A 144179-nucleotide genomic window follows, 5' to 3' on the forward strand; every position below is an offset into this window, starting at 1 on the left:
TATGCAAGTTGGCCGCCAGATCACATAATTCTCCCTCTGTTTTATGGGGTTGTCTAAGAACTGAGAATACGCCATGAACAATCCGTGAAATTGAAAGGAAACATTGAACACACCATTGTGAATTTACTACGCATATTGCGTCCAAAAGTGGTGCAAAATTGAACCATGAGAATTCATTCCAACAACCGAAGTGGAATAAAATAATCAGACAACATTATCTCCTTAATATAATGCTATTGATTGCTTTCACAACAAATCAGTATAACTTGTACTTTTCAATCTGTTTCATTTCAAAGTTCCGACTTCTTATTAGCGAACATTGTACAACTAGAGGCAGTTCGCGAGTATTCGGGAATGGCGTTTGTGACCCTATGTATTGTATATTCGACAGAAATAAAAATGAACGTTTCGATGCATCACACGTAAGCTCCTGAGCCCATCATGTTCCTGTTTGGCTCACTGTTGGAATGTGACTCGGGTAAAGGTTTGATAATATCACTTTGCACCCAAACGTACCCATTTCGTCAGTGTTGCCAACGAATTGTTAAAATAATGCGGTAGTTAGTGATCTCTTGCCTGTCAGATGACAGTTAACAGATTACTAATTTCCTTTTTAACAAGCAAGACTTTATTTTACATGAATTAGAGGTTACAATTACAAATTTAGATTATGTTCTCTCGCAGGAGACCATTCGTCCAGCTTGGGGCCTTATATGAATGACAGCAAGTTATGAAAATGAAAAATACAACTTACATTAAGTATGCTGGTATACCACCCATGTTATTTTAGATCTTGGTTGGTTGCTGAGAGATCCGTTGGTTGTTCCGAGATGATTCTTGGACCTCTCCCTTACCTTTTTATATTGTATTAGTTTCGTCAGCCAGACCCTGAGGTTCTCCGTAACAGCCTTGTTTGTTCACTTAATTACTTCTTACGCTACGTGACTGCCGGAGAACCTCATTAGTCCACAATAAGTGTGACTGTTTATTCCCAAATTCTTTTGTTATCTAACTTAAGTACACATACATTTTATCACTAGAAATTAATGTCAAAAAAATCTTTTTTTGATATATTCTTTTTAAAAACCGTTGAGCTAACTTCTTTCTTTTCTTTTTTTTTTTTTACTCATATGATAGTTTCATTGCAGTCCCCCACTTATGAGGAACTGTTCTTGAACATCACCGTAGTGTGTGTCACTTTTTTTTTTCACTCATAGTTCTGTCCACACTATGTTTATAAACACTGAGACTAACTAGGAGTCAATTGGCCTGCACACACTTATACATAAAAAAACAGTTCACATCTTCTAGTGTTCATGGATCCGGAACACATTGAGACGTAGAGTCCTTGTTGGGGACCTTTGCGCTTTGATGAGTCGCAGGGTAATTGGGTGTCATCCATGGCCGCTGCTCATGGCTTCTGTTCTTTAAATCTTTTTGGCAAGTCGAAGATACACACAAAATTAGGGTTGTAGGTGTGGCGGTGAGGGACAAGTAATGTTGCGACGTAGAGTCCACACTGTCACAATCTTGATGACTCAGGCATGGGAGAGTTCCCGTGGCTTCAAACAGACAGGGAGCGCAGGCAGCGTCGATAACTCTGGTTCCTCCAAGGTTGAACACGGGCATGGCTTGCTGCTGGTGGCTCCAGTTGGACTGACGAATCCAGGCAAGGGAGATTTCCTGGTGGCTCCAGTTGGGCTGACGAACCCAGGCAAGGAAGATTTCCTGGTGGCTCCAGGTGGGCTGATGAACACAGGCATGGTTTCATGGTGTACTTCTGGGGGCTCCAGGAGGGTTGACGCATCCAGACGAGGGTGATTACCTTGTGGCTCCAAGTGGACTGGAACTTCGGCGGTGCAGGTTCCTGGTTCCTTGCTGTGCCTTGCTTGTTGAAGGGTGGTAAAGGGATGTTGAGATATGGTTGAGGTGAAAAGGGATTGTTGTATTTTTCATATTATTCTTTATACCAGATTGTATCTATTTGAAATAATTATCATTTTTGAGGTTCAGTAGTGTTATAGTGAGTCAGTGCAAAAGAGAGAATATGTAGTTTGTCTCTTGATTTGTTTTAAATATTATTTTTTGTGTTTATTATTTATATATTTTTGAATAGGTAAAAGGGCAGTCTAAGACGGGTCCTCCTCTAAGGAAAATGGTAAAATGGAATACTCGAGATGCGCGTTGTTATTTTGTTGGAGATAAGCTTACGAGGTAATATTAAATTGAGACTTTTTTTTTAATTGCGACCGGGGGTATAGGAAGGATGTGCGATTGGAACGCGTGACTCTGTTTGTGGGTAGTGGGATACTGTGGAATTTTGGATTGTAGGTGGGAGGTGTCGTAAAGCTATGGGGGTATGTGTTTGTATACGAAGGTAGGTTCTGTACGCTAAGTACCGTTTGCAACAGAATATTCCTAGAAGGAGAAGCAATAACAGTGTTAGAGGTGTCACTGTCAGTAGTGTGGTATCAAAGAATGAAAGGGCTAAAGTTGGAGTAGGGAACAGAAGTAAGAAGGTAAATTGCAGTCTGAAAAAAAATAAGAGAAAAAAATTAATGTAATTGTGTCAAGGGAATGGCTTCTGGATTCGAACTGGAATTCCGAATGAACCGTTAATTCTTTTTGTTCTAGTATTTGAATGTGTTGTTTTAATTCATTTTCATGTGATTGAAAATGTGTTATCTCATATTCCGTTGCTACTCCTGTCGCCCAGTTGAGAAAGGATTCTAGGAAGGGTAGCAGTGCACGCTTATTTTTTGTATTCTTAGGCAAAAAAACCGAATGTTGCCTGCATGAGGTCGTGAGAAAAGTTATTTGCAGATTGGATTAGTGTTAGCAATGGCAAACAGTATCGGGACTCATTTGCTGGTGTACACTCTAACGTTATAGAGTTACTCTCCAGGATAGGAGTTTGGAAGGAATATATTAAAGGTACCATTGTACTATACATAATGGCCTGTGGAATTGCACGAAATTCCCCCCAATTGTAATTTCTACCCCTTCTGGTTTGAGGAATTGTGTTTGGGATGGGGATATAAGGCCAGAAATTACTATAAATCGTAGTGAGCATTTATTTACAAAATAAGGCATTATTAACTAAAGGAAGTGTGTTAAATTCTATTGGTACTCGCGCTTGTGAAAAGATCAGACATTGAAAGCTAACAGTATATTGAACCAAAATAAATCCTTTATTTCCTGTTTGGGTATTTTTGTGGAAAAATGCAAACTTTCTCCTCATTAAAGGAATGTGTCTGTGTGAGTAATTGAACACGTGTACCGTTGGTAATTGACCTGAGGGTGCTGATTTCAAAAGTGAAACTTTTCTCGCGCTGTGATTGGCTGTTTCAGAGCCAAAGGAATTTGTTTATGCTATTAACAGATTTGTACAATTAGTATGAGTGAGGGTAGGGAAGGGTTGATACAGTGTTCGATGGTGTGAATGAGTGATCAGTGTATGTTATGCGATGTGGTTATGTGCCTTTGATATGTGGGATAGTAAAAAAAAGGTGTTGAGTGATTCAATATGAAGTGTTGAAATGAAATTAATTTGTTTCTGTGCGGGGGTCGAAAATGAAGAACCCGTTTTGCTGGCCGCTTCAAAAGAAGGAAGAATGTGGAACGTACCGGGCTGGTGAAATAAGGGTGGGTAAGTACCGAAACTAATTTATGTGGTTTAATAATTTTTGATATTTACCAGTCGTTATATGGAGGTATAGGAATTGTTGTATATTGACGGTTTTATTATTTAAGTGAGAGACGAAGGCGGTAACTTAAATGAAGTGCCTATATTACTCAATTTCCATCTTGGTAGTTTATGTCATCACGGAATCGTATTTAGGAATTGTTTATATTTGGTAATAAATGTAGGATTGCTCGCTGTATCCGGAATGAATAACTTTAATCTATTTTTCGTTATATCTACTGTTTTACCGTCCATGTCAAGTTGATACGTGTTTGAGTCAAGCTTGTTTAATAATATATATGGCCCGTTGTAAAGTGACCGGAGGGGACCACATTCCTCTCTACGTGTTGCCAATCTTTTGACCAAGACTTGAGATCCAGGAAGAAACTCCGTGGGAGCCTGATTTGTCTCAATTTTTTCTTTCAAACGTTGAAAGGCTTGTTCCTTTCTATATTCCAATAGATCACGAAACTCATTCAGCATGGCTAATCTATCCGCAACATCCGTGGGTGGTTCAATGGTAGGAAGTATATTTTGCAAAGGAAAGCGTGGTTCACGTCCAAATAAGATGTAAAAAGGTGATACTCCATAGGCCGTCAGTGGGCTGTGATTTATTGTCGCTGTGGCCCTTTTTAAGAAGTTTGGCCACTGTCGCTGGTTATCTCTTGTTAAGAATTTGAGAACTGTTTGTAAGTTCGCTATGCGAGACTCGACTTGGCCAATTGTTTTATGGGCGCCTGGTAGTGCGTACTTAATTTTAATCCCCATAGACTCTAGAAAAGCTTTGGTTTTTGTACTGGTATGGGTAGATTGTTGATCGGTATAAATAATCTCCATGACCCCGAAAGGAATAATTAGTTCATGCGTAATGAATTCAATAAAAGCATCTGAGGTAGGCGTCTTTATTGGTTTGGTTACTGTGTATGATGAATGTAGGTCAGTAGCCACGTAGAAATGGGTAAATTCATCTCCTTCTGATAGCAATAATTTACCACAAATATCTATTTGCCACGTGGAGAAGAGATTAGTGGGGGGCAACCTTTGCACGTGATCAACAACTTTCTGGTAGTTGCGTTTGAAGTATCCACAATCCAAACAGGACTGTAATTTATTGTGAAGCCAGTTTTTTAAGTTAGGTATGTAATATTTGTTGCGAATGAGATAATATAGCTTCAGATATCCGGGATGAATCAACGCGTTGTTGTGAAATTCATCAAAAATAGTATCACGCAAAATTTTGGGTACACAAAGTAAAATGCGCGGCTGGGTCGGAGAATACATTTTGCGATACAATAGGTTTTTCTGAAAAAAGTATTGTTTATTCCAAGTCTCGTAATGTTTGTCCTGTCATCAGTAATGAGTGCGGTGATAATTTTTGAAAAATATGGGTCATTACGTTGCAGTTGAGCTATGTCTGTTTTTGTGTCTAAGGCTAACAGATGATAGGGATGCACGTCCGCGTCTAATAGCTGTAAATCTGTTTCATCGAAAGGTAATGGATTCCTACTTAACATATCACTGACCGGATTCTGGGCAGAGCGCACGTGGAGCAATGTAAAATCATACTGGTTAATCTGTTCCAACCACCGTAAAATTTTTGGCGTCAATTGTGTGGTGGATTTTAGTGCCAGTAACGATTTATTGTCTGTTACTAAAGTGAAGTGGTGGCCTAATAAATATTTCTTAAATTTTGTTAGTGCAAAGAATATGGCAAATAATTCCAAATTATGAATAGGGAGTGGTCTTTTGCGTTGTGGGTGTCTTGCCGATATATAACATACCGCGTGATAGTCTTTTTCTCCTATCTTTCTCTGAAACAAACAGGCACCAACGCCATCTATTGACGAATCGCACATTACCATGTGTTCTGTGTTTTCTACGCTGTAAAGCTGTAGTACAGGTGGGTTAACTAGAAGTTGTCTCATGCTTTCAAATGCCTTTTCCATTTCAGGGGTCCATTGTAGCTTTCGTGGGTTCCCCCGGAGGGCCTTGTATAGGGGCTCAAGTTTTTGCGAGATGAAAGGGATGTGGTTCCTGTAAAAATTTATACTAGCAAGCCATCCGCGTAATTTTTTGATTGTTGTGGGCTTGGGTAGTTTAGTGATAGCGTCTATTTTGGCCGGATCAGGTTTCAATGAACCGTGAGAAACAATGTGTCCAAGACATTTTACCGATGTTACTCCGAATTCTGATTTATCTATATTAAACAGCAATGAGTGTTTTTCTGCTAGCTCTAAGACTTTGTCAAAAATTTTTAGCAAATGTGAGTATGAAGAGGAATAAATGTAAAAGTCATCCACATACAAAGAGAAGTTTTTGGCGGGAATGTCACGGTAAATAGTACGTAAAATACGTTGTAAATTGATAGTAGAGTTTTTGTGGCCCTGTGGCTGTACACATAGTTCGTACTGTGAATGTGGTAAATCTAAGTCACGAACTGAAAAGGCAGTACTAGGGCGGTCTTCTTCTGCAAGGGGACACTGGAAAAACGACTGAGATAAATCAAGGTGTATTATCCACTTGGCTTCTGCCATCGAATCCAATACTTCCTGTATTGGTTGAATAGCATCAGCTATAGTTTGACATTTACCAGATAACGTGCGTAAATCAAGTACAACACGAAGGTCTCCTTTTGAGTTCGGTTTCACTATAGCTAAGATGTTATTCCTATACTGGGACGAGGAGGGCTGTACGATGCCTTGTTCTAAAAATTGCAAAATCTTTTCTTTCAGTTTAGGGCGCAGTCTATGTGGAATTGTGTATTGACGATTGACAAACGGTTGTCGATCAATTAAGTCTAACGAGACACTAAAAGTCTTAATTTTTGTGAAATCTGTCGGAAACCATTTAAATGTCGTTACTCTCTTTCTCAAAACATCCAACATTTGTTGTTATTGAGTAGGAGAAAGATCCGGATTGATATTGAATTTCGTGAAATCAATATAGTCTTTTATTTTGGCCATGCGTTCTATTCGGTTCACTTCTGCATGTTTCTCGGTTGGTTCATACAGCTGAGTTACTGAAAACATATTCGATTCCTGTATGTCCTCTGGAAGGACTGTACCCAACGCAATGGGCGTTCCCTGTGTGAAGGTCTGGTCATAATTGGATAAATTTACAATTGGGATTGCAAGGTTATCAGTTGATATTGCTGAGTGTACCGTGTAGCATCCCTTAAAATTTTCATGAATTGGCGAATGAATATAAAAATGCTTAATGTCTGAATGTAACGGTATATGCAGTTTGAGCATGCCTACTGCTTGCGCCGGGATTATTTGCGTTTTGGCAGTGTGGAAAACAAATGTTTGTTTTCGGGAGAACTTGCTTGTAACCTTTGTTAGTAGATGTACCTGTGCGTTACTGTCGGGAGGAGGGGTGGGGGGTTTCTTACCAAAATGTTCTAATGTTAAAGTTCTAGTGTTATAATCTAAGTGTGCTAAATGTTCTTTCAAGAATTGATTCCCCAGAATGATGGGAAAGGAACGTAAGGGCGTTATGCGAAAAAGTATTGAAAAATTGTAACCCTGTATATTTACCGTTAATGTCACCGCATGGGTGAGGGTAAGAGGTAACCCAGATATGCCGTTTAGTACTGTAGTTAGTGGGAAAGGCTTTACCTGAGGGGGTACTAAATGGCTGGGGATTAAATTTAATTCTGCGCCTGTATCTAATATTAGAGAGTGTGTTTTCCCTGAGATTTTTCCTTGTATGTACGTTAACTTACGCTGAAAAATTAGAGGTGCTTGTAATGTGCATTTTTTTTGTAAATGTTGTTTGGGGTTCATTTCTAACTCTAGCTGTTGCAATGTGTTTTGTGAAGTGGTATTAGTTCTATCATGTGATACAATATGAGTATCTAGATTGACAGGGGATGGAGGGTCTATGTCCCCCCTTACTTTTCCCCGTTTTTTGAACTAGTGTCCGTAGAAGGTAAGGAAGGCAGAGGAGTGGTTGCATAATGTTGACTAGGGACTTCAGATGGGGGGGAGTAATTGGGATAAAAATAGGGTGAGGGGTAGTACCCAGGGAAAGGAGGAGGGTAGAGTGGAGGGTACATCGATGCAAAATTGGTTGATGCGGAAAAACCCCTTGATTGGTTATTGGAATTTCTAAAGAAAGGCCGTTGTTTTTTCTTAAAGTGTTTTTGCTGTTTTGATTGGTTCGTGGGCTGCGATTTAGAATTTTGTGGGTTGCTCTGACATGCACAAATTTTGTCCTCAGACTTCTTAATTGCGTCATCTGACTTTTGATCACAGGCGCACTGCTTGTGCTTATTGGAACAACAATGATGATCTGTGGCCGTACTTTTAGACTGCTGGTTGTCGCTATTTCTGCTGGGGGATTGATGAAAGGACGCCCGTTTTGACCTGCGAAAATTGTCCGAACAACAGCTATAATTTGGATATGAGGAGCGGTTAAATGAACTAGCGTGTGCATCCTCCGTAAATGCCACAGTGTGCTGTACTGGCTGGGCATTCACGTGTGTATTTACTTGGAGTTGGAGGGCATCTAGGCGAGTAATCATATTTTGAAAGGAATCATTCGCCGCCTGGGAAATACTGTGGGAAGGCTGGGGTATATTGGAAACAGCAGGCAGGCTTGCCAACCGTCTTTGCGCTAATCGATCGGCTCGTTCCCTAGTAGATGCTAGGGTAATTAACTCTTCAAAGTTGTGAATTATTTTTTGTGAAAATTCAACTATATGATGTGGCAGCATTCCTGTAATAGCATCTAATAAAAATTCATTAAAGCTAGGCGGGTTTTCTAGATGGGTAGACAAATATTTTTTGGCGTATAAATAATGCAAGAGAGATTCCGAGGGTTCCTGAACCCTAGACCTATATGTTTCTGTGGCTGATATAGGTAAGTTGTTAGGACCAAATTGTTTTAAAAATTTGTCTTTAAGTTCTGTCCAGGACAAAGCGTCTAACCCGGCAGTGGTTTGGTACCAGTACAAGGGTACATCTGCTAGGCACAACGAAAAAATATTTTTCATCCTATCTTCAGACCAACCAGATATTTTCGCTGTGCGTTCGAAATTAGTTATAAACAAATCTGCCCTCTCTAAAGGTGTGCCCGCAAATATTGTAAGAGAGTTGGGGTTAACCGAAACGGATGCGGAGCCTAACGTGACAGAGGCTGAAGGTTGTGAAACTGTATGGGAAGGAGTATGAACTACAGGTTCTGAGGTTATAGAATGGGGTGTCGTGCTGTTAGCGTGCAGGTTAATGGAGGTAGCAGGAAGAGTCGTCAAAGACTGTGGGGCTACTACGTGATCGTTTATGTCCATAGTTTGCGCAAGACTACGTGTAATTGGCATTATAGGGAACTAGAATACACTCAAAAATATATTGGGGAACCAAAAACAAAAAAAAATAGCAAATGCACTGAAAAAACTATACCACTAGTGAAAAAACGTCCAAAAGGAAGATAAGAAAGAAAAAAATTAAGTCTGGTATAAAGAAAACTGCTGTCATTTAATATAGGGCCCCAGCTGTATTCTTTCGTCTGGGAGCCATGTTAAAATAATGCGGTAGTTAGTGATATCTTGCCTGTCAGATGACAGTTAACAGATTACTAATTTCCTTTTTAACAAGCAAGACTTTATTTTACATGAATTAGAGGTTACAATTACAAATTTAGATTATGTTCTCTCGCAGGAGACCATTCGTCCAGCTTGGAGCCTTATATGAATGACAGCAAGTTATGAAAATGAAAAATACAACTTACATTAAGTATGCTGGTATACCACCCATGTTATTTTAGATCTTGGTTGGTTGCTGAGAGATCCGTTGGTTGTTCCGAGATGATTCTTGGACCTCTCCCTTACCTTTTTATATTGTATTAGTTTCGTCAGCCAGACCCTGAGGTTCTCCGTAACAGCCTTGTTTGTTCACTTAATTACTTCTTACGCTACGTGACTGCCGGAGAACCTCATTAGTCCACAATAAGTGTGACTGTTTATTCCCAAATTCTTTTGTTATCTAACTTAAGTACACATACATTTTATCACTAGAAATTAATGTCAAAAAAATCTTTTTTCATATATTCTTTTTAAAAACCGTTGAGCTAACTTCTTTCTTTTCTTTTCTTTTTTTTTACTCATATGATAGTTTCATTGCAGAATTGTAAATACGACGTGGCAGATGGTTTCTGTACCACTCAATTTATATCCATGAAAATGTGGCATAAACACCATTCACTAGAGAAAATATACTTCGGACATATTTATCTCCCAAGGGCCCAATTTTGTCAGTGTTGCTAACCAAGTATAAAAATAAGAAATTGTAAAACACTTTCCGTACGATGAGACGTTTATACACCAAGCTTGGCAGAAACATCACACTAACTATAGCAAAAAGATGTTGCGTGTGTCCGTCTCCCAACCATTTTAGTTTGTCAGTGTTGCCAACAAGTGTAAACATCAAATGTTGAAAATGGCGTAAATGTCATTAAACGAATATATGATAAAAGTGATAAAAGCAGCATTGGACAATGGAAAACATAGTGTGAGTGTCCCCATCTCCCAAACACCTCAATGTGCTGGATATAATTAGACTGTGGCCAATACTAGATTTGTAGTATGTTAGAGAACTCACAAGCACCCATGTTGTCAGTTATGTCCGCCAATACGGTAGACTTCATGCGAAAATCTTGAATGTTCGCATTGGTTGGCAACACTGCCACACTGGGGTGCTTGCGAGACGGAGACATACACTTTGTTTTCCATTTCCCAATGCTGCTGCTATCACATTTGTCATATATTCTTTCAATGGCAGTCACGTCACTTTCAACATTGTGATGTTTACACTTGTTGGCAACACTGACAACATAGAATGGTTGGCAGACGGTCACACTCAACATCTTTTTGCTATAGTTCGTGTGATGTTTCTGCCAAGCTTGGTGTATAAACGTCTCATCATAGGAAAGTGTTTTACGATTTTTTATACTTAGTTGGCAACACTGATAAATTGGGATCCTTGGAAGAGAAATATGTCCGAAGTATATTTTCTCTAGTGATGAATGATGTTTATGCCACATTTTCATGGATATACATCGAGTGGCACAGAAACCATCTGCCACGTCGTATTTACAATTCGTTGGCAACGCTGACGAAATGGGTACGTTTGGGTACAAAGTGATATTATTAAACTCTTACCCGAGTCACGATCTAGCAGTGAGCCAAACAGGAACATGGGCTCAGAAGCTTACGTGTGATGCATCGTAATATTAATTTTTATTTCTGTCGAATATACCATACATAGGGTCACAAACAGCAATAAACTGGCCCCATATAGGGTCAGTTTGCGTTTTTGCCCGTGATTTGAAAACGGTTTCGTACTTCTCATGGCAAGAGCTTTTAGACGATATATAGGTTTCCCCCAGGAACTTTGTCCCGATATGGTATCATCCCTAGTGAGTAGAAACACGGTAAATTCTAGGTACCTAAGCGGGACAAAGGCAACAGGAGAGCCAATACATTTCAATGTAAGTTACTCTTATCTACTGGCTTGTGAAAAGGATTGTCAGACATTCTGCACTCAGTGTTGCTAGGTACAAATCGGAATTTCTCGTCAGGTGGGAAATTTTGTATTGATGTGAAATCTGAAATAGTATATTAGACAGGGGTGTAAACAAAGGGGGCCCAGCGGGGCCCGCCACCCCCAAATGACCAGCTTTTAAAACACCATAGTAAAATTATCTCGCTTCATTCATTTAAAAGTAACAAAGTTTATTGACAATTAATAATTTATGATAAAATAGTAAGGAGAAATATTGTTTTTTTCCATACCGATCGAAAAATGGTATAGTATCTCTTCCTTATACCGATCGAAAAATATACTTTTTTTGTGACAGCAGATTACACAATTTACTGCGATTTATATTTGACAGTTTGAAGACAAACGTTTTAACAAGGTGCTACAAACACAGCCATAAAACAAAGGTACTAAACTGATTTGTAAGTACAGTATAGTTTTATATGCTTTAACAAGTGTTTTAAAATACATAGAGGATGGAAATTTGGTGAGAAACAATGCTTTTATTCAATTTGGATTTCATTCGCTCTCTCTTTTATTTTTACTCAGTGTAATATTTTTTTTTTTTTTTTTTTAGTCACGAATAATAAATATTTTTGTCAGGAAACCGTAAAGAAACTAAGTGACATGTATGACAGAATTTACTGACATGGCTATTTTATATACCTTGCTGACATGGAGTTGAACTGTGCAAGATGGCGAACGTGAAATCAAACTATTATTTAACGTAGCGAATATATGTTGCCATATTTATTATTTAGTGTAGTTAATTATCTCAATATACAATATTAAGTGATCTGAAGTTCACCTACATACCCAGAAACTGAAGTGGAAGTGGGGAGGGTGTAAAAGTGAAGTTGTGAAACCCAAAACTGTGAGGATTCCTAATAGTGACTGCATAAGCCTAACAGGAATCCTGAATTTTGCAATCGGGTGAGATCTCAGCAATACTTTTACGTTCTTATGTGCATGTTGATTTGGTATTTATGGTGGCAATAGTTTAATTTCCTTTTAGTGTTTAGGGTTAAGAGTTTAAGTGACATTGATTGTGTATTTTATGTGTATAATCTGTAATTCTTGTAAGTAATTATTAAGATGGCGGATAACCAATTTAATGATACTATGAACTTAGAACCAACAAACTCCAAAGACAAAGAAATATCCGACAATTCATCAGAAATGGAAATTACTGATAATGCAAATAACCAAACCATTTCAAAGCTAAAAAAAGTAAGTTTAGACAAGAAAGAATATAATGAGATGGATCATTTAAAGTCTTATGGTGATTTTGTAAATACAAACACTTCATTAGAAAATCGTTACACGGAAGAACATGTAGCACCGTATTATGTTTTCATAAAATCGAATCAAGAGGATCTGGGAACGAAACATGTAATGGCAATTAGCCGTAAACTCTATTTAGCTTCAGTAGAAGGTATTACTACTTTCAAAAAAATCGGAAAAAATTTATTAAAAGTCTCTTTTAATTCTGCGAAAGCAGCAAATGCTTTTCTAACTCACCCAATATTAAAATCACAAAATTGGATGGCATATATACCAAATTTTGCAATTTATACAACGGGGGTAGTAAAAGAGGTTGATCCGGAAGTACCGGTAGAGGAACTGCTACAAGAAATAGTTTCTGATGTTCCAATAATCTCAATTAAACGCATATACAGGTCACATGAAGGTAAAAAAATCCCAACTTCTACAATAATAATAACTTTCAATTCGCAACAACTACCACTCCACATTAAAGTTTTCTTCTTAAGATTGCAAGTGGAAACGTATATACCGGCTATAAGACAATGTCATTTATGCCTACGATACGGTCACACTTCCCGTACTTGTAAAGCTAAAAATTCCATTTGCAAAACTTGTGCTCAATCTCATGCAGCATCACAATGCTCTAATGTAATAAAATGTTTTCACTGTGGTCTACCGCACGAAGCGGATAATGTTGAGTGTCCGGAAAGGGCTCGTCAAAAACAAATCATGTCAATAATGGCTACACAACATATTTCATTCAATGAAGCAAATATGCAAGTTGGTAAATTAAATTCAGATTCAAGGAAATGGAATGCAAGTAACATAACTATCAAAGCATCGGAAAATGTCATCATCCACTCTCAGAACAGAGCTTCAGCTCAAACAATACAAAATAAAGATACAAATGCTGTAAACATCCCAAACTACAGAAAAAAACCTAAACTGACTGAACAAGAAACTCCTCCCTGGAAAAGGAGGAAAAGTACGGAAGAAACTAGTGGTAAATTTACTGTTAATAATGGGAAATACTTTGAACGCAAGGGTTACGATTTTTCATCAGCTAGTACGAGCGGACAATTGGAATCAGTGGCAACTGCTTATAGAAATAGACATACAATGATGGATCAAAATCCTCAACAATTGTGTGAATTGAAATGTATTACTAACGATAATAACCCACGTTGCCAAGAAAAATTCCCTTTGTACGTAACTCAAAATCAATGCAATTCTACGTCCTTTGAGCAATGTTTGAATACAGCAGTGGTTCCAATTCAAAAATCAAGTAAATATAATTCTCAAAAATCTACGGAAAATTCGGAAAAGAAAACCGATATAGATTCGGTAAACTCAAAAACATTATTTGCAATTAAACAGTTACTAGGTAACATACTAATGTCCTTAAATTGTAATGTAACAACTGAACATATGGAACAATTATCGCAGCAATTTTATCTGCTATTCAATTCAATACTTTCAAACTAATTCACGTGCCGGTAAAAAAAAAAAGTTTTTTTTTTTAAATTTAATTATGGAGCATAAACAAAGTTTGAAAATTCTACAGTGGAACTGTCAGAGTATTTACAATAAAAAATATGCAATTCTACATTTAATAAAATATTTTTCTCCGGACATCTTACTTTTACAGGAAACTTGGGCAAAACCAAAATTTTCTTTGAAATTATATAATTACAATATCATTGAACACTTAAGGGATGATGGATATGGTGGTTTAGCTACATGTATCAAGAAAAATATTCCTTTTCGTACTTTCAATATAGCTTTAAGTAATACATATAGTGATATACAAATAACTGGTTTTGAGATAAATAATACTAAATTTGTTAATATTTATATACCGCCTGATATTACTCCGCAACCACAATTCTGGAAAGAACTGTTAATAAATAACAAGATTGATTATTTGATGGGAGATTGTAACACCCAATCCTCAGTATGGGGAGCATCCAAAGGGAATACTGCTGGTAAAATACTTAACCAAACCTTAACTGAATATCCTTATCTTTGTCTAAATGATGGTACTGCAACTCGTATTACTATGGAAGGTAATAGTGTTCCTGACATAACTATCTGTAGAATTCAATATTACATTTTAACACACTGGTCTGTCTACTTTGATCCATTAGGAAGTGACCATCGCCCTATTCTGACGATCACTCACCCCTTTCTAGAAAAAGCATCTTCTAATCAGAATTCAAATAACAATGATTTCACATCCAAAATAAATAAAATTAGTAAAGAAATTAATTGGAATAAGTATCAACATTTTATTTCAGAAAACTTAAATAAATCTAATAATTACAATTACTCGATATCTAAGTTAAACCAAATATTAACGCAAGCTGTAGCGAGATCAAAAAATGAAGAATTGATACAGAGTCACAAACTGAAAAATTCCTTTAAGTCTATACCACAAGCCAAACCTAGTTGGTGGAACCGTGAAGCACAACAAGCAATTAATAAAAGAAAAGCGGCTTTTTTGCAATTTATTAGTACAAAAACTCCTCAAGACTTTAGACTTTATCTCAATAGTAAGGCAGTAACAAAAATCATCTTAAATAATATTAAAAGAAAGCACTGGAAAGAATTTTGTGACAATTTATCATTTCAAACGCCTAGAATGAAAATTTGGAAATTTTTACATTCTCAACTCATTAAAAACTCTATAAAATCTGTAACAAGTACTTGGAATTCAACAAAAAACGATTGGATACATCAATTTCATGCTATGTTAACTCCTGATTTTGTTAATTCAAATAATTTAATAATAGCTAATTTACAAAATAAGCAAGAACTTAATAATGATGAGCTTTTTAAATTAGAAGAATTGGAAGTGGTGTTTAAAACTACCAAGAAGAACACCTCTCCAGGTATAGATGGATTTCAATACGTCCATTACATAAACCTACCGTTAGAAGCAAAAAGTATATTCCTAAATTCTTTAAATTCAGTTTGGAAAACAGGTAACATACCTGAAATATGGAAAAAATCGATCATCGTGCCAATTCTTAAACCTAATAAACCTAGTCATATTGCTACAAACTATAGACCAATAGCTCTACTCTCTTGCAGCCTTAAAATTTTTGAACAACTAATGTTAAATCGTTTACAATGGTACATAGAGTATAATCACTTGTTACCAGACAATATCACAGGATTTCGTAAAAGTAGCTCAACTTTTGACTCTATCGGCCCTCTGATTATTGATATATGGAGAGCTTTCCAACAAAAGAAATATCTTATTTTGATTAGCGTGGATTTTCAAAAAGCTTATGACTCTATAAATCTAAATTTATTAATTTCCAAATTATATAAACTACATATTCCGCAACAGTTCATATTACTTATTTACAATTTATTATATGATAGACATGTACATATTAAGTTGAACAATTCTTATTCAAAATCTAGACGTACCTCTACTGGTCTGTTACAAGGTAGTAAACTAAGTCCAACTCTTTTTAATCTCTTCATGTTAGATCTTATTAATGTGTTGAATAAAACTACAAATACCTTCTTGTATGCTGATGACCTGGTTACATACGAAATAGTGGAAAATCTAAAAATTGGAGTGGAAAAAATACAACACAATATGCAAAATATACACCAATGGAGTTTTAAAAATGGATTGGATATAAATTGGGAAAAATCATCTTTTACAATTTTCACAAAGAAACGTATAAAAATTTTACCACAAATAAGAATTAATGGCAAACAACTAAAATTTATCAAACACTGGAAATATTTAGGACTTAATCTTGATACTACCTTATCCTGGAAGTCGCATCTTCAATATTTAACCAAAGAAGCAACTAAATATCATAATATATTGAAAAGTTTGAGTGCCAAAAAATGGGGTATACAACCTCATGTGTTGAATATGATTAATCAACAAACATTAACAGCTAGAATTTTATATGGTTCCATGTTTTATAACACTAATTATACAATGTTTTACACAAAAATTCAACAAATTCATTATGATGTGATTAAGACAATATTATCTCAACCAGCTTTTTGTCCAAGGAATGCTATCTTAGAAGCTACAATGAATATACCGATAGAAATAAAAATATTCCAACAGACGGCAAATTTTTTACTTTCTCGGATGGCAAAAACTTCTTCAATTATAATTAAAAAACTAGGAAACATGGAAATTATAAATCAAAGTAAAAAACTTCCTTATCAAAAATCATTGCCATGGATCTATACTGTTTTTAAGAACATAAAAGAATTGCAAAATAGTATAGCAAAAGCTCCAAGTATACCAGCATACTTATTCAGCTACAATATAAACTTAATAAAAATTCCAGCTGTAATTCCACAATATATACAATATCATAAATTTGAAAATTTACATAATATATATAAAAATATTTGGCAATTTTATATAGATTCTCTTCCTAAAGAATATATACTTATATTTACTGATGCATCAAAACAAAAAAATAAACAAGTCGGCGCAGCCTTATTGATTCCGCAATTATGTATACAGAAACTATACAAACTACCTTGTAACATGTCTGTATTTGAAGGCGAAGCCTTCGCCATAAGACAAGCATTTTTACTTATCAAAAAACTCAATCTTAAACATGCATGTATATGTACGGATGCTTTGAGTGTTATTACTGCACTGAATAATACAAGATGGAATATTCAAACTTCTTGGAATATTTTATTAATTAAAAAATTATTTCAATCATTACAATCCAATGAATTCAATACTATCTTAATGTACACCAAAGCTCATGTAAACATAGAATTTAATGAATCAGTAGACCAATTAAGTAAAGCTGCAGCTAATTCAGGCATCAAAACTAACATACAAATTCCTTACTATAATTTCAAAAATATTATCAAAAACAAAATAGAAACATTAACTACCCAATGGAAAAAGAAAAATAGAGAAGGTCCTGGCAAGTACTACTGGAGATTAGCGGATAATTTGGAATTTAACAATTGGAAAGTATTAAGTATGTGGTCCAGATCGAAAATTGTGCTATTTTACCGAATAATATTCAACACAGCTTTAACTCCAAAAAAACTGTTCTGTATAAGGAAAAAAGATACAAATATTTGTTGGTGCGGAAAAGAAATTGGCAATCTAAATCATTTAATATTCTACTGTGAACTATTACAGAACAAAAGAAAAGAGTTTATAATACATGTATTGAATAGCTTCTACACGTTCCCAATCACAGTTGAAATGATAATCACCTCAAGAAATTGGATACTTATTAAAAGACTCTTACAGTTTATACAGGACAATAACTTAAATCTATAAATATAAATAAATAAATAAAATGAAATGACGTATAAGGTGTTACATAGATATATCTAAATCACTTCAAATACTTGGAAAGTCTGGGAAATAACTATTGCCACTATAATAAATTTGTAACAGCATGATCATGAGAAATTGAAGAACTAACTTGAACGTTTTAACAAAAAAAAAAAAAAAAAAAAAAAAAACCGTTTAAACTCCCAGTTTTTTCCTCTAGCATTCAAATGTGATACAATTCCATTAATTCAGTCTTATTTTGGACATTTATAGGGAACAGGCCATTTGAATCTATGTTTGGGCCAAACTACACGGCATTTTACAGATGCCGAATGGAATGGAATGGAACTAAGTGAAATTTCAAAGAAAATCAATCTTGTGTAGACAGTGGCGTATTTACGATTTTCTTTCGGGGGGGCTTTGCTAACTTTCGGGGAGGGCTTTGCCTGAAAATGTGAAAATTCTGCAAGATATTTCATATACTTTACTATAGTAAGTAAGATTTCGGAGGGGGGCTTAAGCCCGGAAGCCCCCCCCTAAATACGCCACTGTGTGTAGATATGTTTTGTATACAAGGTCTTAAATTTAAATATAAAGGTAACCAAGAAAAGTTTTGTTGCTTTTTCACCCACCACCTTCGAACATTGATATGTCACCTAACCTGGAAGATCAAAAATAGTCCCCATTAGCATCGACGACCTTCTGAAAACGTTCTGGAAGGACATGGAATCCATCGCGGTAGAACTTGGTGGGCCGTGAAACGAAGAAAGTATCAGGTGCATTTTGGACTTTTACTAGGGATTTGAACTGGCGTCCTCTAAGGTGATTGTTCAAAGAATGGAACAGGTGATAATCGGACGGTGCAATACCCGGGGAATATACTGGTTGCAATATTGTTTCCCATCCAAGGCGGAGAATGGTGTCCTGAGTCATCTTAGCCACGTGGGACTTGCGTTGTCCCGTAAACGAAGACCCATTTGCAATTCAGAAGCGATGGCTCCAGAGTTTTGAGTTTTTGTTGAGCACAGCTCAACTGCTGACACTACAGAGTTGCATTGATACTCTGACCAGCTGGTAGCAGTTCCCGATGCACGATGCACCCAACACAGAGAAGGGCCTTATTCTGGTACAGTGCTGGTTTCGGCTGTTTTGAAATCGGTTCATGGGATGCTAACTAATGATGACGGCGCCGTGGAGCTTCGTATAGGACACACTTTTTATCACATGTCAACGCCCTGTCCAGAAATGGCTCCGAAACAGTAAATAAACACAGGCGACTGGCGCGTTGCCTTCTGGCCCTGAGTCAAAATATGTGAGACCCATTGACCCAACTTGTAGTGCTTCACAAGTTGATGGATGTGCTGCCGAATGGTTTCTCCACACACTGAATTGTAGTCCCAGTTCCTCTTTGTACATGTGTTGGTCTTCTGGCACGTGGTGTTTTCGGGTGTTTCGTCATCGTCGCAATGTCCGAGGCGTCACGACACCCTCACCAAAGGCCTAGCATATCTTCTGTCCCGCTACAGCGGCGTTTGGCCTCCATTCGAACTCGTTCAGCATACATGCTCTTATGACGCTCTGTGGATGTCCCATGTTCCCTCTGTCTTTACGCAAGTTCACGGTGTGTCTGAATTGCCACAACCAGGTAGTATGTTGGATATACCCACACCAACAACTGACGTTCGCCTTATCTCCACTCGCATCCAACTCACGGTGTGAGGTCCAATTGAACACAGACTTCCACGAAAAGGGACAGAACTTTCTTGGTTACCTTTATAGTTATGCACAAAAGTATAGCGTTTGGTCCCGGGCAGTAGTTCTTGATTAAGCATAATAAAAACTATCTTGAATATAATTTATGGATAATAATAATAATAATAATAATAATAATAATAATAATAATAATAATAAGCTAAAATAGTGTTTTTAGTTTTCCAGAAGAAAACCAAAATTTTCCTTTCTTTCAGACCTCAAAAACACTAGCAGCAACATTTTTTTGGCTTTGTACATTGTAGCTGCCCCCCTCAAAAACGACGGGCCCCCCTACACAAACATGCTGGCTACACCCCTGATATTAGAGTGCGTTTACGTCTGACAGTTGTCATGATTATTTTCAATTTTGAGAAAACAATTTCTGTTCTATGTTTACTTGAAAGCTTGACTGGTGACTTCTAGGCAGTGTTGGGCAAATTTCAATTGAATTAACAATTAACAATTAATCTGTAAATTTAATTGTTAATTGCAATTAACAATTGAAATAAGTAATGGTTAATTGTTAATTGCAGTTGGCCATTAAAAAAGGAGAATCAATTGCAATTGATCAATTGATTGAAAGTAATTGCAGTGGAAAGTAATTGCAATTGAATTCTGTAATTCAATTGCCATTGAAATTAATTGGCAATTGATTCAATTGCAATTGATTTCCACAGCAATTACTTTCAATTGATTGATAAATTGCAATTGATTTTTACTGATTAATTTTCAACACTGTAGTTCAGAGAGGGCGTGGGGCAATGAAAACTTTAGCCACGACCAATTGACTCACCACCCGTCGTGACCCACGACCCACCGTGACCCACTCTGACCCACCACCCACCATAAACCACTCTTACCCACTGTGACCCACAGACCCACCAAAACCCATTGTCATCAACTCTGACCCATGATTCACGCCCTCTTCTCTACTGACTAAAGAGTTTAAACTTGTAATAAAACAAGCCTATAAAATTATCACTCATCGGAGTTTGAATTTTTACGATCAATAGCTCAAGCACCGCACTAATACAATAACGGCGGATCTGACCTTTCTAATGTAAATAAAATAGAGTTTGTTCGTGTGTCTATCTGTCTATCTTTGTGCGACCTGTGGACGAGACGAGTGGACCGAAACTTTTCAAAATTTGGTCACGGGTAGCTTGGTCTAGGCCCCAGACCAAGACGAAGAGTTGTTTTTTTTTTTTAATTCCTTACTAGGGGGTCTCCAGGGGACGTTTACCGGGACCGGCCTGGGGACCAGACAAGTCGACCGAGAGTTACCAAATTTTGGTCAAAGATACCTTGGTCCAGGTCCCACACCAAGGCAAAGCTTTTCGAAAAAATTCGAACCAGGGGGTCTCAGGGGAACATTTACCGGGACGTGAAAAAGTAGTAGAAAATGACCGATATCAGTGTCGATTTCATAGTTTTCGCGGTCGCTGAGATCAATGGTGAAACTCCGATCGCATTAACTTCCAAATTCACCGTATTCGGCTACGGGTCGTGGGTCAACGGGGGAAGGGGGGGAATGCCGAAACGTACAAGTAATCCAAAATGCCGATATTAGTGTCAAATCCATAGTTTTCGCGGTTGCTGATATCAATGGTGACACTACCATTAGCGATGACTTTCAAATTCATCCACCGTTGTATGCGGGCCTTGGGTCACCAGAGGGGGGAATTCCGAGACATGTAAAAAAATAATCGAAAATGATCGATATTAATGTCAAATTCATAGTTTTCGGGGTAGCTGAGCTCATTGGTGAAACTCAAGACCGCGTTTACTTTCACATTTAGCCCCCATCAGATAAGAAACGGGGCCATTATAACGGGGATCACGAGACATGTAAAAATAATCCACAATGACCGATGTCAAATCCGTAGTTTTCGCGGAGGCTGAGATCAATGGTGATACTTTCATTAGCGATGATTTTCAAATTTAGCCACCATTGTATGCGGGCCGGGAGTCACCGGGGGTGGGGAATTGCGAAACATGTAAAAATAATGGAAAGTTACCGATATTAGTGTCAAATCCATAGTTTTCGCTGTCGCTGAGATGAATGGTGATACTTCCACAGGCGTTGACTTCCAAATACAGCCCCCATCGGCTGCGGGCCAGAGGCATTGTTTTTTTTTTTTTTTTTTTTTTCAAAATTGGAACCAGAGGATTATAGGGACTTTTACCGGCATATGTAAAAAGTAGTAGAAAATGGCAGATCTTAGTGTCACATTCATAGTTTTCGCGGTATTAGTTGGGGGTTGGTGGGGGCCAGAGGAGATTTTTTCACAATACGAACCAAGGGGGTCTGAGGGGGCGTTTACCGGGACATATAAAAGTACTAGAATTTGTGTCGAATCCATATTTATCGGGGTTGCTCAGACCTATAGTGAAACCCCCGATAGTGTTTACGTTCAAATTCAGCCCCCATCGGCCTTCCCAATGAAAACACATATACGTTGTTGGATATATATTCACACAAAATATATCCAATGTTAGAAATGTTTCTTAATTGTTCTCCCGTTGTTCAGTTTGTTTACATTGATATTTTATCTGATCCGTTCGAAGAACGGGCATAACAGCTAGTACAAAATGGTAAAGTGTTTGTTATGGACCAAATTACAATTAATTCAATTATATAGATAATTATTATAATTATAACTAATAATAATTTCGTTGTTGAATTATAGAGCTCCTCCGTGGCTAAGCGGTTAGCCTACGCGCCTTTGGCGTGGAAGACCCGGGTTCGATTCCCGGCGGGAGCTCATGTGGTTCGGATTCCACGTTAATCAGTAGGTCCATGTCTCATATAGCCTCGCTGCTGACCGGGACATTAAACCCCAAAATCAACTCAAAATCAAATCAACTTGTTGAATTATACATACTTTTCAGTGGAAAAATGAATAAAATTTAAAAGTCCCAAATCAACGTAAAGGAAAAATGTATAAAATTTTCCATATAATTAAGCTTACAAACTTAAAATTTCCATGTAATTAAGCTAAATTTCCATTTTTGTGTCGTTTTGTGCGCCTATTTCCTCGTTCTCTGTGTCACCGGAAATGGGTCAATGTTATTCTACAAATATGGCGGAACAAGTTAATGCTGTTCCGTCAGGAACGATTTCGAGGTCGTTTCCTTCACATCGTCTTGTGCGTGTTTTCTACCGTTTTGTAAGCCTATTTCCACGTTTTGTGATTCAATGGTAGTGGGTCAAAATGGGCATTCAATGTGGGAAGAAAACTGATCCACTCTCCCACCAGTATCGAATTTCAAGGTCGCTTTTTTGCATTGTTTAGTGCATATTTATACCGTTTCTGCGCATACTTTCACGTTTTGTAGGCCAACGAAAGTGGGTCAAAGGCGACCTACAAATATGGCAGAGAAAGACATATTCATTCCACTTTCAAGGTCCATTTTGACCCTCTCCCACTGATGCACAAAGCGACACAAATCATGTATAAAAAATGTGAAGGAAACGACCTCATTTAATGGTGACGGAACAGCATTAAGTTATTCCGCTATACTTGTAGGCCATTTTGACCCATTTTTTGTTGTCGCACTAAAGTGGAAATAGAAGCACTAAAGTGGAAATAGGAGCACAAAACGGTACAAAGCAGGCACTGTACGATGCGAAAGAAACGACCCCCCAAATTCGATAGTGGCGGAACAATGGCTCTATTTTCTCACACATTGATAAACCATTTTGACGCATTTCTAGTGATGCTCAAAACGTGGAAGTAGGCGAACAGAACGGTACAAAATACACACTAAATGATGCGAAAGAACCAACCCCGAATAGTGGTGGCGGAATAGTGAGCCATTTAACTCCCACTTTAAAGGCCCGTTTAACTCACTTCCGGTGACGCACAAGACGAGGAAGTAGGCACAGAAAACTTTTTAAAAAATAATCACTAAACGATGCGAAAAAAACGACCTAGAAATTCGACAGTGTCGGAACAATGGGTCATTTTGGTCACACTTTGGAGGTCCATTTTCACACACTTCTGGTGACGCGCAAATCGTGAAAATAAGGGCACGAAACATTCACTAGTCGACGCGAAAGGAAGGACCACGAAATTCCTTAGGTATAGTGGCGGAGCAGTGGGTCATTTTCGTCCCACCTTCGAGGCCCATTTTGACCGTCTTCCAGTGACGCACAAAACGTCGAAATACGCGCACAAAAGGGTATGCAATGTGAAATTGACGACCTCGAAATTCGATAGTAGCGGAACTCTTGGTCATTTTCATCCCACTTTCGAGGCCCATTTTGGCCGTCTTCCAGTGACGCACAAAACGTCGAAATAGGCGCACAAAAGGGTACGCGATGTGAAATTAACGACCTCGAAATTCGATAGTGGCGGAACAGTGGGTCATTTTCGTCCTATCTTGGAAGCCCATTTTGACCCACAGCTCCTCCGTGGCTAAGCGGTTAGCGTACGCGCCTTTGGCGTGGGGGACCCGGGTTCGATTCTCGGTGGGAGCTCATGTGGTTCGGATTCCACGTTAATCAGTAGGTCCACGTCTCATATAGCCTCGCTGCTGAAAGGGACGCTAAACTAAAATCAACTCAACTCAACCCATTTTGACCCACTTCTGGTGACGCACGAAACGTGGAAATGGGGGCACGAAACAACACGAAAATTCAGTAGTCGATACGAAAGGAAGGACCTCGAAATTCGGTAGTGGCGGAGCAGTGGGTTATTTTCGTCCCACCTTCGAGGCCCATTTTGACCATCTTCCAGTGACGCACAAAACGTCGAAATAGACGTACAAAAGGGTACGTGATGTGAAATTAACGACCTCGAGATTTAATAGTGGCGGAACTCTTGATCGTTTTCGTCCCACCTTGGGGACTCATTTTAACCCACATCCCACGACGTACAAAACGGAAGTAGACGCACAAAACGGCACAAAACGATGTGAAGGAAACGATCTCGAAATTCATTGGTGGCGGAAGAGTAATAATGTGTTCCGCCATATTTGTAGGCCCATTTTGACCCACTTCCGGTGATGCACAAAATGTGGGAATAGGCGCATAAAGCGACACAAAACACGCACAAAAGATGCAAAACAAAGTACCTTGAAATTCGTTGGTGGCGGAACAAGTTAATGACGCCGTGAGCACCAATATAAGTATATACTGTAGTTCTTACCAGGGGGCGCGGTGGGTCAGTGGTAGAGCGTTCACCTCCGGTGCTTGAGGTCCCTGGTTCGATCCCATCTCGCGCAGTTTGTACTTTGTGGTGGACAAACACCGTGCTCGTGGATTTTCTCGGGGTTCTCCCGTTTCCTCCCACTTTCTTCATTTCATTCATTTCCTATCATCACCGTCTCCTTTAGCCTAACCGGCATAATCGTGGGACGTAAAACTAAAGATTTCATATCATTTTTTGTAATTCTTACCATCAAGGCTGAGAACTGCACGGTCCAATTTTTTAGCCAGAGTAGAAGCCCAACCGGAATAATGATGTCAACCGACTCGGATCGGTTCAACTGAGCGTACAGCTTGAACTGGCTTGGTTGGGATTACCCATCGACTGGGCTCAATTGAGCCAATGGCTTGAACCGGCTCCGTTGAAACGAGTCCATAGGCTGGGTTCGAGTCAGCTTAACTGAGCCGATGGCTCGAACCGGCTCGGTTGGGGTAAGCAATCAGCTCGGTTCGGCTCGGCTCGTGTGAGCCATCGGCTCGAGCTGGCTCGGTTGGATGAGCTGTTGGCTCGGCTCACTTCTCGGTTCGGCTCGATAAGTGAATAAGCTGTGAGCGAGCCGCTTGAGCTGTTGACAACCCTAAACCCGGGTCGAGAAGTTTTGAACATGTTTGGCTGGAGTCCCATAACTTTTAATAATTTTTGGCTCGAGCCCGAATACTTGCTCCTCCTGAACTCAAACCAAGAACTTCGTGACCGATGTCCTTGCCTCCTGAAGATTTCTTGACGACCGAGATCGACAGTCAACTAATTTTTAGTATTCCGATACAAACCGCCTATATTCCATGTTTATACAGGTACACGGTGTTATAATGATAATTAATTATAGTAGTAGTATCATTGATAATTATATTGTCTATGTAGGATACTTGAAGATAGTAGTACTTGGAACTACACAAAGAATTTAGCTCGAATTGGCTCGACTCGATTGGAAACTCGATCCGAATTCGAGTCGAGTTGGGGAAATTTTTCGAGCCGAGATCTCAAGTCGAGCTCAAAGATGTCTGCTTCGAGTCGAGTCGAGTTTTAAAGAAAACTCGCTCGAACTCGTTAGTGCCCATTCCTATTGCATGCATGACGGGCATATAGAGTTCTTTCGAGGGGGATAGAACCATAAACATAATATATTTTAAAAAATACTTAGTTTCCCGGCTTTCTTCCCATGGGGGGAAGGGATGGTAGGTATCCAGCATTTCTTATAAATACCTTATTTGAAATATGTAAAATAGTAACAAGTGGACAACACAATACACACACATCTTCTTATCTTCAGTTTTAATTGCTGATTTCAATTGCAATTAACAATTACAATTAACAATTACAAGTTTCAATTGTCAATTGCAATTAACAATTAAATGTTTCAATTGCACCCTTTGCAATTGACAATTAACAATTAAAAGTTTCAATTGCCTGGTGACCAATTAACAATTAACAATTGACGAAAATTTAATTGCAAATTTTATGATTGAATTCAATTGCAATTGAAATTAATTGTCAATTACAAATTGAAATCAATTGCAATTGATTTTCAGAGCAATTACTTTCAATTGATTGATCAATTGCAATTGATTTCAATTGATTTTGCCCAACACTGCTTCTAGGTTATTTTCCTTGTTCACATTGAAGTTCGTAGCGAAAGATGATATTAACCGTGTTTTCATTTCATACTCGAAGAGAAAGTGTAAATTCGTTATATGAGAAACAAAGGAACGTAAATCCATTTTCATAGGTTTGCAGGAGAGAGGGGGAAAAATCGTTGTTTTCAAACAAATGTTAGAACTTTAGGATGTAGGATTCAGGTTTCTGGGCTTTCAGCATCTAAGGCCATTTAGCCCATCACGTTTTGAGGGATGACGTCCCTCAGCGAGCACACTATCCGAGGAAAGGGAAGGAAGGAAGCAGCCTGGGACCTACAGGTGTAAGTTAGGTACCATCCCGGCATTTTCCTGGTGTGGGTGAGGGAAACCTCATTCAGGATGGCTGGCCTGAAAAAGCTTTTTCCACTTTTTCGACCGAGTGCCCCCACCGGGAATGAAACCTGGGACCGCTCGCACAAACAAATGTTTTAATAAGATAGTAAACACATTATTGCATAGCAGACAAGCCATGACAGAGTCAGGTTCAATAACATTCAAGTGACACCAAATGGGGTTTTAAGAATTATGTTCATAATCCAAACAAGCAAAAATCCTATTTTTGGAGTTACGTTCCTTTGGTTTTCATATAACGAATTAAAAATAATAGCAGGCCAAAGCCACTCATGCATTTGATTCATATCTGTAAATTAAAGACAGGGGTGATAATTATAATGTGAATGTGAAGCAACAATTCGTTTGTTTTACTTCCCGCGTTTGTTGTTCTCTTCTGAAAGATAGGACCAATATGGGTTTTTGGTGACTACGTCATTTGAAGCAAAATATGACAAAATATGAAAATTCAGAACTTCATGAATGCGATAGTACAGTTAATGGTTTGGGTAATCCTATTCTGATTTTCACGAAGCTTTGCACCCTTTGTAAACAATGCAGACTGCAGGGTAGAAATGTTGCCAACTAATTAGGGGAAGGCGTTGTACATGTGAACACTTTTAGTCTTCGAAATTTTGGTGCTAATAATCAGCAATTTTTCCCCAATTTTTGTCGCACATTTGAAGTGTCATCTCTTTGCTATCAGATAGGATGATTTTTAAACGTGTTACATAATTACAATAGCTTTTATAAGATAAAATAAGAACAAATCCGTTTTGATCACAGATACATTATGGTCGTGTACCATTGAACAGACCCTCTTGTACCTATGAACAGTGATAATTACAATGTTTCTGCGGCAATAATATGAAAAGAAGCCACAAATATTAACAGTTATAAATTGAAATAAAAGGTTTAGCTATAAAAAGCTCCCCAGAATTAAAATTTTATTAATTAAATTAAAAATTGAAGAGAAGTTTTAACAAAAACTTGTGAACAATAAAGTTGAGCATATACAACTCTTAACATTATGTTATATAATAAGCGAATATATAGAAACTACTTAAAATTATAATTAATAACTTTATATCCTAACCTAACCTATATAAAATGCATCAATTGTTTTAACTACTTACATTGTGTAGCTTTAAACAGTATTATTTATCGTTCAAAGGTACACGATGCATTAATGTTCATAGGTACAAGAGGGTCACCATTACGAAAAAAAAGTTCTCCACTAAATATTGAACAGAAGTTAAAACTAAAAATATTACTGTATTCACCAATGATTCTACCCCAAGTTGGACAAATAAATATCACAAGTTGCGAAAACCGAAGAGCACAAAACTCAAAATGTAACTACAAAAAAAATCTTCGTTTTGGGGGTGAAAAAATTAAAAGGAACATTACTCGACACAACACTCAGTAAACAACAGCCAAACGCGTTTGTAGTGCTTTTTTTTTTTTCATTTAATCTTTCAAGTAAATTTTAATCACTGCACTTAGATAGCTCTGAATTCTAGAAAAGCACAGGTGTTCAAAGGTACAACGCCTTCCCCAAAACAAAAAATGTTACATGTAATTTTGTGCTAAGAAATGAATAAACAAACTGAAGGGGGGAAACAATGAGATTAAAAATGAAATGGCATAAGCTTGTGCCGCGGTGGCTCAGTGGTAAGAGTGTTCACCTCAGGCGCATGGGGTCCCTGGTTCGATCCCAGCTCGCGCCAAGTGAACCTTGTGATGGACAAACACCGTGTGCGTGGGTTTCCTCAAGGTTCTCCCGTTTCCTCCCACTTTCTTCGTTCCACCATTTCATTCAGTTTTCATCATCACCGTCTCCTTTAGCCTAGCCGGCATAAGCGTGGGATGTAAAATTCAAAAGATTTCATTTTATTTCAAAATTGAGCTTCTTGTGCGTTTTCATTACAAGCGAGCGAGTGTTTCGAACAAGCAATTGTTGATTTTTCACGAACTTGAAAGAATTTATTATTCTATTTCCTTTGTTATATGTAATAAATTACCTATAAAATACATTTTGACTCCTCGTGACTTATCCTTTTATTTGATATCTAACAGAAAAGTTACGCCATAAACAAATATCAGTCATGAGAATATGAAGACTGTATCAACATCTTATTCATGAAATTCCAAGAAACTTTTTAGATTCTACATAGGAATAAAGACACATTATCTAACATGCGTATAGTACTTCCTCTTAATTTCACTGCAACCAGAATAATAATAATAATAATAATAATAATAATAATAATAATAATAATAATAATACAGTGAAACCTGTCAACTTGGCCACCTACTTATCTTGGCCTAGTTCGTCTTGAACCTGCATTTCCCCGTAAGACATTCGTTACTTACTACTCTATAAGTTGGCCACCTGTCTATCTTGGAAGTTGGCCACACTGAAGCAATGTTTACCCTATGATGATAATGATAAATTTACCTGCGTATCTTGGCCACGAAAAATACAGTTTTGTTATTTTTCTTAACTCTTTCGAATTCCCATATGAGAGGCAGATGTTCTGTATTTGTGACTGGACACAAAGGAGCATAGATTCGTACGATTTGTTCTTGGAGGTCAATGGCCAGAAAACTACCCTCATAAAAAGGTGGTGAAGGAAGATGTGAATAAGAAAAGGCACGTACAGGAATTCAGGAAATGGCTGTACGTATTTGTTTACCCTGTCTGTTTTGGTAAAACCATTAGCTATATTGGCTCCTTTAATCAGTGGGAAGCTTTAGTAATTCCGGAAAATTCTCAAGGTTAAAGCTCAATTGTCATTTATTGGCACCTGACTGCATGTCAAAAGGTAGCGGAGGGTTTGAGATATGAATTCCCTCAAGATTTTCTCAAAACATTTTGCTCCGAGGTAAACACTTCTAGCTCATTAACAAGAGGTAGTTAACTACAATATTAGAATGTGCGTATCTGCCAAAAAGAATAAAGCAAATATGTCTAGAATGAACCACCATTCAGTAACAACTGAAAAGAAATATAAATTGCATATGAATTTCTCAATTTATAACTTAGCTTTTCTTGTTTTCAATCTGAATAACTCAGTGTGCTATAGTAGTAGTGGTCCCCGTATGGCCGAATGACTCATCCTCACTCTCTTTTACGACCAGGGTGAAAGGTCAATGACCTGGCCCGGGGTCAATGACCTAGGGGTACCTAGGACCACCCCCTCTAAATTTTGGCAGGGGTACCTTGGCCCACCCCCTAAATTTTGGCAGGGGTACATAGGACCACCCCCCTTAAATTTTGGAAATTGCCAAATCTAAAAATTTGGTATGGTAGCCTAGGACCATAGTATGTACCTCTATCAGTATTGGGGGTCTATGTCGTTCCCTTTTATGGGTAAAAAATTGCCAAAAATTCAAATTTCGGGGGTTTTTGACCTAATTTATCCCCTTGGATGAGGTATTATTATCCTATATAGTTATATGGGCGTATACAGGGGTCCATTACCTTTCATAACATATGGGTATATTAATGCACCCCTTGAAAAATTTGGGAGGGGTACGTTGGCCCACCCCTTAAATTTTGGAAATTGCCCAATTTAAACATTGGGTATTATAGTACAGGACCCTAATATGTATCATGATAAATTTGGGTGGTCCACCTCATTCCCTTCTAGGGGTATAAAATTGCCAAAATATAAACGTAAGCAATACGTTGTACCACGTGTTTGGTCTTTTGGCCCAATTTGTCCTCTTGGATGAGGTCCTATTACCTTATATGGTTATATGGTCATGTATAGGGGTCCATTACCTATCATAAGACATGGGTATATTAATGCACCCCTTGAAAAATTTGGGAGGGGTACTTTGGCCCACCCCTTAAATTTTGGAAATTGACCAATTTCAACATTGGGTATTATAGTATAGGACCCTAATATGCATTATGATAAATTTGGGTGGTCCACCTCATTCCCTTCTAGGGGTACAAAATTGCCAAAATATAAACGTAAGCAATACGTTATATCACGTGTTTGGTTTTCGGCCTAATTTATGTGCTTGGATGAGGTCCTATTACCTTATATAGTTATATGATCATGTATAGGGGTTTATTACCTATCATAAGACATAGGTACATTTGTGCACCCCCGGGAGGGGTACAATGGTCCACCCCTTAAATTTTGGAAATTGACCAATTTAAACATTTGGTATTATAGTACAAGACCCTAATATGTATTATGATAAATTTGGGTGGTCCACCTCGTTCCCTTCTAGGGGTACAAAATTGCCAAAAATATAAACGTAAGCAATACGTTATATCACGTGTTTGGTTTTCGGCCTAATTTATGTGCTTGGATGAGGTCCTATTACCTTATATAGTTATATGATCATGTATAGGGGTTTATTACCTATCATAAGACATAGGTACATTTGTGCACCCCCGGGAGGGGTACAATGGTCCACCCCTTAAATTTTGGAAATTGACCAATTTAAACATTTGGTATTATAGTACAAGACCCTAATATGTATTATGATAAATTTGGGTGGTCCACCTCGTTCCCTTCTAGGGGTACAAAATTGCCAAAAATATAAACGTAAGCAATACGTTATACCACGTGTTTGGTTTTTGGTCGATTTTATTCCCTTTGATGAGGTGTTATTACCTTATATGTTTACATGAGCGTATACAGGAGTCTATTACCTTTCATAAGACATGGGTATATTGATGCACCCCTTTAAATTTTGGGAGGGGTACCTTGGCCCAACCCTTTAATTTTGGAAATTGCTTAATTTCAACATGTGGTGTCATAGTACTAGATACTAATATGTATCATGATAAATTTGGGTGGTCCACCTCGTTCCCTTTTAGGGGTACCAAATTGCCAAAATATAAACGTAAGCAATACGTTATACCACGTGTTTGATTTTTGACCTAATTTATCTCCTTGATGAGGGCCTATTACATCATATAGTTATATGGTCATATAGGGGTCCATTCCCTATCATAAGACATAGGTACATTGATGCACCCCGGGAGGGGTACAATGGCCCACCCCTTTAATTTGGAAATTGCTCAATTAAACATTTGGTATTACAGTATAAGACCCTAATATGGATCACTATAAATTTGGGTGGTCCACCTCGTTCCCTTTTAGGGGTACAAAATTGACAAAATATAAACGTTGTACCACGTGTTTGGTTTTTGACCTAATTTATTCCTTTGGATGAGGTCCTATTACCTTATATGGTTATATGGTCATGTATATGGGTCCTCGCTATCATAGTACATGACCTCAATATGTATCATGATAAATTTGGGTGGTCCATCTTGTTCCCTTTCATGGGTAAAAATTGCTAAAATATAAACATAAGCAATATGTTGTACCATGTGTTTGGTTTTTGGCCCAATTTCTTCCCTTTGATGAGGTTTTATTACCTTATATGGTTATATGGTCATGTATATAGGTTCATTTCCTATCATAAGATATGGGTACATTGATGCATCCTTTAAAAATTTGGGAGGGGTATCTTGGCTCATCCACTCGGTTTTAGAAATTGTTTAATATAAGCATTTGGTATCATAGTACAGGTCTCCAATATGTACCACTATAAATTTGGATGGTCCACATCGTTCCCTTTTCATAGGTAAAGAACTACCAAAAATCAAATTTCGGAGGTTATTGACCCCTATTTAGCATGTTATATGGTTTATTACCTTTATATGTTTATGTTCCCTTTTAAATTTGGGAATTATCAAATAACAAAATTCGGTAAACGTTTTCTAAGACCCCATTGTAGATGTTGATGTTCCTCTTATGGCCAAATATTCAAAATGTAAATGTTATTGACCGGCTTTATTATTACTTTTTTTCATAAGACACAGGTGTATTTGTGTACCAATCTTAAATTTTGGAAGGGGTACATTTCTTATTGTCGTATCAATAATTGGTAATTGTTCATTGGGTAAATCATTACGATCACGTGATCGGTTATTGACCTATGATGGGATTAGGAGTCCAGGACATTGGTACATTGAAACTTTGTAGGATAATTTGAGAATGCGTCATTGGTTTTGATTATTCCCGCCAAATATAAACGTAAGCAAGACGTTGTACCACGTGATTGTCCTTGATGAGGTAGTGTACAGGGATTCATTTCCTTTGTTGTGGTACTTCTTAAGTTTGAGTACACACACACTTCTAGAAAACAGTTGGTTCTACTCAGGTAAACAATTGACGGACATTATTGACCTTATTGAACATATAATGATATGATTAACTCTAAGACTTAGGTATATCAAGAGAAGTATTCTTTAAATTTGGGAATGGTGATAAACAGAATTTTAACATGAGGTGCGAAATTTGAAACAATACATTGAACTTTAGTCACAGCTCATAGTCTAAGATCATTGGTGGTGATTGATTTGAAATCTGATAGCTAACCTTATTGAATCTTATGACTCATAGACGAAAGGCAATACATGCTACAACAGTTTAAAATTTAATCATAAGGTGATGTAATCTGACACTAGCAAAGTTATTGTGTATGCAATTTGATTGGATGATCACTATCTTTCCTGCAATCTGATTGGTTGATCACTATCTTTCGTGCAATCTGATTGGTTGATGATTTTCAAATCTTTGCTGTATTCAGTTTTAAGTTTAACATTTAAAAATCTTGGTTTCGTTCAACATTTTGCACTCACTGATAAATATGATCAAAACCGTTTATTTGTTAATCGAATAGTTAAAAACCGGTTAAAGTTTGACGGTTAACCGTGAAACGTAAAATTTTTTGCTTGAAACTTTTTGTTTAAAAATTCTTGCTTTCAAATTTTTGTTTGATTTTTTTTTGTTTCAAAATTTGGTTTGACATTTTTCGTTTCCAAATTTTTTGTTTCAAAATTTTTTGTTTGAAAATTTTTGTTCGAAAATTTTGTTTAAAATTTTTTGTTTGAAATTTTTTGTTTCAAAAATTTGTTTGAAATTTTTTCGCTTCAAAATTTTGTTTGAATTTTTTTCGTTTGAAATTTTTTGTTTGAATTTTTTTCGTTTCAAAGATTTTTGTTCTAAATTTTTGTTTCAAAGTTTGGTTTGACATTTTTAAAAGTTTGTGCACCTATTAGTAAAGAACCGGAACTGTTTAGAACAAAAACCTTTGACAACATTATGGTGCAATAGTACACGTCAGAACCTGGGGTTGTACTTGAAATGAAAAAAAAATTCATTGAAATGGATCATTTTATTACACTCCACATACATCCATACCAGATAGTGGTTCTGGATATTGTCGATACAATGTATTTTGAACTTCTTGCACTAGTTTGTCTTTAGCATATAATTTTAATTCCAATTGAAGTCTTTTAAGGTCTATTGCGATATCAATTGGTGGAAACTCAATGTCCATTTGATCACAAATAAACTGTTTATCAATACAGGTATGCACCCACGAACGCTGTTGACAACCATCACAATATCTAGATACATGTTGTACAATATGCATAACACATTTTTCAAAATAGTACTTTTTCAGGAATATACTTGTTTTGTTACACATTTCCACTGCATGTTTCACACACTGAAATACGCTGATAAATTTGTTCCATTCAGTTTCCGTTAGATACACCATATTGCGAGGGACATGGAATGTACTCTTCTTACGTAACAGCACCATCTTCTCTTCGAGGACTGTACGCAGCACCACTTCATGATTTGAGCCTAATGATTTGACTATGGTCACATTTAGCTCATCATGAAAATAATCGTTCATTTGGTCGATTCGTGAACATAATATTTGCCATTCTTCACAGGTCAGTTGTACACCAAATTGTTCTGCTTTGCCCAATCGAATCACTGGGTCAAATGTTCTAGCACTGATACCAATCATCACATGTTTTGTTTGAAATATATTTATTGGATAATAGCTTGCGAAGATGAACTCTTTATCGTTAGAAGTACACATCTTTCCTCCTGAAAAGCACTTGCTCAAATGATTTCGTGGGATGACACTGTATTTGCTGGTTTATAGTTATTGCTGACGTCATTGGAAAGGAATGTGCTGACGTTTGAATTCATGATTTCATCACAGTTGCTGACGTCATGCCGACCAACCAAATTCATACAACTACGGCTGACGTCATTGGAAAGAAATGTGCTGATTCATGATTTCATCACAATTGCTGTGTACTAAATTCAAGTTGATGACTTCGACCCAAGAATCCTTTGTAACATAAAGATACAGATCCAGTATTTAAGAAACGCAGTAGTTCTTCTTGTTTTGATGCTTCCATGGGTAAATATCTTGCTGGTAAAATTATATTCTTATCATTTTCAAGCTTCACTACGATTCTTAATCCAAACTTTGTAGGGATCATTTGGCTAGCTAAGATTCTATAAGGTACATTCTGTTGTAAATCAGTAATCTTGGTAAATGATTTCATCACATCACGTGTGTTTAGAAACTGCAGACAAGTAGCCATGATGATGTTATCATGAATACTAACTCGAACGATACTTATATATGATGCAAAACTGATGACGTTGCATTATCATGTTCTGACATGTACTATTGCACCACATGTTGCCAGAGGTTTTTGCTCTAAACAGTTCCGGTTCTTTACTAATGAGTGCACAAACTTTTAAAAATGTCAAACCAAACTTTGAAACAAAAATTTAGAACAAAAAATCTTTGAAACAAAATTTTGAAACGAAAAAAATTCAAACGAAAAAAATTCAAACAAAATTTTGAAGCGAAAAAAATTTCAAACAAAATTTTGAAACAAAAAATTTCAAACAAAAAATTTGGAAACGAAAAATTTCAAACAAAAAATTTTAAACAAAATTTTCGAACAAAAATTTTCAAACAAAAAATTTTGAAACAAAAAATTTGGAAACGAAAAATGTCAAACCAAATTTTGAAACAAAAAAAATCAAACAAAAATTTGAAAGCAAGAATTTTTAAACAAAAAGTTTCAAGCAAAAAATTTTACGTTTCACGGTTAACCGTCAAACTTTAACCGGTTTTTAACTATTCGATTAACAAATAAACGGTTTTGATCATATTTATCAGTGAGTGCAAAATGATGAACGAAACCAAGATTTTTAAATGTTAAACTTAAAACTGAATACAGCAAAGATTTGAAAATCATCAACCAATCAGATTGCACGAAAGATAGTGATCAACCAATCAGATTGCAGGAAAGATAGTGATCATCCAATCAAATTGCATACACAATAACTTTGCTAGTGTCAGATTACATCACCTTATGATTAAATTTTAAACTGTTGTAGCATGTATTGCCTTTCGTCTATGAGTCATAAGATTCAATAAGGTTAGCTATCAGATTTCAAATCAATCACCACCAATGATCTTAGACTATGAGCTGTGACTAAAGTTCAATGTATTGTTTCAAATTTCGCACCTCATGTTAAAATTCTGTTTATCACCATTCCCAAATTTAAAGAATACTTCTCTTGATATACCTAAGTCTTAGAGTTAATCATATCATTATATGTTCAATAAGGTCAATAATGTCCGTCAATTGTTTACCTGAGTAGAACCAACTGTTTTCTAGAAGTGTGTGTGTACTCAAACTTAAGAAGTACCACAACAAAGGAAATGAATCCCTGTACACTACCTCATCAAGGACAATCACGTGGTACAACGTCTTGCTTACGTTTATATTTGGCGGGAATAATCAAAACCAATGACGCATTCTCAAATTATCCTACAAAGTTTCAATGTACCAATGTCCTGGACTCCTAATCCCATCATAGGTCAATAACCGATCACGTGATCGTAATGATTTACCCAATGAACAATTACCAATTATTGATACGACAATAAGAAATGTACCCCTTCCAAAATTTAAGATTGGTACACAAATACACCTGTGTCTTATGAAAAAAAGTAATAATAAAGCCGGTCAATAACATTTACATTTTGAATATTTGGCCATAAGAGGAACATCAACATCTACAATGGGGTCTTAGAAAACGTTTACCGAATTTTGTTATTTGATAATTCCCAAATTTAAAAGGGAACATAAACATATAAAGGTAATAAACCATATAACATGCTAAATAGGGGTCAATAACCTCCGAAATTTGATTTTTGGTAGTTCTTTACCTATGAAAAGGGAACGATGTGGACCATCCAAATTTATAGTGGTACATATTGGAGACCTGTACTATGATACCAAATGCTTATATTAAACAATTTCTAAAACCGAGTGGATGAGCCAAGATACCCCTCCCAAATTTTTAAAGGATGCATCAATGTACCCATATCTTATGATAGGAAATGAACCTATATACATGACCATATAACCATATAAGGTAATAAAACCTCATCAAAGGGAAGAAATTGGGCCAAAAACCAAACACATGGTACAACATATTGCTTATGTTTATATTTTAGCAATTTTTACCCATGAAAGGGAACAAGATGGACCACCCAAATTTATCATGATACATATTGAGGTCATGTACTATGATAGCGAGGACCCATATATGACCATATAACCATATAAGGTAATAGGACCTCATCCAAAGGAATAAATTAGGTCAAAAACCAAACACGTGGTACAACGTTTATATTTTGTCAATTTTGTACCCCTAAAAGGGAACGAGGTGGACCACCCAAATTTATAGTGATCCATATTAGGGTCTTATACTGTAATACCAAATGTTTAATTGAGCAATTTCCAAATTAAAGGGGTGGGCCATTGTACCCCTCCCGGGGTGCATCAATGTACCTATGTCTTATGATAGGGAATGGACCCCTATATGACCATATAACTATATGATGTAATAGGCCCTCATCAAGGAGATAAATTAGGTCAAAAATCAAACACGTGGTATAACGTATTGCTTACGTTTATATTTTGGCAATTTGGTACCCCTAAAAGGGAACGAGGTGGACCACCCAAATTTATCATGATACATATTAGTATCTAGTACTATGACACCACATGTTGAAATTAAGCAATTTCCAAAATTAAAGGGTTGGGCCAAGGTACCCCTCCCAAAATTTAAAGGGGTGCATCAATATACCCATGTCTTATGAAAGGTAATAGACTCCTGTATACGCTCATGTAAACATATAAGGTAATAACACCTCATCAAAGGGGATAAAATCGACCAAAAACCAAACACGTGGTATAACGTATTGCTTACGTTTATATTTTTGGCAATTTTGTACCCCTAGAAGGGAACGAGGTGGACCACCCAAATTTATCATAATACATATTAGGGTCTTGTACTATAATACCAAATGTTTAAATTGGTCAATTTCCAAAATTTAAGGGGTGGACCATTGTACCCCTCCCGGGGGTGCACAAATGTACCTATGTCTTATGATAGGTAATAAACCCCTATACATGATCATATAACTATATAAGGTAATAGGACCTCATCCAAGCACATAAATTAGGCCGAAAACCAAACACGTGATATAACGTATTGCTTACGTTTATATTTTTGGCAATTTTGTACCCCTAGAAGGGAACGAGGTGGACCACCCAAATTTATCATAATACATATTAGGGTCTTGTACTATAATACCAAATGTTTAAATTGGTCAATTTCCAAAATTTAAGGGGTGGACCATTGTACCCCTCCCGGGGGTGCACAAATGTACCTATGTCTTATGATAGGTAATAAACCCCTATACATGATCATATAACTATATAAGGTAATAGGACCTCATCCAAGCACATAAATTAGGCCGAAAACCAAACACGTGATATAACGTATTGCTTACGTTTATATTTTGGCAATTTTGTACCCCTAGAAGGGAATGAGGTGGACCACCCAAATTTATCATAATGCATATTAGGGTCCTATACTATAATACCCAATGTTGAAATTGGTCAATTTCCAAAATTTAAGGGGTGGGCCAAAGTACCCCTCCCAAATTTTTCAAGGGGTGCATTAATATACCCATGTCTTATGATAGGTAATGGACCCCTATACATGACCATATAACCATATAAGGTAATAGGACCTCATCCAAGAGGACAAATTGGGCCAAAAGACCAAACACGTGGTACAACGTATTGCTTACGTTTATATTTTGGCAATTTTATACCCCTAGAAGGGAATGAGGTGGACCACCCAAATTTATCATGATACATATTAGGGTCCTGTACTATAATACCCAATGTTTAAATTGGGCAATTTCCAAAATTTAAGGGGTGGGCCAACGTACCCCTCCCAAATTTTTCAAGGGGTGCATTAATATACCCATATGTTATGAAAGGTAATGGACCCCTGTATACGCCCATATAACTATATAGGATAATAATACCTCATCCAAGGGGATAAATTAGGTCAAAAACCCCCGAAATTTGAATTTTTGGCAATTTTTTACCCATAAAAGGGAACGACATAGACCCCCAATACTGATAGAGGTACATACTATGGTCCTAGGCTACCATACCAAATTTTTAGATTTGGCAATTTCCAAAATTTAAGGGGGGTGGTCCTATGTACCCCTGCCAAAATTTAGGGGGTGGGCCAAGGTACCCCTGCCAAAATTTAGAGGGGGTGGTCCTAGGTACCCCTAGGTCATTGACCCCGGGCCAGGTCATTGACCTTTCACCCTGGTCGTAAAAGAGAGTGAGGATGAGTCATTCGGCCATACGGGGACCACTACTACTGCTATAATATCAATTTCAATAAACTGCGTACATACACTTCTATTTCATGGTTGTTTGTGTTATTGTGTTTTCAATCCGAATAATCCAATGTACCAGACTAGTTTTCAGGAAGAGAAAGGTACGCATATATATTAAACATACTATCAAGAGCGCCGATCCTGGGGGGACCGAGGGGGCCTGGCCTCCCCTAAGCTCATGTGGCTCCTATTTTATTTATGAGTATACAATATTTGGTATAATTTGAGTGCAATTTGTCTTAAAATCTTCATACATATACCTTCTGCATCTGAATGCCCCCCCCCCTCTTCCAAATTTACAGAGAAATCGGCGCTCTTGCATACTATAGTAATATTTTCTAGTAAGATATTTTTATGATTACTCTATATACATTATTTATAAGTAGCTGTCGTGCCACTGCTTATTAAAATTTTACAATCAAGTAATACTAGAAATCCTATTCTAAAAATACACAAATCACACTTATTTTCTGTAAATTGGCCACTTTTCGATGGAACCGATGGTGGCCAACATAGACAGGTTTCACTATAATAATAATAATAATAATAATAATAATAATAAAAATTCAAAAGTTATGAACATTCCTTACGCAATATTACAAAATTCTTAAGTGTTGAAGATTCCTTTGTACATTTTGTCAATCCTGACACCGAATATTCCGTTTTTGCATCTCTTAAATGATCATTTAATCTGATTTAAAAAAGCGATATACGAATTATAACTGAAAAAAATAACTTCATATTACTTCGTAATGAATCATCAGTGAACAGTTTATCCTCTTTGACTTCTTTCTATCCCCTTTCTTCCTCTCTTTCTTTTTTTAATTGACTATTTCCTCATCTCTAATGAAAGGTCAAACAATGATCTGAAATACTATAAGAAACTTAATATCTTCAATAAGAACAGCGAGTACACTTGATTTCTCTTTTTCTTTTTCTTAGCCCATTTTCATGAAATGACACAACTGTTTGACAACGATTCTTTATGAAAACTGAAAAATAACTATAAGTTAGCTACACTGAAAATGAGACTAATAGTTGATTCTTCCATAAGCAAATAGTACACAACAAATGCAATATATTATGGTAATTAATGTATTGTTAAGGCATAGTAAGAACATTTAGGATTCGACTCAAAATGTGTATCCATATGGGATCGAAATCTTGAACCAAAATCAAAATTGTAAGAGAAAACTGTTACAACAAATTACAAAATACGCGAAGTGAGCGCTACAATTTAAAGATGTCGCCCAAGGAAGCCAGCAGGTTACCTGCTGCTCCGAGTTATTCTGTTAAACCTAAACAAGGCAAACCCGTTAGTGCAGAAGAAAAGCAAATAGTTTATCAAACGATATCAACGTTGTTCAATTCACTTGAAGAAAACTAAGATCTTAAGTAGCTAATTTTCATGTTCTAAGGGAATAGTATACACATTATTTATTTACTTACTTTGTAGTACTGAAGTTACTATTTGTATGTTCGCATGCTATACAATGTAAGAAAGTTAATCAAGAAATTGAGCTTAAGGAGTAAAGTACCATCTGTTTTCATGGATATAGGTAATGATTTAGGTGATAGATGAAAAAGAAATAATCTCCCATAATGATAAATATGCTTGCTGTTACATATCAGCGCCATCTCTTTGTCGTTCAGTTGATAATTTGACATAACTCATTCTAGTTTCATCTGTGATTACAATTTGGAGAAAGATAACAATGTTCAGTTGTTCTTAAAGGACGGGGAATTATATAGTATTGTGTATTTTGCCCCATATCATGGCAATAATTGTGTGAGAGTGAGACGAGTAATGCGCATCGCCGTGGCAGAAATATTGCGGCAAACAGACGAACAATTTCCTCTTCACCAATCAGTAAATAGTCGTGCGCGCAGTGATACATCGAGTTACGCAGTTTGTTTTTGAAGGCTGCAAAGGACTGTGAAAAACGCTTTAAGATCGTACAACTTGACAGTGCGTTTAGATGTAATATTGAGAGCACACCGAACAACAGACACATGCTTTCTAAAATAATTAACTGTGACAAATTTTGTGGAGCTTTTCAGCTGTTGCTTGCAATATATATACAGTGTATTTCAAAACAACATCGACAACGTTTGGAAGATGATTCCAAGATAAGAGGAAAAGGGTGCACAAATGCTTCCTTCCGGATTTACAGGCTGCCTAAAACATGAAAAAATGAGATTTAAAGATCCATAGCTCCAAAACTATGGGACCTACCGTAGTCGGGTCAAGACTTCACTTAGGAACTAATATGTGCGCTATCCAAAAATACATGTTTCAGAATCCTAAGGTACTCACCTAACAATTTTTATAAAAGCAGTATTTTTACAGACATATAATTTGAAGTACTCAGCAACTACCTCTATAAAAATTGTTGCAGAAGTACCACAGGATTCTGAAACATTATATTTGGATAGGGCACATACTAGTTCCTAAATAAAGTCTTGGTCCAACTACGATAAGTGCCATAGTTTTGGAGCTATGAACCTTTAAAGTTCATTTTTTCATGTTTTCGGCAACCTATAACTCCGAAAGGAAGCATTTGTGCACCCAGATTGGTCTATACTTTTCATATTGTCTTGGTGTCAGGAATCACCTCCCAAACGTTGTCGGTGTTGTTTTGAAACACCCTATATATATATGGTATAATGGAAAGAGACTGGATCTAAATTAATGAGTGTTGGGCAGCTATTTAACTGGGTCACGAGCCGCCACTGTATAAGTATACAACTCTAGTACAATCTAGTAGATAATATATTTTTTTTAAATGAAACTAGGGTGGCTAGTTGTAACAACGTAAATAAACAAAAGTAAATATTTAATTAGAAAATTTTAATTCTTCATCAACTAGAAATACATTAACAAGGTAGCTATTCAAATCATTAACAGAGTGATCATATTGATTTTCAATAGCTTCTACTACATCATCTGGCAATAACAAAGTTCCATTCCTAATACTTTCTAACATATGGGTTTTCTTTTCATTTAAAATTTTCGCCAAATTTGCCAACTGCTGCTTGTTTAATGAGCTTTTGCGCTCTTTTATCTCGGTGCTAATTAGTTTTCGCAACGCCACATCTACTTGATGGACTACATTTGTTAAATTCACAATCCTTGATTCAGCTTTATGTTCACTGGAATCATCTAGTGGTGATACAGGATTGGATAAGGCCGCATTGAAAAGCTCACCAAGTTTAGAAGAAATATCATCTTTTGATGTAATAGTTAAGGAGTATTGTTCCCATTTATATTGCACAGGATTCGGTGGTTCGAGTCTCTTATGCATTAAGTGTATCACACTTTCTGGAACACTGTTGGCTCGAGTTTGATTACGTTTAATCGCGTCACTGACCGAGCACTCCAGAAATAACTGACAAAAACCTACACTGTATTTTCTGGCTAGCTGATAGTACTCATATCTCATGCTCCGGTAATACATATTATCATCAATAATTATAATAACATTAGTATCCTTCCCATAAACGGACTCTCTTTTGACTAATATATCCTGCCACAAATTAACCAATTTTAATGCTGTTTCTGTACAAGGGAACTCCTTAAAATTGGGATCTTTTTCTAAAACACGACAAATTGCAAACTCTACTGAATAAACTATACTTTTGCGTGCATCCTTCCAGGTATCACTAGTTTCTGAGTTCTGAAGACTAAGTTCCTCTTGCAGTTCTAATGGAATGAAATCATCATAAATTACAGGCAAAATAAGTAACTCTCGTGATGATTCCGTTAACAGCGTTCTCAAAGAACTTTTCCCGCTGGCTGGTAAACCAATCAAAACTCCGAGACAAATTTTCCTCATTATGAACCCAACAAAATTAGCTGTATTTGTATTTTTTTTCTTTTACATATTACAAAAGAATGTCCAGAAATGATGTTGTTCTCATGTTTGTGCATTGGCAGATGCCTTATTTTCTTCCTTCACTACTAGTTGCTCAGCCGCCTTTCGTTGCGCTTCTTCTTGTAGATTCATCTCCTCAATCCTTTTGTTCACTATTTGAGGCTGGACCTCCATGTATACGGACATTATTTTGTGATTCACATTTACAAATTTACTAGAACACAACTCAACACATCTTGCCTGCAACAGAAAAAAAAAATTAGAATGAAAAAAAAAAGAATAGTATGGATACCCTAAATACACAACAATTCTTAGATAATATAGGATGTATTAAAAAGGACTTTACACTTTGAAAAATCATTGATTTATTCATTTATCTTACAGACATGGTTTATTTTATTTATTTAACAATCACCAGATACAGCCCAGAGGCCATTTTACATTGGATATCCAACAACAACAATAACAATGGAGAGGATTTGGGAAGGTATCGGCCAGGGCCTGTTTCAGTTGGTACCATCCCGGCATTTGCCTGGTAGGACTGAGGGGAAACCTTGGAAAACCTCAGTCAGAATGGTCGGCAGCGGGATTCGAACCCACGACCTCCCGAATACGAAGCCAACGCTCTACTACTTGAGCTACTTCGCTTTAGGTGTCATTTTGCAGCAAAATACATCAAGTTTTGACTCACGTAGTACACCAGTTCAGAAACAAGCCACCGGAAGCGCTACCGGCAGTTGGAGCAAAGATGGCTGCCTTTACTGGTCCCGAGCGTGCTAGCTGTGTGTTTTGGTTTGAAGAATCCAAATCTGGGAGAACCTCTTGATTTTTTTTTTTTTGGGGGGGGAGTCATCAAGAACACGCCCAGACAGCAATTTAAACTTGCTGCAAGTTGCCACAAACTTGCTGTCGCAAGGTCAATTAGCTTGCCGCAAGCTATACTATGCAAGCTTGTGGCAAGCTAGTCTTCACAAGTTAAACACAAGTCAAATTATCTCAAACGCAAGCCAATTATAAGCGTATTCTCATCAATGGCAAGCTTTAATAAGCTTATTGCAAGCGAAACACACGCCAAACAAGTTATATGGAAGCTTGCAGTAAGCGAATTTAGATAAAACAGTATGAAATCAGCATAATTTAACCGTGTGACTAAATCTATGCTACAATATATTGTCCCCTCAACTTCCCAATTATTGAAACAAATGCAAACCGTGAAAACACCCAAGTCTCCGATCCGCTTCTGCAAAACATCAAAATAAGCATAATTGTTACGTTTTAGCTGTGACAAGCAACGCGCCGTTGCTTCTTACAAATATCTAATATGTTGCTATATTAGCAGCGAGTACTTGAAATTTCTACCTTTTTATATAAAAACGCAGAAAAATGTTTATACTTTAAACACAGCGTTCAGATAAAGTTTATACTGTAAGTTAAACTTGAAGTTTATATTAAAATATCTCCAACAGTTCTGTATTCTTTTGCGAAATAAGTAGGCTCAAACCTGCTGCCATCTATGTTCACATTTATGCTTTATACATAAATACTACAATTCGTTATGCCTCATGGTTACCGAAATATGAGGAAATAAAGAGCGACATTATAGGTACGTGGGACTACAGTACTAGACGGCACAATTAAAAAAAAATAATTAAGTTTGTCCTTTATTCAAGCTGAATGCTATCAAGACGCCAACAACGCGAACACTACTTTGTTGCCGAAAGTTAAGAGGTCAGCGTCACGTGGTTTTTGAGAACAACTGAAAATCGAACGCGCGCTGGCTTTTTACTTCAATCTAAAGAAAAGCGTCTCGCAAGTGAAACGTGGGTTGCCCGCACTACAGCTTGCGCTAAGCAGAAATAAGCTTTTGTGTATAAGCCAAAGCGAAATAAAATCAAATAAAAGCGGCAGGCAAGCTTGCGGCAAGCAAATATGCTGTCTGGGCAGTATTTGTTCCACCCATACCACCTTCTCTACCAGAGCTCTGAGCTCGGATTTTCCTCGCAATTGAACAAGTTCACACCTGACATGCTGCAGCGGGTCTGGCAAAAAATCGACTTCAGATGGGACGTGTGCCACATGGAATGGACACATTGAACCTCTTAGGTATAAGGTAAAAACACTTGAAGTATTTTGCTACAAAACGACCAAAACCATGTCTGTTAGCTAAATAAATAAATCAATATGAGTTTTCAAAGTTGTAAAGATTGTTTTGATACACCCTGTATTATGTCTAGGCTACAAATACGACAGAATGGTATTAGTGTAAATGTACTAAGTCCAATCGTGAAAATACCATGGCGTAATTCTTGGCTTCTAAAGGATTCTTAGCAGACACTCCTTGGGTGCCAAAGACACAAACAAGTCAAGAAGATCACTAACCTTACCTAAAGCGTCCAAAATAATAATAATTTCAGAGACGGTTTTAATGTTAGCCTAACGCCATCATCAGTGCAAATAGTGCTAACCTACGCTGTTTGACAAACTACGTTGTGAAAAATTTTGTCGTTGGAGAACCCTAATGTCTATTTACACGAAACTAATTTTAATCCGATGGTTTGTGTATTTTTTCCTACTTTATTCTGTATTGGAAGCCAAACATATTATTCATATTACTCACTTGAGCATTTCCACTCACAAACGATACACACACCGAAATAATCACAATTGAATAAATCTGAAACTAATATTTGATAGTCAGTTCATATAAAATTTAACTACTCTTTTAGTACGAGTAACTATATACAGTCTCACAGGTTCATGGTGTTGAAAGGGGCCCTGTTTAATCCAACTATCAACCAACTATATACAACGTAAATTTAAAAATTGAGTACGAGGGGCATACTGAACGTCGTGAGCAACATGTTTTCACAACTATAATCTTTAGTTGTATGTGAAACCAAGCAGATCATCTCAATCTACAGACCTTCCTTTCTTTCTTTCCAGACGTTGACGCTGTTTGTTGCTAGCAAGTGACCACAGGCAGCACTTCCAAAATGGCGGGCAGCGATGTTTCGTTTCGACAGCGTGCTGTGATTGAATTCCTTGTTAAAGAGGACCAATCCGCTTCTGAAATTCACCGCAGACTGCAGCGTGCCAATGTGCCAATGGAGATGTGTACACGGGTGCCAGCAGTGTTAGGAGCTGGGTAAAACATTTTAAGGATAGAAACACGAGTATCGAAGATGAGCCTTGCAGCGGGTGCCCTCGGACTGCCTCCACGGAACACAACAAAGTAAGGGTTGATGAGCTGATTAGGGGAGATAGGCGTATCACTGTGAATGAAGTCTCTGCAAAACTTGGTGAGAGACATAATGCGGTGAAAGAAATGATTTACACCTTAGGTTATCTGAAGGTTTCTGCTCGTTGGGTCCCACGTTTATTAACCGAGGACCACAAACGTCAGAGAGTAACCACTGCCCAAACACTTCTTCAGAGATTTCGATATGAAGGTGATGACTTTTTGGCGGGTATTGTGACTGGAGATGAAAGATAGTTTCATCATTATGAACCTGAAACAAAACGACAGAGTATGAAATAGCACCACTTGAATTCGCCACCGAAGAAGAAAGCGAAGACAGTGCATTCGATAGGCAAGTTATAGGGAGCGTCTTCTGAGATAAACAGGTTGCATTCTGGTTGACTTTCTTGAGACTCGACAAACCATAAATTCTGCCCGTTACATCCAAACATTTTTGAAATGAAATCTTTGCGTTTTATCTCACGGTTATGCCGGTTAGGCTAAAGGAGATGGTGATGATGAGAAATGAATGAAATGGTGGAATGAAGAAAATGGGAGGAAACGGAAGAACCCCGAGAAAATCCACGAGCACGGTGTTTGTCCACCACAAAGTCCACACGGCGCGAGCTGGGATCGAACCAGGGACCCCAAGCAGCGGAGGTGAACGTTCTACTACTGAGCCACCACGCCCCACAGACACTTTTGAAACTCCGTCGTGCCTTGCGTGATAAACGTCCTGGAAAGAAGATAATCCTTCAACAAGATAATGCGCATTCGTATACTGCACAAGACGATGATGTATATGGAGCAGATCAGCAGATTTCTGAGGGGAACACATCCTCCCTACAGCCCCGACATGGCATCCTCCGACTACCATCTTTTCAGATTTGTAAAAGAACAAATGCGAGGCCATCGCTACGAGACACTAGAGGATATTCAGCAAGCAATGAGTCAGTATCTACGGACAGCTGGAACGGAATTCTATCGCAGGGGTATTTTCAAACTTGTAGAATGATGGAGAAAATGTGTGCGAAAAAACGGAGACTATGTGGAAAAGTGAAAGAAACTGTCTGTAGATTGGGATAATATATTTGGTTTCACTTACAAATAAAGATTATGGTTGTGAAAAAAATGTTGCTCACGACTTTCGGTATGCCCTCGTATTTTCACTTCTCACTACTTGTTTTACTATAAACGTTACTCCCTTAGAATGATCTATTCAAGTTTGTTCATCTGACGGAAATCGCAAGTTGAAATGGACACCAGAAAGAAATCTCGCCTTCAACAAAATGAGGCACCTTCTCACTTCACCACCAGTACTTGCTTTCTATTCCACAAAGAACACAGAACACAATTTAATAACTGATTCGTCTTCCCTAGAAATCGGAGCGGTCTGTTATATCTCTTCTAGACATCCTAAAACCGTCAATCTACTCCCAATTTTTCATCAAAAATTATATGCAATCTTCTTTCCGCTTAAAAAGTTTTTTTTTTAAAAAAAAAAACGAAAAACTTTTTAGGTAAACCTTTCTCTTTGATCACTAACAACATTTCTCTCCTAGCCATAAGGAAAACTGTTGTCCCCAATGCTAAACTTTTACGTTAAATCACATATTATGGAATGTAATAGCAGGTGAACAGGCTTGAAATGAAATTAAATGAAATCTTACACGGTTATGCCGGCTAGGCTAAAGAAGACGATGATGATGATAAATGAATGGAATAGTGTAATATAAAAAGTGGGAGGAAATGGGAGAACCCAAAGAAAATGCACGCACATGGTGTTTGTTCACCACTAAGTTCACTTGGCGCGAGCTGGAATCGAACTAGGGACTCCGTGCACAGAGGTGAACGCTCTACCACTGTCAAATTTGAATGGATCATTCTAAGGGCATAGTGCATATACCTGAAACAAGTAGTGAGAAGTGAAAACAAACATTTAACAACATAAATCTCTAGAATACATCTTAACAATGAGCAGACAGAATTCGAACTGTTAAATGTTAAATACTTTTTAGTGCTTTGTGGACACTTGGAGTGTTTCGTTAACACAGCTGAATAAAATCTTCTAGGAATGTTCACGATCATGGCTCCACCGCGGACTGAAATATCGAATATTGAGTATTTAACAGGGATAAAAAGGTACCGGATGCAGGATTAGTTCCTTTTCTATATTAAATATACATCTTAATGATCTACAAATTATATCATTTACAAGCAAATTTCTAATTTACCAAACTTTAATTCTTTCCATTGGTGGTAACTTGTTTCAACAAAACTTCAACACTTACATGAATAAATTAATAAATATAGTTACATTAAAACAGGAGAGTACTCATTACGGAAAGGATGCTTCGAAAATCAACCAAGACTTCAGGTCTCGGATCGACCATAAGACTCACAAGTCCTGTATGGTACAAAGTGCTTCAATTAACTTAGAATCTACTAAATGGAAGCAAACTTGGTAGTTGAGGAAAGAATTCATTAAAATGCATAAATAAATCAAAAATTTTCCTTACTTTCCCATAATATGGAGAAAGACTCTGTTCGAAACATTTTTTTTATTAGTCTTTGCTTAAGTTCTACAGAAATTACTGTTAAACAAGTACATATTTCCATATTTTCCCGAACATACTGAACAACTGATATTTTTAAGAAAATACGAATAAAAATTTTAGTAAAACAAGTTTTCTTTCAAATTTTGCGAAAATCTAGCGTTGCTTACCTCTTCTTCAGTTAGACTTCGACTACTCATATTGTAAACACAATTTACAAAACATAATTCCGACATCCGATTGTACAGCTGCAGAAAGTCGCGAAACTGGAATAAATAGAAAATACAATTTTAGTTATATTTCAAATTTTAAAAAAGTAATACATATAGATGATGTCACTCAAAGCTAGACCCGATTTTCTCCGTCTAATTTTGGTGAAAAACTGCAAAAGTGAATTGAAATTCTAACATGTTCTGTTGTCTAGAGCAGTAGTGCTCAAAGTGGAGTCCGCGGGACTTAGCCAGAGGGTCCGTGACGTCTAAAAATTAAAATATACAGGGTGATCCATACGTCTTAGTATAGTGAATTATTTTGGAAACAAACACGATAAAAGCAAATCTGACTAGCGGAGGACGGACCTGGGTAAAGGAGCTACCGATTGATACATGCGTGGTGAATGGTAGCTATCTTGGATCCAGATTACTTTTTTTCAAATGGGAAGGTAGGCATGTGAACATCAATTAACACTACTTTTTGCAGGGAAATTGAGTCCCGCAAGCACAAATGCGTTATCATGAGGCGTTCAAAAGTTAAGATGCCCCAAAGTTGACGGTTTTCTGTTTCCTTGCAGGTAGAGCGAGATGGCACTGACGAAGCAGGAAAGAATTGAGATCATCCTAATGTCTGGGGAAAGCAGCAGTCGTGTGATTGCCCAGGACTTCGACGCGCGCCACCCCGAACGACCTGCAATAAGCCACAACACCGTTAGCTACTTCATTAGGAAATTCAATGTAACTGGTACTGTTGCCAACAGACCCCCACGAACCGGACAGATGAGAAAACATCCACAATGGTGCTTGCTGCGAGTGTGAAAAGTCCGAAGCGCAACACAAGACAACTATCAGCGATAACAGGCGTACCACGTGCTTCCGTGATGAGGATTCTCCCTATGAACAAGTGGCAACCCTTCAAGCTGCAGCTTATCCAGTCAACCTTTCAGAGGATGATCCACACCGGCGCATGAAATTCGCCAATTGGACTTTGTCACAATAGACCGAGACCCGCATTTTTCCAGCCAGCGTTCTCTTCACAGACGAGGCAAACTTTTATTTGGATGGGGAAGTGAATCGCCAGAACATGTGCTATTGGTTGGATGCAAACCCACATGCCATCAATCCCTGCAAGAGGGTTACCCCTGCTTATATCATGGTGTGGTGTGGCATATGGAACACGTCGATCATAGGACCCTCTCCTCCTCACGGTAAACTCTCCTCCTGAGACCCCCCTGGATCGAATTTTGAAAAAATGCTTCGTCCTAGTCTGGGGCTACGACCAAGGTACCCCTGACCAAAATTTGGGAACTCGGTGCACTCGTCTGGTCTCCAGGTCGCACACAGACAGATTCCCACATGCTATTAAATGTATGTTATTACTCTTAGAAAATGAAAGACAGTAATTACTACAAGTATATCTACGACATTGAAAGAAATACGCAATTGCAATATTAATTGCTTTGAATTCCAATTAAAACGCAATTCCTGTAGCTTTTTTAACTCCACGGGAAAACAAATAACCAATACGTACTCCTGCAACAGCTCACGCCAAATATTATATGGCACCATTTTTTTTTTCTATGAACCAGTAATACATACAAAACTTTACATTTCCAAGTTAAATTATATACATTAAGGGTGGCAAGCACCAACCGAGAGCAAGTGAAACTAAAGTAGTAAGTTACTAAAAGAGAAGGAAATCGGCGACTTCCAGTCGAGAGTACTGAACTAAAGGAGTAAATTTTTCGTTTACTACTGTAGTAAATTTATTTACTCCAAAACTGGTGGAGAGCACCATCAAAGAGTACGCTACTACATTAGTAACTTAAGGAGTAAATAAGGCCAAAATTTACTCCTAAGCAGTAGTAGGACTATGAAGAATATATGGAGATGGAAGAAGAAGTAGACATCCCAAGAATGAGAGTTTTAATGGAGAGAAGAGACCTATTTGCAATGTACAGTGATATTGATTTCAAAGAGCGTTTTGGGTTGCTTAAGGAATCTTTTGAACGGCTGCCTGATATGTTGGAGCCGTTACTGCAGCATAATTCTGACAGGAACCGTGCTTTGTCTTCTAGGCTGCAACTTCTTTGTAGATTGCGAATCCTTCGCACTGGTACTTATCAAATCTTAGCAGGGGATCTCATTAACATACATCGTAATACTGCTGGAAGAGCTTTTAACAGTGTGATAGACATTTCAATTGCCTTAAAGCCACTGTGTGTGTGTCCACGCCACAGAACAAATATATAGGTACACAATCCATGACCCCTATGACATTCGGGAATCAACCAATTCGATAGAATTCACTTTTTTCCTTGATATATATACTGTATATATAATGGCGAATCCAGGATATGATCAAGGGAGGGGCTAAACCATAGTTTGCCGTTTTATGCAATATAAGCAGGATTGAAGCCCATTTTACCCTGGATAAAATGGGCTACAATCCTGCTTTACACTGCATAAAACGGCAAACTATGGTTTAGTCCCTCCCTTGATCATATCCTGGATCCGCCACTATATATATATCAAGGAAAAAAAGGTAATTCTATCGAATTGGTTGATTCCCGAATGTCATAGGAGGCATGGGATGTGTACCTATACCTATACTTTGTCCTTTTGGAGCACAAGCAGAATTATACAGAAATTGCAAGAATTTCTTTTTTATCAATACACAAATCATTTCTGATACCAATATGAAGATTTTGAACGTGGTAAGCCACTGGCTGAGTTCCACTCATGATGCACGCATTTGAGACAATAGTAGAATTCCTCCAGAATAGGAAAACGAACAAATGGGTTGCTTGTTGGAGATAGTGCATATGCTCTCTCCAAACATCTTATGACTCCTATGTTTCGACCTCATACAAGAGTCGTAGGGCGCTACAATAAAGCCCATGTTGTTACAAGATGTGTAATAGAACGTACATTCGGTGTTTGGAAGAACCGTTTCCAAATTCTCACTAAAACAATGAGATATAAGCAAAACATATGTGGGAATGTTATTGAGGATACTGCAGTTCTGCACAACTTTGGAACAGAAGTAGGTTTGTTTCACCCTGATGCTGTGCAGTGTTTCTTTCAGAAAAAATGTCCCGGAGGGAACACTTAGTATTCGAAGGGGATCATATTATTTTTACATGGTATTATTATATTATAGAAGCATTATTTTCGTCTCCTCCCGGAGAAAACTCTCAGAGCGCTTCCGAGGGGCAATCCCCCTCGCTGCTGAACGGGACGCTAAACTAAAAAATCAATCAACTCAGAAGGTCTATTATGTTAATTATCTTAATTAAAATTGTATCTAATTTGCTAGTAAAATAATAAATTAGTATAAATACTTTTCCTTCTTAAATGAATAGATAAGGCACTGGATCGTCACTACTGCAGTGAAATGTCACCCATTTTATTTATGTATAATTTTAGTTAGTTTCTCTTTTTCTTTCTTTTCTTTCTTTCTTCTTTATTTTGCAATTAGGGGATTAAGATTTTCATTTTATTTCTCTCTTCAGTACACAGAGTTATATAATAAAGATATTTTGATTATTTCTAAGAAAAATAAGATGTCTACTTTTATAACTTCGCTTATACAAATAAATATTAGAATGTGGTAATTAGAAAAATTAAATGTACTGATGCTTAAACACAAATATTATGTCATGTGAAAAACAAGAATATATTAACCATTCGAAAATATATCAAGCAAACAGAATATGTTTCATACATATAAAATATATTCACATTCATTTATTAAATCATAACTTTCTGGAGCACATTGCCTGAAGAACCGGAACCTGAAGTCTCTTCCATTTCGTTCTTGAATTCGTTCTTATTCATAACTTTCATTTTAAGGTTATGCTCTTCTTCCACGATTTCTCTTTGTCTTTCAATTAACAACATTTTTGTATTACATTCCTCTCGTATTAAACGCATTTTTAACGAATGAAGCTCATCTGCTTTTCCCAACAACTTGCTGTTCTTCACTACAACCGCATGTTCTCTGCCTTTTTTCATGGGCGCATCTTCTGATAAGCTTCAGCTCCCAATAGGAAACGAAATGCACGTGCCAGCAGTATGCAGAAATGGCTTACTTCTTTAGTAAAAAGGCGTTACTACTTTAGTTACAACTAAAGAAGTAAATAGTAATTGAGCTCTCCAACAGTTATTAAAAGAATATATTACTACGGAAGTAATTTACTAAAGTAGTCCAGACTAAAGAAGTAAGAGTTACTATAAGAGTAATTTACACTAGTTTGGTGCTCGCCATCCTAAGAATTATTTCAAGAAAGTGAGGGGACAACTACTCCCTTTTGCCCCCCCTAATCGCCGCCCATGTGTGTGTTTATCAAGAGTTTACGAACACTTACACTTTTTACTAATATTTTTTGTTTTTTGGTTTAAACCATCCAACGCTGACCCTTTCTGTAAAAATCAATCTAGTGCTACTTCTCGTGTCTATGTAAGGATACTATCTGGGGCAGGCGTTGTAAAGTTGACCCAAATTAATTCCGTAGTATTACTCTTTTTTTCGTGAAAAGATTTTACTCGTCAGATTTGCACATTTATGCCCTGATAGTTTTAATTGTCCACTATCTACTTTAAATATATTTACTGTTTATTAATCACTGATATTTATGGGTAAACTTTGCAGTAAACGCTCCAGCTGCGGATCGACAAGTAGGGTAGGGGTAGGAACAACTTAGCTTAAGGTTAGGGAAGTTCTGATCCATTTTCATAAAAGCAACAGTGTGTAATTTCTCATTTCTGAGCGAGTATCAGTAGGTATATCAGCTGGAACGGGCATTGTAAAGGTAACCCATATATATATGATGCAGATTGATTATACGGATCCACAGATTTGTAAAATTTTCAAAAGAAATTTGTAATAATATCTTAATAGAGTACGGTATTGTGTAAATAATAAAAATATGGCGTATTCTTATCTGAAATGCGTATGTATGTGAAAATACATTAATGAAAATCGAACCTGGTATGCACGTATTTGCCCATACAGTAAGTAATATACATGGACAATTTCTAAAATTTACGGAAAAATTAGTAATATTATAATACATAAGTATGTGAAAAATGGATGTACGATCTGTTGTTACGTTCGACACATCCGGATTTATACGTATAGTGGTTTTCAAAGCTAAACCAAGTTTTCTTATCAGCAGTAAAATTGTCATATGGTTGTTAGCGGCCACGTGCGGTTTGTCAACCAGTTGGATGTTGCCGGTATTACAAAAGCTTAGCCGCTCTCCCTGACGCCAGGGTAAACAATGAAGTCTCGAACTATTCTTTCTGAGCGTTGCAAACTAATAAGCAGATACATAAAACCAGAATAACCATTTAAAATAGGGATAAAATACATACAGGTCATTCAACAAGTAATTTTCTCTCCTATTAATATAATAATAATAATAATAATAATAATAATAATAATAATAATAATAATAATAATAATAATAATAATATAGTTTCAATTAAAAGACAAATTCTGACCAAAGCATATATTAACTAATAAATAATAGCGTTACAGTTTCGGCAAATTAATCTGCCGAAACTGTAACGCTATTATTTATTAGTCAATATATGCTTTGGTCAGAATTTGTCTTTTAATTTATATAAGAAGTTCCAAAGCTAGAATGAGTGGTATTCAAATAATATAGTTAATAACATCACGAATCTCACATAAAGCACTATATCAGACCTGGTTGAACATTATTTTGAAAATTCTCACATAAATAGATAAAATAAACAATTGGAACTTAACACTTTAAGAGTTCAAAACATGTCCTCGTTTTCGTTTTCATCAGTTTCTGAGGACGATTGATCTATTTCTATGACAACATGATCTTTGTCTCCATCAAAAATATTTTGCAAGACACGATAACTTTGTTCAATGTCCCGGGAAAACATTATTATTATTCGACAGGCCATCTGTCTATAATGACAATTTAAAACTTTTTTCTTTAAAAAAAAGAAATGACTAAAAAGCATTCTATTAAGTACCTAAATCCTCATATGTATTAATGTATGCAGGTTAATATCTGAGTAATAAAGCTATTATTATTAATTTCCTGTGTATAGTATCCTAATTTGTAGTTTGTCCAGTTTTTATACACGTGACGAATCACATTAGAAAGAAACTGATCAATTATATATTTACTTGTATAACTATATCTTAAAGCTAGAAACAATATACTTACAAGCAGAGCAGATAAACAGGCAGAATCTTTATTAAGCCTATTACTAATATTACATATTATTATTAGCAATAATAATAATGGTAACTAAATTCCTGGCGCAACAGCCTTTAGAAGGAATGGACTTATGGCACTCATTTCTGTGGGGTAATGCGTTTAGAGGTCTGCACGGGCTCGGGCTACTATGTATAACCGTAATGGGATTAGTTATACTGAGAGCTTTATACAGTTCTACCTGAGTTGGAGCGGCCACGCCGGAATCTAGTTACAATGAAGGATTTATGGTAAGGATAAGTAAACCCTTAGATCTTGAGCTTCGAGGAAAAAATTGGTTATGTTTTGTCGCGTATTATAGAACAGAAATCAAAATATAACACGTTGCACATATTCTCCTTTATGTAACTATTGACCACTGTGTATAAAGTGAAGGAACGTGACTCAGGGTATATGAAGGTAAAGAGTGAAGAAGTGGAACCACTGAAGTATTAGTGAAGCTCTTACGAATTTCTGAAGTTGTTACAAATGGTCAGCACGAAAGAATGATAAGATGTAGAAAATAGTAACATGAAAGCTTTTTTTTTTTCTGATTTGTAAGTGAACGTGAAGGAACCAATCACATATCTTTGTAAAGTGAAAGCAGTGGTTGGCTATTGTTTAGCTTTGGAGGGCCAGAATTTGATCGACTCTTTTTTTTTTTTTTTTTTTCGATATTCTATTCATATTCGCTTAGGTTAGGTTAATAACATTTAATTCAGACAGTATTGCCGAGCAAGCGTTAGAGAGTGAAGGCGAGTTAGAACCCCGCAGGGCAAACCGTTTTCTGTCTTCTTTAGTGTTGGCCTCCCATTACTAAACATTTACCCAGTGGTCTTCCCCAATCCTCATATACGACCGCTCGGCCCGCAAACTACGCTCCTGCTTTGACTCGGTTAGATAGCATTCGTGCTTTCTAGTGGCAGCACAGGGTGGTTCTTTTGTACAAGGCCTCTTAAAGTTAACCTGCACCGGAGAATGCAAGTGCACATATCAAAGGTAATTACTGAAGGTACAAAAATGAATGCAGATAGAAGTATATATTCCATGAATTTATATATGAATCCATATAATCAATCTGGGCGATATTCATATTTGAATGTTAGATATTAAAATACGAAATAATACAGAAAAATAACCCAGCTTACATTTCTCAGTGTCGCGTAATCGTCCATCACAAAAACACATGAATGCCTCAAATTACTTACTAAAACTGTAACGTCTAGTATTTTTGTTCACAACTTTTATTGTACTAACTTAGTCACAATTTTTAAATTGCTAATACTTATATTAAGAATCACGTTTTGAATTTATGCATCACGGTTCACAGTCTATTCACACTTCGTTTCGTAATAAGAGCAGAAGCACTACTATTGTGCATTTCGCGCTTCATTTGTTTGCAATTTGACTGCCATCTGTAATGAATTGCAGAAGCGTAAATTGCGTGGCATGACGTCACGAAAACAGAAGGGTAAGCTGTATAGTTAGTAAATAATTGTGATTTATCTGTAATGACCACAAAGATTAAGTAAGTGTTACAAGAAAAATGAAAGTGATACTTATTAGTAAACATTGCTTTTTATAGCTACCAATACACTTCTGGGTCTTAAATATTTCAAGTAAAATAACGTTATTTGAAAATGAGTTTTTAGGTCAGCAGGTTGGGAGAATAGAAAATTTTAGTTTAATCTACGGAAGTAATTTGTACCAAGTTTCTAACAAGATGTATTGTAGCTTAATATTTTTTATTTGTACACTTTGTGCTAGTTGGATTCAAATGTTGGACCCAAGTGTAGTGTTAATGACCATTCCGTTTAGTTGACTAGTACATTTTATTTTAACAATACTCGGCAGTCGAAATACATATTATGAGTTATAGGATATAGTATACGAGAGTGCCTCATCATTTAGCGAGGACTCACGAAGTGCAGTCTTTTAAGGATTATTCATTGAGAATATAGGAACTTGAAAATGAGGTAAAAATGCGACTTTCATTTAATTACTGAGTAATATAAAATAAAATGTACGTCGGTTTGCGTTGCGTTTCGTTGTGTTTTATGGTATGCGAAGAATAATAATGTGCCCTTGTACGTAGTGTATGAGTATATGTGGGGGATTTGAAACACATATCGCATGTCACGTGCATGCTTCTTACTACTTCTAAATGTAATAAAATCATTTTTATACGTAGTGCAACAGTAGGAAGTATCCACGCGCACAGATCATGAGGCACTGTTGTATACTATTACCGAGTTATATTTTTAAAACTTGTTCATAATGTTGCTACCGTGATGTTAAGTTTGGAAAGGTATGTTTACTATTTACTGGCCTTAGAATGGACGCCTGCTTATACGGAGTCAAAATACTATATGTCGTTTGTTCATTAGGAGTGTCAGCATCTGAATGTTAAAATTAATACTAATAACGAATCTTAACTAGAAGTCGATGGGTCTGGGTTCCGGCTTGACGTGTCGGTGCGTAAATCGATGCACTATCCATTGGGCATACTTTAAAAATACTGTATATAGCTAATATTCCACGGATGGTGACTCCGGTTTAGACCCACATGAACCTGTTCTCGACGTATTACTATTTATTTGTTATTTTAATGTACCTTGCCTAGAATTACTCTTTTTTTTTCTATTTCTGTTGTTCACTGTTAATAACAAATATTTATTGTCATGTTTTCTTTACCCTTCACTAGATATATATTCATTTGTATTGTAATGCTGCTGAATATTGGTAGCCTACCTTGCTACCTTCCGCTGTTGAGTGTTACAAACTACGCACTATTGACAAATAACGAAGACAATGAATCCTTCTCATGTTTCCAACCAACACTATAGACAACACATTACAATAGGATTATGTAAATAAACTTTTAGAGGTTGATTGGGGGCGGAACCTCCTATCAAATATATGTTCCACAGACATCAAAAATTACAAAATGCATACAAAAATACTTCTTTCCTATACCAAGTTGCCGCACAAAGGGATATTTATATTTATGAATGAACTTCTCGAAAATAAAAAGTATTCTTATTGTCTTAGAAAGTGTTTCTTAGCTAGGAGTTGCATTAATGGGTTCAGAGTGACTTTAGGAGAGCTGAGTATAACTACAGCATGTACACATATGGCAACTGCAGTACATAAAACGAATTAACTTCAAAGCACAAACCAACTTGTGTTAGGTGCCCACTAAAAAGCACGAATGCTATGTGACCGGGTCAGGGCAGGAGCGCAGTAGAGTAACTCGAGTGGCAGCGAAGGGATGCGTTAGCGACAGTGGGTATATGCATAAACGAGAGTAGTGGAAAAACACTCCTATGATCGCTTTGTACACTGCCTTCACTAAACACTTCAATTCATTATGTCTTTCTTAGGGAGTATTACTTATTGAAGACCACACTTCCCATTTCATATTGGGCCATTCTATCTTAAATCGACCAAACTATAAGCATTTTAAAATTTCATGGTTTCAGATTTTGATAATTTTTTGTACATTGAAAGACATATTTGAGAATAGTTATTTCCCAAAATAAAACTTTTCCAGCCCTCGTAAGTAACTAGTAATTACGCAATTAGCTTCACGGTCACGTCTCAAACACAGTTGTTTTTGCATTTTATTGTTTATTTCAATAACCATGAGTGCTATGAAGCTAAAAAATTTCATCCCTATGTAATTTTGCCTGTAGATTTCAAATCTGCAATCAAAACTAATGAATATTGTATAGGTGTAGAGTTATAGCAGCATTAAGGTCCCAAGTTCAGGTCCCGGAATGAGTATGTGGTGAAAGTTGTACATGTGTGAAATTTTAGCACAAGGTGAAGAAATACCTATATTTTTGTGTGAACCAAATTTGGTTTTAGATATTTGACCCTAAGGTCCCCAAAAATCTGAATGTGTCTTTTGCCTCATATCGAGCGTCTGAAATAATCATACAGGCTATTTGATACTGTATAACTTTTATTACAACTATTCCACACAGTAGCCTACAATCATGACGGGGGACAGGACCCCCCCCCCCCCTCCCTGACTCACGAAAATGTATATATAATATAGCAAACCACGTATATTAAATATCAGACGCAATATAGCAACCATGGAATGGTCCGCCCCCTAGAAAAGTTTCTTTGGGTGCCCCTGTCTGCAAGTATAGCAAAAAATAACAGTTGCCTTATCTACTAAAATCAGTGTTGTGCAGTATATCAATGTTTACTGAAATTCTTGAATAAATCGTTAATTTTATTAACAGTTTCATGTGGCACACTATGTGATCTTCCACTAGCCGTGATAGAAATGTGATCTATTGCATCAATAAGAATGTGACCAGTTGGCATCTATATGATATCGTCGGTTCGAGACCAGTGAAAAGTAGAAGCGGACCCTGCAGTGCGTAAGAACTTTGTGTTGTAGTCCTGATATCGCTCAGAATATTCCAGCACCATCGCAATCCACTATTTGCAGTGATAGACACACGCTGTAAATTTTCCTGGATCCAAGAGTGTAACTTCTGATGTCTTCTGTTTGTGCTTTTGTATCTAGCACAAAACTTTTAGCTTTTCTCTAAACTCTTAGCTTTTCCATTGATGTAGAGGAAATTGTCCAATTTTTAAACTTATCTCACTACCAGGAATGAAAGCATAATTATTTCTTGTTCCATGTATTATTTTCACAGGAATAAACATACGAGGGTGGATCAAATATAAACAGGATTTTATTTTTTTATTTAAATTCATTTATTGAATACCACAAGACACTTACAATTTATTTTTCCACATAGTTTCCTCCTTTGGAAACGCATTTGTCCCAGCGTATGGGCAGCTTTTTGATGCCCTCATCGTAAAAAGAACAGGGTCGTGTCACCAGCCAGTTGCGCACGAACTCTTCCGCACTCTCATCATCTTCAAATCGTTGCCCTCCTAGAGCTTCTTTAAGCGGTCCGAACAAATGGAAATCGCAGGGCGATAAGTCCGGACTGTAAGGAGGATGTTCAAGTGTAGTCCAATGCATTTCCTGTAGCTTCGAGACAGTTCGAGCTGCAGTATGGAGTCGTGCATTGTCGTGCAGGAGGAGGATCCGTCGAATCGATTGGTCTCGTCTTTTGCGGCGATATGCAACTCTCGACTTGTTCAACAGCTCGCAGTAGTATTCAGCATTTATTGTGTGTCGCTTATGTAAAAAGTTACTCGTCGATCGTCGTCAATAATGCCTTTAACCACACGAATGTTTTCGTCTGTAATGCTGGTACGATCACGGCGATCGTGTTGCTGATTTTCCACACGTTCTCATCTTTCTTTGAACTTTTTATGCCAGACACACACACGCGTTCTTGACAATATTTGATCCCCGAACTGTGCAGTCAATCTCTGGCAAATTTCTGCCGCTGTAATTCCTTCACAAGCAAGAAATTTTATAATTATACATTGCGCAGTGGAGGGGTGCACCTGTTGCTCCGACATCACAAGCGGTACTGACGAAATGGCGGGAAATATCTAACAGCACGCTCTCTCCACTCCCAGCGGTCCCGCCTAAACATAGCAGAAGCGCGCGGCCAGTCCTACCAACTGTTGATTTTCAGGAACAGAAATCCCGGTTATATTTCATTTTTCATGTATCTCTAATGTAGTGTATGTTGAAAACGAAAAGAATTTTCGAACTAAACCTCGATTATGTTTATTATACAAGACGGTAGGAAAACATTTATTTGATGCAGTGTTGTGAAGTTGATCGAGAGAAAAAAAAATAGCTCCGTCAGATGAGTTAAAAACAGGGTTGGCTGGTTTAAATCAAAAAGCGAAAAGTGTAAGTGTTCGTAAGATCTAGATGAATACACATTTGTCAGTTATCACGTTTCACTCCCGTATATTATTCGAATTATATTCAGACCTAAATTCCCCATTCATTACTCCAAGAGATTATACTACAAAAGCAACATTCGTTTATTTATTTATTTATTTTTAATATAAGTGCATGAATATTTCTGTTGTGATTTTTGTTTAGTTGGTTATTGTTATGCAAGTGCAATCAAAGAAAAATTCTAAATATGTTTCGTTTTAATAATGTTTACTATTGGTAAAATACATCTAAATGCCGTACTTTGTGGGGGGGGGGTCATACAAACCCCACGAGATGCATTTACTGAAATCAGAGTTTTCTTTGGTCTCTATTTATGTATAAATGGGTCAGAGCCAAAATAGACTCACATAACTCGTATCTTTATTCATTTTTCTTACTAATATGCAAATTATGTCATTGTATTTCTTTGACTTGGACTAACAATGGTCGTAGTGAACAAACTTGGACTAAATTAGTTCTTCTGTACTCTGCAGTATTTTGAAATTGTCCATATGTAATTCTGTATAATGGTTTCACTTGTGCAACTGTTTATCTTTTTGTCCTACTGAAATGACACTTGACAGTTATATTAATAAGTATGTAAAGATCATTGCAACGTGTTTTTATCAGGAGTCCTTCGTGAGTGGGTCGGCAGACGTATCGTATTTGTGGCCAATTAGTGCCGGTTTCGAATTTAAATTGAGGACAATTTCTCTTAGATATAACCCGAGAAGTGGTTTGGATTCCGCTTTAAGCTTATGTGACCCCTTCCAGCATAACCCTGTTGTTGCATAATAACACCAAGGCGAAACAAACTTATTTCTGTCCGTATATGATATATAGAAACCGGATGTTAGGCAAAATGCCTATTCTTCAATATTAAAGATATGATCAAAAATAACGTTTTAAAGTTTATATGGGGGGTTATAGTTTCAATTTAAGCCAATTTTATTTTGCTATTTTGCCTATTTCGACCTTTACTGCCTAAATAATTGCTTTAGTGCCTAATGTTGCCTATTCTATGCATTTTCTTCAAATTAAGCCTTCATTGGGAAAAAATGTAATTTATATAACAAATAATACAAACACATATGTGTATATTAGGTGTTTGTAAACACAAGCACGTGGTACGTGACAATATATATATACAGTAGGGATGGCCAAAATTTTCCGGAATCCGGATTCCGGAAATTTTGTTTTCCGGAATCGGAAAATTTACTTTCCGGATTTCGGAAAAATTCCGGATTTCGGAAAAATTCCGGAATTCGGAAAAATTCCGGAATTCAGAAAAATTCCGGATTTCGGAAAAATTCCGGAATTCGGAAAAATTCCGGAATTCGGAAAAATTCCGGAATTCGGAAAAATTCCGGAATTCAGAAAAAATCCGGAATTCGGAAAAATTCCGACATTCGGAAAAAATCCGGAATTTAGAAAAAATCGGAATTTTTCCGAGAACCGGAATTTTTCCGATTTTACTTTCCGGATTCCGGAAAGTAAAAATTCTGGAATTGGCCATCCTTAGCTAGTAGCTGTTAAAGGAGAAACACAATAATGAATAGGCTATATATACTGTATTAATTTCTTGTAGTTGGATATGTCTTTATCATTTACGTAGACAATTGCTACTGCAGTTATTTACTACTTTATGAGAAAGGTCTTATTTCCACACACAAAAAAGTCGCCGGTATGTCTCAAACATTATCGCGTTCCCACCTGCAGCTGCTTCAAAGCACTGCAAACTACTTTTTAACCAGGCGAAAGGCAGTGAAGAAAAATAAATCTCAACAAATATTCTAATAACATTCGCTTATTGTCAACATACCTACAGTGAGCGCAGAAAGTGTTCGTACACCGTGCATACTTTATATTGAAAACAGCTAGCATGAGAACGGGAGGTGGAAAATATATATATAACCAGAATTAAGACTACACATTCATACATTTTATTTCTATATACAAGAGAAAGGCCAAACAAACACAATCACTGTTCAGAAGAAAAGAGAGAATTCCTTTTTTGTAAACGCAAAAAGTCACCGTACACTTATGCTTGAATTAATGCTTATAAAGTATATTAAGTTATTTAATATTTTGTGGGATTACCCTGTGCGTTAATGATTGTCTGTAGTCTTCGTGGCATTGATTTCACCTGTAGTAGTTCGTAGTTCTGTAGCTTCGGGACTGATTATGTCCCATTCTTCTTGAATAGCTTTTCTTAGGCCTTCTTTAGTAGACAAGCTGTGCCTTCTGATTCTTGTCTCCAGAACAGATTATAGATGTTCTATGGGGTTCATGTCTGGGGATTGGGGAGGTGTGCGAAGCTGTTTCAAGGTATTATAGAGTCAGGAGCGGATCCAGAGGGGGCGATCGCCCCCCCCCCCCACAACAGGAAACTCTTATTTTATATATAAATAAACCCATCTATAACAAGTTTGGAGCTCTTAAAAGTAGCAGTATTACCGCCGACCGCCCCCCCCCCCCAGAAGTCCGTCCTGGATCCGCCCCTGGCAAACCTTGCAGACAGGCCTCGTTCAACAGTACAAACAATATTTGCGATGTATAATGTTTCTATCACTGTGCGAAACCATAAAAAAAATAATAATAAAAAAAAAGAACTGGAAGACCAAGAGTGTTGAGTGAACAAGTTAAACGTTACATTATTAGGGAAAGAAAAAAGGTTACAAAAAGTAGTGCTGTGCAATTGGCAACGGATCTGGAAACACGCGGTGTTAAAGTATCAGCCAGTACAGTGCGGAATATTTGCAGGGTATCATGGTCGGATAGCCAGGAAAATGTTCTGGGTGAACAAGACAAATCGTATAAAGAGACTAAAGTTTGGAAAAGAGTATAAAGATAAGGGATCAGGCTTCTTTCTGAAATAGGGTCATATTTTCGGACGAAAGTAAATTTAATTTTATCGAGTCCAATGGGAGGCGTATGGTATGGCGCAAGGTGAATACAGAGATGAATCCTCAAAATCTCGTCCCTAAAGTAGGACACGGAGGAGGGTCCGTGCTCGTCTGGGGTTGTATGAGTGCCTCAGGAGTGGGTCGTCTCCACCTTATCGATGGAGTGATGATCCACAAAGTGTATATTAACATATTAAAGGAATATCTCCATACTAGTGCGCAGAAGATGGTTCTTGAAAACAATTTATTGTTCAGCAAGACAACGACTCCAAACATACAGCGGAAAATACTCGATTGTGGCTACTCTATACAGGGGCGGATCCAGGACGGACTTCTGGGGAAGGGGCGGTCGGCAGCAATACTGCTACTTTTAAGAGCTCCAAACTTGTTATGGATGGGTTTATTTATATATAAAATAAGAAAGTTTCCTCTTGTGGGGGGGAGCGATGGCCCCGATCGCCCCCCTCTGGATTTGCCCCTGGGGTTTGCTATCTTTCTCAAAGACTTACCCTTCTTATGCACTTTAATAATTACTTTTCTTGTCTCCTCATTTGTTTCTGTTCGGTTGCTTCCCATTTCGACAGCCCACCGTGCAGTTTTTTCACTCCTATTCACAACTAAACTCATTCTGTTACTCGTCATGCTATACAGAGGTGTATACTCAGGTGAATACTAGTGAACCCCAGTTGTGGTATCTTTGTTTCGTATTCGTACGTCAGGTGTACGATCACTTTTTGCGTCTACTCTATACATTTTCTACGGAATTTATTTACTTTCTGACCATTAAACTTGTCTTTGTGGTTCTTTATTGATATATTCATAAAGCTTAGTTTTCATTATTCATATTGTGTGTGTTATTACACTTCTTAAATTTTCTGTTTCTTTTTCGCAGGCATTCTCGTTTCAATAGCATAGGTGTGCGAACACTTTCTGCGCTCACTGTATGTACAGTAAATACAAATTTATAATTTTTGACTTTACGAAGTATACAATGTAATTGTTCAATAATTAACATAAGCAGGCATTCATTAATTTATATTAATATAATAATTAACAAAACTAATAAGCGGGTGATTGATGACTCAGTGGTAGAGTTTTCATCTATGGTATTCTAACCCAGGACATGTGGGTTTTCGATGGCTAATTTTGTGTTCGAAAATTTTCCCGGTGGTACTCTTGGTTCCCTTTCTTATATTTGTTCCATCATCACTCATTAACGAATTTAGTTTATCAAAACTCTATAGCCATATATTCATTCTGTCCGTCAGTGAAACAAACAGTCTCAAGAACTATCTGATGGATTACCAATCAATTTTGGCCATGATGTACAGAGTCAATAGTTAAGAATCGAGTTCCCTGATGAATGTAATATTCAAACCGGAAGCGGTACAAATCAACCATTTCCGGTTTTAACGTTAATCATTATATAGTAAATATGGTAATAGATAGCGAGAAGCGGTTTCCAGTAATCGACATATATAACATTCATGTAGATAGAATGTTACCCAGTTTGTGCATCTGCTGAAAATAATGAGCTTAGGTATTTAGAGAGCATTTTCCGCTTTAGAAAATGTGTGCTTGGTAAAGAATGTAGAGAATTAGCTGAGTCAGGCACGTAGCTAGAATATGGTAATAGGAAGGGGGGGGGGGTCTGTCACGAAATACTGTGGTTATTTACCAGGGGCTCAATCATTCTAAACTATTTTATTGGCAACATATATTGGTTCGTTTAGCCAAGATTTCTAATGGGGGCATGATATGAAATACTACTGTGGTTACACACCAGAGGCTCGATCAATCTAAATATTTTACTGACAACATACCCATATTGATTGGTTAGGACAATAAAATGAGGATATATTAGTAAGTATTTTAATAAGAAGCTATGAAGAAATCTCGAGTAAAAGAATATAAAAAAAGTCAGGGCCTAAAATTCAACGAAATCACAGCTCCACACTGGTAAAAAAATTCTATATAGTATAGAAAAACTAGTTTAGTCAGCATTTGTTTCGACATATAATCAGTGTTCTGTCCAGTACATCATGTTTACCTGCGACTAAAAATATTATTATTATTATTATTATTATTATTATTATTATTATTATTATTATTATTATTATTATTATTATGTAGGAAAATTTGGCATCCAGAGCAAACGAAATTAAAGGCACATTAGGATACATATTTAATTGTATTGTATTAAACCATAAAATACAGGAAAGGACGTAGAGAGGAAACATCTTGGCATATTTCTCCCTCGTTGGCAGCAACACGATCGCATTACTAAATGAAAGTCAGATGGTGCGAGGGTGTTTCCTCTCGACGTTTCTTCCATTGTGCGCTTGTTTCAATGGAGACACAAACAACCGCTGTTACTATGTGAAATTTTTCAGATGACCTCCGTTGGAGATATTCACGATACACCACTGGTGTCGCTACTATTTTTATTGCATTCTACATATACGATTTGGTAGTTTAAGTGTTTGTTTGACGGCTCTATGTGCATTATTAGCTGAGATAAAGGCCTGCTACGGGTAGTCAGATACAAGTCTGCAACAACGCTTCTAGCGGCTAAATGGGAAAGCATATGACAAAGTTTATCCTCTAAAAGTTGCATTACATTTAATGTCCTTTCGAACGATTCCAACAGTTATACAGGGGGGCGCGGTGGCTCAGTGGTAGAGCGTTCACCTCTGGTGCTTGGGGTCAAGGGTTCGATCCCAGCCCCCGCCAAGTGAACTTTGTGGTGGACAAACACCGTGCTCGTGGGATTTCTCGGGGTTCTCCCACTTTCTTCATTCCACCATTTCACTCATCTCTCATCATCACCGTCTCCTTTAGCCTAACCGGCATAATCGTGGGACGTAAAACTTAAAGATTTCATTTCATTTTTTTTTCAACAGTTATACCACTTTCCATTGCAAATTTTGAAGTTGTCCCCCATTGAAGGTATTCACGAGAAGCCACTGGTCTCGCTACTATTTTTATTGCATTCTACACATCCGATTTGGTAATGCAATTTTTTGTTTGAAGGCTTTACGTGCAGTATTAGCTGCGATAAGGCCTGGTACATTCTTTTTGAATCACCATATATATATATATATATATATATATATATATATATATATATATATATATATATATATATATATATATATCTAGTAGTTTCATAAAAGCGATACCGGGGGATAGTCTACAGCATTCTACTTACTCCCCATTATCACTGCAGCATACACAAAACAATGGGAAGTAATGACGAAGAAACAGAAACAGATGTTACGTTTCTTATATTAGTAGGCGTACCTATTTTCAGGGATCTCTCCACGTGGGGCGTGGTTTTCCGTACTTAGCATCGCCGTGACGCCGCCCTACACTAAAATTCCGCACTGCACCTTTCCCACACTTAAAATTGCCACGTTAATAAGTGAAAAGAACAAAAATACTCCGAGTTGGTGAAGTACTTCTCCACTGACAAGACCATGTACTCTTTTCCCCAACATGCTCAACTTGGCTCAAATTTACTGCGCTATAGGCTACTGCCTACGGTACCTGTTCATACTGCTGACTGTGAGCGGGATTTCTCAAAACCGGGTAATATTTAGTCAGTAGTGGGTGCCCACACTAAGGAATTCCTGGAGGGATCCCTGTATAATTTTGCTGAGGCTTTGAATTCCAATGTCCCATATAAAAATAAATAGACCTAATGTCCAACGCCCAGCAACATGGAAAATTGAATATCCTATGCTGCTTGTAAGCACAAAGTACCGGTAAATCAACTAGTTGAGAACCATGTATCAGGTGTCGTGTCTGCAGGCATAAAGACGAACTAAAGGAACATTGGCTTGCCTTTTGTTTCTTTATTTCCTTCCTCTGTTCCATTTTGTTATTGTTTCTAAAGTAATGAAATTACTTTACCAAAGACAAGAATGCATCGTCACCAAACAGCGATCACTGATCTATAGACAAAAGAATTAACCCGGGCCGGCTAGTGAGATTTTTTCCCATGAAACTTACGAACGGATAATATTTCGTGGGTTATGATTGGTTATTGAGAGTCTACGGTGCTTCGGCTAAATTTTTGGCGGTTATTGTTGTATGTTATCTCTGGTAGTACATATTTCTATAATGGATTCAAAGGATCGTGTAATTTTTATCTACAAAACAACACATTTCATTATATTGGAAAAGTGTAATGTCCTATTGAAACAACAAATAAACGTACAGTTAGTTGCATATTTTAAAACTATATGAATGCAACCGAAAACGTTTGAAACTAAATATAGTTAAAAAGTTCCTTCACCCCAAAATTGGCAATGGTTTTTCCTGCCATCTAGGAGACATCTATACGTATTAATTCTGGCTTAATGTCATATACTGGCAGTTATATGGAATTGAGTAACCCATTGCATAATGAATGTATTGAATTGGTAAAACTTAGTTTGACACACTAAACGCATTTAAATACGTAATCCGAGAAAAGTAAGGTACTCACATTAATACCACTCCACACTTTAAGAATTACAGTTCCACACTCCTTTCCTTCAGTTCCACAAAGTGTGGAGTACTCCACTCAATTTTAGGCCCTGAAAAAAGTATTGAAAAAGATATCGTCTTCCGAGGTCATTCGAACGGTGTCGAGAATTTTGCGTCTGGGAAATTTGCGCCCTACCTCAAGAACAGGGAAAATTGCGCCTGCGATGTACCTCCACCGGGAAGTTTGAGCCCTGCGAAATAAAAGAACCTATTGGAGCTTACGCATTTCCTCGGAGGGGCTGACATTACAACATAAACAATCCTCCCCCCACAACCATGCCATTTGTGATTTATTTTCATTGTGGATATATAAGGGGAGAATAAACTTCAATATAAGCCAAAAGAACACAACGGATCAACGCAATCACTGCTTCTTCCAGAGATGATTTTGGGGGAACACTGGCCTCCCCAGAGCTCTCAGAGTGCCCCCTCGGAGGAGACCAAAATAATACGTCTATAATATAATAATAAATAGAATAGTACCAGCAGTGACCCCCCTCCGGAATACTAAATGTGCCCCCCGGAACATTTTTCCTGAAAGAACGACTGAACGCAATTGTGTGTTTGAAGTGTAATTCCAGCAAGTAAACACACTGTACATAGTTTTCTTGATAATATTACTGAACTGATTTTACATTCACTTTACATTTTCTTTTCTATATTTTGTGTCCTGAAAAGCCAAACAACTCGCAAGGATTGTGAACAGAGATATCTGGGTAGAGCCAAACAGCCTTTTGTAGATTAAATTATACTCTTTGATTATATTAATAAATAATTATATATCAGTCATTTATACGTTTATTGTAAATTTTGTAGTATAATGAAAAATTGTATTTGTATGGATTGCCCTTTAGTGAACTAAAATTGTATTTTTTTCATTTGTTCGGAATATTATAACGGATGGAGTAACTCACTGAGACGATGAGAGGCAAGCCTAGTTCAAGTGCGAGTGGAAGTTACTTTACACAATACAATAATAAGTTGAATTGTAGGGCGCTAACATCCCAATGCAAATATATAGCCAGCGCATTTTCCCCTCTTTTTGGGGTAGGGCGCAAACATCCCAGTGCAAATATATTGCGAGCGCATTTTTTCCTATTTTTGTGGTAGGGCGCAAATTTCCCGGGCGCAAAATTCTCGCATTCAAGGAAAATATAATGTCTGTGAAGTTGACAAGCCACTTATGTCAGACTCCAATTTCGACTTTAAACGTCGCTAGTGCTACGTTAGTGGTCGATAGTGACGCAAATCGTTAGTACTCCAACTGCATGCCAACACGCCCACTTCTAAGAATCATCTCAAAAATGAGGTTAACCGTTATAGCAAGTAAGTGCTCATTGGTGCCATTAACATTAACGTTAACGCCTCCATCGTACGGCCCTTTGAGTAATAATAACACCACGTTTCTTGCTAGTCTCAATGTGTCCCTATATTCTCGCGAACATTCTGACGTGCCCAAGTTAGTTACTTTTTTTTTGGGGGGGGGGGACTATTGTTTATTGTTTATTGCTAATCTGCAGAGTAGTCCTTACATTAATATGCCATTGTCCTTGATAATCAATGCGTATTTACAAGCAATTTGTTATTACTGTTAGAAGGTATCAAAAAACAACAGATAAAATCTACTACTTAACGGTTCATATTTTTCTTTTACAGTACATAAACGATTAATAATAATAATAATAATAATAATAATAATAATAATAATAATAATAATAATAATAAGACTATTCCAGCATAAAAGTTATCAATTGCATCACACTGGCAACAAGCGACGCATATTTTAACTTCATAAAAAATTGTTTCTCACGATTTTCTGGAAAACTACGTATGATAACATCTTCATTATGTCAAGTTGTTTATCTCAGTGTGATATATGTCTTACCTCTGGACAATATCACAGTAAAACAAAAATTAAATATTAGGAGTACATCGTACTTTTGGACTACATCTCATTAACCATGGGAAGATTGAGTAGTGTATACTTTAGGATGTAAGTTTCAGCTTAACTTGCATCATACATTCTTAGGATTACAAAAAGGAAATTTGTTCGTTTGCATTTGAACAAAATTCTTAGAATTACAAAAAGAAAAAATATTTTTTCCGAATTCCGGAATTTTTCCGAAATCCGGATTTTTTCCGAAATCCGGAATTTTTCCGAATTCCGGAATTTTTCCGAAATCCGGATTTTTTCCGAATTCCGGATTTTTTCCGAAATCCGGAATTTTTCCGAATTCCGGATTTTTTCCGAAATCCGGAATTTTCCCGAAATCCGGATTTTTTCCGAAATCCGGATTTTTCCCGAAATCCGGAATTTTTCCGAATTCCGGAATTTTTCCGAATTCCGGATTTTTTCCGAAATCCGGAATTTTTCCGAATTCCGGAATTTTTCTGAATTCCGGATTTTTTCCGATTTTACTTTCCGGATTCCGGAAAGTAAAAATTCCGGAATTGGCCATCCCTAATATACAGAGTGAACTTCAAAGATGTGCACATACTTCGGGAAGTGATTAGTGATATCAAAAGAAGACAAACAGTCCTCGTGTATTTTTTTTTTTTTTCATATTCCGTGTCATGTACAAGTGACAGAGTGCCAACTTGGAATCGAAAATCGAATCCTGACAATTGGAACGAAACCGAAAGATGTGCGCATACTTCGAGAGGTGATTCGTGACATGAAAAGAAGACAAAAAGTCCTCTTGAATGTCACGAATCACCTCCCGAAGTATGCGCACACCTTTATGTCTCATTCCAATTGTCAGGATTTGATTTTGGATTCCAAATTCGCTCCCTTGTCACTCCAAAAGGACTTTTTGTCTTCTTTTGATGTTATGAATCACCTCTTGACGTATGTGCACATCTTTCCGGTTCTCCCAGTACATATGGAATGCATAACATGCCTCGTTTTTATATATACAATAAAAGAAGATATTAACAAACAAGTATGTTTATATATTCTTTGAACATTATCTATGACTTGAATCTATTTTTAATGGTGTTGAGTATTTATCTTCATTATTTGAAGATACACTTTAGTGCCTATTTTTTAAATTTTTAGTGCCTATTTTCCAGGTTTTTAGGGCCTAAACATCCGGTCTCTAGTGATATAAATACATAGAGCAAATTATTTAAACCGAATAACGGTTTTTTTTTTTTTTTTTTTTTTTTTTTTTTAATGAAAACCAAAGTTTTTGCCAACCCTGGTTAAAAACCATATAAAGGCGCAGTGCATATAGGAACATTCCACTTGGAGAAAGGCTGTTTACATACCAATAGACAATTCTAGTAAAAGATTATGATTTTTTATTGTAATATTTCTTTTTACTTTATAATCTGTATTTTAACTTAGTTGTGTTCTTTTTAATTGCTCCAATTCGGGTCGAAGCATAAACATGAACCTTGTAAGACTTTTGTACAGAGAACACGTACAATTTACAACTATTTCAAAGGATAATTTTATGACACTCGTCTCCATGTTCCACGAGGACATATGTTATGAATAATCATCATCTGTATTTCAAAGCTTAAGTGGACTTCGTCTTCTGGCACCAATAGCTTGCTAATTTTACGATTTTTTATATTTCCTTACATTTTGGATTCATTGAAAATTCTTAAAATTGTATATCATCTGGCAAACTTATAATAGAAGCTCCATTTCTTCCTGACAATAATACATATACAGTGAAACCTGTCTTTAGCGAAATCGAGCGGGACTCGCAAAAATTTCTCTTAGTTAAAGTCAGGTTTCCGCTTAATGGAGGTAGACCTTTAAATACATGCTTATACGGACTACTGAGAAAATATTGTTTTCAATTACAGTACTTCTTTCTTCTACGAATTAATACACAAAAAGTTTAAAATTAGTACGAAATATGCTATGGACGTGCTTTCTTTATTTTTTCCAGTAGTCAAGCAGAGTTTTCTGTATGCATTGCTGCTTGGCTGCTCGACTTGCTGCACACACTTTAGCTTGAGAAACTACACTAAGTAAATCAAGAGTCATTTTTCCGTAACGCAAATTGTTGCAGTTTCTTTAAACTTCTGAGAGCATCTTGATATCTTTATTCTACCCTCTTTTTTGAACTCGATACCATACCTCTTCTTTCACTTGGTCTTCTCCTTTTCGACTTTCCGTACGATTCTTGATTAAGGTGAGGGGATTATGGACAAATTGTGGAGGTGAATATGAGTAGTGGTTGGGGAAAGTCAACAATGCCCAGAAAGATTGAGACGGTCCATTTTCCGCTCATGTATAATTGTTTATATTAGTATGAGATCGTTGGGATCTGAGGACCCAAAATGGCGCCCTTCGAGTTCGATCCAAAGCCACATCAAGTGTTCGTTTATAGTCCTCGCTGTGCGTGAATGTGCTGCCACCAAGTGAGAAAAACCAAAATAAAAAAAGGACATCAAGCTTTTTTTTTTTTTTTTTTTGTAAATTTTAATTTTAAACTATTTCAAGTAAGTAGTTATAATTTAGATATTTTTATTCTAATCGTAATTATTTTACCACATTTAATAGGTGGATAAGTATGTTAAAATTTCCAACATCTTTCGGTATTTAAACCTACCAATTGGAAAATAAGGGGGGCGAAGTGAAGCTATCCTCGCCGGGAGGGGATAGCGTCCTTTTTCCGCGTCATCATGGAGTGGTGAGAGTGTTTTAGCCACCTCAGGGAGAAATTTCTGACAAAATCCACTTAACCGCAGTGCAATATGTAAGCCGAACTTAGTGAAACCAAAACCGGTTGGTGGGTGAAGGCCTAGAGGACAGCTATGGATTGGGTCTAATAATTCGATAAACTACGAAAAAAATTGACAACTCCCTCTTCCCTGTGAGGAAGCACGTGCTTCACCCATAATGGATTAGTTCGCAGTGGATAAGGTTTGACCGTTAGTTTCCAGGATTACAAGGTAACATTAATGTTTTTTTTTATTTATAATGTGGCTGGAGTAAATCTAGAAGATAAATTGTAAATCCGGAAGGGACATGCGATTCAGAAGATTCCAGGCGTAGGGGAAGTGACTGCTGCCGTCTAAATTTAGTTTCGGACGAATTGGCTGATGTTTTATAAACCGTGACAAACCTTAAAATTTTGAACTATGAACTAAATTCTCGGTTTTCGAACATTTATTTTTTTATATAACAGATAAAAAAGGGGGGGAATAAGTTAATATATACGCCTGCTTATTGTAATTTTTTTTTTTTTTTTTTTTTTTTTTTTTTTTTAATGATGATGAAAGTAATATTATATGAGTTTCTTTAGAGTAATGGAATCTAGAAACATGATTGTTTAAAGTAAATCTTTCCGGTCAAGCATGGGTCCCCAGTCGCCTGGATGATAGAATTCGTCCTTCCTCTCCCTTCACTTCCACTTCCACTTGTCTCGGTTGGAACTTCAAATATCAAAAATCTACGCTTAGCTTAGCACCTCTCCATATCAAATCTTCGTTCAAATCTCTTTCGTTTTGTGTGAATTGATTTCCTTGTTCGTTAGTTGGTTAGGTTAGTTTTAGTATTGTTAACTATTGTGTACCAAAGTCTGAAATTGGCTCTGTTGTTTGTGGTTAATAGGACCCTTCTAGTAAACTTTAAGTATGGAATGATAAACCGGGGGTGATGTTTAGAACGTTCACTGCTTTCTCTCTCTATCCTGCTGGCATGTTGTTAACATAAATGCTTGTGATAATGGAATTACCTGAAGCTTGTCCGCTCACCCTGTAACTTAAAGAAATATTTGGCAGATACGATCAGTAGTTAAAAATTTGTGCTACACAAAAGTGACACTAGAGAAGTTGCGATTTAATGAGCCATGGGCAAAGAAATATTAAATATACGAAGAAAGTGTGTATTTAGAGACGTGTTGCGCCTGAGATAGACAGGTTGCCCGCTCGAAGGCAGATAATATTTTATTTCTTCAGTGCGTTTATGTAGGCCCGGCCATTCTCTATCTCCACCGCTGCCACTTTCATAGGGTGTTCAGCCATTAGGAAAGCTGTTGGGTGAAAATTGTATTCAGTTTGTGAACCGATTTAATAAGTATGCCGTAAACCTTTGTAATAGTTTTTTTGTATTCCTAATGGATGTCAGCAGGCGAAAGAAATGTCACCACCACCACCCCTTTCCTTTCGAATGATGTAATAGTGTTTAAAAGCAATTGTAAAAATTAATACTAAATTGTGACGAAATTGAATTCAGGCAACATTACAATTTATATTTTTTTTTTTTTTTAATTTTTTGGTCAACCCGATATAAACAGAAATTGTATTTTTGTTCTATGTAATTCTAAATCTCCAAAATTCTAAAATGTACTTGCACTAAGAATCGGATTGACGAAACAGAGTTTATATTGTACGAAACTAACTATAACCTGAACTTTTTTGGAAACTTAAGAGGTGCATTAAAATAAATGTTCTGTTCGCGTGGAAACTATTGTGAAAGTAAGATTGGTGAAGATAAATTTTGTAATTGAGAACTAAAATGGACTAAATTTTCAACCTTATTTTTTTTATTATTATTATTACTTTTTTTTTTTCACCACTTGCAACGTGTTTCAGTAGTTTCCTCCCCGTGCGGGAAGGGGAGCTCTGTCATTGTAGTTTTATTCTTTTTTTTCTTTCTGTTCTAACAATAAATTTAGTTTGTACTGTATGAAGTAGTCGTCATTGTGTTAGGAGATCTGAATATCCCTTAGTTATAAGCTGGATTAACAATATTGGCAAGTGGTCTTCAGAAGGAAAGAATTAAACTTTATGGATACTATCAACAGTTACAGTGCTTCTCGCAGTGGTCTCAACAGGAGAAAAGATCCTGATTCGAAGTATAGTTTAATTTTATTTTATTTATTTATTTTTTTTTTTTCAAATCTTCCTTTCTTCATTATTGCAGATGTTATTTTATTTTTCTTTTATATTTTAATTTAAGTTTTTTTTTCTTTTTCGTTGTGCAAATACAATTAAGTTACGGTTGGATAGCCTGAAGTACCTTCAGTACCCAGGAGAGTATTCAAACTAGGCCAAATTCTGAGGAAAGGAAGAAAGCGAATTAATCCGTAACAAGATTTAACAAAAGAACGATCGCAGACATGTAATGTATATATTTACCCTCTTACAGAGTGCCTAAACATTTTCTAAACGCTGTAATCCGGATCTCAGAATTTTCCGTTAAAGGTTTATTTTGCTTTCCGTTGTCCGCATAACACAGTTTCCGCTTAGTGAAGGAACTTTTGCACGTTTTGCACTCCAAAATTTGTGGGGCCGTGAAATATTTCCGTTTAATAAAGGGTCCATTGAAGGCAGGTTTTACTGTATTTTATTACAGCTAATAAATAAAAAGATCTGTACTACTCATAAAGATCACCAAAAAAGGATAAGTTTTCTACGGACCTGCATAGTCAGGGAAACATGTACCAAATATTGAAAATAGGCTATAGCCAGTTGCTAGTAGGTGGAAAATGCATATATAAATAATAATTTAAAAACTAGATAAATTAAGATGGGCTGGCTGTAGCTCAGTCGATAAAGTGTGCGATTGGCAATCCAGCGGTCCATGTTCAATCCCCGGTGGATGTAGCATGAGTTTTTCACCTAGACCGTAAATCCCGGCATTAAAACGATTTGAAGAGGAAAAGAAACTAGTAAGACGAGAAGAAATCTTCATGCAATTAGATATTGAAATCAAAGTACAAGAACTGACAAAGAAAAGTAAGCATTAAGAAGAGAGTCAATGACTTAATTCAAAATATATCACACGGATAAGCAGATAGTGAAGTTTACGAAATACGTGGTTGGAAAATAATAACCCTTCACCTCACAGATAACAATATTCACACTTTTGTGTAAATAAAATTTCTTTGGTGTATTTCAGTTTCATACAGAAACGCATATTCGGTGGAATTAAGACATTGATATTCAACTAGTGCAAGAATTGAAAATGAAGAGAGAGAGAACCAGAAAGTAACATGTAAAATTTTAGGTGTTATTAATTTTGTAGGTAGTTTGTATGTCGAAAAAAAAATATAATGAAATTTTTGAATTTAACGTCCCACAATTATGTCCTTTAACCTTCCAGTAGTCGCGCCGCGGTCAAAAGCACCGCAGGGAAATTATTTTTGATCGTATGTCCATTCTGTTGGTCCGACATACTCCTCCGTCTAGCTAATATTCCCCCTCACCTTTATGAACATTCCTGCTCAATTACTCCGTTATCTGTTGTTTAGTTTAACTACTAGTGATTGTTTAGTGACTCTGCGGTGCTTTCCACTGCGCGCGACTAACCGTGTAATGTTTTTTCTCAGTGTTTCGTCCTGCACGTGACCTTTGCTTTGGAGATGTTTTAAGCTTTATAAACATAAATATTATTTTAATGGACGGAAGAGAGGTCGACAGAGTTAACAAACTGATACCAAGTGTAAAAAAAGAGAAAATTAGATATGAACAGCTTAAAACAACGAAGGGAAATGTTAGGAATGGACTATTTGGATAAATCAGCCGATATAATCTCGTGGAAGCTTTGTGTTAGGAAGATCATAATAAACATATATAAGCGAGTGAACACGAAAGGTGAAGTGAGGAGTCTGCGAGCGAGTCTGAAGATCTTAAACCCAGAAATGACCAGCGATTCCCCGAATATAGTCAGAGCAGGAGAGGACGAAATAAGCGACGACGAAGTGTAGAACAGTGTAAATTTGAAGATAACCAAAGACGTGTATGCTAACCGCTTAGCTACGAGTGAGCTCTAATAGAATGTAAAATGCGTTGTGAAGCTTTATTTTAGTGTTATGTTTATATAGTATTTATTTTACTAATTTACTATTAAATTTCTAATTTTAGACAAACCAAAGAGTTGACAAAAACAAAAGATCGTCATCAGATTTAGAATTTTCAATAAAACCAAAGAGTAGCTATCTAACTAAAGAAATATGTAACGAAAAAAAAAACACTTTATTCCAAATAAAAAATAAAAAAACAGTACATGTCTAATTGTAGGTTCCTCTAATAGTTATTACTGTAAAACTTATTATAATAATAAAAATGTTAGTCCCTCTTAATCGGAAAATATACAAAATTACGTTTCTAATACAAGAAAAGTGTTTAAAACGATATTTGCAACATATTACGTTCGTGCGGTCCTTTTGACCGCGCGCGACTTCTCGCGTTACTTTTTCAGCGCGACTTCTCGAGGGTCAAGCTAAGGGAGAGGATAATTAAGGCAAGTGAATGATGATGGAAAAATGGTGGAATAAGAATGTGGGAGGAAACGGGATACCCCGAGAAAATTCAGGGACATGATACTGTCCACCACAAACTTAAATGACTGGGGATGGAAGCCTGGATCCCACGCACCAGACAGAAGCACTCTACCATTGAGCCACCGTGCGTTCCTGTATCAGTCCAGTAATTCCGTGTGGACCTTATCCGTGGACCACCTATACTTTTATAGTTCACGAAGCAGATGGAATTAAAACAATAGAAGTTCAAACAACAACATTAGAATATGATATATAAACATTTTCAGGGCAGTTTATATATTCCTTACTTTGTAATTAAACATTAAATTTTAATATTAAATATAACTTTGAAAAGATAAAATAAACAGACAAGGTATAGTCGGATATTAGAGGGGAAGGACGCGGAGAAAAAAAGTCAGGGAATTTAGAGTTAAGATATCTGTAGAAACCCTGAAGAAGAAATCCACTTACGAATTGGTAGTTATGATAGCTATGTAAATGAAGAAGCACAGAAAATATCAATAACAGGTTATAAATATGCTGCATAACTTCGCTCTTTACAATTTCAATTGTGTGGACGTATCAACGTAACTGCAATATAGTTTAAACAATGGGATTAGTACATGATGAATTATTTGTGCTGTGTGAAAAGTGGTTCTTTATGTAGGTGCACCTAAGAATAATTATAAGTTAGTTACGTGTGAACATCGAATTTGTAAGTCTATTTTATAGTTCTTTGCTTTACTAATTTTACTTAAGTTTATAACTCTTTTCTTAAGCTCAGCAGAAGCAGGGGCGCTTCACGGGGCCTCCACCAAGTCCAAAATCTTCAAAACTTTGTACCTCTTTTTTAAATAATACTTTTAGTACTTTATGTTTTGACAGCATCAGGACCGCATTCACAGATCTATACTGTTCGAATCTCCCTCCAATTTTTCAACTTCAAACCATCTCCTTTTCCTATGACACACACACAAATTTTTGAGTGCGCACCTAAAAAGAAAGTACGTATTTCTAAAGGGTAGCGACATGCCGAAGATACCTAGCGATCAAAGTCGAGGTTTAAATCGCGGTCACACCCTCGATACTGGCACAAACACATGGATTCAAATGGGTCAACTTATGCCGAAGATGTACGCTACATCACGACCTAGAGGTCGACCGCGAGGGTGAATTAATGGTCGCGATGATGAACAACTGAGTTTGTTTATACATCGATGTTCAGCGGAAGCATCGCTGTGGCTCGTGTTCTCATTGGTTCTTCCTGAAGCGCTGCACGGAATAAAATCTTCATTTGTTTAGAATTTCGTCTGCAGAGGATTGTGTGTATCTATGCTCGAGAGGTTTTGCTTCACTTTTTGATTATGAAAGACATATTAATAGAACTAATGAGGAATGTTCCAACAATAATAGGCACGTTTTAAATAGAGAATGAAGAAAATAGCAATTGAAATGGGAATGTCAGATAAGTTATTTATTTAAGAATTATACTGTAGCTTATTATTATATAAGGCAGAGGCGGTGACAGGGAGGGGGCTTTCGGACTGAAGTCCGTAAAATGTAGATTTTTTAAAGAAAAAAAAAGAAGCTACGGTTAATCATATCTATACTTAAAAACCACGCCCCACCCACCCCGAATTCCGAGATTAATAAGAAGGGTTTCTTCTAAATTCGTTTTTGATGTAAGGTAAAGAAATACCTGTAAAGACAAGCACGTATCCATAGGGAGGAAACGTCAAATAATGGAATTGCAGTGCCGAAACTTCATTTGCTGCAGTTAATACCCCCTCCACCTTGAAACTTGAAGGCGTACCTGATTTATTTATTAAATTTTACTGGGAATCGATTTCTGGCCTGAGTGCTGAAAGAGGGCATTTCTTCTCAGAATTTAGAATATTGATAGACATGGACAAGAGATGAGACTCAAATATTCTTGCGAAACAAGAGACGAGACTTTGGCCTTTCTCATATCTCGTCTCGCGTCCATCCCTATTTATAAACTGTTTGTTCCTTTCAATTTCAAAATGTGGTTCGGGTTTTTATGCACTGACGGGAATAATTTCACATGCGTCACAGCATTGTTTCTCCTTAAACTGAGAACTTAACAGCGAGGGTGCGACCTCCACACTATGTGCGCCCTTCATCCATCGCGAGGTATCTTCGGCATGCATTTACTCTAAAGGTTTTCAGTGAGTTCAAAAAGTAATCATCATCATAGGTATTCTGTCATTATTGGCAGGTCACTTGCCGCAGCTGAGAAGCTTCCATGCTCCACGGTCTTCAGCTAACCTCTTCGTCTTCACGTACGATTTTTTTGTTTTGATATCGTCGATCAGTTATTGTCTCCTTCGGCCCCTCCCTCTTTACTCATACACTCTTGCACGTCCCGCATAATACAGTTCCTTCTCAACTAATGTTCCTATCAGTTTCTGTTCCTTTTCTCAATATCTAAAAGTAAATGAAATCTTTAAGCGTTACGTCCCACGGTTATGCCGGTTAGGCTAAAGGAGACGGTGATAATGAGAAATGAGTGGAAATGGTGGAATGAAGAAAGTGGGAGGAAACGGGAGAACCCCGAGAAAACCCACGAGCACGGTATTTGTCCACCACAAAGTCCACACGGCGCGAGCTGGGATCGAACCAGGGACCCCAAGCACCGGAGGTGAACGCTCTACCACTGAGCCACCGCGCCCCCTACTCAATATCTAAAAGTGTTATTTTCTCCTCCACCATTTCTAACACCATCTCATTCGTCTACCGCTCGACCCAGCTAATTCTTTCAGTTCTTCCCCACACCCACATTGCCAAAGCTTCCAGTCGTCTTTCATTATTTTGCGTAATGACCATGTTTCTGCCCTATACAATACAACACTCCACACGAAGAATTTCATGATTGTTTTTCTCAACTCTTTATTGAAGGTCCCATAAAATGGACTTTTATTCCTCCTAAAAACTTCTTTCGCCATCAAAAAGTAACGAAAAATAAAAGTATTCAGAATTGGCAATCTGTTGCTGCCAGAAAATAGGCTTTGAAATATTACAGATGATTATTTATGGTATAAGTCCTGAGGGAACATGGAGGTGAGCATTATGAATATAAGTATCTCTTTACGTTCATTATGTAATTATATAAAAGGACTTCGACTGTATTGTTTGTTGTATTATTTTATTTTGTAGGAGTATTAGCATTGTGTTGTAGCCATGTCACAGGCGATAGTGTCTGGAAACTCTCCACCGGTGCCAAACAAGGACAGCCCAGTTGAGAGAGATCTGCATGAGATGTTAAAGGACGCACCAGCCATGAATGAAAGCAACAACGCTGTTCACTCGGGAACTACACCAGTCACCCCACAACATAGGAACTTTTCGCAACATATGCATCAACCTCCCACTTCGTTACCACTCACCTCAACAACTGGTAAGTTTCGTTCTTATTCCTGAAATAAGTTAAGTGTATGAATGCGTGAGTTTTATTTTATTAATGTACATAAGACCGGAAACATATACAAAATCCACTGTAGACTGAACTGTTAACAAAGACAAATAATTTATCTGTTGATGCCTTGTATTAATTACATTCCACTGTTATATTTCGTCTCGTTTTCGCCTTGCTGGAAATATCTTCTGCAAAGTTCTACACGTGCTGGCTGTAAACAAATTGCAGGCGACAACCACGAAGAAAACGTCGTCAGCGATCGTCAGGTAAAGAACACTAATGAAGTCAGCAACAAGGAGCCAGATCACCGTAGAAGATATCAGTCTCCATCAATTGATCATCACCTCTTTTCTATACGACGCATGATCTCTGACACCAAAAAAAGATGAAAAACATAGACCAACTTGGGTGCACAAATGCTTCCTTTCGGAGTTTTAGCCTGTGAAAACATGAAAAAATGAACTTTAAAAGTCCATAACTCCAATACTATGGGACCTACCGTAGTCGGGTCAAGAGTTCACTTAGAAACTAGTATGTGCCCTATCCAAATATCCAAGTTTCACAATCCTGCGGTACTTCCGTAACAGTTTTTATAGAGATAGTTGCTGAGTACTTCATATTATATGCTCGTAGCCAAACTCGCTCTATAAAAATTGTTGCGCGAGTACCGCAGGATTCTGAAACATGGGTTTTTGGATAGTGCACATATTAGTTCCTAAATGAAGTTTTGACCCGACTACAATAGGTCCCATAGTTTTAGAGTTATGGACCTTTAAAGTTCTTTTTTGTTTTTGTTTTTGGTAGCTTATAAGTCCGAAATGAAGCATTTGTGCACCCAGGTATATTTTTCTTCTTATCTTAGTGTCAGGAATCACTTCTCAATCGTTGTCGGTGTTGTTTTGAAACACCCTGTAGAACTGTTATAAAAACAAATAAATTTTGAAAAGAAAGGAGAACGAAAAATGATTATAAACATTAATATATAAATATGGTCGGCATATTAATCAATTAATGAAGTATAAAAACTTCAAAATTTACAGGGAAATCTTAAGAACAATGGAAGTTTCGCTGCTAATAATGTTTAAATTAGAGACGAATACATTAAATTGAAAAATAGATTCTACAAGTAATGGAGGAAATAAAGATTCTCGTATCTTAAAACATCCAAAAGACATAAAATCTGCGAATAATTTCGAACCACTCCACACCTAGTCTTCCTAGTTTTATCTAAATAAAAACTTGTTGCTGTAAGATGTGGTGTATGAAATTCTCTGCTTATCCATCTTTTAGAGTAAAAGTGATAGGATAAATTTGTAATTCCTTTCTCGATCCATATTTGATTTGCCAAATGCTTTTACAACCGGCTGCCTACCTGAGATCAACCCCCAAACTGGAGGACCAGGATTTTTTTTTTTATCGGGGTTTTCTCCCCTAATTTTAAAGTATTACTACTACTAAAAATTTACCTAACTACTGTTAAAATTACCAAGAACTACTACTAAAAGTTACAGACCTGCTACTGAACGCATTAACGTACAAAACTTGGAATGTTCCTCTTAAACCTATCCTGGAAGCACTGGTGACACGTGGTTTTAATATGCATATAAAATCACTTTAATCACACATAATACAAAGAATTACTTGTTGTTCTTGTGGACTTCAAACTCAGTCAATGTAAGCTCCTCTCCGGTGATCACTGCACCTTGGTAACTCCAAGGAAGTAGAGGGGACGCGGTGGCTCAGTGGTAGAGCGTTCACCTCCGGTGCTTGGGGTCCCTGGTTCGATCCCAGCTCGCGCCGTGTAAACTTTGTGGTGGACAAACACCGTGCTCGTGGGTTTTCTCGGGGTTCTCCCGTTTCCTCCCACTTTCGTCATTCCACCATTTCACTCATTTCTCATTATCACCGTCTCCTTTAGCCTAACCGGCATAACCGTGGGACGTTAAACTTAAAGATTTCATTTTTTCCAAGAAAGTAGACTGAGATGGTTCGGACATGTAAGAAAAACACCTTTGAAATACGTGGCTCACCGAGTAAATGCTATAGAAATGAGTGGGAAACGAACCCAAGACTGGCGAAAGAAGAAATGGGAAGATTGTACTAAGGACAATATGGTGCAGTATGGTGTCACACACACAGAGAACAGCGATACGAAAAGGCGACCACAGTTAAGGGAAAAAGGCTTAGAAGAAGAAGAAGAGAAAGGATAGATTTCCTTCTGTTTCTAATTTATCAGAAAGAGTAATCAGAATAATCAGAAGTCCTGAGTACATATTCCTATTACTATCCATAAATTAGCAAGAGAAGGAAATCTCGTCGAACTACAGATTTATCTAATCACTTTTATTCTAAAAGATAGACAAGCAGAGAATTCCACACACCATATCTTTTATATAGGAAGTTTTCTTTAAATTCGGTGAGGAGTGCTTCGAAACCTCAAGCCTTTCGATGTTTTTAACGTATAGGAATTTTTATTTATTCTCAAGAGATAATGCATAATATCATATTAATTAGTACTTATAGAGGGGGTGGGGGAGTTACCAATGGAAGTTTTCATGTGGCTAGGACAAAAAACTGTTTATTGTGTGTGATACGGACAGGTATACAAAGCGAAAATGGTCTTTTTGAAGTTTAATTATAATGTAAGCTGCCACTTATTACGCTGTCGATTCTAACCATTTATTATTTGGTCTAGGAATTAATTCGTGCGGTTTTACAAAAGATGGCGTAACTAGCTTATTGTCCCATAGTTTCGTTGATCCAAACATGCGTTGAAAACTACTGTCATTGAGCATCTTGTTTAGTATATGTCAGTTGCTTGAAGCGGAAACAACATTTTTTCTTCAACTGAAAATGGCGCATTTTGTGCCTGATAAAGTGTGTTTGCGGGGAGTTATTCTTCATTGCTTTAACATGAAGAAAAGTGCTACCGCAAGTCATCATATTTTAGTGGAAGTGTTTGGTGACCATGCTCTAGCTGAGCGAACGTGTCAGAAGTGGTTTGCACGGTTTAAAGGTGGTGATTTCAGCTTGGAAGACCAAAAGCAATTTGGACAGCCAAAAGAATTTGAAGATGAAGAATTGAGAGCATTGCTTGATCAGGATTCGTGTCAAACGCAGGACGAACTTGCAGAAGCATTTGGAGTTGAGCAAACAACAGTTTCCAAACGTCTCAAAGCCATAGGAATGATTCAAAAGATGTCTTATTGGGTTTCACATGAATTGAAAAGAAGGACGTTGAAAGAAGAAAAACCGTTTGCGAATTGCTGCTTCAAAGACAGAAAAGGAAGGGATTTTTGCATCGAATTGTAACTGGTGATGAGAAGTGGATTCATTACGAGAATCCTAAACGACAAAAGGCCTGGGTGAAGCAAGGTGAACCAGGTCCTTCACAACCGAAACGAGATATTCATTGTGCAAAGGTTATGCTGTATATATGGTGGGATTTGAAACGTGTGGTGTACTATGAACTTCTGAAACTTGGTGAAACTATTAATGGACACCGCTATCGACAACAATTAATGCGTTTGAAGCAAGCTCTGGCCTGAAAACGACCAGAATGGAATAACAGGCATAATAAACTTATTTATCAAGATGATAACGCTCGACCACATGTCGCAAAACCGGTCAAAACCTATTTGGAAAATGTCGGATGGAAAGTGTTACTCCACCCGCGATATTCACCAGACACTGCTCCGTCTGACTACTACTTGATCGATTGCATGAATAACGATTTGATTGGACAGCGGTTCACTTCTTCAGAAAATATCGAAAAATGGATCTTTGATTAGATTGCGTCAAAAGATGAGGAATTCTTTCGACACGGAATCCGTGAATTGCCTGAAAGATGGGAGGAAGTAGTGGCTAGCGATGGACAATATTTTTGTTAACGTATTCATTTACTTTGTTTTTGAAATAAAGCTTCAATTTTTATTAAAAACCGCACGAATTAATTCCTAGACCAAATAGTATGATGAAATAAACATGACTACCTTACACTAGCAGAGATTTAAGTTGTCCTACTTTTCCCGTTTTTCACTACATTTCGATCAGAAATGAATATGCACAGTAATATTTTTATGGTCTTCACGCTGCATCTTCCCTAACGCTGTAATGTATACCGATCAAAAATGTTGTGCGTGACAATACCAGTCAAATTTCAGATCAGCCGTTCTAAACTGTGGCATATATCAGAAGCCATTGATCGGTACTGTACTACTGAATGATGTTAAAAGACTAGGCCCAGTCTTCAGTTTGCCATTGACTCAACTATGTATTAAAGAACAATGTGATATTAAGATACGTTACTGGTGTAAAGCAGATCAAGTTAAGTGTTTAGCTACTCACTTTGTGGGACCGACGAAAAAGAGAGAGACATTACGTAAATCATTAATCCAAACTTTAAATAACAACTTTTAGTTAAAAAGACCTAAAATAAATGTAGGAGTGATGGACAAAATGTTAAAACCATCATTACTTACTCTGTAAAAAGCAAGCATTTGTACGTATATTTGTGATACAATTACTCTTGGTCTATAATTCTTGCTATATCTTAAATATCGCTTGAATCTCTATACTAGTGAATATATAATGGTCCCGCTAATATATATATATAATTGATGATATTCTTCAATATTCAATAAATAAAACTTCGGTTTTTAGATCATACAATTTAACTTAAGAAAAGCAATTTCTTCAATATATGATAAGAACATTTTTCATTTCAATAAACATCTGAGCGTGGACCGTCAAAATACGATCCCACAATACAACTGAGAATATCTTAGTTAAGCAGTTTATAGTTTTCATTCGTATCAGTGTTAATAATTTTGTTTCTTTATAGCTCCTTCAGTTGTGCCATTAACACCTCCGAGTCCTTCACAGAATGGAGATCCCCATGTTGTTAAAAATACTCAGTCAAAGATAGAAACTATTAAAAATTGGAGTATTTCTACATATAAGTGTACGAAGCAACTGATGTTTGAGAAATTAGGGAAAACATCTCGTACAGTTGATACAGGTAAGCTACAACATTTTTAAATAACTCCAAAAAAGTGAATAATGAGGATAATTAGTTAACTACTAATCTAAATAATGTCCCTTTGTAATGTGTAATGTCATATTTCTTTCAAGTATTTCAAATGCGTTGTTCAGGTGTTTCATCAGGGTCTCACACGTTTATATATATATATATATATATATATATATATATATATATATATATATATATATACTGTACAGGGTGGCCCAAAAGTAGTTATACCCTCTCGCATTGATCAAGTTTAACATTGTAGCTTGTGGGTTTATTTGCTTCGACTGTTCCGAGATTAAGGTATAAGTAAAAGGCTCTAAGAACAAATAATTAAGAAACTAAGCAATAACATTAAGAAATGATATAAAATGCAATGAATTGATCAGTACAGTACTGTATACCTACTTTTGGGCCACCCTGTATATATGTATATACACAATCTTTAGGCTATTCTTGTATCTCAACAGTGTAAAATATTAAGTATTGCGCAATATTTTTTGTTATTACTAGTGGTTTATTTATGTGCCCGAAGATATAAGTTATTCTATTTATTATTTATGTAGATTTAACGTTAGAGCACTAACGTACGAGCCTTACTTACTGAAAATAATAGAAAGTTTACCATTTTTCTTTTGCTTGTTTATTCATTAAGTGAAAGGAGATAATGAAATGCAGCTTACCACAATCATAGATAATGTTATTCTAGAACAGAAAATATGAACCTGAAGAATTTTCAGTGTTGCCAGAATAAATTTTCCCGAAAATCTAAGTTAAGGCAGCAACTATAGAAATGAACTCAGCTGCATTTGATTACGTATCATGTTGTTTTTGTACCCTGACAACTACTTTTTAAATAACATTAATATTTAATTTTAATAACTGTAAAAACTATTTTGTTTATTACAAGATAGATACAACTATTATTTAAAAAGTTCACCACAAAGTCCACTTGGCACGATCTGAGAACGAACCATTCACCCTTCGCACTAGAGGCGAACGCTCTACCGCTGAGCTAGAAGAGACTATAGGTGAGCTCTGTAAAATTTAAGAAATGAAGTCAGTTTGAGTTGTAGCTTTTAACACTGTAATAAAAAAAAAAAGTTACTTTATTCGAGCATACAGTAAAGCCATGCATAATACAGTTAATTGATTCCGCACTGTGCAAAACCACATTGTTCCAGGTCTGTTTACAATAGGTTAGAATTAAAATTGTTCACCTCAAGAATTGAGAATAATAAACAATAATAAACACTTGGTTATTTTTTTTAAAAAATGAATTGGCAAGCATATTGGAAGTTTATAAATAAGTGTAATAATAATAACCGTGTTATGTAAGGTATTCCCACATTTAAAATACTAATTTGTTCTTCGTTGCCCAGTTGCTAACGTACATGCTTTTTCTGAGCGTGGTTCCCGATACAAAAATCTACTTTAAATATAGGTTACGTCTTATGTAATCTCAGTATTGACAAGTAAAATGTGACTTAAAATATGTGACTAACTGAATCTATGCATTTAGTTTATAGTCAGATTACAAATATTAATCCGAAAGACTGTTATACTTTTAATGTAGTTAACACTAATAATATTAATCTTTTACCTAAAAGCTTTTGTAAATCATTACTTAATCACAACCAGTCCATATTTAGGTATTTTACGCTCCTGGGCGAAACAAAAGTTGGTGCCTTCCCCACCTCCACTCTTCTTTATTTATTTGCATTCAAGTATGTGTAAGCAAATTGTGTGTACATACTGTACATGCCTAAACAATACGGATGTGTCTGCTTACATTGAGTCACCAGCAACGGGGCGGGACGTATAAAACTAAATACACGGATTACGTTGGCACTCCATAAGCAGCTCCTCCTAGCTGCAGTAGCATCGTAACGAGAAAACTTGGTTGCGTTGTAGTAGCAACAATGCTTTCAGTATAGAACACTCTTAACTTCTTTTCTCGTGGACAGCTTCCTTTTTCCACTTACCATAATTTAATCTCCATTTTTTAATACGTCACCTTTGGCCCGGGCCCCCGTAGCCCATGTGTAGATTCGAGGTTGATCAGAATCCACTATTCAAAAAATGGCGCCCACGGACTACGGAAATAAAGCAAAGAATATATATAATTGTAGTCCTTTCGGGCGCGAATTGCACCATGTGGCAACATCGCAGATAAAGAACCATAGAGTACAATTACCAATCCATCAATCTGCGATGTTGCCACATAGTGAAACTTTGATTCCCTATAGCAGCTGAAGGAAGCTTCAGAGGGTATACATACCATTATATAGCATTTTCCCTTATTTTGACCGGAAGAATGGCGCCCACGCACCACAGAGCACTATTCTACAGGCCAAAATAAAGCAAAAATGTTATATTGTGGTATGCCCTCCGGGGCCTCCTTCAGGCGCTATGAGGAATCAAAATTTCACAATGTGGCAAATAGCAGATTAACGTGGAGCCATTAGCATTACTCTTGGAATACAACAAGCAGTTGAATCGATAGCTACACTAATAAATCAGTATCGACTTTAGCTGCCATCTGCAAAGAATCGATATAATTATTTGATATATTGGTAGATCTAATCTATAGTTCTTTATTTGCGACGTTGTCACATAGTGTAATTTGTGTCCCCAGACGAGGACTCGAAAGGTATACAAATATGTATATATATATATATATATATATATATATATATATATGTTTCATTTTGACTTGTAGAATAATGCTCTGTGGTCCGTGGGCACCATTTTTAGAACACCCGATATATGTATAGTAATTAACTCTTCGAGTTCTATATTGAGTAATGCATATATGTATTTTTGTTATGATAAAACATTATGGTTAAAACTTAAACGGTAATGAGCAATTAAGTTAGCATTCTTGTTTCTTTTCAGAATTGGAATCCCAGATTGAGCAGTTACGTGACACACAGAGGAAATATTCCAACATACTACGTCTTTCACGTGCTTTGACCAGTCATTTTTATCATGTAGTGCAAACGCAGGTAAATTATCTTCTAAAGTTAAGTAACTGAACTTACCAAGAGTAATATTCCAGTACTAAAAGAATCATGCATTTTATCGCCTCTGAAAATAGAAGAACACTGAGAATTCACGTGCTTAGGCCAGAATACTAGCATTTAAATAATACGAGGCCCTGTGCAGGGAATAATCAATTGGACTATACGGTTTTATTGTTTTTTAGAACCAAAACGAAGGTACACTCGGGATTAATGTATAACTATATATATATATTGTAAGTCTTGGATTTTATACAGTTAATTTACAAGAGAAGAAGTCGACCATCCCGATCGATAGAACAGATACATTTTATTGAATATAATGTCACGGAGCCTCCTGTAAGCTTAAGCAAGAGAGACAGCTATCAGCCTCTTTCCACATCTTAGGCACGGATTGTGTATTTTGTGTATTGTATGTATGTGCTAACATTTAAGAAAGCTTAGCCATTGGAGCTTTGTAGGATTTGATTTTGGCAGCAATTGCAGCTGTTCCGGTTTAGGAATTTGTAAATGTGTATAGATATGTCCAGCTCCAGGACTTCTTGTTTATGAAGGGTCAATCACGAGACGGCTACTGCTTTTCAAACCGGACAACCTTGAAGAGGCTAGCTGCGGGACTTCGTGATAGGTCTTCAGGACTTCGCGATAGGTCTTCAGGACTTCGCGGCTACCGCCCAAGGAATTAAAAAAAAAAAAAAAAAAACGCTGGCGTTAGTCCAGGGGTAAAAAGAGAGCTGGGGGAGGTGTGTTTACTTATTGGGATTTCTTCTTTTCGTACTAGTTAGGGGTATAAGAAGGAAAATTAATGTCTTGTGTTATGAAGAGCGACGTATAGATTCTGCCTTCCGCTGGAAGTGAAAGAAATTAAGTTTTCCCCATGCTACAAGATTTCCAACTTTATCTTCAACCCGAGTTATTATGCTTTAATATTAATTTCAAGCTGAAACTCAAGTTACGAGAAATTTATACAAATATATTAATAATTTAGATTTTCTTTAAATAATAATAATAATAATAATAATAATAATGTGAATAATACAACTTTATGCGTATGTAAAGTTTTGCATTTCAGTTTAATTCAAGTGGCATTATCTAGTATAATTTTGTTTATTTAGTTCTAATTCTGAGCTTAATCCGAACTCATTTTTTAAACTGCTGTGCTTATCTATAAATACTGGTAGATGCTATAAGGTACATCTTAATATATAACAATATACTTACTTTTTCACTTTTGGTCTTTTTAGTGTATATTGATATTTCGACTGTGCGGGATTCATTCGTAACCGTGTCCTACCTCTTGCAGATTGGAACTCTATATTTTCATCATTAACTGCTTTTGTACTATCCTGTAAAGGGAATGAGCCCAAAGAATTTCCGGACCAAACTAGTTTCACAAAACACTGTTTACACTTATAGCACTTCTACTCCGAGTAGTATCTTTTCACAATTCAAAGAAAATGTTAGTGGGCTGTTAGTGGAAAGATACTAAGCGGAATGGGAATGTTACAAGAGCAACAAATGTTCTGTGAAACTAGTGTGGTCCGGAAATTGTGTGGGCTCATTTTCTTTACAGAACAAGGCAGTTAATGATGAGAAAATACGAGTTCCAGTTTGCAAGAGGTAAGAAACATGACTCCAACACTAGTCAAAATATCAGTATAAACGAAAAAGACAAGGATCAAAAATATTGTTACATATACTGATTGACGCTGCAGGATACATATTTGTACATAAAAAATAGGACTAACTTTGTATCCATACCGAACGTAAATCTTCATTAAATTTCAATAGATTCAGCTATTTTCATCTGTAAAACTTTATCATAGACGTTAGATGAGAGGATCTGCAATAGATTTAGTGTAGGAGTTCAAGAAATTGCTGATGAAAGTAACAGAGACTACTGAATTTATTTATTTTTTTTCGTCAGAATTTGTTTTGGTCCTCTTCCATTAGTCCCATCAAACAGCGGGAAAATTGAATGCGTGCATTATAATCTTGAGGACTTAACTGGTGAACCAGCTGAATTTTGTATAGAAGGAAGTATATGTCCTGGTGCAATATCCTTCGCAGACTTCTGTTGGACATGTCTAGTGACATGACATGGCGACGCGCAGAACACCTGGGACTTCATACCATTACCTCTAGCACTTTTTCTACGTTTGCCTATGTACGCGCAGAACGTGGGCGACCTGGTGATTTCTTTGCCTTAACTGAAGCAGTTGCTTGGAAATTCTTCATCCAATTCAGCGTAATTTGTCGCGTCGGCACTTTCTTATTCCTTAGAATATTAAGGTGACGCCTCGTTGTTGCAGAGTGATTGTTCTTGAAAAAACACTAACAGTAAATGCACGATGTTCATTAGACTAACGCTCCATGGGTACTGACGACGTATGTAAGAAACTTCACGTGGTTGCGCATACACATTATTCCAACGACTCGCACTGCATGCCTACTAAATACTTTGAATTTAAATCTCTCAACAAAAAAAAAAAAAAAAAAAAAAAAAAAAACTAGCTAGTGAAACATGTCTTTCCCACTAAGTTTAAATCGTCTTAGTCTTTCTGCCTCACTTTATATTAATTGCTCTCGCTTCCTTCTCTTATTAATAATATTTTTTCTTCTTTGCAGCATGCGTTGGGAGAGGCATTCTCAGATTTGGCCCAGAAATCTCCCGAGCTGCAGGAGGAATTTTTGTATAACTCTGAAACGCAGCGGAATCTCACTAAAAACGGTGAAACTTTGTTGGGTGCATTAAACTTTTTTGTCTCTTCGGTGAATACATTATGTAACAAGACAATGGAAGATACCTTATTGACAGTTCGGCAATATGAAAGTGCGAGGTGAGTAAAAGTTGTTGTTGCTGTGTTAATTTCATAAGTGTAATAATTGTACTCGTACAACTAAGTATTCGTGTGGCACTTTCGTGTACTTATTGATTATTTATTTACTTATTTGTTTGGATCGTTACCCGATGTACAGTAGAGAGCGCGGTGGCTCAGTAGTACAGCGTTAACCTCCGGTGCTTGAGGTCCCTGGTTCGATCCCAGCTCGCGCCATGTGGACTTTGTGGTGGACGAACAGCGTGCTCGTGGGTTTTCTCGGGGTTCTCCCGTTTCCTCCCACTTTCTTCATTTCCACCATTTCACTCATCTCACATCATCACCGTCTCCTTTAGCCTAACCGGCATAATCGTGGGACGTAAAACTTAAAGATCTCATTTTCATTTTCCGATCTACAGCAATAACAGTAGGAAATGAAATGGGATGGGCAGTAGTTAAAGATACAGTCTCTCGCCAACATTTTTAATATCTATCCAGAAGAGATAGTTAAAAAAAAAAGTACATAATGAAGACAGCATTACGGAACGAGGAGGTAGAATGATTAGGTGTATACGATTTGCAGATAATATGGCGCTTGTTACAGAATATGAAAAGGAAATAAAAAAGATGTTAAAAAACAGGAGGAAAGGATATAAAGAATATGGGATGAAAATAAATGTTAGAAAGACAAAAGCCATGGTGACTCTAACGAAGCGGTCGGAGTCTAATATAGAAGAAGAAGGGGAGAAAATAGAGCAGATGACAATTTTTCGATATCAGGATAGTATTATTAATGATGGTATGAAGTACGAACGTGAAATAAAGGAAGGAATGGCGAAAGAAGTCTTTAGGAACAAGAAAAGATTATTTTGTGGGACCTTGAATAAAAAGTTGAAAAAAAAAGACTCATAAAATGCTTCGTGTGGAATATTGTACTGTATGGGTCAAAAACATGGATATTACGCAAAAATGATGAAAAACGACCAGAAGCTTTCGAAATGTGGATGTAGAGAAGAATGGAGAGAATTAGCTGAGTCGAGAGGAAAATGAATGAGAGGGTGTTAGAAATGGTGGGGGAGAAAAGAACGTTTTTAAATATTACAGAAAGAAAAAGAGAAACTGGTTGCGACATTGCCTGAGAAGGAACTGTATCATGAGGGACGTACTAGAGATTATGGTTGCAGGAAGGAAAGGGAAGGTCGAATGAGGTTACAATTGATGGACGATATCAAAACAGAAAAATTGTACGTCAAGACGAATAGGTTAGCGGAAGACCGTGGAGCATGGAAGCTTGTCAGTTGCGGCAAATGACCTGCCAATAATGGCAGAATACCCGTGATGATTTCTACATAACAAAATGAAAGAATTACCTGTAAGTGTTCATTTTTTCTTCTTTTGTGAATCAATTTCGATTTCACTACTGTCTGAAATCTTTATCAGTCTCTCTTATATATATATAAACCTTTCAAGCTGGAAATTTCAAGTGCGCACTAGGCATTTAAATAGAGAGAATTCCGAACACGCACAAGCTAAATTAAGAATATTAAAAAATTCTGCATTGTTGTACCCTCTATGGAGTTTTCTTTATACGTTAAATACAAGCTTTAATAAAAAGGCATTATTTAAATACCACCAGAAAGGTAGCGAAGTAGGGATTTAAGTGATGGTTTGAGTGATTAATTTACATACCTTGATTCTCTTTTCGACATCGGGTTTTATGTTAAATATATATACCAATACCTTAAGAATTCTTTTGTTGTCCTGTTGTTATCTGAATTTATCGTATTTAAGGGATAATAACTTGATTAATTTCTTTTTTAACATTGTGCTTGTTGACACTATCAAACACCAATAAAATCCAGCATATTTGTGTTAGTGTTGCCAACTCCCAATTCTATCTAGATACTTTTAGATACGAAAAATTCCCTAGAATACGAGCCTTCCGCGCTGGTCTAGTGGCTAGCGCGTTTGCCATTGGTGCATGTGGTCCCGGATTCGTTCCCAGTAGGAGAGCACAACAGTTTAACTTCACAATTATTCACTTACTAATCATTCGTCTCCTTTAGCCTAAAGGGCATAATCGTAGGCCTTTTTTAAAAAAAAAAATTACAAGCTGAACTTGCGCTTTTTAACAGCGCATCATTCACATATAAGCATGAATCTCCTTGTCATTCCTCATAGCATCTGTATGTCCCTCAACAACACATGTAAAGGACATCTTGATAAAAATCGGTAAGAGGTATCATAAAGGGAGATATTTTCAATTATTTTTTCAAAATCTTGCACCATTTTCAAGATTTGAGCCTATTTCCGGTTGGAGATTCTAATTCATATGTGATCAGTATTATTCTTGCATACAGTATGTAATAAGCAAATACATTACACACACAATTAATTATAATGTCAGTCATATCATATGTGATGTTCATTGGACAAAACACACCAAATAATAAAGGAGCATCTTAGACTGGAGAGATGGTTATCCTTCGTTTTTCATTAGCATTTGGCCATGAAACAAACGCCTGTGAGATATACTAATCCCGTACACAAATATGTGGTATTGGAATGTATAACTCGTAGGATATGGTGCTTTACTTTTCAAAATTTCCGTACTTCCAGTGTAGTCCTAAAAAATGTAATAAAGAAATAACGACTTTCTTTAGATATTCAATTAGAGCTAAACAATCTACACAAAATTTGCAGTCGATCGGTGAAAACGGTATCTTTCTAGAGCTTGTGGTTTCCGAGATATCATTGTCAAAAGATTGGCCACAAACATAAGAACTTAGCAGTTTAATAATTAGACTACCTAAACTTACCCTCTCTACAGAGTGCATCATTCACATATGAGCATGAATCTCCTTGTCATTCCTAACATCTGTACATGTCCCTTTATAGACACAAGTGAAAGACATCTTGATAAAAATAGCCAAGGGGCACCATAAAGGAGAAGTTTTTTCGATTATTTTTTTTCAATATCGCACCGCTTGAAAGATTTGAGCCTACTTTCATTTGGAGTTTCTAATTCATGTATCATCATGTTTTCTTTCTTCTTGCTCGTGACGGGGACATATAGCCTCGTTGCTGACGTCCCCATTAATCCCCCCAATCATTCATTCATTCTTTCTTCTTGCATGCAGTATATAATAAGCAAATGCATTACACACACAATCAATTATGTCACTGATATATAGTGTTCATTGGGCAGAACACTCCAAACAATAAAGATTCATCTTAGCCTGGAGAAGTGGTTAACCTTCGTTTTTCATTATAATTTGGCCATGAAACAAACGTCGGATACACTAACCCCGTACACAAATGTATTGCGTTGGAATGTATAACTTGTAGGATATGATGCTTTTCAAAATTTCTGTATTTCCAGTGTAGTCCTAAAAAATTGTAATAAAGAAATAACTACCATTTTTTTTTTAAATATTCAATTAGGTCTGAACAATCTACATAAAATTTGCAATCGATCCGTGAAAACGGCATCTTTCTAGAGCTTGTGGTTTCCGAGATATTGTCAAAACAACTGGCCACAAATATATAAACCTAGCATTTTAATATATAGATAATAGAATACGATCCGTAAATGGATCTTTCAGTTTCGAAGAGGCTCTATGTAGGATTCAGGAAAGAAAAAAACAATATGCACTAAAAGTACTTTTTTTTTTTTTTTTTTTTTTTTTTTTTTTTTTTTTTTTTTTTTATAATTAATTATATGTGTGCGTACAAACTATATGGAAACTTTAACATTTTATAGTATTTCTATATTCGCTGTGTAAAGAAAGACTAGAAAAAGCTTAGAGTAACCTGCGCAGGGTTTTAATTCGAAAAGTAAGAATTGTGAAGCAAAAACGGTAACTATTAGCCCTGTCCACTCGGTCAGCTTTAATAAATGGAAAAAAAATAATCATCACTTCGATTAAACAATTTTTCTTAGCTGCTGATAATTTACCTGCGCAAAAGCTATCTCACAATATAATACATGTTCTATATCATGTATTCGCTTAGTTTTATTGAAATACAATTAATACGTATGAAGATGTATTAAAGTGAATAAAGTAGTATATAACCACAATATAAATGTATTTTATTTTTTGACTGTACGTCTATTTTACGTCATAATCCTCTGTAATGGTGGTTAAACACATGATTCCATCATAAATTGTAGCAAATCCTTCTTAACGAAGTAATACGTGGAAACCTACGTACAATGTAATTTAATGCATTAAAAGATCAGACTAATGATAACAGTTATTTATGTATCAGTGACTAAATCAAGAATTTTAAAATGGTTAACATTTGTATTTATTTTTGTTGTTTCTAGGATAGAGTATGATGCTTACCGAACTGATCTAGAAATCCTAGCGCAAGCACCAAGAAATGAAGCAAATGCGGCTCGACTAGAAGAGGCGCAAAATAACTATGAAGTCCATAAGTCAAACTTCGAGAGGTTACGTTCCGATGTTTCTATTAAGCTGAAATTCTTGGATGAAAATAGGGTAGGTACCAGTTTCAGTTATTTGCTATTTAGATAAGGAACAATTCTGTTAACTTGCAGTATGATTGTGGTATTGTAAAAAGTAAAGTCTGTTAAATTTAAAGCAACAGATTATCGCGTGATTATTTAGCGATAAAGTAGAAACGTCCCACTAAGTTTTCTCGATATTTTAAATCGAAATAGTGTCAATATTCCCAAAAATAGGCAGTGAATAGATTTTGACACCAAAAATTGGAACTCAAAATTCAAATGTACACTCATGTCCAAAATGATTGTCGCGTATCTATCACTGTCTTTTTGTAAGAATATAATTTGATAATGATTTTGCAGGGTACTTTTAATACTGATACTATGTGTATAGTCGGGAAATGTATATTTGTGGTAAATTTCGTAAGAAAAGAATTATAAATACGAAAATTAGAATGAGTAAAACAAAATGTTGCAAAATGAACAAGAAAGTTTTATTTTCGTTTTATTGTTCTTATTTACTGCTCTTTTGACATGAAATTTGCCACATGTCTTTGTCGATTATACACATACTAACATTATAAGAAATACCGGGCGAAATTCGTTAGCAAATTATATTCCTAGAACAACATTTTTGTAGACATGCGACAATAATTTTGGGCATAAGTGTACATACAGTAATTCCGGATATTACAAACAGTCGTGAAATGCTGTCTCTTCAGTTCCGGTATGGGTTTGAGGAATAGGAAGAAGTCTGCAAGGACTAAATCTGGGGAATAAGAAGGATTGGTAAACTTGAGAATCCCACAAGAACTGTGGCACAATCACTGCTGACTGAGGACAAGAGTTGTTTCATGTAAGAATCCATGACAATGGGAACCAGAGTGTCTTAGGTGACCGATGTTTAGGAGGGGTCATTTGCTCTCATGCGTCGTTCGGAAGAAAAATATCAGCATTAATCTCACATCATAAACAATTTTCTGTCAGCAGTTACAGAGTATTACCAACAGTCCTGGAGTGAGCTTTAATTGGCAAACTTTGTACGTCATTGATTGCCTAATAATTGCTAAAAACAAATCTTATTTGATTAACCTACGACCAAAATAAGAATTGAAGAACACAGAGAAAACAAAAAATGTAATTACATGATTATTTCGAGTGTATCACAGTACTTGAAACCACACGTGGGATCCAGCAATACTAAACATTTTCATGGATACAAATCGCGTATTGAGGGAAATACATTTAAATCATACTAGATTAGGTGTATGAACGTCTCTAAATATAGATTGAGGCAATTTAAATAAATCATAGCACAATATTGAAATATCTTAGCGAGTTACAGGATATGAAATAGTACAGGATTGTACAATTGCACGTTGCATGACGCGTTTCGAACCTACACAACGTCCATAATCACAGATTTTTAAAGGAATAAAAAGGGAAATGAATTAGAACTAAAAGGTAAACAAACATGAATCTGCCTCACGTATAGATATAGTTCCAAAAGAGCCACACCAACATCTTAGAAAAACCTTGTGAAGTGGATTTTGTGGAAAAACTCTGCATGTTTATATTTTAAATTTATTTCGTTTTTTAATATATATATAAAATTGATGATAGCTCGTATAGCTTCGAAATATAGTTGTTACGAAAAGTAAACGCGACTGGTAAGTACAATGATATTTTGTGATTGATAATGAGATAATTGTTGGGAATGAGGTTTTAATAATACAGAATTATTGTTACGAAATAATAGCAGATGTTTATATTTTGATTATGTGTTGTTAGGTTATATTCTGTGCGAACAGATCATGTTAAATTGTATGTGTAGCAGGATAGATTGGTAAATTAGGAGCTATTGTGTTATCTTATGGATTTGGAATTGATATCTCAAATTAGGTAATATGTAGGTATGAATCAGTTTTATGCACTTTTAATAATGGAAACGCTATTTGGAGATTTGGAAGCATAATGAAGTAAATATATCTGAAGTTATGTGTGAGATAATGTTTGGTTTTAGACAGTTGCGTAGATCTAACGCAGAATTTGTAGTGTACTCTTCGAATATGATATAGTCATGATGGAGAATAAATAAGAATAGTTACTGTCGCAGTTCCAGTTGAGACGTTCTCCCTTAACAAGTTATACGACAACCACTTGCACGTAAAAGTATATCTTACAAATTATTGCCTATCTTTGTTTCATACTCATCAGCAGTCGCAATACTAATTATTAAGAGAAATTTTTTAACAAATGTCCATAACTTATAACTTCGACACATATATAAATATGAAGAGTCTTAGCTTGTATCACCAACTTTTGTACTCCAATCAGCCTGTTTCAGTATTCGGTAATACTATTGTCAATAATATCTGGCAATATTGCAGTTGCTAAAGTCGACATGTGATAAAATTCCTCCTTTTCTATAAACCTTCTGAGAGAAAAATAGATAACCTCACTTCTCAAAACTATAAGAAAATTTGCTTCTTGGAAAACATGCGTTGCACAGTTTATAGGATTATTATTAATTTTAATTCTTTATCCTTTCTGTGAATAGAAGTGAAATGGATCACTTTCCACAACTGAAGCGAAATCTACGTCTTTAAAACTCTCACAGCGCAGTTCTCATATGCTGTACGGTGCACAGTTTAAATGCTAATTACTGACTTTAAATCTTTGTCCAATTTGCACATCGGAATTGGAATCAATTTATAGGTAACTGTGAATAACTTCTTTTGTTGGTTATAGAATTAAAATTCAAATTAGGAAAAGTTTACACAAATGTATTAATAATTTAGATGTTTTCTGGAAAAGAAAGTAAATAAAAAATTAATGTGAATTCAGCTTTATGCGTACGTGAAGATTTGCGTGTCAGCTTAATTCAATATCTGGCAATATTGCAGTTGCTAAACTCGATATGTGATAAGATTCCTCCTTTTCTATAAACCTTCCGAGAGAAAAATAGATAACCTCACTTCTCAAAACTATAAGAAAATTTAGAGTATACTTCATTTTATTTATTTATTTATTTATTTATTTTATTCTAAACCGAATCCAAACTAAATTTTTTAAACTACGAGGCACGTTCGGAAAGTTAACTTCCGATTGGTCACTGTGCGTGAAGTAGTGGGGGCAACGCTATCATTTTTGCACCGACGTGCGCTGTAGATCAGTCTGCATCCAGCCGTGGTAGAGTGAAGGTTGTCTGATCACTAGTTCCAGTTCTGTAGCGTCTCAAAATGTGTGCTGCAATAGAAAAACCCGCCAAGTGCGAAGGTACGAGCTGTTATACCTTTTCTTATGGCAAAACGATATTCTGTAGGATCTATTTATCGGGGACTTTGTGTGTGTATGGACCAAGGGTGATGGGTGAAGAAGTTGTTCGTGAATGGGTTCGTTCATTTAAAAGTGGACAAATATTCATGAGAAGAGAGGAGTGGCAGGCCATCAGTGGTCACTGATTAACTCGTTCAGAAAATTGATGAAAAAGTTGCTCATCCCAGATTTGGCCTTATTATCATCTCTTCATTCATATGAAGAAGTGGCGTGGATCTCAGCGCTTTAGTGATTATGAGCTCAAGACACAGGCGGAAGATTTTTATGCTGATGGAATTTGTAAGCTAGTGTTTGAATGTTTATGGAAATTATGTTCAAAAATAGAGCAAAGAAGCAGTTTTCAGATGTATATAATAAATTCTTTGTGTTTACTTCAGTGTTTCTTTCTTAACCAAACAGAGGTTTCTTTCCGAACGGCCATCGTACTTTTCTTATCTACTGATAGAGGCTGTAGGGTACACTATTCATAATAAAACTGACTTACCTTATGCCTCTGTATTTGTTCCTTTAACTGTCTTATTTCCTTCTGCGCTGGAAACGTCGTCAGCAACAATTTTCTTGCTGCATCACCAGATCCTTTCCATTACATTTCCTATTGTAATTTTAGTTCTGCTGTAGAAAGTATGAGATTTATGTTTTAGAATGTTATGATTTAGGATCAGAGTTATGTTTTACAGGTAACATTAACGCATATAGGAACACTGTCCAGATTAGTTTTAATTATTACATGAAAAATATTTTATTGTTATATTTCTTGAATATTAATTCACCCTCTGAAATTGTTTTAGATAAAAGTGATGCATAAACAGTTGCTGCTGTTTCACAATGCAGTATCAGCCTATTTTTCTGGGAACCAACAAGCATTGGAGGCGACTCTAAAGCAGTTTAATATCAAAGTAAAATCTCCAAATTCTAGCTCCCCGTCGTGGCTGGAACAATAATGACTGCACCACTTCAGTACCAGTGGGTGTTGTGGCATTTCATGTCTTTTTGCATTTGATGCACAGCAGGTGATGTATCAGTTGTCTCTTGTTTTCGCGTCAGTATATCCTCAAAGGGATATATTTTTTTTTTTCGTTTTTTTCTCATCACAGTTTCTGACAGAACAGGGATAAAAAATAATAATAAAAAAAGGTTTGAAGTATATTCTATAGTGCTTTTGTGTGTGTCTGTGTAAGTAGAATCAGTATAAGATGTGTGGAAAACGACCCAAGTTTCCGGTTCGATTCTTGAAAGTAAAGAAAAAATGAAAGCGATTGAGGGGAAGGAAGGGGGGAAGGACACAATACTTGTCAGTGCTTTTTTTCGGTTATATGGTATATTGTATATAAAATATATAAATATATTGAAAAGGCAAAAAAACGAATCATTACTTGAAATATGAAGATGATTATTAGTAAAAGAAGTAATAGTCTGAGAAATGCAAGAAATATTTCGTAGCTTTTCAATTAATTCTTCAGAGTCTGTCTTGCTTTTGGAGTCTGTGATGTTCTATAAAGACTTGCCCCTCGACGCTGGTATGAAAATATATAATGAATTTATAGTCATGTTCCGAAGGGGAGGAAGAAAAATAAAATAAATATATATATATTATATATTGTACTAAATTCGAATTCCATTAGTGCATTCCAATCTAGTGCTTTGTTTATTAAGGTAACACTTAATACACGTAAGTAAAACGTTGATTTCCTTTTTAGAATGAACCAAGAAATGAAATTGTGAGATAGTTTTCAATATTCAACTTGTTTGAGATAAATATAATCGAAGAAATAACGGTTTCATAAATGATCTGTTGTATAAAATTATTATAATTGAAAAAGAAGTATTTGTACATATATCGGTATATATATATATATAGAAAGAGATAAAGTATTAATTGTGTTAATTTAATGTTTGTGTATTTGATTTTTGAAGTAAGAAAGAAAGAAAAAAAAAACATTTAGCTGTTGAAGTTCATGTAGATAAGATAATATTGTGTAGTTTTTACAATTAAAAAAAAAATCATAGGCACCATGATGGTATTTGATCTCCTTAAGTGCTCAGTGTATTTTTTGTTTAGCGTATGTAGTTGCCATAACCTAAAACATGTACCAACATGTTGTAAAGCTACTTGCAGTTTATATAAATATGTATTTTTTACTCAAACTGCAGGACTTAGTGAAACGGTTAATTAGTTCAATAAAGTTTTGTTGTTCTTAAGAATTGTTTTGTATCTTAGTACTGTTTGTAGGGCAGTTTGTTAAGAGCTGTAGTAACTTCTTGGTTATCACTGTCTTTTTCGGTGTGAAAAATAGGCGTGACATAGGAAAATACGGTGATATTCAAATGCGAACAGAAATGATTATGCCACACAGTATTTATTGAATACAATGAAATCACTTATACACTTCTTTATGTGATCTGCTACTACAGTGCACTTTCTCTGTCGTTGAGGAAGATTCTTATTCCAAAAGGGTAGAAATCTTTCGTCTGCATGTTGTCTCATTCGACAGCGATCTCATAGGAACTAAAGTTTTTCTCTAAAACTTCCTTTTGGGGTGAACTAGTGCACTGGTTATGATAGAGTCCACAGGGTCTCTGTCCTTTCCATGTCGCTGCAGGAGTTCTGACTGCCACTAACCTTTTTATGTGCTCAAGCTTCCAAGCACCTAGCATCCACTTATCTAAATTTAAGATGAACTTTCAATAATTCAAAGAAAAGACATCTTACCTTGTATTCGAGGAATTAAAAATTCTTTTAATCTGTTTCGATATTCGTTGGCATATCTATATCAATGACTTCTATTAGCTGCTATTCTGGTAGCATATGAATGGTGGTTCCCGCCTTCTTGGGAACTCGTCTAAAGTAAATGTTAAAATCCTCATTTCTCAGACTGTGTTGAATTTGACCTCTTGAAAAAATACGTTACAAACTTGACAGACTTGCCGTTACTTAAAAATTGATATATATTCTTCCTGTTCGTGAAAGTCCATTTGTTATCAGTTTACCAACGAATAGAACTTATTGATAAAGATGTCAGGGAATCTGGAAACCGTTTAAAACAATTTTTAATTCACCGGATACAAAGGAAGACATATATTCTTTATTTGAGTTATTCAATATGCATCTTATAACAACTATGAGTAATTATTCATTATCGTTTCTGCACTTTCACTACTTATTTCAAGTTTTCCAGCAATTTATATAAGAACAGTTATTCGATCTTTATGGATCATCATCATTGATCGATAGGTATGAACCTGGGGGCGTAAAGAGCAAGCAATGAGGTGCAAGCTACTGACAATAAGATAAACCATGAAGTCGTGAAGAAAACAGCAGTTGTAATTACCACTTACAATTTACCGTAAGTAAAATTCACAGGCACTACTTGTTTGACGTTTTGTCTTCGTCGTACAAAGGACGAGGGAGGGGACGTGAAGTATGCAAGGTTTACGAAGAGAGCGCCAGATAAACAAGGTTGGAAACCACTGCCCTAGACTGAGATAGTTGGAAGTCTCAACGCATCCTCAGATTGCTTTTTAAGTTTCGCGTAAATCTGAGATAGATTGATACGGTATTTGTCAAATAATTCACCCCGTAAGCTTGTGTACCGAGTACAATAAAGAATTACTAACGACACGTTGAAACATGCATATATTTTGCCCAATGTGCCATATATGTCATACACTCTTTATAAGAACAGAACGTAAAATTTCCTGATCATATTTCAACGTGCCACGCATATAGAGTCAGAACCAGTGATGAGGGACCAGCCACAAGAACTATGCTGAGGGTTTCCGTATCCCCCTCCTCCTCTTTCGTAGTGAGCCTTCTTGTTTTGTGTCATATAAACCCAAGTTGGAAGATTGACCTCAGAGGATACAACTCTGCAAATTTGAAGATTCGCGTATTTTAGTAACAAAATTCTACTAAACACGTAGATTTAAACACACACACACATTGATTGTAGAGAAACAAAAAGATGGAAAGGAGACCAACAGAGAAGTTAGAGGAAGTAGAAGAGTTTTGCTTCTTGGATAATGTGAAAACAAAGAAAATCACTTTCTTAATAATCATATTAATATTGACACTTGGACGAAATTTCTCAAAATCTGCTTAAAAATTATATTAACATCGCGAATGCTAAACGGACTCTTAGGAAAGAAGGAAAATGCTAAACTTAAAGCAACTGATGATGTGGCTTTGCAGGAAGTTTATGAGCTGTAGTTGGACATCTATACAGATATGGTGTCTTCACACAAAATATCTTTGAAGACAAAATCGTGGGGAACAAACGAAGAGGGCACCCAAGAATATTCGATTTAAAGGTAGTGAGATGTAATGCATAAGCTGATGTGAGAAGAATGTCTGAGGATACGAAATTACGATTGCAATGACAAAGCTTACCTTTAGAAATGAATGAACATAAATTTTAGCGTTTTATAAGCTCCTCTTTCTTTGTCCAAAATTAGCATTTGTTTATGGTGTTGCACTATTCTTTGTTGGTTATGTAGCTTATATAACAGAAACCGTGTCACCATCCAGAACCGAGAAGAATGACAACTCAGGAGAAAGAAAAGTAGTCAATGAATCATCCGAGAATGCTAACGCGAGTGATGTCAAGCCATAATTCCAAGGAACCATAACTACTAGTATTACTTCTGATAACATAGGTAAGAGTACCATGAAGGAAATAAATAAAAACTTTTAAAAAACGGAAAAATAGCTTTATTCGGTCTTTATTTGAATTTTTGCCCATATCGAAAGCCTTCGCTTGGTATCGCCAAATTAAAACCATTTTAATTACACGCCATTGGTTCAAATCTGTTATTAAATTAAACTCAGCTGACATAAACAAGAATGGATCACAGTTGTGAATTTATTCGGAAAATTCGGTATACGTACAGAGATCAAAACGTGGCAATTTTGCACAAGAATAAAATTTGGTGCACAATAAATAGAGTTGGTACCATTGACTAAACTATTTATAAGGAGATTTCTTTTTCTGTAGGCTTTATTCTTGTTTGTTTTTGATATTGTACTGTGTTTACTTCTATCCTGTCATCTGCTGAAGAAGTCAACAACGCTTCGAAACATTGTCAAATTATTGTGAGTACCATGAATGCTAGGTTTAACTGGGAAACTTTTTCATTAAATTTAATGTTGTTGTAATGAATTAAAACTTTTTTTTTTCTGGAGCAACTTACCGTTTAATTTAAAATTTTAAAAAATAATGAAATTGTCGTAAAAAATTTAAATGGTGACTGTAAAATAAGTCATAATAATATTTCGGCCATCTTTGACCCTAACTCTCTCAAATTGATGAGTCATCTTTGATAAGTTCATTTGGACAGTTGCCTGCCACTACTATGAAATCGTGATTTTCCTGTTTTAAGATTCTCAAAAGAAGTTGCCCAAGGTTCATTGCAGCGTGGCTTAACGCAGTAATTCCGCCCTTAATCTAAATATTTAGCAATACTAAATTTTGAACTGCTCTGTGTTACTTTTAGGTTCCTCTTAAACTGGAATTTTTCGTAATAAAGACCTGCAAAACTGTATTTCTATTGGTAGTATTATGTATTTACCCTGAACTAGTGTGATATTGGATCAAAACATTACTTAGCATGCATTTCATGCAGTTTAATATTTTATTTTATTTATTTATTTATTTACTTATTTATTTATTTATTTTAGTCAAAGCTATGTGAAACTATTTTTAAGTGTTAAAATTTCTTAATAAATTGATTAATAAATAAGGTCAGTCATTCTGACCCTACCGTATTAATTAAGATATCCTGCCTTAGTCTACATGGAATTTTTGTCTTTTTGCAGTTAGATCTACGTTTGTACCAATTGCAATATCCGTCAGTAGATGTACTGCAAATCAGTTTTTACGAAAGTTTAATACACTTTTCATAAAATAATGATAAAGTATTGTTGAAAATTATAGGTATCCTTTCGCTATGTAGGACATTCATAATGTCGATTACTAATTCACCTATCGTCAACATTGAGGAAGATCTATTTATGAAATAAGAACCATTTCATTTTCTTCGTTACATTAAAGTTTGTTCAGTTATCTTACATTTCTGCTGTCCTGTTTAGAACTTCGTCAGGGATTAATTGAAACAGCGTAGTGAACAGTTCTCATACTTTATATTTTTGGAAGTTTCAAGTTCGAGTTTCACTAACGGTGATTGGTAGATGTGTCCAGCCCCAACTATTGAAGATTCCTTTAAACATGCGTCTAGCTCGAGTTTCGCCCTATGCCGTATTACGATTCCAGTATAAGACGCACTCGTTTCAGCTCCATGGCATCCTGAATTAGATTCTCAATGACGGTGATTTTCAGCTGTTTGATGTTTGAGGATTGGCAGAAGTATTATTTTAAAACTATAGATTTTTTTTTAATTGTCTTCCACGTCAAACAAGTGGTATATTAAAATATATGTGCCACTGTCAGTTAAGAACTATTTCCATACAATTTTCTTTGTAATGCAGAGATGAATAAAGGTAAGTAAAATCCGTGTGTCGACAGCTTTCATGTGAACTGTGAAGTAATACAGGATCAAAATAGCTTTTACCACAGATAATCCAGAACAACGGTTATTTGGTCAATAATGATACAGGCTTCAAATATTTTACAGAATTATCATACAAATGACGTTGTTTAGAAGCAAAGCAACTGATCGCGGCGATGGAATAAAATCAGTATTTTTAAAAACGTGTTTACAAAATCTAAAATTATAACATTTTTCTTTTCAGAATAATACTATTTGAGACGTATAGTTAGTTCCACAGTAATACAATCTAGATAGTAATTCTCTGTGAAATACTTGAAAGCTGTACATAATTGTCCGAATAGCGTTGTATAACGGATTGTTTTCGCTTTCACTAAACTCTATGAATAAACACATAGATTGAACTCCAGTGAAGGAAGCAAGTAACATTACTTCTAAACCAAACATAATAAGAATTTGCCCTGTACATATTTTCCGAATGGTAATACACCTCTATAACTGTAATTCTAAATAATTATGAAAGAAATGTCTATGTTAAGAATATCATACCCTCTTTGATTTGGATCATTCCTTCCACAAGATTTAGCACGGCATGAAGTTGGGGTGCATGAACCGTTACTATAGCTCTTAACACGTCAAACCTGTAAAATAATTTCATGACTGGGCAGTTTGAAGAAACACTACTGTAGAGAACAAAGAAAAAACAGGTTTTTAAACGATCAATTCATTCAGAAGTTACTAACAACAATAATTATGCGCCAGTTAAGCGTTTATAATCTTAATAAGAACTATCTTTTCTCATATGAATTATGCTTCTAATAATGCTTTCAGTGTGTTTAGTTTGAGATACAGAAGAAATCAATACATATAATATTTGTAAAGGATCAGTTCCTTATGTTAAATTAACATTAAAATACTTTTTTTCTGCTTAAAAATGTGACGCTCTTCGTAGCTTATCAACATTCAGATTTTTATATATTTACTTTGGTCCGATATCAAGCAAGGAACTTAGTGAACGGGCAGTGCCTCGATAATATTCGTACGTACAGTATATAAAGTACTTCATAAATTTGCACCGCAGTTCTAGAACACTTTATTTTTTAATAGCTAAACTTTTGCTAGTGCAATGTTTGCGATAATGTCATATTGTTAATTATTATTATTTTAGAATTCCTGTTATGAACGGGAGAAATGGAAAGATTAATGTACATTTTAGAACCAAGACTTATTTGTTTACCTATATCCTGCGTAGTTAGAAATGCTAGATTATATATGTGTATATTTAATGAGTATGTATTCACGGCAAATGTACTTGTAAAAATAGACAGTTGGTTTGTTAGCAGTTCATGGGAGGGACTATTCAGTCAACTGAAGACCAGATTTTCCTGTATTCTCCAAACATTAAAAAAGTACAATTGAAGTGTATTCCGATTTGCAATTACTGGCTGATAATAACGCTTCTAGTGTGAAAATCTCTATTTGATGCTTCGAGATACTTTATATATCGAATTCCCTTATATGTAATTCTTCAAATCGTGTAAACGTGTGATTTTCACGCGTTCATTTATAAAGATTCAGTAGCTAGTAAAATAATATACCCTTGTATACTTTTTTTTAAAAAAACCTTTTAGTTTTCTTGGACGTAAAGATGGTTCTCTGCTTGTTGCTCAAACCTGGATTCAAACTAGTCCATTTGTTCGGAGTTTGCTTAATTATTGTTAGTGCAAGTTTTAAGTGTTTTATCGTTATGATACTTTCAGTGAGTATATTCATTTTTCGTGTCAACTCTCTGATATACTTTAAAAAAATCTTGTAAAAAAAAAAAAGTCATACTTTACATCACACAAAGCTCTCGTTATTTGAATATAAGTAGATGATTGAAAGTTCGCTTCACAAATAGTCATGAAAGGAGAATTGAGAAGGAACTATTTCTTGCGTTCTCAGGAAAAAAAAAAAGAAATCCCTTTTGCATCGCTAACTGTTCCTGTGGCAATTTATTTAACACACTACATAGCAACCAACGTTAATAACTGTTAGTTCATCTTTCGTTGTCAATCAATTTTTTTACGCCCCTAGCTCCTAAACAAACTTTTCCTTAACTCTTTTCTGTTTTACTTGATATGCCATATTTACCCGACTATAAGACGATTTTTTTTTTTTTTTTTTCAAATTTGTCATTCGAAAAATGTGGGGTCTTATATTTGCAAATTAAGCTTTGATAGGTGAGGTCAGTGCTTTTTCGTTGTGGAGAAACCGAACGTTAAAATACACCCCATTGTTCTGTTTTTAAATATGGTAAAAAAATGTTAAAGTAAAACGAATGTGTATGTACCGTAAACCACCGTATTTGTTTTTATTTATGGTATCTTATTTTACCGGCACTTGTTCTTTAATTACAATAATTTAGGTAACCAATAAGTGGCTTAACTTTACAACAGGTAATACTGACTTTTATATTTTGTATTAGTAATAACAATAATCATAGGTATTCTGCCCTCATTGGCAGGTCACTTCCGCAACAGAAAAGTTTCCATTCTCCACGGTTTTTGACTAACCTCTTCGTATTCAGTTGCGATTTTTCTGTTTTAATATCGCCCATCAATTGTAATCTCTCCCTTCCTATCTTTCCTACCACCATACCCTCTAGCACAGCGTTTCCGAACCTTTTTCAACTTGCGGCACACTACGGGCGTTTCTTGGATTCTCGCGGCACACTTATAGATATTATTATTTGTAAATATAAAATACAGTGGTATTTTTTCTGTGATTATTGATCTCTTCGCAGAGTAGAAAGCTCTATCACTTGTTTTGCTCGTAGTAAATCATTATGCTTATTTTTTATTCTAATTTTAGAATAGAAAACAATTGCAATGAAATATTGGGCTCAGGTTTTTAAAAATACGCTTTCTTTTCAAAAACTGTATGCAACCTTATACTAAGAAGGAAGATCACTAAATAACGAACGAACAAACAAATCTCTTTTACTTTTGAAACAAATGTAGGTAATTCGTCGAGAGTATTGAATGATATTTTAAATTTAAAAGTTACGAAATAGTCTGCAACAATAAAGAAGCAATAATGATCATAACAATGATAACAAATACTTTTTTCAACATTAGAAATGCAGAACAGTAACCCGGTATGAAACTTAAAATTGTAGATTCATAGTAGAGGTTCATAGTAATGTGAAATACAAATATACATTTTCCTCTTCGTTTTGCAATTTGATTGCTATAAAATTAATAATTTTGTTCCGATTCCTCGCGGCACACCAGCGGCCCATTCACGGTACACCGGTTGGGAAACGCTGCTCTAGCAAGTTCCTCATGATACAGTTCCTTCTTAGCCAATGTCCCAAGGAGTTTCTCTTCCTTTTCTTAATAATATCTAAGGTTGTTCTTTTCTCCCCTACCATTTCTAACACTCATTAGTTTTCCGCTCGGTACAGCTAATTCGCTCCATTCTTCTCCACACCCACATTTCGAAAGCTTCCAGTCGTTTTTCATCATTGTTGCGTAATGCCCATGTTTGACCCATACAGTACAATACTCCACACGAAGCATTTTATGAGTCTTTTTTTTTTTTTCTCAACTCTTTGTTCAAGGTATCAATAAAACAATTTGTAATTTTGATTATTCTGAATTTGTTAGAAATAAGAAAGTTCTGGAGAAGCCTCTTCAAAATAAAGGAGGTTATCTTATAGTCGGATAAATATGGTAATGAATCTATGGCCATGATTTGGTCTTTTTTTTTTTTTTTTCAGCACTTCGTATACAATAATAGCATGCAGAAACATGGGTAGAATGTGTTTTTGTGCCAACAATCTACAACTGATAAATTACTAACAGTAATTGGTCTTTAATTGACAGAATATAACGACTACTAGCGAAAGTGGTACATGACTCAGCCTTTTGAATTGAAAAAAAGAGATTAATTTACTGTTTTAAAAAGTTTTTAGAGTATTTCTTATTGCATTCGAACATCAAGTCGCATCTGGATATTTTTGATTAATAAGTAAAAAAAAAAAAAAAAAAAAGTGTAGAAAGAAGTTAGTTCCTAGGCATCATAGATACTTCTCGCTGAGCACTTTCTAAAATGTAACTTTTATTATTTTTGTTGAACTGGTGCCAATGATATTTTAGGAGTGCAGGTTTTATGTATAGTGCCATGAGTTAGTTCTGGATATGAAACAATGTACCAAATATATACAAAAGAAAGTATATGGGTTGTTTCAGTTAGTTTATAATTATAAACAGTCCAAAAGATTTTGAGTGATAAGTATACCAGTATATATAAGCTTTTTTTTTCCTTTGTTAAATTTATTAAGCTTTGTTTTTGTTTTCTTTTTCAATATTCTTAAATAAATGTGTACGATATATGCATTATTATATACTAGAGGCGTACATGTATGCCTTTTTCTCGCTTTTCTGTTCATACATATACCTATGTATATTCAATACCCGCAAGCATTTGTGATATAGTATTTCAAGCTATACTAAGCTTCTGCTAATTGTACTTTATTTTTTGCCTAAACACAATCAGTATTACTTCCTATTTTGATTATGAAAACTAAAAGTTGAGTAGTTCCGATTGGTCCCTTGATCTTCTGTGATAGTAGATACATTTACAGGATAATAGAAAACAAAACAATGAGTAGAGTAATTCTCGACTTAGCGGATTATTTCGGAACTAATTTCATTTGCTCTGCAAAAATATGTTTAATGTAGTTCTTATTTATAATTCATGTGGTTCTTAATTTTTAAATACTAACACACCCTGTCAATTGATTTGTAATCCACTTGGAAGGCTGTGTGTCGACTAAAGTTGATGTAATTTTTACGTCGTGGACACTCATCTGCTCAGTTTTTTTAGTGTAATCATGTAAAACGGTGTTGTAAGCCTGAAATGGTCATCATTTAAAATTCGCTTAGCACTTAAATAGCTGTTAATAAAGAATAAATACAATATTATTTTATAATACAATATGAAGAGAAAAAGTAATTCAAAATGTTTATAGTTAATAAACTCGCGACATCACCTAACCACCTTCCAACGGACTTTATTCTGTTAAGTCGGGAATATACTGTATTCCATTCACTGTGAAGCCTCTTTCAAACCATAGAAAAGTTTTTTTAATGTCAATTTTAAAGGCTTTGTAGACAGCTTTCGCTTTAAAACTCTCGTCTCTGTGCTAAAATTGTGCTCTCGTCTCTTTCAAAATTTTACAACTTAAAGGCATACAAAAGGACCGAATTTCTTCAGTTTTCAGTTGATTAATGTTGTTATGCTGGGTCATTATCAACTCCTTAACACTTGTACAGTCAACGACAAATGTTCTTTCCGTTTGATGAAATAAATTTCGTAAATAACTTCAGAATGGAAGGACAATTTGAGTATAGTTTTCAGTAAATAAATAAAAAGAAAAGAATGTTTCAGCCAAACCACCGTTATTCACAAAATAAATTTTACGAAACAGAAAGAATTTTTATCGCTGACTGTAAGGTTTAGAGTTTCCATAATAGTCATTTTGTTCATAATAACACCCACATAAGGAAGATAATTTAATGATTCTTACAGTCTTGAGATTATAAGTAAAGTGCTCACTTGTATTGTAAATTGTATAATTATCTCAGAGAGTCTGGTGGTTAAGACATTCAGTTCTCTTTTTAACTCGCTAAATTAAAGAGAATCTTAAATTTAGAAACGTGTGACACAGAAAACAAAGTGACCTAACAGGTTAAGTACCGCATGAGACGCCGTTGGTCTCACGTAAAATATTTTGTTACGGCCACGTGGTGCCAGATTGGTCTCACACAACCTCTTGTTAGCTTATGGCCTGTGGTAGCTCACTGATTTCACATTTTACATTAAACCCTATTGCAGTGTATAACTGTCGGTCTGGTAGTACAAGAAACAGCCACGGCCTCTAGAATTGTGAGTCCAACGTGGTTTCACATGGCTCTAGCTAAAGTGGCAAAAAATAGATCATGCTTTCCCCGTTACTCAAAGGTCTAATGTATTATTCAAGTCAATCAAAGCTGAGGCGAGACAACAATCACGTTTAGTAAAAATACAACAAAGCGTGCAGAAGCTGCCGCTATACTAAACTCGTCCCGAGAAAATCCGGTGTGTGGTAACATGTTGGTCTCACGCCGGGACTAATCCTATTCCGGGCTTCGTTCTATCTGGGGCCGCGTGAGACTAACGTATCACCACAAGAAAGTATCAATTTTACATACTACTAATAATACATAATTACCTAAAATGATCAAGTTACTACTTTAAAGGACATACAAAACCCAGAGATGAAGAATATACATTCTGGTCATAGGGGGTGTTTTTGTTGCGATGTAAGTGGCACTTAACCTGTTAAACATATTCCGCCTTATGCAGAGTCGTTTTGAGGTATGATTAGCGTCATACTAAAGGCCTGACTACTCCAGGAAACATGTTACTTGAACTCTTTAGAATGGCATTAATCGTGCGTCAGAATGACTCTGCATAAGACACGTTGTTAACAGTATTTGTTCAAGAAAAAAGGAATGAAAAATAAAGAAAGAAAAAAAAATACTTCTGACGAACTTTGAAGTAATTTAGCGTTAGCAGCCAAGCCACCAGACCACTTATTCTGTTATTTTTGTAGCATTACCATACAGAAAAACTCTCACATATATATCGTAGATTTTAGTGAATTTTTTCTACACCTTTACTAATGATAAACATTGAGTAATGAATAAGTAAATCAAAGTTTATTATATTAGTTAGGATAATAATCATTTTCGAGAAATAGACAAAAAAAAATAGTAATAAGCTACAATAAAATCAATTGATTACTTCCAGTACCTAGTTAATTGATTTATATTTAAAAATGTGTAAGTTAAACAAATTGCTTTTATCGTTTGTCAGATTTGTAAAAATTTTAAATTTCACATACACGTGGTAATGGCCCCTGTAACAATGACTAACATACATAAATGACAGATGTACAACAAATAAAAATAACATTTACGAGACACTATAAATATTGAATAAACTATAAATCTTGAAGCAAACTCATGCTCTTTTCTTCAGAAGGAGATAGACGGTTTCCATAGAAGTTCAGTAGGCAAGAATAAACGAGTAGTCATTTCTAATTTAAAATTGTATCGTTTTTAGCTCGCTATATGCAATGTATTTACTTCATTTTTTTTTTTTTTTTTTTTTTCGCCTAAACCTTACAGGATTCAGTAATACATATATCGCTTACCCAGGAAGAAAATGGGACTTTACTTTTATAACAGAGAATATAGAAAATTTTATTAACATTAAAAGCTCTGTCTGTTCGATATGTAACTTTAGAATAAAAATAAATCCATTAAAATTCCTTAATATATGATTTGTCTAGCTATGGTCAAAATCTTCTCGACTCATTTTTCTCATGGGTAAGCGTGTAAAACTTGTACCTATGTAAGTGCTTATGAACGGTATGTTAAATAATTCTGGTTTATATACTTTTATTTGGAAAATTAGTGTAATGTGCCTTCTGGATTCAGCTTAACGTAAATTAGATGAGGAACATTTTGAAATAAATATATATATATTCTTGTGTAATTTTGTTAAGAGTCACTGTAATACAACATGAATACCAAGAAACACCATTGTTTAAAGGTTGGTTTAAAGGGACAAGTTTTGCCGATAGATGGCACTACATCTCTCCCATGAATTTTTATCTTTCAGGAAAATTCACTATTTCTCTTACAAATTTCAACCTACAGACTTCAAATTTTAAAAAAAGGAACTTCATAATCTATCCAAGGCAATAATCCGTGCCGATTTTTTATTTAGCATTTTCTTCATTGTTAAAAAAGATATCCAAACTTTTAGCAATAGAACTCTTTCAACAATAAAGAAAATTTAAATAAAAAATCGACACGGATTGTTCCCTTTAATAGGTTTAGAGATGACGCTGTAAACAATAAGTATTGGGGAGCTTTGCTCTCAGTTTTTATACAATTTTTAGTATTTACATTTTAATATTTTTGACAATTTTTTTGTTACAATTTTTATATACTGTTATTCAATTTCAATATGTTCATGCGCCGCTTATCCTTTCTTATTACAATAACAGTGTAAAAAACCATTATAATTAAAACGGGCTAATTCGGCCATTTTGGCACGAGTCATCTTAATACATAATTTTATTTCAAACAATTTTCATTGAAAACAACACTAGTGAAACAGTCCACAGGGCTCTAAGGCCGGGACTTCCTTTATATAAATCTCCCGTAAGGGAGGTAACTGAAACTTTAATGGGTTATAAAGTCCCTTCTCTTAAAAAAAAAAAAAAAAAAAAAAAAAAAAAAAAGTTGAAATTTGTAAGAGAAATTGTAAATTTTCGTGAATGGTAAAAAAATACATGGGAGAGATACGAAGACTGTAATGACATCTATCGGCAAAACTTGTCCCTTTACACTAATCTTAATGGTCGTTCTGTATGTACGAGAAAAAAATTACCGGTATTTTGTATTTACTGTATTGTAATGTTTCCTCCTCAGTTTACTTAGTTACAGAAGTGTAACAGTGAATGCAGTTTTTATTTATTTATTTATTTTTCAATTTCAGTTGATTATGCTGTATAGTAATCTTGAAATACTCTTTTAAGAACGTTAAATCTAACTATGCACTTTTAAAAATAAACTTTCGTAGACAAAAAGGTACAGAGAGTTGAATTTGTAATAATGTCCAACAAGTAACTTACATTTATATTGTATTTCAATCTCACATCACATAATTAAAAAGTCTTCTCTTTTAATAAGTATATGATTTCTTCCAAATTCTTGCCTAAATAATTCTTGCCATGCTTACACTTATAAATATTCAACAATCTTTGCCATGTAGGTATTAGTGGTAAAAATTATTTCCATCTAGCAAATTCATTTTATTTTTTTCAGTTATTATCGTCATTGGAAATATTGTGCTAACACTGACAAGTTCTCTGTCGCGAACTGAAAATCTTCCATGCATCACAGCTCCCTGTTGGCCTCTTCGTCTTTCCATAAGTTACACTCTTTAATACCGCACATTAACTTTCTTGTTTCTTTCCGCGTCTCTCTTCAAGTCTAGGACATTGTATATCCTCTGTTTTTTTTTTCCTATATGACAGAGAAAAGGAACTGACATCTCTACTTCTACTGTGTTGACATAGTAGGCTTCAGCAAGCAATCTTAGGATATTAGGCTAAAAGCTACCTTCAGGCAGAACATTCTCAGATAAAACAATATTGTTCTCTCTGCTTACTATTTGCAATCCAACTTAATTTGCGTTTTCACCCTTCTGTATCTGCATATCAAACATGTTGCTTTCCTTTCCCGCACAGTACAACCAGATAAGTTTTAAAATTGGCGTCAGTACACAACCTTAACGATCCAACTAATATTATTGGATAAAAGGTTAAAATGTTTATTTATTATTATTATTATTGGAAATAGCACAGGATTTACCCATAGCAATTTAAAGGAGCGATCAATTCCATATTTACTTTGATCCATTAAACAAAGCAAAGGTTTTCTCGGTGTGCCGCGATATTTTTAAATAAAATAATTACTAAATATTGCTAAAATTATAATCGGTGCCTTAAGACTCAACCAAGGATCTAAAATGGTTTGGAATCTGTGAACGAAAGTAGAGTTCTAGCGTGTAATTGTGTTCCTTTTCAATAACTCGAAACTTACAGACTGAATTCAAATTTGCTTGTATAATTCCTATGAATATTTGCAATTCTTACAATTCCTTTTAATAAAAACACAATTTACTTGTAAATGTATGTGTAGGCAAAACGTACTGTTGCTTTTAACTTGTGACGTCGTAGCATTTACGTACCATTAAACAACTGTAGTTTTCCTGTGTATTTTTAAGAAACTTTCTGGCGAATTCCGCATGCCGTAATACTGTGACAAATTCAAGGTTTGTTAATTTGCCTTAATTGAAAGCAAAAGAGCGAAAATCTTATGTAGGAAACGTCTCATATAAACATCACATGTCTGATTTTATTTTTGTATACAATGTATGTAAATCCAAACAGTATTCAGTGGTTAATGGTGAGAAAATAACACGCGAATTATTTTTATTTTTTTTACAATTGTAAGTGGTAGAATCAAGTATTTTGTGAAATCTCATGTTTGCTTTGCTTCTAAGGTTCCAGTCTCAATACAAACATGCCATGAAATATACGTTCGTTTTTTTTATACAGTCATGGTCAAAAGTTTTGGGGAAGAGATGTCAGATAAGTGGATATAAAGTACAATATAGAGTTCCTGGAGAAACTTTTGTCTGTGCTAATTATTTACACAATTCAACTCTCTGGCCTTTTAAAAAATTAGGTTCTACCAAATGAAAAAGTAATCGAAAAAGTATCTCTAGTCATTAATTTAAGAACGAAGTTTTTGAAGTAAAGAAAACAGCATTCTTTGTAATTTACGATGTAATAATAGAATAAAATAATACGTCGGTAATGGTTTATTTTACGCATGAATTACGTTGCAAAATAATATGCATTTATATGTACAAAGAATTCTGTACTTAATTTTTTTTCCATCTCAGTCAATGAAAACAAGATTTTTTAAAAGATAATGTGAAATAAGGAAGTACACAGCTTGGAAGAATGTTAATATATGCCATTTTGTGTTTTAATAAAAAAAATATTACAATAAAATATAATTGTTTTAGTATTTTAATAATTTTCCTATGCAAAGAACCCTTCTATTCAGCATAAATTGCCGGTTAAAAGTTGACCGTCGTGCATAGTACCTCCAATAGTGTATCTGAAAAAGAAGCTTGCTGTATTTTAAAGATTTTCTTTCTTGCGCAAATTTACTATAGTAGTTATGCGTCTGCCATAGTGCAATGCAGTTCATTGTGTAGTATTGTGAATTTTTGTAGGTGACATCGGGAGGTTTTTTTTTCTTTCTTTCTTTTTTTTTTTTTTTTTTTTTTTTTTTTCTCGTTAGTGTGAAGAAAAGTCAGCCTTCAGATGGTACTGATCCAGGCGCCGTGGCTTATTGCAGGAGACCCGAATATAAAAAGTTTACTCTGGGGATTATAATGTTCAAATCGGGAACTCTTTCTTTCCTCTAGTTGTGACTCACTGCCTTATCACACCCACAGCAGCACTGGTGAAGAATGCCACTATCAACTGAAAGCGAGAAAAGTCAAAATGCAGACTTGAAAAAAGTCCGGAAGTACTCATTCCTCTTGTTGTTTGCTATATCAATGATATTCAATCCTGTTTATTCTTGTTTTAACTGTCGACTCATTCAGGAGACTGTTGTCCTTTCGTTTGATCTACATTCCCCAGTCAGTGTTTACAGCGACTGAATGTTCACTGATGCACACATAAATTCAGACCTCTACGTCACTTGTTTCATCTTCCAAAGTATGTCTTCAATGTCCAAAAATATTGCTTTTGTAGGCCTTGATTTCACCCCTTTCAAGTGGTTTTGGGCAAAAATGTTAAGTGATCAAAGTTGTAGCTCTACACAAGTTGGAGATGTCCAGCAATTTTTAATTTGGTAGGACAAAAACATTCTGAGATACTCAAAGCAACGTAAACGCCTGAAATTGAGAAAACGCAAAATGGCGGCAGCCGCTGCGTCGCCAAGGGATGTTATAAAAATCCAATGATCGTGGTTTTGAAGTACCCTGATATAGGATAAACATTCATGAAAAAAAAAAAAAAGATTTTTTTTGGAGACGCTTGATCACTTAGATTGGATGGACTCCTGAGCATCCTTGTGTCTATCCTTCCACGGCTGATCCCACCTCCCCCTGGTGAACGAATTTCGTACCAATTTCACTGCGCCTACTGTGATATCTTCTAGAGAATCCTTGGTTCCCCTGCTTACCATCCCTCACTCGTCCCCTGCCCTGGAAACCACATGACATTGAATTCCACGAAATTCTCTGTACTGAACGATCGACTGCTCCTGAACATTGCCACAGGCCGGTAGCCAGCCCCAATGTTTAGGGGGGGGTGAAGTTAGGAGGGACCCGACCCAACCATATTATAGTTCATTTGGAAGCCTACCGTGAAAATTTTAGGGGGGACAGCAAACATTGCCCCCCCCCCTCGTTGGATACGGGTCTGCATTGCCATACCACTTTCCAGTATCTTAAGGAGCCTTCTTTACAAGGCTACATCAGTCTGCTTCATACTTTTCAAAAATCTGGAAAATTGGCCATGTTCTGGCAGCCTGGAAATACCACCAATTAGAGGTCCAATTATGCATCAACAGGCTGTTGGGGAAAATTTTACTGCGCAAATGTAATGGTAAATAGAATACTATAATATGTCTTCCCCTCCGTCATTGGAGCTAGGAAGGGTATGTCAACTATTGATGTTCTTGCCACATTCTTATTGGATGTCTGGCAGGCGTACCAGCAATGTCAATATATTGAAGCTTTAAAAATGGATTTTGACAGCCTATGACAATGTACTCCTGGACCGTCTGGTTTATCAACATACAGCTCGCATATCTTTAAATTTCATACAATATATGCATAATTGGCCGATAAAACGACAAATAACCGTCAAATATTCTAGGAGAGTCTCATATTCTCGGATTATGTCCCAAGGATAACCCAGGAATCGTGTCTTGGTCCACTATTGAATCTCCATATGTTGGAGTTCCATCTCACGCTCCAACAACACGTTACGCTTTTCAGTTACTTTGATGACAATGTGTTGTATGTTTAATAAAAAGAAAAACTTAGCAGAAACTCAAGGACACTTGCAGCACACCTTACAGTTTATACAACAATGGAATAGGTATTAACTGCAACAAAACTCAGTCGGGACGAGCACAAGGGACCATGGTGTTGGTCTCGACGAAGCATTCCGTGTCCACTGTTGTAAAGGCTTACTTTATTTTTCAACAAAATTTGCGTTTCTTTAGTAACTACTGTAATTAGAGCGAATTAAACACATTGACATATTTTCTCGCGCTTGCGCGGGACTCTATGGGTTGCTACTTTTAAATATTACCCCCTAAATCCTGCCGCCTTGTGCTCGAGCACAGAATAGCACTTACCTAAATACGGTCCTGCTGTATTCTAGTGGGAGTCGAACTAACCTTTAATAGCGCCTCATGATTTATTGCTATCCAGAATTCTTGCTGGAAATAAATACAAATTGGTGAGAATATTAGTATAATTTTATTGAACATTTGAGAATTCACTGCTGTATTTGAAATCACAGAAAGGGTAAGACAAAAAAATTTAAAAAACAATAAAAATATGACCAACGGGTTGGAAAAAGAGTTGTGAAGTTGCAGGGCTTACGAAGTCATTTCTGAATAAATATATAATAACTATTCACATATTCTGCACGTTTGGAAATGATAAATCGTAGTATAAATTAACAGTTCTCCACTCACAGATTGTTGCTTTTCCAAGATTCCAAGAAGACTGATTACTTTACAATAATAACATATTCTAACTTGAGGTTAGGTGCGGTTGTACTCATTACAAATGATTCACAGGTATTCATGGTTCGAAGCAGTAAGTACGCCAGAAATTTTTACTTGGGGGGTGTTCAAAATAAAAGGGGGGGTGTGCTCTAAGAATAGTGATATAATTTTTAAACAAACTCAAACAAGAAAACAGTATATTTTGTTACGCAACTATTGCAATACCAATACTACTACTACTACTACTACTAATAATAATAATAATATCAGCCCTTCGCAGTGGTAGGTTCAATAAAGTAAGTTCACACATTTGGGCATTTATTATATTATTATTAAACTAAGTAATACAGTGAAACCTCTCAAAACGGACATCGGTGGAACCGATCATTTGTCCGTAAATGAGAAGTGTCCCTTAAAGGAAGGGTTCTCTCTCATAAGACCGCACCACACATATTTATGGCATGGAAGAATACGAAAGTTTGTCCTCTTATGAAGATGTCCACTACTGAAAGATGCCCGTTAAGAGAGGTTTCACTGTAGGAATTATCCTCCACTATTTTACCCAATAATTACATGTGATTTGATTACATACGAATTATTGTAATTATTTTGCAAAATTCTGCTATTATTTCAATTTATTCACCCCCAGCAAGTTTTAGTGGGTGATTTTTTCCAAAATATTAATAGGGAAAAAATTCCCTCGTCCCATGCTGAAATCACATTCGTTTAGTAATTAATACTGTACATAGTTCCAATTTCATTATTTTAATATTCTAACCCTGTTGTTAACGTTAATTGTTGTAATATTATTTGATCTCTTAATCTCCGTTCCTGCCCTTTCCTGGCTACGTTATTCGCTCTGAATATCTTTCATAAGAAAATTATTCATTGATTTAGTTGTTTTCCAGAAATCCAGTTTTTTCAAGTTACAAATATTTTGTATCTTTCTGTTTTGTCTTCTTTAATATACCCTAATTTTAATAATCCCAGGGCTCATATTGGTCTTGTCTCTTGTAAATAGTTGAAAAGTGACCAAAAATGGCCAAAAGCACACGAAAAAGTGACCAAAATCTCATCATAACCCTTTTTTCCTTTGTCAATTTCTCCATCACCTCTCTCTTTGTTTGTTGTTTTGTTTCATCTTTTCTTCTTTACTTCTTTTTGAGCTTCCTCCTTTCTTAGGTTTTCAAAGTATGCTTTGTAGTTACGGTAAGCAGACTTAGCAGATGTAAAAAGCTTCTGACCAGGGAACTGTACGAATGGGGCACTCGAGTTGCCGGACGAGGTGCATCACATGTGAAAGAGGATGTAAAAAGATGTCCATATGCAAAATTGTAGCGGCTGAGGGCAACATGGACGAGCGTGAGAGGCGGAAGAAGTGGGGCCTACAGTGGGACTTAATTACACAGAAATATGCAGAATCCCACGTTTCGCTCCCGAATGGTGAAAGAAATGCATGTCAATTGTATAGGAAGTGGAACATGAGAAGAGGTGCTATATTGTGGGGGATATGGACATCATGGGCGCCATCTTGAAAGTAGCAATGTTGAATTTGAATTCAAAATGTTAAATGAAAAGTGGGGCATGTGGTATATCAATTCAGACTGAAATTTTACCAGAAATTCATTGGTGTAAAAACTGCTATTGTAACTATCTTGTGAATTAGAAAAAACGAACAGGTAAGAAAGAGCACAGAGATGGGTAAACAAATGTCACATACCCATGAAATAAACCTTAAGAATAAAAAATCCAAAGGTTGAGGCTAACGACCGTTTCTGATTCGTATGTATTGCTTGTTGCATTACAAGCCTACAATGATGGAATTTTGGCACGTAGGGGTTTGAACACTGGACGACACAAAGAATGTCGGAATAAGTGACTGATATTATAATGCTGTATTCTTCTTATAGAGGTGCATCCAGTGACTTCATTCTGGGAATGGTTTAGATAATATGGTTTTCCACACGATCACTGTCATACGCGTACAGTATATCTTTTTGTCATGTATTCTTTGCTGGACAATTGACTTGTACCTTAACAGGACTCAAATGAAACATTTGTTATGTTGCCTATGTCCATATATCCCCTCCAGACGTTGTTGCATGTTCGTATTTCTCAACTTACAATAAAGAAACTATAAAATTATTCACACCAATGCATTTCTGGTAAAATTTCAGTCTTAATTGATATACCACATGCCCCACTTTTCATTTAACATTTTGAATTCAAATTCAAGATGGCTACTTTCAAGATGGCGCCCATGATGTCCATATCCCCCACAATATAGCACATCTTCTCATGTTCCATTTCCTATACAATTGACATGCATTTCTTTCACCATTCGGGAGCGAAACGTGGGATTCTGCATATTTCTGTGTAATTAAGTCCCACTGTAGGCCCCACTTTTTCCGCCTCTCACGCTCGTCCATGTTGCCCTCAGCCGCTACAATTTTGCATATGGACATCTTTTTACATCCTCTTTCACATGTGATGCACCTCGTCCGGCAACTCGAGTGCCCCATTCGTACAGTTCCCTGGTGAGTAAGTGGAACCAGTTCTGGCCTATTTCCGAATTTCTTCATCCCAGACATTATATTTAACTTCGCATTAAGATTTCTCAAAAACGTGAAATATTCAAATTCATCACCTACTCTTAAGAAGAACACACAAGAAGCATGACACAAGACGAACATGATGAACCACACAAACACACATACACAACATTCAACGGAGCGTCAACTATTACGCGAGAAAACTAAAAGATTATTATGATGGAAGAAAGAATAGACACAGAAGGATTCTCAACCCCACCTTGACAGCTTAAGCATTCACCAACCGTCTACTGTGCTTTAGAAAGAATAAAAGCTGAAGTGAGAATAAAGCTGTTTCACAAGTGGCAGCAAGTAACAAGTTTTTTCCTTTTTCCATTTGTTTTTATATTTTTTCTTAGAAAACTGCCAATGCAAAACATAAATCACATGAAAAAGTCACTTTACCTCTCAAAAAAGTAACTTTTAGTGACAAATTTGAAAAAAAGTAACTTTTAGTGACCAACTTGAAAAAAAAAAGTAAATTTTGTGAGCGTGTGGCCCCCCTCACTCCCATTCCATTTTAAATTTTCCCAGTTTTCCTTGGCTGAATTGGAATGAGGCTGCATGGATTATACGTCGACGCAAACTTTGTGTTAGTTTCATCCTTTTTATGAGTTGGCAGTGCTGTGAGCAGTAACTTGTATTTCCGGTTGACCGAACAAAAAGGACGTGATATGGTGATGTTCCAAAAAATAGTACCGCAGTTTCAAAAGCCATCCTAAGTTGTTTTTATTGATTTCAGAATTTTAAGTATAATATGTTAATGGCAAGATTATTTAACACCCGTGATCCATATTTTTTGTTAACAATACTGCTTATGGATATTTTTTTTTTTAAAATAATCCTTTGGTGTGATTGGAGTAAGCTGACCGACGCTAGAGTAAGAAGGCGGGAAGTGTGCGGGAAAATGGATGCCGTAATGAATAGAAGAGGTACATGGCACAGCATCAAAATCCTAAGTTAATTTACTAATCCTTTGTGAAATCGCATCAATATAAGTCGGAGTGAACTGCAGAAATTGTGTTATTTTATAATTCACGTAAGTTACAGTGAAGTTCTACGAAAATAATACAAAATGCCTCAAATCAGCTCAAACTAAGTACGAGCACACCTTTTCAGTTTTGTGGCAGCGTTGTTATTCAGCCCTAAATAACAAGTCTAATGTTGAGTTTCGCTCGTGTTTATGATAAAGGAACATAGGTAAAACAAGAGATCAATATACTTTGTAAACTGTCAATCAGTGGAAACATAAGCAAGTACATTGCCAACTACACAGCTGAATAATGAAAATAGAAACTAACTTGGAAAACAGGACATCCCTTCGAAGAAAAATGGGAATAAGATTCTAGAAAACTGCCCTCCAATACATCTATTGGCCTCCCCCTCCTTTTTTCAAAATCTCCAAAACCCCAGTGCGTGTGTGAATTGGTGATTTGTTAAGTAATTTGCCGGCTTCGTCGTTATAGTTTAAAATTCAAATTCAAGTGTTCTAAATACTTTTTTTTATTATTTTTAATTTGCCAATAAAATTCATGGGCTTGTATTCAATATGGTAAATGACAAATGAAAATCCTAAAATATAAAAATTACAGAGGTATCAAACTAAAACGTTGAAGTAAGTATGTATGCTGTATGTATAATACTTGTGTTTAAGTAAATCAATATCATACATGTATTATGTTTCAGTTGCTCCATACCAGTTTCTCACGCAAACCACTACTGGAACGGTAAGAATATTTGGTTGGTGTAGAAATTGTACGGATGTGTATCGGGCGTGTCACTGAGCGTGGGTACGCGCATAAACTGATTTGGATCGAACCCATCTTAATTAATGACTACATGCAATTCATCCCACAATCTCTAACCACTACTGCACAAAAGAGAATCTTATACTCCGTTCCATCATTCACATTCATTACAAATGGAAATTCTCAGTGTCTAAATAAAATAATTACACTTAGTGAAATCATAATACAGGCGTACCGATCAAGACACGAGCCCCACAGGTCGTAAGAATACCTGCCCCGAACTGGAACCGAACCCAACACAATCCAATTGTGTTATAATTTTAGTTTTAAAAAAGTGACTCGCTATGAGCCCTATTCCACTCAAGGAATTTACGTGAATAAAAATATACTTTACAAAACATTAAGCTAGCGCCAAATGCGTTCCTGCATAACACTAGACTCAGTCTAAAATATATATAATTCTTAATTCAACCGATCTCTTCATTTCTAAACACGCTTTGACTACATCCTTCTAACGTCCGTCCGTTGATACACCACTTGCAGAGCAGGCTCGAATCCAGCCACACAGCTTTGGGGGGCCATGAATATGTTAGGAGGGGCCAAGTCATTAAAAATTCTCTTACAAATATCTAAATTGTGCATTTTGTATTGAGGTCTGGAGGGGACATGAAAAATTTAGGGAGGGCCAGGCCCTCCCTAACCCCCATCTGGTTGCGAGTTGTTGCAGAGGAGCACTTACCAACTGAATCTGGTATAGGCTTATCACTATATTGTCACTTTTTTCTTATTGAGGAGGAGGTAGGTGAATGACCCCTCAAGACGTTGCCAATTTCAGTCATCTGCATCTGTCCATCAATCTCTTTTCTCGGAAACGACCGCGGAGCTCAGAAGGGTAGGTATCAGCGGTCTGTTTTGTCAATTGTTTCGATCGAAACACCGCCCGAAACGATGAGGTCATGTCGTTCTCGAAGCCGCACATGAGAACGAGGTCGCTTCGTACAATTTTGAAGTGAAATAAAATAAATAAGAATATTGCCTTCTTTCCTAAACGCTAAACCTTTTTTAACTTGATGTAATAAATAAGATATATGATACTGATTGATACAATTGGATTTGGGGGAGCATTCTTTTTCCATCCAGGGGTGTGTGTAAAGAAATTTGGAGGGGTGTTAGGGGGTGTTGGAGGGTGTAGATTACTCCCTGGTTCGAAGGGGCCTGATCTATCAGAGTTCCCTGACCATATTCCAGTCCCGTTTGGGTTAATAACTCCATGATGTTGGTTTATTTAGGGCTTGATATGAAACATTTATGAAGAGTTGGTTTGAACAGTGTATTCTTCAATATATATTGGTAACGTGATTGAAGGAGCTACATGTAACGATGTCGTGATTCGAATCGGATCCGCCAGATGGCTATGCGAGACAGTGACTGTGAGTGTGTGTGTGTCATTACTTGGCTAAGTCGAACTATTAAAGGTAGTTAACGATTTATTCTTTCACTCACTTGAATGAATAACTAATCACATCGAAGACCAATCATTGCTCCGAACCATACATCAACCCTTTAACACTCTCACTGCCACACTGGTTTTGCGTGACTCTCACTGGGGGATCAGGTGATTTTTTTTTAATTTACCGTAATCAGAGTGGTGTAATTTTTAATATATGTAGTTGTTTTGTCTTATTGGCTTGCTATTGGGGTCTCTTTGGAAGTGTCCACCCGTGGTACACGTGGCAGCGAGAGTATTAATGTTTTAAACTATCATCCGTTTGCAGAAGCCAACGTTCCTGAACAACGGAAGACAGGAAGACATACAAACAGCAGTGTCGGTGTCTGCGAACAATTACAAGGAAGTTCTACACGAAGAATATTTTCAAGTTTTCAGAAAGGTGCGACAATGCGTCCAAAGAAACGCAGATTTTGTTGGAAAGTAAAGTAAGCCTTTACAACAGTGGACATGGAATGCTTCGTCGGGACCAACACCATGGTCCCTCGTGTTCGGAATAACTCGTGCTACGATGTTTTGTTTCACATTCATACGTGAAAAAAACATAGAATATACTTTTGCCTACTTTGGGCCCACCTTGGAATCAAAACATATCTGAGCTTTCTGTTGACAACATATCTGGGTATTATATCCAGAGGGAATCCCTTGTATACCTATTGCACATTGATGAAATATGCATTTTGGATATCGTATGATTTCCTTTACATTGATATGAACCGCCACTCCGCGGTTTTCCGAATTCGAATTTAGCTTTTCCATGATTTTGGAAAGCCCTAGATCTGAAACTATGCACTTTTCGCTAAAGGTCCATATGAACTTCTAGTCTTATTTTGATGTGATAAATCACCTATTAAGAGTTTGTCGGTATAGTTCATTAATACCTTGTATATAAGGTAAACAGCAGCACCTCAGTAATATTTTAGAGAACATAAAACATCTAATTCCTTTTTAGCTCCCGACGCCAGCATGAGGGAGGTTATATAGTTTTACTCCAGGTGTATATGTATGTGGTACTTCATTTCTCGGTAATTACTAGCCGGATCTAAACCAAATTCGGTGGGAATTAGGCTATCGCCGAAGAATAAAGATCGATACATTCGGTGATCGAGCGCGGCAATAATGTGTTCCACAGCTTTGCGCGCTAGAAGCTTTTGGGTTCGGTTTACCGACTATGTTCCATCAAGGGCGCCCATCAGGGGGGCAAGGTGGGGAGCTCGCCCCCTAAGAGGAAATTGTACTTGAGAATATCGAAAACCCAATAGAATTTTTGCATTAGTTACAGCAAAATTTGAAACTATATTTGAAACGTCGCTTATACTTGCTCCCCCTCCTTGGAAAGCACAACATGGGCGTCCTTGTCCACTTGTTAAATGTTCTTTATTCGCACCCGCAGATGGTAAATTTTGACTCATATGCTATAGAGAAAGAGATCAAAAATAATAAGAATGCACCATATAATTAGTCCGATTAATTCTTATGAAGAGTTAAATATAGAACTTCTGGCGACTAAGTTTCTTTTAACATGACTGTTCACATTTTTTTTGTGATAAATTATAAAAAATAACGTTGTAACATCTAGATATTACATGGAGGATATTGCATGTAAGCAGTACTGCACTAAGTGGGGGGCTTGAGCCGGGTGAGCCCTCTCTGCTACACCACTGTTACGCGAAGCGTCCGTTTGTAGAAAATGTAAGTTTACGTGTATTGAAAATATTTTGAAGCCTATTCCATGTATACTCTAAGAACTGTTTCATTCCGCAATGAAATTAAAATGAAATTTGTGCCTTATGCCTTTAATCTTAACTGTTCTAATATTTCGTCTAATCTTCTTATAACTATGTGCCGGACCTAAAATTCTTTTACCATGATGTTCGTAAGAAAACTTTAAACAATGGCGCCCGAAGAAAATTTTCTAGGGGGGGGCATCTCCATGGTTCCTATATTACGTCTGGTATTTCTGCTATTTAATATACGTGGTTTGCTATATTATGTACATACATTTTCGTGAGCCAGGGGGCCGGGCCTCACCCTGCCTCCCTTCGAGTGCCCATGCCCTTAAAATATTTGTGCTGGTTCAAGTTTGAACCCATAAAGGATATAGTACAAGGCAGCCTTAATAGCCATGTCCTCTATTACACTGAAACATTTTAGATGTGAAAATTGTATTAAACATGAGATAGTTTACACTTGCTCATGCCACAGCATGAGCACAATGGCGCTTGTTGGAAACCCGAAATCGCCCGTGTTAACCAAAATTGTTGTAAAAGAAAATAATTTTAGAAATGTAGTGATGCCGAGAATGTCCATGCACTAAGAAAATTGAATTAAACGAAAAAAGGACAAAAACAGCACTTGGATTAGACGAACACATAACACAAAACAGCAGCCGGAGACAAACCAACCATACTGAATCAAGGAGCCTAACTTCTCTTGTGTCAGTTAATGTGCTCGCTAAGACCAAGTGTTGCAATACACATTTGTGAGCAAAGCACGTATACAGCACTTAGAGGATTGACGGAAGTTTTCACTTTCGGAGGACAAACTTGCTTTTTGAGCTTCATTTCATCATCTTTTCATTCACATTCGTCTTCATTTGAGCTTCGGCCCTAGGTTACCTTCTTACAATGGCGGACTCTGGTATCACTAACGGGCAATCGATTGTCGGTAGACATATAGGGTTACCAGCCTCAGTTCCTACAAACGTAAGCTCTTCGCTCGCTCAAGCTGCATCCGTTGGACCTTCCAGTCGCACTCGACACTTGTCATTGGGTAGTCAACCGGTAGCGAGTTCATCTAGGAATAGACATCCATCCAATGATTCTACCCAGTCTGCAAAAAGATTCCGCGGTGGATCCCATTCTACTAACATTCAACCAATTCATGTCGACAACGCCATGGACACGGGACCACCCTCTTCAGAATCATCAGCAGCTTTTCTCGGCAGAACTCCAGACCCGGTTTATAACTTTCTACTTACTGATTTTGAGTCTAAACACACACATCCAAAGATGATCTTTCTGCAGATCATTAAATACGTCCCACGTGCTAATGTTGAGCAAATAGTTCACACTAGAAATGACTATATCATAAAGTCAAAAGACCCGAATTTTGGAACATACTTGAGAAACAACGCATCCTATGAAATCTTTGGGGAAAATGCCAAACTTGCTAAGAAAACGGATTCTAGGATCAAACAACCTCCACTTCCGAAGAAGATACCAATGCTGTCTGTGGTCATTCGTGGCGCCCTACCTGAATTTACAGATGAAGAAGTTCGTGAAGAACGTATTCAAGAGGGCATCAATATTGACAAATGCATTCGTATCAAGAATAATTCAGGCCCTACTTATATGGTTCGGGTATTATCCCAAAACCAGCAAGCTATTGATCATTTATTAGCCTACGGTGCACCCATTTACAAAAAGATCCGTAAGGTAGAACCGTCAAAAACTCCTGGACCAGTGCCTATTAGATGTGAGAAATGTCAAGTTTATAATTCTCATTTTACGAACTCGTGCCCTAATCAACCTAAATGTGGCTATTGCGGTGAACAACATAACACTAGATTGTGTAAAAACCAACAGCAACCTCCAAAATGTGCCAAGTGCGGAGACACACCCCACTTACAGCTATCGCTGCAAGGCAAAGCCTCAGGCAGAACCTACTCGTCCAGAGTTTACAGCACCCCTCCGAAGTTCTGACAAGCCAACGCCACCAGCGCAATCAATTTTACACCCTGTCAGTGTTGAGGATCTTCTCCACTGTTTGACTATAGTGCTTCAAAACATACTGCCTTTTCAACGTGATCATATCCTTCGCACTATTAGTGACACAGCTAAATCACTCTTCAATATCAATCTCCATGCTACCTACTCCAGACAATATGCTCGTTTTCAAATCGCACCACTTGAAACAACCGTATAAAACCATGGCACTCGTATTTCTCATTATGGCAATTATAAATATTCTATTTCTTAATATTCGATCGTTTGTACAACATAAACTTCTACTGGAACAGCTACTGCTAGAGAAACGCATTGATCTATTTGCATTAAATGAAACTGCACTCAAACCTACCACCACAATACGTCTACCAGGTTATCAAATATATCGCCATGACTATTCAGGGCATGGTGCAAGAGCACAGGGTGGGGTCGCAGTTGGGTTTTCCCCTAAGGTATCGTTTAGTCAATATCATCCACAGATTTTCATCAATTATCCGGAGCATCTTCTTTTGTCAATTTATTACCCATCACTTTTTATCAATATCGCTACAATCTATATACAGCAGCGACACCCGATCCCATTTGATTTTCTTCATTACATAGCACATAACTTCTGAAATGTCATAATCTTGGCCGATATGTACATTCATAGTCGAGGCGACCGAGAGAAACAACACTTCTTTGACTATGTAACTCAGAATTTGAATTTACATGTACATCGTTTACCTAGTCATTCACGACCAATTAGTCAAACAACACCTGATGTAGTGATAACGTCTCTTGATCTAGTCAGTGACTGCACTATACAAATTCTTGACACTATAGGCAGTGATCATGCACCAATTAAGTTATCGTTGATTAGGGACCGTTGTCCACAACCTAAAACCGAATACCTTACTGTCAAACGATATGATCGAGCAAACTGGAGCACATATAGGCAGAATAATGATAGAGATATTACGGATATTGCTGCACCAAGTAGCGAACACGAATTATATAATACTCTCACTCATCTTAAGGCACCTTAACAACAAACGCACGTGTAAGTATTCCTGAAGACAAAATATGTGCGTACAAACCAAAATTGCCACCTCAATATCTTGCACTTGTAAAGCGCTCACGTCAACACATTAGAGAATATCACCGAACTGGTAATGAGGAAGAGCTCCTTTACCACAGGCAATGGCAAAGAGTAGTTAGGAACTACCTTATTGCATACAAACGACAGCACTGGATTAGTACTTGCAACAAACTGCGAGACGATGTACATCCAACCTGATACTGGAAGAAATTTCACCAACTAACGGGTAAAAGTACAATAAATACGTATCCGCTTCAACTTAATGGTGTGCCACTTCACACTGATATCGATAAGGCAGATGTTTTCGCTGACCAATTACAGTCAGTCTTTACTCCATCAGAATCGCCTTGCCGTGATGAGCGGATTGATCTCTCCACCATGTGTGTTCTACAACCTTCTACATCACATCACATTGATCACAATCATCCTCTTACAAGGCCTATTACACCGACTGAATTTCATTCAGCTCTTAGTAGAAAACGAAACACAGCACCAGGCATGGACGGCATTTCTTATAGAATGATAAAAGAATCACCGGTCTCTTTTATCACTTTGTTAATTTCCATTTATAATTTCATCCTCAACTGGGTATTACCCGTTACAGTGAAACCAAATAAGCCCATTCATGATGTCAATTCATATCGGCCGATTCAGTTGACTTCTGTATTTAGTAAAATATTCGAAAAGATTCTAGTAAATCGACTTCATGCTCATCTTAAGGCATATGATCTATTACCAATACATCAAGCAGGTTTTCGACCTAAATTCTCGAACTGCTTCGTTTAACTACAGTCGTCACAAATCAGTACAATAAGGGCCTTCCATCCTGTCTAGTCCTCATGGACTTAGAAAAAGCATTCGATAAAGTGTGGCATTATGGCTTACTACGTAAACTACAGTCACTCCGCCTGCCCACTTGTTACCTTCGACTCATATGCTCCTTTAGAAGTAACCGTATCGCATATGTTGCAATAGGAGTTGTACTATCAAGGCCCATTTTCCCACATACAGGTGTACCACAAGGTTCCGCCCTTAGTCCATTATTGTATATATTATACGCTTCCGACATGCCGCGCCCACCGCCTAATGTGTATATCTTTCGATACGCAGACGATACTGCCTTTTTATCGCTTGGGAAAACAATCCTTTAGGTCAGCAGAAACCTACAAATAACCTTAAACAACTTTCTTACTTGGTGCAGCAAATGGAAATTAACTGTTAACACTGCGAAAACACAAGCCCTTGTTTTCCTCCCTTCAAAACGACGCAGTAAAGTACACAGAAATCCTGGTAATCTTCGTGTGTCAGTAGAGGTCATTTCCTTAGACCAGCAGTTTCTGCAACATACTTAGGAGTGGTCTTTGATTCGAAACTCTCTTGGAAACCTCACTTCCAAAAACTGGCGTTGCAAGCAAAGCGCAGGTTAAATCTCCTCTATCGTCTCACTGGCACAACTTGGTGCTAAATGCAAAGTTACTACTTAATACCTATAAAGCATTCTTACGGCCGATATTAACATTTGGCCACATTGCCTAGTGCCATTCCTCACCTACGCTATACGAAAAGCTTGAAATTCTGGAACGCCATGTTATTCGCCTTGCATATCGTATTAAATCACCATATCCAAATTACCTCACGTATGAGCACATTGATTTTCCCAACATCATTGACCATCTCTCTACTCTTAGGGCACGATATATACGCTCTCGCATCACTACTTCTCATCCCTTATATCTCGATACATTACGAGTTGATGCCCTTACCGATGCACCGTACAGATTTCTACACTCGCCACTCAACATCCTAACAACGATATATATTCAAACATCGAATCTGGACGCAGCAGAAAGAGATACCTTTGCCATTTACATGATTCACGAACATTTACCTCACATTCTACCATCTTAGCACTTGTTTTTCATTCATAATTAACATTGGGCTTCCATCCTGTCTACATCAGTCTCGAGTCGCCCCGAGACAGATCTAACCCTCGTGTGTTTAAACTAACTTACCCATTGTGATTGTGGCGTGAATGCACTTCATTTCATCTATTCATATCCACATTATATTTATTTACACTTTTAAATATGTATTATTTTTCATATCCAGCACAGGGGCCGCGGTGGCTCAGTGGTAGAGCGTTCACCTCCGGTGCTTGGGGTCCCGGGTTCGATCCCAGCCCCCGCCAAGTGCTTTGTGGTGGACAAACACCGTGTGTGTGGGTTTTCTCGGGGTTCTCCCGTTTCCTCCCACTTTCTTCATTCCACCATTTCATTCATTACTCATCATCACCGTCTCCTTTAGCCTAACCGGCATAACCGTGGGACGTAAAACTTCAAGATTTCATTTCATTTCATTTGCATATCCAGCACCTTAGTACCTTGAATGTATTTCCTGCACTTACGTTTTCTCATTATTATTATTATATATTTTTCTCATCAAGATTAATGTATTTTCTGTTAAATATTATTCTACTCATAGTCGCACTTAGACCAACTACGATCCTTTAAATTCAATTAACTTGTCTTAACATATGTGCCAAAGAGAGGGCGTAACCCTCTAATGGCTGGGAGTGAAACATCTCTTCCTCAAAATGGATGCTCTAAAAATGATGAATAAAGATATATATTTTATACCTTTACTCCCTCACGTAAAAAAAAAAAAAAGCCTCGAGGATCATAGTGAGGTACGGTTCACCATGCACGTAGCCAGGATTTCGTAATGGGGGGTCCGTTGTTATCGCACCAGGGACTCGATCATTCTAAACTATTTTACTGGCAACATATATTGGTTCGTTTAACCAGGATTTCGTAATGGCAGGGGGTGTGGCATGAAGTACTGTGGTTATCACACCCAGGGGCTTGATCAGTCTAAGCTATTTTACTGGCAATGTATATTGGTTTGTTAGAACAATAAAATGAGGGTAGTTAGTATATTAATAAACTATGAAGAAAACTCGAGTAAAAGAATATAAAAAACACTGAAAAAGATTTTACAATATCTATGTTCTTTCCTCTGTCCATTCAAATATAAGAATTTTCCTTTCATTATGACCTCAACTAATCCACTATTATAAAAAAAATACATATCCAATAATGTATTGTAAAATATTTTACAATATATGTGTTCCTTTCTCTGTTGAATCAAATATTAACAGAACTTTCTTTCCACATAGCTTTTTGTTTTTATTATTCCGTAAACTACTGTCTGTTCCAAATGCCAAGTTAAAGAATCAGTGGAAAACTGGTTCCGAAATAACATGTTTGATAGACTACTGCAGAGAAGCGATGATGAAAAATTATTTTTATTTTTAGCTTTTTATTTCTATAACGCTAGTTCTTCTTTTTGTCGATTTTTTTTTTTGTTTCATCCTTCCTGATTTTTTTTTTTCATTTCTGGTTTTGAAGTAGGGAGTCCGGCCCCCCATTGATTGCGTGCCTGGGTTCACCCGAACTACCTCCTTAAAATATTTGGTAACTGCCCGTACTAGTAGATGCGTCATGTTTATTGTTGCCAGGTACAGGTTCAATGATATATGAACTTGTTGGGGCAATAATCAAACTTGTATTGTATTAGAGACAGGAAGTAGCTTAAGTCTTCATCCCGGCGAAATTAAAATACCGCTAATTTTACAGTAATTATGTGATATCTTCAAATAGATAAAAGATAATTGAAATATGGAACAAGAGCGCCCTAGACAATATTATTTTGCGTGAGGTACCGTTATCACAAGTCACCTAGTGGCTTTCCGTTTTCAGCCATTTAGAAACGCGAAAATAAACGAGCCTATTCTCAAAATGGCTCGAAATCGAAAGCAGATAAGTGAGTCGTGATAACGGTTTCTCATGTAAAATAATATTGGCTAGGGCGCTCTTGTTCCACATTTCGATTATCTTTTATCTATTTGAAGATATCACATAATTACTGTAAAATTAGTGGTACGGTATTTTAATTTCGCCGGGATGAAGACTCTTAACGATAACTATGCAGGCATGGAGGCAAAATTTATTTTGGGCTCTTAAAAATATAATACAAACTTAGATGGACTAAAATAGCAGCAGGCAAGAAAATGAATATTAATGCACTGATTAGCCCTATTAATACTAAATCACATTATTTGTTGGAGTTATTCGATTATTTAGAAGATCAATTATTATTTTGAAATTAAGTTACTATAGTTTTGTACATTGCATTAATACGCTAGTTTTATAAAACGACCATTCTTAACAACTGAACAGACCTCAGCACAAAACTAAAATATGGGATTATTTGACATTTTGGTAATTCCTCAGTCCTACCCATAATGAACAGTTAGGAGAACCGTACAAAATCGCAGTGAAGAAAATCTGACCCTTTTCATTTAGGAAAGAAAATAATCTGCAGGCCCGTCTGCATTTGCAGACCCTAACGTTACGCCACTGAACATGGGCAGGACAAACTGCGAGACAGCGTAGTTTGTAATGTAATGAGAGAGATAACAAGAATATGTGCTATTAAATTGTCTGCCATTTCCACTTATTGTAACGCCGTTCTACATTTTGAAATTCCGAGCCTTGATATTCTCTAAACATGTTTCTGATTTCATTATTACGTATCTTATACAAGTACGAAATTAAATTAAATTATGTTTACATAAATCCTTTTAAAACACAGGAAACAAGGATTTTTTTTAAAAAAAAAGTTTTGTATCCTATGATTATGCTCCAAGATAAAGGGAAAGGTTGATTGATTGATTTTGAGTTTTACGTCCCGTTCAGCAGCGAGGCTATATGAGACGTGAACCTACTGAGTAACGTGGAATCCGAACCACATGAGCTCCCGCCGGGAAACGAACCCGGGTCTCCCGCGCCAAAGGCGCGTACGCTAACCGCTTAGCCGAGGAGGAGCTCATAAAGGGAAAGGATTATGGTAATGAACGAAATGCTGGTATGACGAAAGTGGGAAGAAACATATCAAGAAAACCCACGCGCGTGGTGTTGGTTCACCACAAAGAGCCCTTTTTTAAGTTGGAATAATACCAGGGAACCCACACACCAGAAAAGAACTCTCTATCACCTCACTGAGCAAGGTACCCCTGTGTTACTTTTTTTTAAAGTGAAATATATTTTACATATGTGTCAATTCATTCTAAGTGATCAAGCATGTGCCGCTCGACCATCTTCAAAAAATTATTTTTTTCATGAATGTTTATCCTATATCAGGGTACTTCAAAACCACAATTAATTAATTTTTACAACATCCCATGGCGACGCAGCGCCGGCCGCCATTTTGCGTTTTTCTCGGTTTTAGATGTTTACGTTGTTTTCAATATCTCAGCATGTATTTGTCCTACCAAATTGAAAATTGCTGGACTTCTCCAACTCGGGCAGAGAAAACTTTTTTTTTTTTTTTTTTTTGCCTAAAACCACTTGAAGGGGTTGAAATCAAGGCCTTCAGTAGCAATATTTTTGGACATTGAAGACATGCGTAGGAAGAGGAAACAACTGACATAGAGGTCTGTATTTATGTGTGCATGTAGTCCGGGGTCTTAAGTTAATACACAAAAATTTACAGACATGTAGCTGCTCCCAAAGGCCTGAAAAAAAAAATCGTAAAGTTGGGGAATTATGAAAATTTGGCATGTTTCACTGCCTTATATCTCCAATGGGCCTGAATAAAAAAAAAATCTGAAATTTTGGAAATACTTAGATCTTCAGTATATCATAATAGCACGCTTTGTGTTTTTGAGCAGAAGGGGGAAGTATTAAGGAATATCGTCATACAGAGGTTGTTCAGTCTACATTTGGCCAATTTTGACTTACTTAAAAATCTAAAAGAATCCATGGCGCCAGGTCCGTAAGTGCTCGATGTGTTTCCTTTGGTTCCTAACAATAGCCCGACAGCGTAATTTGCACTGTAATAGACTTCTCTGAAGAACTGGGAGGGGAACCTTGTCCCATTCCCTTTGCACAGCTTTCCAAAGTCCTTCCACAGTTGTCACATGCCGTTTTCCCAAAGCCCGCTTCAGCAATCCAAATCCACAATAGCCCATAGGACTTGCATCTGGAGATTTAACAGGTACCTCATTGAAAGGTATCACCTACATACCACTTGTCTCCTCCATCTCCCTATAGAATACGAGGGACGATCGTGAGGTATGTGATGAGGCCTTGTCCATGTAAATGCGCACCAGATTGGCGTAATTTCCGTATATTGTTCGAATCTCATGCTCGTAGATCGGCCGCATGATCTGCTCCTGAAAATACTGCCAATTTATTTTGCAGTTCTTCGCCACCCTACGAATCTTCAGTTTACTTCGGTAACAGTAGCCAGTAACGACCATGAACCCTTGTGGGAAGGATTCTTTACAGACACGGACCCATCTTCTGAAGTACTTGACGCCTTTCTCTCGGTACATGATGGCTCTCGGTTTGCCACAGTAGGAAAGGTAAATCCAAGCTTCATCAAGCATTACGACGTATGATCTGTCAGGAAAGTAAATGTACACCTATTTTTCGAATCTGGCATTCCTGCGCTCCATCCGTGGAGAGTATGAGAATTAAATCAATCAAATGTTTACTGAGGGGCAAAAAGAAAAGCTTAATCTGAATAAGACATTGCAGAGGGGCACAAGCTGTGAATACGAATAGTGCATTGTGTAAATAAAGGACGACACCGAAAGAGAAAGCCAGAAGCAGCTGTTAAACTTACAAAAAAAGAGTAAAAATTGTCGAAGTGGGAACATAAAACATAAATACAACAAATACGCCGACAACTAAACGGTCACCATGCCATGATCTTAGTGTAGTAGTTAAGGTGCTGGCTTACAAATACAAAGGACGCAAGTTCGAATCCTCGGCAAGGACATTTTTAAAAATTTTTGTTAATAATACATACAAATCATGAGAGATGGTAAAAGAGGTCGTATTTAGTTTTTCGTAGCAATTATTATTGGTAATGTTTAGTACTGATAATACTTTTTGTCTTTGCGTATTGCTTTTATTCTTTTCTTCATTTCCAAAGATAAGAATATCCGAACAAATGACACCAAAATTCCTCATATTTTGAAACGCCATTTGCAATTAGTGAAGAATAAAAATTGAATGTTCCGATGTAGCTGCAAAAAGTAAAAAGAAAAACATGGAAGTGGACCATACTCATGGTTATTAAAAATACAATTTCTACATGCCTTACACCTCCCGACCACGTTTCTACGTTAGCAAGTAAGAGGTTTGTGTTTAGGTTAGGTTGGTCAATACGTTTTGCAAAGGGGCCCGGATTAGCTCTGACGCACCACAGGTGCGAGAAGGGAGAAAAACACTTTTTCTCTCTCCCTCTGTGTGTCTACTTATCTATCTATTCGTATATATATAACGCTATTTGTGAATGCCATAACCACCCTAATTTTCAGCGGATTGAGACGAAACTTGGCACAAACATTAATTGTTGAAATATCTTGATGAGTTCGTTAACCAGAATAATCAAATGAAAATGTTCAAAATGGTGGCCCTTCAAACTCTTAAAAAGTTCCAAGGGAACCAAATTTCGCCCATAAATAGGTATTCAGAAAGTTTGAATAAATTTTCCTCTTTTACTGAAATATTTGTGTGCAGAAACTTATTGAAATATTGGACCCGATTAATCGCCTAAAGAAGGTTCACGCCCTTTCGCTACGGTCAGGTTTTTTTTTTTTTTTTCAGGAGGGAGTTATTTTCCTATCGGAACAAGATGATTGTTAGTGATGATATGAAATTACACATTGAAAGTGAAGTAACTTGTGTAACGTGTTATTTGAAAGAATAATATAATAAATGTGCATTCCTCTAACACAGAGAACTCATGTATTTCGAGTTCGGGAGCCTGAATGGCGAGGAGTGTTATTTGATTTGCTTTTTAGTAACACATTGCATTGCAAATAAAGGTAGGCAACATTAGTGGTAAGTAAAACAATAATAATAATAATAATAATAATAATAATAGGTGTTGTTTGTGGCAAGGCAATATCTTCCTCAGTTCTTCTTCAAACGTAATGATTGTAACGCCATATCTCCCTTACAAACAAAATATTAGCAATTTATATCGAGAGAACGGGAAACTGTTGAGCGATGGGAGCAACGTTGGACAGTATGCACTCATAGTACTCAGAAAAGTAAGCGATTTCAATGCAAAAGGAACGAAGAGTCATTGTCATGGGTAGTCATGGGGCCACGGCAGAGCCCTCTTTAGGCAAAGTGTCAATAACTTATATCGAGAGGTGATACTGGGATGGGACCAACTTTGGACACCGTGGACCCATAAAGCGCATCGAAAAAATAGGGGGGAGGGGGCGCCAGCCAGCCTTACTTATTTCCACATAATAATATAAAATTATGTTGTCGAAATACACACACGAGTTAGCTACTAATATTTCATATTATTATTATTATTATTATCGACAGCGTCTTTTCATTACGTGTGCGTGTTTGACATGAAGCCAAAGAGAAGATCCATCATTCGTAGAAAGAATAATAGTCAGTTACTTTAACTGTGAACGACAGCGAAAAATACGAAAAGAGTGGACTACCTGTAACGTAAAGAAGCAATATTTTCTCTCAAATGGATAAAAAATCAAGCCGAGATTAATTCGAACTCGCATGGACGGCGCGAAAAGCCAGTGCTTTGTCCACTTTTTTTTTTAACTGACTCACTGAACGTGTTTCAGTAACTTACTTATTGCTAATTTTACTTGCTTCCCTCGTTTAACTTGCTTTTTTTAATAACTTATAACGACAGGGACACGAACACAGAAACATCGAGAACAGTTAAAAATCATATATGCTCTCCCGCCGGGAATCGAACCCGGAAGTCCATACACCAAAGGCGCACGTGCTAGCGACTAGACCAGCGGGAAGGGCACCACTCTCTCCCTGTGTCGTTAGGGATTACGACCACTGTCTTGCCAGCTATCACTTCTGTGGGTTGTATACTATGATCACATGTTTCTTCTCTGCTGCAAGAGTAAAACCTACATTCTATGTAATACATGAGGTATTTAAACCTACATGCCCTTCATATAATGTAATAAAAGGGTCATGCTGGGAATAAGAAAAAGAACATTCCTTGGACTATTGGCATCAGAAATATTTATCTACGAGGCATGCGCAGTAGTATATTTCAGAATAGTTACTGTTTTGTTCAGTAAACGAAGAAAGGGGTATAAAAAAGCAAATATGTCGCGTCAACGAGATCGACCAGATTTGACAGGGGCGGAAGCAGATGTATAGTAATACAACAACTTCGCTCAGTTGATACGAGCCGAGCCGGTTGATATCACTACCCGAGTTGGTCTTCTGCTTGGGCTCAAGAATTCGACCGTGCAGGTCTCAGCCTTAATTTTAAGAACTACAGTATAATTTTAAGTACTACAAGAAAAATACCTTTGACTCGACTCGGATTGAACTCGAGTCGAGTCGAATTTTGGCTCGACTCCTGCTCATCCCTATTCGTATTTGTATTTTGTTTCCACTTCAACAATTTCTACTCTTTTTTTTCTTCGTTTACCTATTGTTTCTGGATTTCTCTGTCGGTGTCGTCCTTTATTAACACCATGCACTATTCTTATTCCCAGCTTGTGACCCGCTTCAATGTCTTATTCAGTTTAGGTTTTTCTCCTTATATTGACTTGACATGTGATTGATTTAATTCTCACTTTCCGCGCACGACCGATGAAAATGTTTTATTATTATTATTATTATTATTATTATTATTATTATTATTATTATTATTATTATTATTATTATTATTATACTATTGAACTTGCACGGCGAAATTACTGTATAATACGATATCATTTCAGTAATTTTATTCCATTGTATGTTATTTAATTTATTAATGGGCACTAAATTGTCTCCAGATCAACGAATAAATTAACTACGGCATGCACTTTGGTGGAAATATCATTACATGAACATGTTTGGAACAAACCAATAATCTTATTGCAATGATATTTCCACCAAAGTGCATGCTGTAGTTAATTTATTCGTTGATCTGGAGACAATTTAGTGCCCATTAATAAACTAAATAACATACAATGGAGTAAAATTACAGAAATGATATCGTATTATACAGTAATTTCGCCGTGCAAGTTCAATAGTATAATAATAATAATAATATTAATAATAATAATAATAATAATAATAATAATAATAATAAAACATTTTCATCGGTCGTGCGCGGAAAGTGAGAATGAAATCAATCACATGTCAAGTCAATATAAGGAGAAAAACCTAAACTAAATAAGACATTGAAGCGGGTCACAAGCTGGGAATAAGAATAGTGCATGGTGTTAATAAAGGACGACACAGACAGAGAAATCCAGAAACAATAGGTAAACGAAGAAAAAAAAGAGTAGAAATTGTTGAAGTGGAAACAAAATACAAATACGAATAGGGATGAGCAGGAGTCGAGCCAAAATTCGACTCGACTCGAGTTCAATCCGAGTCGAGTCAAAGGTATTTTTCTTGTAGTACTTAAAATTATACTGTAGTTCTTAAAATTAAGGCTGAGACCTGCACGGTCAAATTCTTGAGCCCAAGCAGAAGACCAACTCGGGTAGTGATATCAACCGGCTCGGCTCGTATCAAATGAGCGAACAGCTCGAGTCGGCTCGGTTGGGATGAGCCGATGACCCGAGCCGGCTTAGTTGGAACAAGCCATCGACTCAGCTCAATTGAGCCGATGGCTCGAGCTTTCTCGGTTGGGATGGGTCACCTACTCGGCTCATGTGAACCGGTTCGAGCCAGCTAAGTTGAAACTAGTTCATCAGCACGTTTCGACTCAGCTCAACTAAGCCGATGGCTCAAATCGGCTCGGTGTGGTGAGCTGTTGGCTCGGCTCACTTCTCGATTCGGTTCGATATTGAATGAGCTGTAAGCCGAGCCGAGTAGGTTGTAATATAACTATCGTCACTCATAAATATTCATGAGTGTGTACTTTTCTGACATGGTAGCACTTGGTAATGCACGTTTTAAAAAAATGGATACACCCTTTTACGCATACTAATGACACATAATGTATGCAGGTGCGGCCGGAGGTAACATGACACATAATAAATGTTTCCGGTCAAAAGAAATGTTAATTGGACAAGCAGAATACAGAAAAAACCTTTTCGGAAATAAAATATGCAGATCACACACGTAGAACAAGGTAATTCATTAATATTCAGCACATGTAACGCGACAGCTGCTGCTGGAGAATATTGTAGAAATTTTGATCGTCGGAATGAGTGAAAGAAAGCACTAGAAGCTTCCAGATCTTTTTTCTAAGCTTATTATTGTTGGAATAGGGGAAAGAACACTCTCGAAACTTCTGGAAAGGTTTCTTGTAGTATACTTGTTCATTTTTTATATGGGAAAGGGACATATTGTAATTGTTGGAAGTATAAGGGGGACGGAACTGTTTGTTTTAATCGGGAATTGATTGCGGATTTTCCGGCATTGAAAAAATATGACTCGGTGTACTTTTATGGAATTATAACGTGACTAAGATATAGTATAATGTAATATGTAGGGAATTATCATTAATGATTGCACCGGGACTCGAATTACTATTCTCCCACGTGGAGAACCGTACGCTAAATGTTATGCTTGCATTGCGAACTTGTTACTTATATGTAGCTATGAATTGTGTATGACATAACAGGTATATATAAATTATTGTACAGAAAGTTAGCAGAATGCGCCCCGGGAATTGAACCAGGACTCTTTTACGTGAAAAGCCGTACGACAAACATTTTGCTTAGCAGATGTTGTTACTTATATGTAGCTATGAATTGTGTATGACATAACAGGTATATATAAATTATTGTACAGAAAGTTAGCAGAATGCGCCCCGGGAAACGAACCAGGACTCTTTTACGTGAAAAGCCGTACGATAAACATTTTGCTTAGCAGATGTTGTTACTTATATGTAGCTATGAATTGTGTAAGACATAACAGGTATATATAAATTATATTGTACAGAAAGTTAGCAGAATGCGCCCCGGGAATCGAACCAGGACTCTTCCACGTGAAAAGCCGTACGCTAAATTTTATGCTTGCAGTGTGAACTTGTTACTTATACATAGCTATGAATCGTGTGAGACGTATAACTGGTATTTAGAAAGTATATGGTAAAAACTATTATTATTATTATTATTGTAAACTATTGTGTTTTTGTTTCATAAACGCTAGTGTAACAATGAGGTTATATGGCGACAGAACGTTTAACGTTACCGCAGATTGAATTTAAGGGTTTTTCATGTTGAAAGCTAAGGCAATAAAAAGAGACCCGAGACTGTTTGAACATATTACCCAGGATGAAATGTAGTAGTGAAGTTAAAAGGGAAACTTTATACTTATAGTTTGTAATTGGAAATCGTAATATAGCAAATAATTAATTTTAATTCTTTTATTGTTTTAGGTGGTGAAGGAAATAAAAATCTTAATAGAAACAGTGGAGAACAAACCTTATTTTCCTGAATTGTTTGTTGTTGAAATATAGCGGAGGTTTTTTTAGTGAAAAGGAGTTATAGATTGGTCTTAAAATATGGATTTACTGAAACCGTTAGATGTTAGTTGTATGAAATATCGAAAATATTGGATAATGTGTGATATGAATATTGAATACTGAAATATCGACATAAAAGTTATTGTAAGTTTTTACATCCAACGAATATACTGGCTATACTAAAGGAGTCGGTGATGAGAAATTGATGAATATGGTGGAATGAAGAAAGTGGGAAGAAGCATGAGAACCACGGCAAAAACCCACGCACATAGTGTTTGTGCACCAAAAAGCTAACTTGAAACAAGCTGTGATTGAACCAAGGACTCCATGCACCAGAGGTGAACGCTGTATTGCGTACTCACCATAGCTTTTTCTATGTATTATATTTGGATGAATAAAAGTACGCATGTATAAGTTGGTGGAACGAGAATGTAGGTGGAAACGGGAGAACTTTACACTTACACAATGTTTAAACTAGAAATACACTTTGATTAAGGTCAAGCATTTTGTTTTAGAAGTGACTTATTTTTATGATCAGCGCTATTTAATGTTTATGAACGAAGAAAGAAACTGTAGCAGTTATTGGAGAATTATACTATTGAAACTCTTTATACAAAATTAGGTGTTTATATAACTTCATACATACTAGTAAAGAAGATATATTTAATAACATGTATTGTACGTTAGGGACAATTTTGACATTATTTAAACAGTGTAGGTAACGACTCTTAAGGCAATACAAGAGACGGACAATTATTTGACAGCGCAGATTAGTTTTATATGCAGATGGAAACAATTGCTTTAAATAAGAGATAGCACTTTGAACGTATAGTTTGGTTAAAATTGCTTTACTTTAGAACTCATAACATTAAGTACAAGGTAACCAACACCATTGGCGATAACTATTAGCAGGACTGTGACCGATGGGAATTAGCGTGTTGGAGAGACAGATA

General features: G+C 36.4%; 3 protein-coding genes across 8 annotated transcripts; 1 reads left to right on the forward strand and 2 right to left on the reverse strand.

Annotated features, from left to right (window-relative positions):
• The first annotated feature begins 3385 nt into the window (after positions 1 to 3385).
• On the forward strand, positions 3386 to 116954 carry Arfip (ADP ribosylation factor interacting protein arfaptin). Of its 5 annotated transcripts, none has more exons than XM_081752621.1 (7): positions 3386 to 3649; positions 81185 to 81425; positions 86287 to 86463; positions 89371 to 89480; positions 92124 to 92335; positions 96645 to 96819; positions 100913 to 116954. In XM_081752621.1, the coding sequence occupies exons 2-7, from the start codon at positions 81209 to 81211 to the stop codon at positions 101063 to 101065; spliced, it is 1044 nt and encodes a 347-aa protein (XP_081608747.1). In that variant the 5' UTR covers positions 3386 to 3649; positions 81185 to 81208; the 3' UTR covers positions 101066 to 116954. The 5 variants fall into 5 exon arrangements, with proteins under 5 accessions (XP_081608747.1, XP_081608745.1, XP_081608744.1 ...); XM_081752619.1 differs by lacking the exon at positions 3386 to 3649 and adding an exon at positions 56859 to 56970; XM_081752618.1 differs by lacking the exon at positions 3386 to 3649 and adding an exon at positions 56956 to 57027.
• On the reverse strand, positions 42209 to 43210 carry Pstk (Phosphoseryl tRNA kinase). Its single transcript, XM_081752623.1, has one exon. It carries the CDS (start codon positions 43208 to 43210, stop codon positions 42212 to 42214), a length of 999 nt encoding a protein of 332 aa, XP_081608749.1. The 3' UTR covers positions 42209 to 42211.
• On the reverse strand, positions 43095 to 56856 carry Tim9b (Translocase of inner membrane 9b). 2 transcript variants are annotated; one of them, XM_081752624.1, is made up of 3 exons: positions 56648 to 56856; positions 49213 to 49308; positions 43095 to 43489 (listed from the first exon to the last, which is right to left on the reverse strand). In XM_081752624.1, exons 1-3 carry the CDS (start codon positions 56672 to 56674, stop codon positions 43292 to 43294), a joined length of 321 nt encoding a protein of 106 aa, XP_081608750.1. In that variant the 5' UTR covers positions 56675 to 56856; the 3' UTR covers positions 43095 to 43291. The 2 variants fall into 2 exon arrangements, with proteins under 2 accessions (XP_081608750.1, XP_081608751.1); XM_081752625.1 differs by having other exon boundaries at positions 56708 to 56851.
• Positions 116955 to 144179: the final 27225 nt, after the last annotated feature.

This window comes from Thermobia domestica, chromosome 3 (genome assembly GCF_964235325.1).
Source record: "Thermobia domestica chromosome 3, izTheDome1.hap1.1, whole genome shotgun sequence".
In the NCBI taxonomy this organism is placed as follows: Eukaryota; Metazoa; Arthropoda; class Insecta; order Zygentoma; family Lepismatidae; genus Thermobia; species Thermobia domestica.

Bases quoted from the DNA above. Each gene is read 5' to 3' on its own strand.
- Pstk (XM_081752623.1), bottom strand. From the start codon at position 43,210: ATGAGGAAAATTTGTCTCGGAGTTTTGATTGGTTTACCAGCCAGCGGG.
- Tim9b (XM_081752624.1), bottom strand. From the start codon at position 56,674: ATGGACGATTACGCGACACTGAGAAAT. The intron at 49,309-56,647 runs GTAAGCTGGGTT...TATTTATTCCAG, and splicing joins ATTACGCGACACTGAGAAAT to TTTCGCGACTTTCTGCAGCT. The intron at 43,490-49,212 runs GTAAGCAACGCT...TTTCTGTTGCAG, and splicing joins GAAGTCTAACTGAAGAAGAG to GCAAGATGTGTTGAGTTGTG.
- Arfip (XM_081752621.1), top strand. From the start codon at position 81,209: ATGTCACAGGCGATAGTGTCTGGAAACTCTCCACCGGTGCCAAACAAG. The intron at 81,426-86,286 runs GTAAGTTTCGTT...GTTTCTTTATAG, and splicing joins ACCACTCACCTCAACAACTG to CTCCTTCAGTTGTGCCATTA. The intron at 89,481-92,123 runs GTAAATTATCTT...TCTTCTTTGCAG, and splicing joins ATCATGTAGTGCAAACGCAG to CATGCGTTGGGAGAGGCATT.